The sequence below is a fragment of the Ursus americanus genome, chromosome 33 (assembly GCF_024610735.1).
Source record: "Ursus americanus isolate L20-20 chromosome 33, mUrsAme1.1.p, whole genome shotgun sequence".
Classification (NCBI taxonomy): Eukaryota; Metazoa; Chordata; class Mammalia; order Carnivora; family Ursidae; genus Ursus; species Ursus americanus.
Genome location: NC_142159.1, coordinates 32,177,469 through 32,301,740, shown reverse-complemented (window position 1 = coordinate 32,301,740; position 124,272 = coordinate 32,177,469). Strand labels below are relative to the sequence as shown.

General features: G+C 44.6%; 2 long non-coding RNA genes and 1 pseudogene across 3 annotated transcripts; all 3 read right to left on the bottom strand.

Annotated features, from left to right (window-relative positions):
* Positions 1-12,435: 12,435 nt before the first annotated feature.
* On the bottom strand, positions 12,436-69,864 carry LOC123780120 (uncharacterized). 2 transcript variants are annotated; one of them, XR_015722715.1, is made up of 8 exons: positions 69,713-69,864; positions 67,309-67,778; positions 50,674-50,759; positions 31,438-31,484; positions 30,474-30,628; positions 23,500-23,732; positions 13,551-13,603; positions 12,436-13,143 (listed from the first exon to the last, which is right to left on the bottom strand). It is a non-coding gene; the product is annotated as an uncharacterized LOC123780120 (long non-coding RNA). The 2 variants fall into 2 exon arrangements; XR_015722714.1 differs by lacking the exon at positions 50,674-50,759.
* A 9,663-nt stretch (positions 69,865-79,527) lies between these two features.
* LOC123780126 (uncharacterized) lies at positions 79,528-91,762 on the bottom strand. The gene is made up of 3 exons (XR_015722721.1): positions 91,572-91,762; positions 87,936-88,108; positions 79,528-80,290 (listed from the first exon to the last, which is right to left on the bottom strand). It is a non-coding gene; the product is annotated as an uncharacterized LOC123780126 (long non-coding RNA).
* Positions 91,763-97,423: 5,661 nt separating this feature from the next.
* Positions 97,424-102,265, bottom strand: LOC123780124 (rho guanine nucleotide exchange factor 11 pseudogene; annotated as a pseudogene).
* Between the last annotated feature and the right edge of the window lie 22,007 nt (positions 102,266-124,272).

The following is a 124,272-nucleotide window of genomic DNA, read 5'->3' as shown; positions in this document are numbered from 1 at the left end:
TCCTGTCCACCACACCCCCACAACCCAATCAGGGCGGCTCGCCAGACTGAGGATGGCAAGGATGCCCCACCTGCATTAACATCTAGTGTTGTGTCTCAGGAAGAGGCTGATTCCAGAATACGTACCGCATTCACCAGATGCTCCTGTCCCCTGCAGGTACAGAAAAGAGGACACCGTGAGGCTCAGGTCATGCTACACACTGTCTGTCTGCATGAGCTTTATTTCCCTCAATGACTTTAGGAACCCAGATGGAACACAGTGGTTGAGTCCAACGACCCCAAAGAAGTGAACTGGATGCCTTAGGAAGTTGTTTTTCCTGGGGGACATGTCTGTCCAGTCCATTCAGGACGGTGACTACAAAATGCTTCATCCAAGCAGGAGAAAGTGTTGCTGAGGGACAGGATCCTACCACAGCGTTTAGAACCACGTTTGGTGTCGCCAATGGTAAATGTCCTCTCGAATCAGCTAACGGTTGACAGAGACAACCACTCAACGCTCTCCCCACCAGGGAAGTTCCATATGTAGAATCTCAAAAGTATATATAGCTTTTTACATAAAATCTGTATATGAAAATAATTTCATTTCCATATACAAGCAGTTGACATTAGGAAAATGATTTTCGTTTTAGTATTATGTTCAATTCGCCAACACAGTGTATACTGTCTGAATTTCCTCTGAATTTGATTGGAAAGAAACCCAGAAAGCAACATTTGTTCCTCGGGGATAGACAGGTGAGCTCACCTTGTCAGGAGGCAGGCCCTCCTCCTCTGGGATCCTTTGATACAGCCAGGACCAGACAGCGCCATCATCAGTCACATCTAGAAGGACACAGAGTAACTGTCAGCATATTGGTGGTGCTGCTCAAGAATGATGCGGGGAGGGGAGCCTGGGTGGCTCAGTCGGTGAACCATCTGCCTTCAGCTCAAGTCAGGAACGCAGGGTCCTGGGATCGAGTCCCGGATGGGGCTTCTGCTCAGCAAGGGTCTGCTTTTCTCTCTCCCTCTGCCCCTCTCACCTGTTTGTGCTCTCACTCACTCTCTCTCAAATAAATAAAATCTTAAAAAAAAAAAAAAAGAATGCCTCGAAGAGTATTGCTCACTATGAATGGGGTTAGAGCATATGGAGGCATTTGGCTCCCAGGCATGGGCTGAACGCCACCACTGGGCCTCCTGCGCTAATAGGGATAAAATATGTGCCGTGTGATGAGATTTTTTTTTTTTTAAGATTTTATTTATTTATGTGACAGAGAGACAGCAAGCGAGAGAGGGAACACAGCAGGGAGAGTGGGAGAGCTAGAAGCAGGCTCATAGCAGAGGAGCCCGATGTGGGACTCGATCCCGGTACGCCGGGATCACGCCCTGAGCCGAAGGCAGACGCTTTAACGACTGCGCTACCCAGGCGCCCCTGTGATGAGATTTCTTTATCTCATCTTGTCTTTTATTCTCTTTTCTTTTCTTTTCTTTCTTTCTTTCTTTCTTTCTTTCTTTCTTTCTTTCTTTCTTTCTTTCTTTTTCTTTTCTTTTTTTTTTGAGAATGTGGACAATGGGAATTGTGCAGTGGCAGTGGGATACACCCCCTGGAGACATATGCAATCTCTCTCTCACTCTTTCCATCTCTCCCTCTCCCTCTCTGCATCTCTCTGTCTGTGTCTGTCTCTCCCTGTCTCCCACACAAAATCACACACTCACAATCACACCACATAGAGCCACAAAAGAAACCCCAACCCCAAGCCTCATGAACATACACCCACACCACACACAGGGAATACAATGGCTTCCTAGGACTGTAGACACATGGACACATTTTTTCACCTGGGAAATCTCTGGTGCCCCACACCCCCACAACCCAATCAGGGCGGCTCGCCAGACTGAGGATTGCAAAGATGCCCCACCTGCATTAACATCTACAGTTTTATCTCAAGAAGAGTCTGATTCCAGAATACGTACCGCTCTCGCTGGTGATGGTTGAAGGTGTCACCTGCAGGTACAGAAAAGAGGACACCGTGAGGCTCAGGTCATGCTACACACTGTCTGTCTGCATGAGCTTTATTTCCCTCAATGACTTTAGGAACCCAGATGGAACACAGTGGTTGAGTCCAACGACCCCAAAGTAAGTGAACTGGATGCCTTAGGAAGTTGTTTTTCCTGGGGGACATGTCTGTCCAGTCCATTCAGGACGGTGACTACAAAATGCTTCATCCAAGCAGGAGAAAGTGTTACTGAGGGACAGGTTCCTACCACAGCGTTTAGAACCACGTTTGGTGTCGCCAATGCTAAATGTTCTCGCGAATTAGCTAACGGTTGGCAGAGACAACCACTCAACGCTCTCCCCACCAGGGAAGTTCCATATGTAGAATCTCAAAAGTACATATAGCTTTTTACATAAAATCTGTATATAAAAATAATTTCATTTCCATATACAAGCAGTTGACATTAGGAAAATGATTTTTGTTTTAGTATTATGTTCAATTCGCCAACACAGAATATACTGTCTGAATTTCATCTGAATTTGATTGGAAAGAAACCAAGAAAGCAACATCTGTTCCTCGGACAAAGAACTTCTAGCTTACCAAGGCGAGAGGTGTGCCTCCAGCGCTGTCTCCTTTGATGGGATCCAGGGCTTCCTCCAAGGCATCTAGGACACAGAGTACCCGTCAGCACATTCCTCTTGTTGCCCAAGAATATTCATGGAATGTTGCTTGATATGGACACGAGGCTGGGATGTATGGAGCCAGCTGGTTTCCAAGCATGGACTGAAGTGCCCCTGCTGGGCCACCCACTGCAGTAAGGCTCTAAAGTGCGCAGTGTGATGACATGGCTTTGGAGAAGGGTGACATCATGCAGTATCTGTCTGACATATCTCCTGGAGAAACACCATTCTCTCTCTTTCTCCCCGTCTCTGTCTCTCTTTCTCGGTCATCTCTCTCTTTGTCTTTGTCCCTCTGTCTATGTTTCTCTGTCTTTTTGTCTTTGTTCCTCTCTCTCTCTCTCTCACACACACACACACTCACAATCACACCACATAGAGCCACAAAAGACACCCCAAGCCCAAGCCTCACGCACACACACCCACACCACACACAGGGAATACAATGCCTTCCTAGGACTGTAGACATATGGACACACTTTTTCACCTGGGAAATCTCTGTCCAGCACACCCCCACAACCCAATCAGGGCGGCTCGCCAGACTGAGGATTGCAAGGATGCCCCACCTGCATTAACATCTAGTGTTTTGTCTCAGGAAGAGGCTGATTCCAGAATACGTACCGCATTCACCAGATGCTCCTGTCCCCTGCAGGTACAGAAAAGAGGACACCGTGAGGCTCAGGTCATGCTACACACTGTCTGTCTGCATGAGCTTTATTTCCCTCAACGATTTTAGGAACCCAGATAGAACACAATGGTTGAGTCCAACGACTCCAAAGAAGTGAACTGCGGATGCCTTAGGAAGTTGTTTTTCCTGGGAGACATGTCTGTCCAGTCCATTCAGGACGGTGACTACAAAATGCTTCATCCAAGCAGGAGAAAGTGTTACTGAGGGACAGGATCCTACCACAGCGTTTAGAACCACGTTTGGTGTCGCCAATGCTAAATGTCCTCTCGAATCAGCTAACGGTTGGCAGAGACAACCACTCAACGCTCTCCCCACCAGGGAAGTTCCATATGTAGAATCTCAAAAGTATATATAGCTTTTTACATAAAATCTGTATATAAAAATAATTTCATTTCCATATACAAGCAGTTGACATTAGGAAAATGATTTTTGTTTTAGTATTATGTTCAATTCGCCAACACAGAATATACTGTCTGAATTTCATCTGAATTTGATTGGAAAGAAACCAAGAAAGCAACATCTGTTCCTCGGACAAAGAACTTCTAGCTCACCAAGGCGAGAGGTGTGCCTCCGGCGCTGTCTCCTTTGATGGGATCCAGGGCTTCCTCCAAGGCATCTAGGACACAGAGTACCCGTCAGCACATTCCTCTTGTTGCCCAAGAATATTCATGGAATGTTGCTTGATATGGACACAAGGCTGGGGTGTATGGAGCCAGCTGGTTTCCAAGCATGGACTGAAGTGCCCCTGCTGGGCCACCCACTGCAGTAAGGCTCTAAAGTGCGCAGTGTGATGACATGGCTTTGGAGAAGGGTGACATCATGCAGTATCTGTCTGACATATCTCCTGGAGAAACACCTTTCTCTCTCTTTCTCCCCCTCTCTGTCTCTCTTTCTCGGTCATCTCTCTCTTTGTCTTTGTCTCTCTGTCTATGTCTCTCTGTCTTTCTATCTTTGTCCCTCTCTCTCTCTCTCACACACACTCACACACTCACAATCACACCACATAGAGCCACAAAAGACACCCCAACACCATGCCTCACACACACACACCCACATCACACACAGGGAATACAATGCCTTCCTAGGACTGTAGACACATGGACACACTTTTTCACCTGGGAAATCTCCTGTCCACCACACCCCCACAACCCAATCAGGGCGGCTCGCCAGACTGAGGATTGCAAGGATGCCCCACTTGCATTAACATCTAGTGTTTTGTCTCAGGAAGAGGCTGATTCCAGAATACGTACCGCATTCACCAGATGCTCCTGTCCCCTGCAGGTACAGAAAAGAGGACACCGTGAGGCTCAGGTCATGCTACACACTGTCTGTCTGCATGAGCTTTATTTCCCTCAATGACTTTAGGAACCCAGATAGAACACAATGGTTGAGTCCAACGACCCCAAAGAAGTGAACTGGGGATGCCTTAGGAAGTTGTTTTTCCTGGGGGACATGTCTGTCCAGTCCATTCAGGACGGTGACTACAAAATGCTTCATCCAAGCAGGAGAAAGTGTTACTGAGGGACAGGATCCTACCACAGCGTTTAGAACCACGTTTGGTGTCGCCAATGCTAAATGTCCTCTCGAATCAGCTAACGGTTGGCAGAGACAACCACTCAACGCTCTCCCCACCAGGGAAGTTCCATATGTAGAATCTCAAAAGTACATATAGGTTTTTACATAAAATCTGTATATAAAAATAATTTCATTTCCATATACAAGCAGTTGACATTAGGAAAATGATTTTTGTTTTAGTATTATGTTCAATTCGCCAACACAGAATATACTGTCTGAATTTCATCTGAATTTGATTAGAAAGAAAACAAGAAAGCAACATCTGTTCCTCGGACAAAGAACTTCTAGCTCACCAAGGCGAGAGGTGTGCCTCCGGCGCTGTCTCCTTTGATGGGATCCAGGGCTTCCTCCAAGGCATCTAGGACACAGAGTACCCGTCAGCACATTCCTCTTGTTGCCCAAGAATATTCATGGAATGTTGCTTGATATGGACACGAGGCTGGGGTGTATGGAGCCAGCTGGTTTCCAAGCATGGACTGAAGTGCCCCTGCTGGGCCACCCACTGCAGTAAGGCTCTAAAGTGCGCAGTGTGATGACATGGCTTTGGAGAAGGGTGACATCATGCAGTATCTCTCTGACATATCTCCTGGAGAAACACCTTTCTCTCTCTTTCTCCCCCTCTCTGTCTCTCTTTCTCGGTCATCGCTCTCTTTGTCTTTGTCTGTCTGTCTATGTCTCTCTGTCTTTCTGTCTTTGTTCCTCTCTCTCTCTCACACACACACACACACTCACAATCACACCACATAGAGCCACAAAAGACACCCCAAGCCCAAGCCTCACGCACACACACCCACACCACACACAGGGAATACAATGCCTTCCTAGGACTGTAGACACATGGACACACTTTCTCACCTGGGAAATCTCCTGTCCACCACACCCCCACAACCCAATCAGGGCGGCTCGCCAGACTGAGGATGGCAAGGATGCCCCACCTGCATTAACATCTAGTGTTGTGTCTCAGGAAGAGGCTGATTCCAGAATACGTACCGCATTCACCAGATGCTCCTGTCCCCTGCAGGTACAGAAAAGAGGACACCGTGAGGCTCAGGTCATGCTACACACTGTCTGTCTGCATGAGCTTTATTTCCCTCAATGACTTTAGGAACCCAGATGGAACACAGTGGTTGAGTCCAACGACCCCAAAGTAAGTGAACTGGATGGCTTAGGAAGTTGTTTTTCCTGGGGGACATGTCTGTCCAGTCCATTCAGGACGGTGACTACAAAATGCTTCATCCAAGCAGGAGAAAGTGTTGCTGAGGGACAGGATCCTACCACAGCGTTTAGAACCACGTTTGGTGTCGCCAATGGTAAATGTCCTCTCGAATCAGCTAACGGTTGGCAGAGACAACCACTCAACGCTCTCCCCACCAGGGAAGTTCCATATGTAGAATCTCAAAAGTATATATAGCTTTTTACATAAAATCTGTATATGAAAATAATTTCATTTCCATATACAAGCAGTTGACATTAGGAAAATGATTTTCGTTTTAGTATTATGTTCAATTCGCAAACACAGTGTATACTGTCTGAATTTCCTCTGAATTTGATTGGAAAGAAACCCAGAAAGCAACATTTGTTCCTTGGGGATAGACAGGCGAGCTCACCTTGTCAGGAGGCAGGCCCTCCTCCTCTGGGATCCTCTGATACAGCCAGGACCAGACAGCGCCATCATCAGTCACATCTAGAAGGACACAGAGTAACTGTCAGCATATTGGTGGTGCTGCTCAAGAATGATGCGGGGAGGGGAGCCTGGGTGGCTCAGTCGGTGAACCATCTGCCTTCAGCTCAAGTCAGGAACGCAGGGTCCTGGGATCGAGTCCCGGATGGGGCTTCTGCTCAGCAAGGGTCTGCTTTTCTCTCTCCCTCTGCCCCTCTCACCTGTTTGTGCTCTCACTCACTCTCTCTCAAATAAATAAAATCTTAAAAAAAAAAAAAAGAATGCCTCGAAGAGTATTGCTCACTATGAATGGGGTTAGAGCATATGGAGGCATTTGGTTCCCAGGCATGGGCTGAACGCCACCACTGGGCCTCCTGCGCTAATAGGGATAAAATATGTGCCGTGTGATGAGATTTTTTTTTTTTAAAGATTTTATTTATTTATGTGACAGAGAGACAGCAAGCGAGAGAGGGAACACAGCAGGGGGAGTGGGAGAGCTAGAAGCAGGCTCATAGCAGAGGAGCCCGATGTGGGACTCGATCCCGGTACGCCGGGATCACGCCCTGAGCCGAAGGCAGACGCTTTAACGACTGCGCTACCCAGGCGCCCCTGTGATGAGATTTCTTTATCTCATCTTGTCTTTTATTCTCTTTTCTTTTCTTTCTTTCTTTCTTTCTTTCTTTCTTTCTTTCTTTCTTTCTTTCTTTCTTTCTTTCTTTTCTTTTCTTTTCTTTTCTTTTTTTTTTGAGAATGTGGACAATGGGAATTGTGCAGTGGCAGTGGGATACACCCCCTGGAGACATATGCAATCTCTCTCTCACTCTTTCCATCTCTCCCTCTCCCTCTCTGCATCTCTCTGTCTGTGTCTGTCTCTCCCTGTCTCCCACACAAAATCACACACTCACAATCACACCACATAGAGCCACAAAAGAAACCCCAACCCCAAGCCTCATGAACATACACCCACACCACACACAGGGAATACAATGGCTTCCTAGGACTGTAGACACATGGACACATTTTTTCACCTGGGAAATCTCTGGTGCCCCACACCCCCACAACCCAATCAGGGCGGCTCGCCAGACTGAGGATTGCAAAGATGCCCCACCTGCATTAACATGTACAGTTTTATCTCAAGAAGAGTCTGATTCCAGAATACGTACCGCTCTCGCTGGTGATGGTTGAAGGTGTCACCTGCAGGTACAGAAAAGAGGACACCGTGAGGCTCAGGTCATGCTACACACTGTCTGTCTGCATGAGCTTTATTTCCCTCAATGACTTTAGGAACCCAGATGGAACACAGTGGTTGAGTCCAACGACCCCAAAGTAAGTGAACTGGATGCCTTAGGAAGTTGTTTTTCCTGGGGGACATGTCTGTCCAGTCCATTCAGGACGGTGACTACAAAATGCTTCATCCAAGCAGGAGAAAGTGTTACTGAGGGACAGGTTCCTACCACAGCGTTTAGAACCACGTTTGGTGTCGCCAATGCTAAATGTTCTCGCGAATTAGCTAACGGTTGGCAGAGACAACCACTCAACGCTCTCCCCACCAGGGAAGTTCCATATGTAGAATCTCAAAAGTACATATAGCTTTTTACATAAAATCTGTATATAAAAATAATTTCATTTCCATATACAAGCAGTTGACATTAGGAAAATGATTTTTGTTTTAGTATTATGTTCAATTCGCCAACACAGAATATACTGTCTGAATTTCATCTGAATTTGATTGGAAAGAAACCAAGAAAGCAACATCTGTTCCTCGGACAAAGAACTTCTAGCTTACCAAGGCGAGAGGTGTGCCTCCAGCGCTGTCTCCTTTGATGGGATCCAGGGCTTCCTCCAAGGCATCTAGGACACAGAGTACCCGTCAGCACATTCCTCTTGTTGCCCAAGAATATTCATGGAATGTTGCTTGATATGGACACGAGGCTGGGATGTATGGAGCCAGCTGGTTTCCAAGCATGGACTGAAGTGCCCCTGCTGGGCCACCCACTGCAGTAAGGCTCTAAAGTGCGCAGTGTGATGACATGGCTTTGGAGAAGGGTGACATCATGCAGTATCTGTCTGACATATCTCCTGGAGAAACACCATTCTCTCTCTTTCTCCCCGTCTCTGTCTCTCTTTCTCGGTCATCTCTCTCTTTGTCTTTGTCCCTCTGTCTATGTTTCTCTGTCTTTTTGTCTTTGTTCCTCTCTCTCTCTCTCACACACACACACACTCACAATCACACCACATAGAGCCACAAAAGACACCCCAAGCCCAAGCCTCACGCACACACACCCACACCACGCACAGGGAATACAATGCCTTCCTAGGACTGTAGACATATGGACACACTTTTTCACCTGGGAAATCTCTGTCCAGCACACCCCCACAACCCAATCAGGGCGGCTCGCCAGACTGAGGATGGCAAGGATGCCCCACCTGCATTAACATCTAGTGTTGTGTCTCAGGAAGAGGCTGATTCCAGAATACGTACCGCATTCACCAGATGCTCCTGTCCCCTGCAGGTACAGAAAAGAGGACACCGTGAGGCTCAGGTCATGCTACACACTGTCTGTCTGCATGAGCTTTATTTCCCTCAACGATTTTAGGAACCCAGATAGAACACAATGGTTGAGTCCAACGACTCCAAAGAAGTGAACTGCGGATGCCTTAGGAAGTTGTTTTTCCTGGGGGACATGTCTGTCCAGTCCATTCAGGACGGTGACTACAAAATGCTTCACCCAAGCAGGAGAAAGTGTTACTGAGGGACAGGATCCTACCACAGCGTTTAGAACCACGTTTGGTGTCGCCAATGCTAAATGTCCTCTCGAATCAGCTAACGGTTGGCAGAGACAACCACTCAACGCTCTCCCCACCAGGGAAGTTCCATATGTAGAATCTCAAAAGTATATATAGCTTTTTACATAAAATCTGTATATGAAAATAATTTCATTTCCATATACAAGCAGTTGACATTAGGAAAATGATTTTTGTTTTAGTATTATGTTCAATTCGCCAACACAGAATATACTGTCTGAATTTCATCTGAATTTGATTGGAAAGAAACCAAGAAAGCAACATCTGTTCCTCGGACAAAGAACTTCTAGCTCACCAAGGCGAGAGGTGTGCCTCCGGCGCTGTCTCCTTTGATGGGATCCAGGGCTTCCTCCAAGGCATCTAGGACACAGAGTACCCGTCAGCACATTCCTCTTGTTGCCCAAGAATATTCATGGAATGTTGCTTGATATGGACACAAGGCTGGGGTGTATGGAGCCAGCTGGTTTCCAAGCATGGACTGAAGTGCCCCTGCTGGGCCACCCACTGCAGTAAGGCTCTAAAGTGCGCAGTGTGATGACATGGCTTTGGAGAAGGGTGACATCATGCAGTATCTGTCTGACATATCTCCTGGAGAAACACCTTTCTCTCTCTTTCTCCCCCTCTCTGTCACTCTTTCTCGGTCATCTCTCTCTTTGTCTTTGTCTCTCTGTCTATGTCTCTCTGTCTTTCTATCTTTGTCCCTCTCTCTCTCTCTCACACACACTCACACACTCACAATCACACCACATAGAGCCACAAAAGACACCCCAACACCATGCCTCACGCACACACACCCACACCACACGCAGGGAATACAATGCCTTCCTAGGACTGTAGACACATGGACACACTTTTTCACCTGGGAAATCTCCTGTCCACCACACCCCCACAACCCAATCAGGGCGGCTCGCCAGACTGAGGATTGCAAGGATGCCCCACCTGCATTAACATCTAGAGTTTTGTTTCAGGAAGAGGCTGATTCCAAAATACGTACCGCATTCACCAGATGCTCCTGTCCCCTGCAGGTACAGAAAAGAGGACATTGTGAGGCTCAGGTCATGCTACACACTGTCTGTGTGAGCTTTATTTCCCTCAATGACTTTAGGAACCCAGATGGAACACAGTGGTTGAGTCCAACGACCCCAAAGAAGTGAACTGCGGATGCCTTAGGAAGTTGTTTTTCCTGGGGGACATGTCTGTCCAGTCCATTCAGGACGGTGACTACAAAATGCTTCATCCAAGCAGGAGAAAGTGTTACTGAGGGACAGGATCCTACCACAGCGTTTAGAACCACGTTTGGTGTCGCCAATGCTAAATGTCCTCGCGAATCAGCTAACGGTTGGCAGAGACAACCACTCAATGCTCTCCCAACCAGGGAAATTCCATATGTAGAATCTCAAAAGTATATATAGCTTTTTACATAAAATATGTATATAAAAATAATTTCATTTCCATATACAAGCAGTTGACATTAGGAAAATGATTTTTGTTTTAGTATTATGTTCAATTCGCAAACACTGTGTATACTGTCTGAATTTCCTCTGAATTTGATTGGAAAGAAACCCAGAAAGCAACATTTGTTCCTCGGGGATAGACAGGCGAGCTCACCTTGTCAGGAGGCAGGCCCTCCTCCTCTGGGATCCTCTGATACAGCCAGGAACAGACAGCGCCATCATCAGTCACATCTAGAAGGACACAGAATACCTGTCAGCGTATTGGTGGTGCTGCTCAAGAATGATGCGGGGAGGGGAGCCTGGGTGGCTCAGTCGGTGAACCATCTGCCTTCAGCTCAAGTCAGGACCGCAGGGTCCTGGGATCGAGTCCCGGATGGGGCTTCTGCTCAGCAAGGGTCTGCTTTTCTCTCTCCCTCTGCCCCTCTCACCTGTTTGTGCTCTCACTCACTCACTCTCTCTCAAATAAATAAAATCTTAAAAAAAAAAAAAAAAAGAATGCCTCAAAGAGTATTGCTCACTATGAATGGGGTTAGAGCATATGGAGGCATTTGGTTCCCAGGCATGGGCTGAATGCCACCACTGGGCCTCCTGCGCTAATAGGGATAAAATATGTGCCCTGTGATGAGATTTCTTTATCTCATCTTGTCTTTTATTCTCTTTTCTTTTCTTTCTTTCTTTTCTTTTCTTTTTTTTTTTTTTGAGAATGTGGACAATGGGAATTGTGCAGTGGCAGTGGGATACACCTCCTGGAGACATATGCAATCTCTCTCTCACTCTTTCCATCTCTCCCTCTCCCTCTCTGCATCTCTCTGTCTGTGTCTGTCTCTCCCTGTCTCCCACACAAAATCACACACTCACAATCACACCACATAGAGCCACAAAAGAAACCCCAACCCCAAGCCTCATGAACACACACCCACACCACACACAGGGAATACAATGGCTTCCTAGGACTGTAGACACATGGACACATTTTTTCACCTGGGAAATCTCTGGTGCCCCACAACCCCACAACCCAATCAGGGCGGCTCGCCAGACTGAGGATTGCAAAGATGCCCCACCTGCATTAACATCTACAGTTTTATCTCAGGAAGAGGCTGATTCCAGAATACGTACCGCTCTCGCTGGTGATGGTTGAAGGTGTCACCTGCAGGTACAGAAAAGAGGACACCGTGAGGCTCAGGTCATGCTACACACTGTCTGTCTGCATGAGCTTTATTTCCCTCAATGACTTTAGGAACCCAGATGGAACACAGTGGTTGAGTCCAACGACCCCAAAGTAAGTGAACTGGATGCCTTAGGAAGTTGTTTTTCCTGGGGGACATGTCTGTCCAGTCCATTCAGGACGGTGACTACAAAATGCTTCATCCAAGCAGGAGAAAGTGTTACTGAGGGACAGGATCCTACCACAGTGTTTAGAACCATGTTTGGTGTCGCCAATGGTAAATGTCCTCTCAAATCAGCTAACGGTTGGCAGAGACAACCACTCAATGCTCTCCCAAAAAGGAAAATTGTATGAGATCTATATGTATAATCTCAAATATACATTGTCTGAATTTCATCTGAATTTGATTGGAAAGAAACCAAGAAAGCAACATCTGTTCCTCGGACAAAGAACTTCTAGCTCACCAAGGCGAGAGGTGTGCCTCCGGCGCTGTCTCCTTTGATGGGATCCAGGGCTTCCTCCAAGGCATCTAGGACACAGAGTACCCGTCAGCACATTCCTCTTGTTGCCCAAGAATATTCATGGAATGTTGCTTGATATGGACACAAGGCTGGGGTGTATGGAGCCAGCTGGTTTCCAAGCATGGACTGAAGTGCCCCTGCTGGGCCACCCACTGCAGTAAGGCTCTAAAGTGCGCAGTGTGATGACATGGCTTTGGAGAAGGGTGACATCATGCAGTATCTGTCTGACATATCTCCTGGAGAAATACCTTTCTCTCTCTCTCTCTGTTTCTGTCTTCTCTCTCTCTGTCTCTGTCTTTGTCTCTCTTTCTCTTGCTCTCTCACACACACACACTCACAATCACACTACACAAGACCTAACCTCCAAGCCTCATGCACACACACCCACACCACCCAGGGAGAATGCCTTGGTTTCCTAGGACTGGAGACACATGCACATAGTTTCTCACCTGGAGTCTGCTTTTCCCCACACTCCCAAGCCTCAGTCCTACCAGGAACCTGGAATCAGACGGCTCTCCAGACTGAGGACAGTGAGGACATCCCCCCAACCTGCCTTACCATCTAGAGTTTTTCCTCAGCAAGGGACTGATTCCAGAATACGTACCACCTCCACATGGTTCTGGGGCCACCTGAATTTACAGAAAAGAACACACCCTGAGAGTCAGGTCATATGCAAACTGTGTCATCAACGGTTCTCTTGGTGACTATTGAAAACCAAATGAGAAACAGCATAAAGACAAAGGCCCGGAAAGGAAGCACAGTGTGCACCCGTGGAAAAGGCATGAGCTTTTCCTGGGGGATGGATCTTTCAAATTCCCTGAAGCACAATTACAAAACTCTTAATTCAGGGAGGAAAAACCGTTTCTGAGTAAAAGGTCCCCTACCACAGTTTACAACCTCCCCTCCCAACACCCCAAGAAAATGGTACCTCACGTCTAAAAACTACACTGTCATGTTGTCATAGCTGAACTCACTTCAAAAAGACGAAACTCAAGTAAGAAACATTTCTTTCTCAGGCAAAGACAGCCAAGCTTACCCTCGATGTGTTGGGCCATGGTGGTTTCTTGCCAAGGTCCTCCTTGGTTGACTCTGAAAGGACACAGAGTAAGTGTCAGTCCATTGTTGGTCCTACTCGGGAATTACTCTATGATCACTGTTGATATGGACACGGGACAAGACTCTATGGGAGTGACTGGCTAAGAAGCATGGGCTGAGCTGCTGCTGGGCCATTCTCCTTGGTGGGTGAGGAAAAGCAAACAAGAGGATGAGAAAACGAAGGAGAAACAGACCTTTGACTTTCTAGCTTAAGGCAACCTGGTCGATGTGAGTCAGTCTACAAAGAGGTCACCTGGTTGCACACTGTGGTGTCGTGAGGGAGCCCCACCCCTCCCTCTGCCCGTAGCAAAGTCTCTCTAATTGTTCTGCCAGGACGAAGCTCCTCCAACTGGCCATCTGAACAGGAGACAGACTACAGGACACAGAGTACCTTCCCGCCACGGTGCTCTATCTCATGAATGACTCAGAGAGCTCTGCTTGACTTGAACGACAGAACAGTGGAGATGGATGTGGTTGGTTAAACAGCATGCAGTTGCCAATGGCAAGATTTGATTCCTTCTGGTGGTTGAGTAATTTACAGTGTATCTATATTACAAACTGAGGGCTGCTGAAGGGGGGGTTGGTGAGGGATGTGGTTGGTTTAACAGCATGCACTTGCCAATGACAAGATTTGAGTCCTTCAACAGTTGAGTAATATTCCCATATATCTAGAGAACACACTGAGGCTGCTGAAGTGGGGGGATGGGGTAATTGGGTGATGGGCCTTAAGGAGGGCACTTGATGGAATGACAACTGGCTGTTACTGCAACAGATGAACCACTAAGTTCTACCCCTGAAACTACTAATACAGTATATGTTACCTAATTTGAATTTACATTAAAAAAGAAAAGCCTGCAGTTGGCTATTGGTGAGCCCCCTTCTTCATGGAAGGAGATGCAGAGAAGAGAAGCAGCAAAGAAGGGAGAAACAGAGTCCTGGCTTTGCCATTGAAGGCAAAGGTACTCCTGAAACGAACGGAATATGGTGTGTCAGCTCAACTACTTCCATTAAAAAATAATAATGATGAAAAATAAAGACACCCTAAAGACAGAAGATAGTCCAAAAATTTAAAAATATGAAATAAATAAAAATAACATCATTAATCTTATGGTATTTCCCCATCCAGTGTGTGTCTCATGTATGTGTTCACTGAGTCGGGTGGCTCTCCGTGCTAGCAGTAGTCATCCACTAATGGGATGGTCCTTTACAGTGGGAGGCCTGGGTTCCTCCCGACGTCCTCTACCTCAGCTCTGTAAGAGAGGTGCAGGAAAAAGAGCGGACCCTGGGTTAGTAACCATATGTTACTTGGAGTTCTTATTTGTCCTTGTTGCTTGGGTGTGTCATTGCCAGCACTGGAGGCTTTCTGGGGCTCAGGGGGATCATGCAATCAAAGAGCACTAAACTATCTCTTGATTCCCGTTTGGGGCCAGCCGCTGAGAAGTGACCCAACACTGAGAGAGATTTACCACGTTTTTCAATGTTGTGCCTCCCAGTCTCAAAATCTGTGAGCTGGACAGACAGTTTGGACCTTCTGTGTGCTTTTCACACTAAGGGCTATGCCCAGGTCTGCCCTCCATGTGACCACTGAGGCCACCTCATAATGGTAGACAGTACTTGGGATCTCTGTAGACTCATGCAGCTCAATTATATACACAGGCCTTGGAAAGATCCTGCGTGGTTTCTGTTGAACCCATGGCTCAGAGCTATGCTTGTCAGTGTGGGAAGTGCAGTTCAGTATCTCAGAGTAGCAGCATGGGCCCAGCCATCTGGGTGCACATTTTGGCATTTCCACTTAAGAGCTTGTGTGCTTGGGCGCATTCAGCTCTGTGCCTCAGTTTCTCCATCTGAAGACTGCCCTTAGCAAGCAAAGTACTGCATTGGTGGTGAGGGTTGAATGGTTAGTGTAAGTAAAGCATGCCATGGAAATGCTCAGGAAGGTTCCTTGGAGGTGAAATGTCTCATCTGAGATGCCATAACTCCACAGAACTCAGAGCTGCAGTCAAACTCTGCTGTCCAAGCTCCCAGGCCAGTGCTTTCCCCATGATGCACACCTGCTTTGTCTAAAAAGGACTCCTTTATGTTAAGCCAGACCCGGTGTTTAAGGAGTCACATAAAGGTCTCGGAAATGCTTTTTCTGACTGCCTGAGGACACACTAAGTGGCCATTTCCCAAAATAATGTGCATGATGCTTCCAGAATGAATTAGTTGCCTGACCTGACAGCTATCTGGTCCAACACGACGAACACCAGTTGACTGGTGGGAGAGAGCTTATGTACCTAACATACTCGTGTTCTACAACGTGTGAAACTCTATCATCTTGTGAGATTTCCTCCTCCTACATGTGAGCACCTCAAGCTAAGACCTGTTGCCCAGCCATGCGAGAGACCAGAGCTTCGCCTTTGCACAGCACGCTGGATGCAGACTCAGGGGACCTGACCTGTGCATTACCTCACAACCACATGAATAGAGGCTCGTGCTTTTCTAAAGCTGGAGCTCTATGTGCACAAGGATGCAATTGTCTACGTACAGAAATTCATATGTCTCTTCATCTCAAAACGTTACCTTTTCTTTTTTCTATGTTACTAACTCCCTATGTACATGCGTATCTATCCATCTCTGTCAATGGGTTTCTTGGTCTGTCATTGTGTGTGAAAGGCTGGATACTCAATGGATATATGTAAAAACACATATATTCTCTATTTTCACTAGTCCATACCTCTGGGAGGGTAACACGTTGAGTGAAAGCATATGGCTGATATTTCTGTAAACCTCTAACTTAGGATAACAGCCAATGTAAAAGGTGGAACGTCAAAGAAAACGTGTGTTTTGCTACGTAAGCTGACATCTAGACACAGGCTTCTCGGCTGTTTTTGGAGACCTGGTTATATGAATGGAAGCAGCGTGTGCCCAAATATCTTGAAGTCAAGACACACTTCAGGAGAAGGGAGTTGAAGGCACATGAAGACAAAAGTAGAGGGCTCCACATGCAAGGATCATGGCAATCACTGTCCACCCTACGAACAAGAAAAAGCCTGAAGACACTGAAAAATCAACCACTCTCGGATCCATGGAGAGGGAAGGACACAGGACAAACCATGGCCCTGAGGAGACAGGAAAGGGAACACAGGGAATCCAGGTTTCCTGGAGCACAGACTCTCTAGCAGAATATACTGTTTCTCCAGCTCACCTGGAACATTCAGCAAGAGACCACATGCTGGGCCATAAAACACACCCCAACACATCTCAAAGAGTAGAAGCAATACAACAGCTGCTCTCAGACCTCTATGAAATTAAACTAGAGCTCAACCACAGCAAGAAATCTTGGGAAATCCCCAAATAGCTGGAAATTTTTAAAAAATGGTCAAAGAGGAAGTTTCACGAGAAGCTTGAAAAGATTTTGAACTAAACGAAATGAAAATATACGTTGACAAAAATGTATGCAAAGGCAGTGCTTGGGAGAATTTATACTACTGAATGTCATCGTGTTGGAAAGTAAGAAAGATTCAAAGTGAATAGGCTTCCTCCTTAGAAAACAAGGCAAAAAAGAGTCATGTCATATAAAGCAAGTAAGAGAAAAAAAATCCTATAATTGCAGATACCAATGAAATGGAACACAAAAAACTCTCAGACAAAATCAACCAAACCAAGACAAAAGCTGGTTCTTTGTAAATATCAGTAAAATGGATAAAGCTCTAGCCTGACTAACCATGAAGAAAGAGGGAAGACACACATTAACAACAGATGAAAGAGGAGACGTCACGTTGAAAGGATTCTAAAGGAATACATGGAAAAATTCTAGGATTCCTGAAAGGAAAGAGGCCAATTCCTTCAAAGTCACAAAACTACCAAAACCCACTGAAAGGAAATAGATGATCTGAACAGGCAGGTATCAAAAACATTTAACCGATAGTTAATACATTTCCCAGAAAGGAAGAGCCGGCCCCAGATGGTTTGACTGGTGAATCCTATCAAATCTTACAAAGCAAAACACAGTCTTGCTGTGTCATCTAGCCATCTCACTCCTAGGTATTTACCCGGTTGAGTTGAAAAATGTGTCCGCATGAAAACCGGCCCAGGAGTGCTTCTATCGGCTTGATTTATGAACACCAAATCTAGAGGCGACTAAGCTGTCCTACACTAGGTGAACGGAGAAACAACCAGCAATACACCCTTACGATGCAATACGATTTGGTAATAAACAGAGCTGAGCTACTGGAGCACATAGCTGGCTCACTCAGTTAAGCATCCAACTCTTGATTTGGGCTCAGGTCATGATCTCAGGGACATGATATCCAGCCCCACGTCAGACGGGTTCCCTGCTGAGCATGGAGGCTGCTGAAGATTCTCTCTCCCTCTTCCTCCGCCCCTCCCCACACACTTTCACTCTCTCTCTCAAACAATAATAAAAAGAAGATTAAAAAAATAATTGAGCAATCAAGTCACAAAAAGACATCGACGAATGTGAACTGTATAGATAAAAGTGAAAGAAGTCAGTCTGGAAAAGCAACATGCTTTACGGTTCCAACTAGATGACATTCTGGAGAAAAGAAAGCTATAGAGATGACAAAAGGTCAACGGTTGTTAAGATTTCTAGAGAAAGGGCAAAGGCATGAATAGGTTAAACACAGGATTTTCAAGGCAGTGAAGTTACTCTGTACATGGTGAATACACGACTTTACACATTTGTCAAAACCCATACTCCTGCACAACACAGAGCAGACCTTCCTAGCGATGCTGGCCTTCAATGAGTATTAATATCGCTACGCTGGTTTGTGATTTGTGACATGTGTTCCACACTGATGAAGCTTTTAAGGATTGTGGAAATTGTGCGCCAAGGGATAAGGATGATAGGGAAACTTTTTATATTATCTGCTCAATTATTATCTTAATCTAAACCTATTTGAAGTAATAACGTCTATTCATTAAAAATAATAAAAGATCTATTTTTCCTAATATTTAATAACAGACTAATGTCCATTCCTTAGCTTCACTATACCTACCATGAAATGTGAACAGACTTGAGTTGCAAATGCCATTTGACTACTGTGGTTATAAACCGATGAGTGACCAGCTAAATTAAAATTGTCACACGTGAAACAAAGATAATATGGCTTGGCATTTTTGTCTTAAGTATGGGACACTGAAAACTAGTGTAATGATTCTTCTTCTTCTTTTTTCTTTTAGAGACAAAGAGAGAGTGTGAGCAGAGGAGGGGCATGGGGAAAGGGAGAGAGAATCTGAAGCAGGCTCCATACCCAGCATGGAGCCCAACACGGGGCTCAATCTCATGACCCTGACATCATGACCTGGGCCAAAATCAAGAGTTGGACACCACCCAGGTGCCCCTAGAATAATTATTCTTGAATCAACTTAATGAATGAATTTCCACGGTACCTTCGACAGAGTCAGAAGTGGGGTGAACCTTCGGCTTTATTCTCCTGGCCAGCTTCTGGAGACCTAGAGAAAATATGGATGTTTTCTTCACTTTTGTTTTTTGTTTTCTCAGAGACCATGGGAAATGCATGACAACAGAAAGAGCTGTTGACATCTTGCTATCAGAAGACCATAGGAAAAGGAGTGATAAGTTCATCAGAGTACAAACTTTTGATCCCATGGTTCATCATTTGCCTAGCAAAGCCACCTGAGTCAGAGAGGGCTTTAGGAAGGTCTTAGGGTTCATATAGCCTTCAAATACCCCACAGAGAATGTAAACTGATGCAGTCACTATGAAAACACAATATGGGACTTCATCAAAAAAATTCACAAAAGAACTACCATTACACCCAGCAATCCCACTCTTGGATAAGAAATCCATTTGAATTCAAGTCTAGATTTCAGAGAAATATCTGCCCATGTTCGGCAGCACTATTTACCAAAGCCAAGCTATAGAGACAACTTAATGTTGAGTGGGGGAGCCGGGACAGGAATGGAGTTGGTTCCTTGGGGAGAGAGGTCCCAGAACACCTGACACCTGCCCAGACACCAGAGATCAAGCCCTGCAGCCCTGAACCAGGGCTCCCTCATCTCTTTCTCATATCCTCCAGCCCCGAGTTGTCTGTGGGAGACAGTGGATGCCCTGGGGGAGGTGCCTGAGCCAACAGCAAAGTCCAAATCCTAGCTCACCTTCACACATCTAGGTTTCAACCCCTGACCCAGAACACAGTGCAGATGCCCCTTGACAAGCCCCTCTGAAGGGCCAGGGGAAGCCCAACTGTGGCCATCCTCCCACAGCATTCACCCTACTAGCTGTCTGACGTGGAGCCTTCCCCGGGACCAGTTGAGCACCCTCAGGGACCAGTGGGCTGCGGGGCTCCCAAGCTGATTCAGAACCCAGGACTTTCCAAACTAATTGTCACATGACAGCTCTACCAAGAATTAGCTTCCCTTCAACTGACCAACCCTGGCTGAGCAGTTCCTGTGAATTAACTGGAAAAATGGCCATCTGGGCTAGTGCTTTGCCGGTTTAATAAATTAAGCCTATGACCTCTAGTATCTCACTGGTATTGATCTAAGTAAGTCTCCAAACTGCCTGGGCTAAGGCCTGGCTAAGAGTGAACCGGGACTGCACTGGCTCTGAATGGGCACCTTCCCTGTTCCTTCCTTCCTCCCCCAGATCCAGTCTTTATAGACTCCTCATCCTTCTCTAAACCCTGCAGTGGCAGGGGACCAAGCCCCACCTCCTTTGAGAGGGACCCCTCAGGGACGCCTGTGTGGCTCAGTGGGTCACGCGTCTGACCTGGCTCAGGTCATGATCTCAGGGTCCTGGGATCGAGCCGGGCCTCTGTTTCTGCACTCAGCTTGGTGCCTGCTTGTCCCTCTTCTCCTCCCCCACCCCACATCCCCCTTACTCACCGCTTCTGCTCTCTCATTCTCTCTCAAATAAAATCTTTTTTAAAAAATCAGGGAATATGCAAAGGACACATAGAGAGGGACCCTTCCATACCCACACCCTGGAGAAGGTCCCCCATCACGACTCTCCATAAGGATCACCCAGACCTGCTTTTGCATTTGAATCTATCATCTGCTGTATACTATTTTGCACGTGATAATAAGCAACCTTTTATTGAGAGACTTAGATTCAGATCTAAGCACGACTTTCTGTTGCATTTCATCTCACATCCTTTGTGAGGAAGCTCATCAATTGTTGACGATTTGTCAATAATGAAGTTCTATCATTGAAAACCAAGCACCATTATTCATTTGATGCTGTTTGACTTCTAGTCTTGCTTTGCAAGGCTATGTGTATATAGTCATGAAGCATGGCCTCTCTCCATGCTTGCACTTACTAGCCAACAATGGGAGAGCTCCGGAAGGAGCAAAGGCCCCCACTGGAGCATGGACACTCCCTGGCCTAGCTGGACAAGCGCGTCCAAACAAGGATGATGGACAGCAGGCTGTTACGAGTGTTTGAGTTCTTGTTGGTCACTGTCCCTAAAGTGTGTAGTTCATGGCATTCAAGCATTTTTTTAGGGCTATGGGGAGAATGTTATCAAATCTACAACACTATGTCCCTGATTCCTTTCTCTCTGTTTTTAAAATAGGCTCCATGCCCAACATGGGGACTGAACTCACGACCCTGAGATCAAGAGTCAAATGCTCCACTGGCGGAGCCAGCCAGGCACCGCTCAGCATGCTCCCTATTCTTATTCTATTTGTGCCATGCCCTGAAGAGTGACCATGCCATGACACTGATTGGCCAGGCACTGACCAGCTCTGGACAGAAGGTTAATCATGAACTGGTTCTTTGAGTCTTATTTTTCCTTGTCCCAGCAGTGTCCCTAAGGTCACAGGATGTCGGCATGACTAGGGCTTACTCATACTGACAATGCCATCAAACACCATGAAAGGGTCTCCTCCATTCTGACCAGATTGAGGTCAGGTGCTGAGGAGTAGCCCAGTGTTCAAACAGAGTTTGACTGGCTTGTCCTAAATGGTGCCTCCAAACCCTCAGAATCTTTGAACTGAACACAATCATGGCTTCAAACGGACCAGGCTTTCTACGTCCTTTTCAGATGAATGACTATGGCAAGATCTGGACATCTATGGCTCAAGAGCTTCCCTGGGCTATGTGACCACCGAGGTGACCTCATAATGACAAACAGTGTTTGGGATTCCCCTTGGCTCAGGGAATTCCTGACATCCATGCAGATGCTAAAGCTTCTTTGCACAGTAACTACTGATCCCATGACTGAGTCATAAGTGCAGTTCGGTTCAGTAGTTAGAGCATGAGCACTGGACTGCAGGCCTGGGTTCACCTCCTGGCTCCTTTACTTAGAGGAGTTCACGAACCTGGTCACATTCATCTCTGTGCCTCCGTTCCTCCACCTGAGGAACAGGGAGAGGAAACAAATCATCGCATAAGTGTGTGATGAGCATTGAATGAATGAACACCTGTCACGTGGTCAGAAAGGTGAATTAGAGGGTCTAGATCTTGTCTGAGATCTCACAATTTCACAAGTTCCAGAGCTGGATTCAAATCTGGGAGTCTGAGTTCCCAGACCATTGCTCTGTGACACACAGCTGCTTTGCCTAAATACAAGCATTTTACCCCAACATGATTTCCTCTGGACAGAATCAGAGGCAAACAACAACAACAACAAAAAGCAAACGAGCAAATCTATTGCTGTCTCCCTGAATCCACTCTCTGGGGCCCTTGTCCACAAATATCCATGACTGTTCTCTAGAATGTTCCAGTAGCCTGTCTTAAGGTCAGCAGATCAAATGAGATGAATCCCAGTGTAAAGAAAGGGAGGGTCACTGTTACAAAGTCTTGTGTTTTCAAACATGTGAAACAATGTCATCTTGCATTATTTATTCCTCACACAAATACAAGTGCCTCCAAACAAACTAGGAGTTCCCGAGACCCTTGTCAACTCATAGAAGAAAAAAAAAAACATAGCTTAGCTTTTGGGAAGAGATCTGGATGAAAGTTCAGGAGAACTAAGAAACACATTACATCAAAACCACTTTAATGTAGACACGTTCTGTTTTCAAGCTACAATCCTATGTGCAAACGTATGCAATCATCTATATATACATATATACTTATATATATAATGCGTGTGTCTCTGCTCTTGTGTCTACATCACCTATTTTTCTTTGTGCATCACTAATAATCTGTGTACTTGCTTATCGATCACTCATTAACTCGATCCATTAACCAGTTACCCATCTTTCACCATACATTAAAGGCCGGCTGTTCATTGCAGCACCGAGGAAAAAAGGTCATGCTATTGTCACCATACTTACGTCTGGGGCGCTGAATGGGACGGGTGGTAGCATACCATTGAAATCTCTAGAAAATGTCATTTTTGATAACACCCAAAGTTCTTAGAAATGGAAAGGTGTGTTTGGGGGTCATAAATTGAAACATAGACTCTCATATTCTGAGGATCTCTTTGGGGCAACTATTGATAGGAACGAACCCACATGTCCCCAAAATCCTGAAATCCATATCCCTTTGGGGATGAACGGTACAGAACAGACATTGTAAGACACTGATAAAACAATGATAAATGTCCTCCATATCAACCTTTCTGGGTTCACTCTAAATTTCAGAAATGCATAATGTGAATATAGAATTTAGGATGCTTAAAAAAACTTAAACGAACATAGACACTGCCGTATTTCCCCCCCTTGAGAACCTAGGGGTGACAAGTGAGGGGTGCAGGATATCATGGAAGTAGTCCATTGTTCTCCATGGAGGACAAAAACCAAGGCTGCTAGCTCAGTAGAACCACCAACAGTAGAAATCAAGGGATAAAACAAAACTATAAAACATGTGTAGATGAAATTGGGAGAGAGGAAATTTTCAACGATGAGAAAAATAGTTTGAGAAAGAGTGAACTGAGTCCTAGCAAACAGCATTCAGAAGATCATTAGGAACATACCATCACAGCAGGAACCACAGCAGAAACCACAGCAGGAACCACAGCAATTTCCCATTCTGAGTTGGAGCAGCAGAGCAAACACCAATCCCTAGGAATGGGTCAGCTCAAAGAGTCCCAGCTGGAAAGGACAGCAGAGGTGTGGCTCAAGTCACCATGGCGACAGTGTCATCATAGACCTTTCAGAGTCAATGCAGCTGCACAGCGGCCAACTTCTGGTGTCAACAGGGGCCTGCCTTCACAGACAAGGGGGGCATGGGAGAGTAAACGCTTTGTTTCAAAAGTTGAACCCCAGTCTCACACTTTCTCACTCTTTTTTTTTTTTTGAAAATAAAAGACATGAGGGGGGATGACCTGCCACCCCCCCAAAAGAGTCACTAGCCAAACTTCAGGGTGAAGAGGTTAAAGAAAAACAGATTGAGAATAAATAGAGGTCCCACTCTTGATTTAAAACACCATCCCCACCCATTCTATCCTCCAGTCACCAGACATGTCTAGAATATAGTTTAAAATGGGTCCCAGGTGAAATGAAGAGCAGTGTTCACAGAAATTCCATTCTTCAAATCATATTTCTCTAAGCATATACTAATGAAATTATGTCATTCTCTCACCGTCTATGCATACTACCTGATTTTTCTCTGTGTATAGCTGAGAGGACGTACTTAGTTACCTATCAACCTTTGTGAATTTCTTGGTCAGTATGTGTATGTAAAGCAGACTCTTTCCTGAATAATGAGGGGGGAAATATCACTGTATTTTCACCACTGCATTTCTGTAATAGTGAACGGGTTGAGGGCAATACATACAACTAGTACTTTTCTAAATGAAGTACTTTAAATACTCCCCAAAATGCAGGGTTCAGTGTGTGTTCTGGCTCATGGATGGGCACTCAACAGACACAGGATTTTGATCTGTTCATGAAAAGTAGCAATGGAAACGGAAGGAACCAGTTCTAAATATACATAAAGAAGGAAACCTTTTAGAACAAAGCCAAGTGCCATGGACTTAACCAAGGAACTACAATACATGCTAAACAAACAAACAAACAAACAACAAAAAAAACTGTATGTAGTCGGGGAACCTGGTGAATCCTTGGACTCTGAATTTTGGCTCGGGTCATGATCTCAGATTCGTGAGATCAAGCCCCAGAAAATAATGGCATAAAACAACCCCTTTACTTTGGTAAAGTACTATTTTGGTAAACCTGGTCACAAGGTTAGGAATTCATCCAGGACACAATGCTGACATTAGAAAATGAAAGGTTTCACATATCCACACCCAGGATGATCCCCACTAGGTAGAACTTGGGGTCCATGAAAAGAGCAGCCCTAGGCCCAGTGCCAATAAATAAACGAGGGCTTTCTATTTCTCAAATCCACAATCCAGAATCCAAGTTTTGCAGGCAGTTGGAACTTCCTGAGTTAGTGAACAGATTCTTTGCAAACGCCCACATCTATTCTTTGCATGTTCCCCAGATCTACTTCCCAGTAGGGTGGCCAGAGGGCAACCAAGGGGAGTCCATGATGCCAGTTGTGTAGCTGAACCTCTCAGCACCTCTTTCAGATTCTATCTGAACCGAATACCCACTTTGGACACTCCTCAGGATAGCAGAAATCATGAGGTTGTCATTGGGTGTATCTACATCTGAGGTCATACCCATTGGAGAGAAAAAACAAATTCAGCCACTGGTCAGAATGCAGAGCCTGGACATAGAAGAGGCCCACATATTCCTTTTGCATTTCAGTGGCTTCTCTCTGCTCTTTCCACAGTCAATAAACCTTCCCACAGAAATCTGTCCTGAACATCGAACTCAGGACTCAATTAATGATGCCTATAAGAGAGACCTTGTCTCACAATCATTAAGCAGTGAATCAGTAAAAATGTTGTAAGGAGGGAAATAAGCAAGACCAGACATAGGGGGCAGTATGATTTTTGAAGCCTTTGCTTTTTTTTTTGGACTCTGGGGTAGCCACATCCTTTTCCATATCAAAAGGTTAAGACACACATTAGTAGTATCATTTTTCCCCCACAAAGCCAGGAAAAAGGACGAGACTGTGCTACATGTCTTGTGAGGGAAATCAAGAGTCGAGGCAGGTGCTTTCCATAGGAAATAGATTCCACCTGAGGTCTGGCATGGCAGGGAGACCTTCCACAAGGGCACCAGTCAAGAGCCCAAAGGAGGTGGGGAAGCAACGGGAAAGGAAGAGTGTATGAGGCGATCGCTCCTCCAAAGAATAGATGTCTCACAAGAAACCGAGCTGTCCTGATAATGGACTCTGTCGGGTGGCTCACTTGTGTCCAAAGCAGGACTCAACCGTCAGTCTTTATCAGAGACCTACCAGGTCACTCTACTCTGCACTTGGGACTGAGGGGCACAGGCCCATAAAATGCCCAAAGTCAGATAATTCCCACCTTTCGTGGGGAACCAACTGTGATATCACAATCTCTGAGTCGTTAGTGAGGAAGGGGGCAGTGGGGTCATTTCGGCATCCACGGCTTCACCTAGGGAATAGCTCTCAGCTAGGCTCCACATCTTTGATCTTGGAAACCAACTTCCCCTACTGCCAGTCGAACCTGACTCCATTCTTCCAAGAGACCACAGAGCACAGAGGACCCCCATGGGGGGGCTTTATGCAGTCAATTGGTGCAGTGGAGGGAGGAGATGTGTTCACGTTTCAAGTACACCCGTGTGCTCTATTTCCTGACACCAACCACAACCAACTCGCCACGTTCTCCAACAATTCAATTCATACTCCACAGATTTCAGGGCTCAGTCCCACAAGTCTGTCCCCACTGCACAGGCCAGTCACAAATGGGGTGTTCAAGCTACCCACACTTCTGCCCAACCACAAGGTCAGGTACTCCCTCAGACCCCCTCCTTAGGGTTGATAATTTCACTAGAATGACTTACATCCATCCACAAGTGGATGGATAAAGAAGATGGGCTCCATGTATAAAAAGGAATATGACTCAGCCATTCGAAAGGATGAATTCTTACCACTTACATCGACCTGGACAGAACTGGAGTGTATTATACTGAGTGAAACACAACAGTCAGAGAAAGACAAGTATATGGTTTCACTCATAGGTAGACTCTAAGAAACAGTGCAGAGGATCATAGGGGAATGGAGGGAAAACTGAACTGGAGGTCATCGGAGAGGGAGAAAAACCATGAGAGACATTTAAGTATATGAAACAAACTGAGGGTTGCTGGAGGTGAGGTGGGGGGGGATGGTATTGGGTGATGGGCATTAAGGGGGGCGCGTGATGCGATGAGCACTGGGGGTATACGCAAATGATATATTATTGAACACTAGATCTGAAACTAACAATGTACTATATGCTGTCTAATTGAATTTAAATTTTAAAAAAGGAAAAAACAATTATAAATACAGTGTAATAAAAGTTATATGAATGAAGGGGAAAAAAAGATCGACTCAGAAGTCAGGAAAGCACTTTACTTACATCGACCAGTTTATTATAAAGAATACAACTCAGGAAATGCCCAATGGAAGAGATGCGTGGAGCAAGGAAGGCCTAAAGGGGGTGGGGAGTGGCGGAGAGCTTCCACGCCTTCTCTGGGGGAAAGTCACTTTTCCAGAATATTAATGTGTTCACCAACGTCTTGTTCAAGACTTTTTATAACCCAATCTTCAGCCCCCTCCCCTCACAGATGGCCAGTGGCTGGGGCTGAAATTTCCAATCCTTGACTCCCAGTTTGGTCCTTCTGGTGACCAGCCCCACCGTGATGCCATTTCTGGGCCCCACCCTATGTCAGCTATTTAGCCTAAACTCTGGAGAGGTCTGTTGGAGATTTTATGACTAACAAAAGTCTCTCCTATCCCTCAGGAAACTGCAAGGATTTTAGGAGTCCTGTGCCAGGAACCAGAAATTAATTAATTAATTAATTAATTAATTAATTTATAAATTTTCCACAAAGCACTTCTCCAGAAAGGCTAGGCAGACAGGACATTGGCTTGCCTCTTCAAACTACTTCATGGTGGCTTCCCAGAGGGAGATCACCTGGACAGTTGAATGGCAGGATCATCTGTGATTTAAATGCTATTGTTTCCTGAAATCCTTTCATCCTTAAAGTGGAAATACCTAATGGGTCCTAAGTAAATGTCCTTTCTAGTGCTAACGAATGAACACACAAAATCAAGGGCACATGGTCCAAACCAAGAGAGATCTGAAATGCCGATTGGAAACCAAGTCTAGAATCCTCACTGGGCTTTGAGCTGAGATGGGAGAAGGATCTGAACTTAGGCGGATCCCCAGCTCTGCCTGCAGGTCCTGCCTGGCCCAGACACTAACCCAGAGCAGGGTTGAGTTCAAGGTGTCCTGACAGGGCAGAATTCTCCACCTTCTAGATCAGGGCTCTCTGATAAAAACCTAATGCAAGACACAGACATGGTTTCATGTTTTCTAATAAGCACACTGGAAACAAGAGAAATGAAAATGGTGAAGTAAATGTAAATGATGTTTTGGGTTTGGTTTTGTTTTTTAAGGAGGCTCCTGCCCAGTGTGGAGCCCAAGGCAGAGATTGAACACACAACCATCAAGACCTGAGCTGAGATCAAGAGATGGCATTTTAACCAACTGAGCCACCCAGGCACACTAAACAATGTATTTTTAATTCACTATCCCCCAAATGTTCACATTTCCACATGTGACACAAGAAAGGTGGCCACATTTCAAGGGCTCAAGAGCCACTCCGAGCTGGTGCTACCATATTGGACAGGGCAGACAGAGATCGTTTACATCATGGAATCCTATCGGCCAGTGCTGTTCAGGCTCCCTCAGGCTATACTGCACTTTGATTTATGAACATCCTGAAATAATCCACTTCTTCAGACTGAGTACTGAGACTCACATCTGTGCCAGGGATTCTCAAACCCAGAGTCAATGTGGGACAAAATTACCTACATGTTGCCAGGCATGGGTGGTAGTGGCTCAGTAACGATTTAATCAACCTCGTCTAAACTCTCCATCTTGCTCTCTCCTCAGCCACCCTCTGGAGAATGTGAGAAACTCATGAATGGAATGAATGATTATCAATAATTTTAATGAATGAAAATAAATTAATGTAGGGCTCCTCTCTACTCGCCTTGACTCCTGTTCTCCAGGCATTTACACGGTGATGAGGCTTCCATTGGCGTTCTCGCTCTCCCTGTATTCACATTCCGTCAATGTCTCTTCGGTCTGAGATTATTTTTACTCCATTAAGGGGTACATAATAGAATATTATACCCAGAGGGTGTATCTTCCCAGTTCTCTGGACACATTCTATTGGCTTCCAGTGGTCCCCAAGCAGGGAGTGCTTTGGCCCCCAGGGAACACTCGGCAATGTCTGGGTACACTGAAGTTTCCCAACTGTGGGGCGGGTGCTACTGGCATTTGGTGGGTAGAGGCCAGGGATGCTGCTCCACACGCTACCAGGCTCCCTGCAGCTCCCACAAGAGTTCCCTTGCCCCAAATGTCAACAGAGCCAAGGTTGAGAAGCCCTGTCTTAAGCCATGTCTGCTAACCCTCTTTAAGAAAAATGGGGGTTCCTAAGGGAGCCCCGCATTGGGCTCTGCATTCAACATGGAATCTGCTTGAGATTCTCCCTCTCCCTCTGCTCCTCCAACTCACGCTGTCTCTCTCTCTCTAAAATATACAAATAAATCATTTTTAAAAAAATAATGAAAAATGGGGATTCCTCCTGATCTCTTTTAACCCAATATTAAATGGTCTATATCTATCTCTATGGAATTAGTCACAGACCCCACTGAGGTAAAAAGGAATACACCTATTCTTATATTTCAATTTTTTCAAAGTAGCAAAAGTGTTTTGGGAAGTGTTCTCTCAAAGCTCACTCTCTGGACCCAGTCATTTCTCCCCAAATGTTTTTCTCCATGATTGCAAATATGTATTTTCAAACATTGTTAGACAAACTGGAACGGGCCCCAGACCACCTGAAATTGGACAACAGCCTTTCCTTTTTGAAAATTTTGCAAGAGAGCATAATAGAAACGAGACATCTAAAGTTGCAGTAAATCATATCGTGTCTTTTATCCAAACTAAAATTCATATTCACAGAACAATTATTACTGATCAGCCATTTCACACCATTTTTCACCCCTTGTTAATGCTAATAAAGTGTATGACTTTTGAATCTGTGGTGGCTGACCAAAGTGTGACCCCACAGCATGTATAGCCTGTTAGAAGGCTGTGTGCCTCACAGTCAAATCCAACCACCATTTCTAAATATTGCAACTCATAAGTTTCATATTTGCTTTCTTTTGTTCACCACAAATTTGGATACATTTGAAAATGTCCAAGAATAATGAGAATTGTAGACTTTACTTCTGAGATGGGAAATTACAAATAATTTTCATAACATCTTCATATTTCCCTTTTTTTAAAAGATTTTATTTATTTATTTGACAGAGATAAAGACAGCCAGGGAGAGAGGGAACACAAGCAGGGGGAGTGGGAGAGGAGAAAGCACGCTCATAGCGCAGGAGCCTGATGTGGGGCTCGATCCCAAAACACCCTGAGCCGAAGGCAGACGCTTAACCGCTGTGTCACCCAGGGACCCCCATATTTCCCTTCTTGACATCGTACCACAACTTAGGTAAATGGCCTTTGGTTTATTCTTTGCATAATGTCCAATTAAGTTTTCTCCCTTCAATTATGTTATATTGTTTTACAGTACTCCTAGATAAGCAGGAAAGTGTAGGGAGCATGAAAATCAAGAGATAATATAAGGGAAATCAGATTGATTTCAAGTTATAAAATTAAATTCTACATCAATCCAGTAATAACTATTTGTTGTCTACTTTTTGCTGGATATTCCTTGTAGTTGATATCCAAAATCAAGACCACAGACCCAGCTATTAAATTTGTCTCATTCAAAAAGAATTAAGACCACACCCATCCAAAAAGAAAAGAATAGTAACCAATTCTATTAGAAATGTTTATAAGTTGGGTACCTGGGTGCTTCAGTCAGATGGGCATTGGATTCTTGGTTTCAGCTCAGGTCATGATCTCAGGGTCCTGGATTCCAGCCCTGTGTCAGTTCCACACTCAGGAAGGAGTATGTTCCTCTCTCTCTCTGCTCCTCTCCCTGTTTGTGAGTGCTCTCACTCTAAAATAAATAAATAAAATCTTTTTAAAAAGAGAGAAGGGAGAAAGAAGCAGCAGCAGCATTTATAAGTTGTTCTGGGAGACCAACATAAAGAAATGACTTGTCTTGGGACAAAAGGAAAGGTTCCTACAGGTAGAAATAATTGAGGGGAGACTGGATTTAGCCGAGTTTTGCCATGTCATTAAGGTTTAATGCGGTGCCTGGATAGCTTAGTCACTTCAATGTCTGACTCTCGATTTTGACTCAGGTCATGATCTCAGGGTGGTGCAGTCATTAAGTGTCTGCCTTCGGCTCAGGGTGTGATCCCAGAGGTCTGGGATCGAGCCCCCTATCAGGATCCTCCCCTGGGAGCCTGCTTCTTCCTCTCCCACTCCCCCTGCTTGTGTTCCCTCTCTCTCTGGCTGTCTCTTTCTCTGTCAAATAAATAAATAAAATCTTTAAAATAAAACAAAATAAAAAAAGATTCTCTCTCTCCCTCTTCCTCTGCCGCTCTCCTCCCTATAAAAAGGATAATGGTTTCCAGAAAGAAGGCAGGCTGAACATTTACCTATGAGTTTAAACTGCTCTAATTTTTAGTAGTCTTGTGAGAAGCAGGTGGTGAAGATACCCCTCATTATCAAGAGACAGAAATGTTTACTAAACTGAGCAGTTGTGGAATCAGATGGGTCCTTGCCCTCTGCTGGGCATTTCAGATAGTAGAATGGAGGAGGGGGTAAGCCTGGGTGGGGACAGGGAAGAGGGAAGAGCTGGCATAGTTTCAGACGCAGCACCACCTAGCGGCTAGCTGTGTTTGTGACCACTGGACTCACCAAAATTTCAGGTGTCACTCAAGCCCGAAAATCCACCAGGGCTTTCTCTATTTGAAGAGAAAAACACAAAATAAGTGAGGCACAACAACAAAAACCCCTCAAATTTCTCTGAGGGTTCGCCAAAAAGGATATTTAAAATATGTATAATTTATGAAATGTTGTTATGACCTTCCCATATTATGAATCTCACATAGATTTGGCTTCATGGTTTTGATACACCTGTATTTTTATATTTCACTGTGCAATAAAACATGGTAGCAATAAGAGATTTCTTTTTTTAGTCACTGTGTGGCAATAAAATCAACGTGAAGAATCCATCTCAGAGGATGGGAATGAAGCAGAGCCAAATGCCATCCCCCTTGCTTGGTTCTCCATGATTCCTTAGCAAATAGGTTGTGTATCCATCAGTCTGGACCTGCATGTTCTAAATAGCTGAGCTAAAGTGAAAGAGAATTTGTACCGATATTAGTGACGGGTGACTATTAATTAGTAAAGCTGAAGGCTTTAATCTTAAGAAAATATGAGTCGAGTTGAAATTGGAATTTTACCTTCCATGGTGTGGATTAATGATGAAGCATGAATTTTTACAAGTATATATATGGAGTAATATATATGGAGTAATGTTGATGAAGTTAAATACATGACTGATTTTGTCCCGAAGACAAGAAAAAAATTATACTTATTGGCCACAGGCAATTCTTGAGATTTGTAAATACTCAAATTCAAATTTTCTGAACGTGTAGCTCCCTTTGAAATTTTGGTCAATGCTGAATAAAATCATTTGTGGCACAAGCTTTCTGTCATCAGCAAATCGTTTTTCTCCTAGAATTAAATTAAAATGAATCAGATTCAAGAGGTGAATGCTGGTATGGTAGGTGGGAAGAGAACACTTTCACAGAAAGTGCCCCTTGTGGATCATTCTTGTTCCAGAACCAAGTCACCTTTTGAGGGAGTGGGAAACCCGAGAAGAATCTCACAGAGGACACACCCAATCTTGTGCAATTTTGTTTCTAACTTCTCAGGGTTCCACAAAAGGCAAATATGAGAGAGCAAAGTCTGGGGAATGAAGTATTTTACTAATACAGCAAGTGTTTCTGAGCCCAACTCAATCCCAACACAGCATGTGCACCTAGAGACACTGGGGGCACTTGGGCTCTCTGCTCCCGGAGCTGTGGGCAGGACTAGATTTTCAATACCCACGCTGGAGAGATGACCAAGTCTTCCTTTTCCTTAACCAGATCATAGCTTGGACTGTCCCACAAGATGCTGAACTGAGCTCCCCATTGACTGTTTCCACCCCTCAGCTGCTGCTCCGGGTCTGAGTGGCAGCCAGGTGGGACCAGCTCCCCGAGCTGGAGGCTCTCTCAGCCGAGCCTGGCAGCGTCTGGCAGACGTCTAATGTGACCCACCTGCATCAATCATAACTTTTCTAGTAGCCACATTACACACAGTAAAAGGAGAAAAGTCAAAAGAATTGTAATTGGAAAAATGGTATCACACCAACATGCATTTACGTCAATGAGACAGTGTTTAAAAATCTCAATAAAATAATTTAAGTTCTCTTTCTTATTCTGGTTTTGGCATCCAGTGTGCATTTTACACTCAGAGCACATCTCAATTCAGGTGAGCTGAATTCCAGGTGCTTGAAGGCCACGGGTAGTTGGTGGCTACGATATCGGACACCCCAGATCTGGTTCATTTCACCAGCTCAGGTCAAAGCTGAATGACCAATTGCACCATTTACCCTAAATAGCATCTCAGATATCAGAAGTTCCGGGCCAAGAGTCATTTATTTATATTTATATTCATATTCATATTTGTATTATGCTATAGGCCATATTCTTGTAGAGGGATGAGAAATACTAGGTACATGACAGGTTTATGCAAGCAAAGAGGATAAAACCTCAAGCCCTCATGGTCATTTGGGTCATTAAGAAACTCCAGTATACTTATTATTCCCGAGAGTGGGTCTGGCCAAACATTTTAAAGAATGAAGCAAATGTCTCATCTGCCTAGGTTATCCAGAAAAAGCTATGTACCTAAACTGTGCTTATATCCGCGGTCGCTAGTGCATCAATTCATGGCCGAAGGAGCACCATGGGAAAGGTTTGTCATGTCCCTTCTGCTCTGTGGTCACTCAGAAGAATGAGATCAAGACACAGGGTCAGTTGGGGGAGCTGGTGTCCAAGATCAGGGATCTGGAGTCCTGGGTTCTGGGACGCACATCCAGGGACAAGAAGAAGGAATTGGGCCCTGCTAAGTGAGCTGCTGAAACACAGAGTCCAACCCAACTTTCCAGTCCAGAAACTATCCTGTGGGCAAGGAAGCTTCACCACGGTCCCAGGGGAAGGCAGGGAAGCTCCTCTCTATACAAAGCTCCCACTGGGGAAGTTAACGTACTTAACTCCAGGTGAGAAAGGCCAAGTCCCGCCCTCTGGGTCTGTGAGGAGAGGGAGTCTGATGACAGAGGCTGAGAGTGGGGACCCTGCCCCCACCCCACCTGCAGTACGACCCATCCTGACACCGGCACCTGCACAATGGACAGAGACCTGAAACTGCCCTCTTTTCCTTGCTCACATTCCTTCTTCTTCCTCACTCATCATCAAACCCTGCCTGTGACTTTCAGGTAAAAGCCAATCAGTACACCTCATGTTAGCATCATTACTCTTATGCCTTTATATATTCCCGCAAGAAGAGGGGACAGAAGACACTGCTTTTTCAACTATAATACAAGTTGTATTTGTTTTATTTTTTACAAAAGTGGAAAGTGAAATGTATGCAATTTTAATCCTAACTGCTTAACATATTCTGAATTCGCACTGCATGGAATTTCCTTCCCATCTGAGTGCTTCGTTTGGTTCTCATGTACACGAGTCATCTCCAGAGCCTGAGAAACGCTGCCGCGAGGTGACCCAGGCCCTCCACACATCTCCACAGAGGCAAGAAAGGAAACTAACTTGTTCAAATTCCTCTCCTCTGTCAGGGGAGTGACAGGGGCTCTACAGCAGGTGCGGCCCCACCAACACTCGTGCCTGCCAGCGTTTGCCCCCAGAGCCAAGCCCTGGAAGGACTGGGGAGGCCCCGTGCAGGCCTGAGGGGAGGACCCAGGTTGGGCCATGACCACAAGGTGGGAAGCAGGCCCATCGCTGTGTAGCTGGAGCAGCAGGTTTGACAGGAGCAGGGACTCTGGCTCTGGTGCTCAGAGCCTCTGTCCTGGGCCTGGCCAGTCCCAGGAGCTCAGTGGGACCGTGAGAGCCATTGTGTGCAGCCTACCCAGCAGCCTTCACACAGACCTCTAGAATTCCTGCCAGCCAGGGAGGGTCTCCGGGCCACTGCATCCGGGCCTCTCTCCCATGGAGCCAAGTGCAGGTTTTATTCTAATCCCAGGACCGGGGATGTGGGTGAGGAGAGGAGGAGAGAGATGTGCTCCAGGGCTTGCCACCCACCTCACTTCTGCAGCAGGACCTGGGAGCAGTGTGGGAGCTCCACAGGGAACATTCTCTGTGCCGCCCTCCCTGGCAGCACCCTTTCCCCCAGGGCAGACCTGAGGGTGGCCCCTGCAGGGGCTGGTCCGAGACCGAAAGGTGCAGAGGGAGATGGTCCCCGGGGCCTCCCGCACCTGGCTCACAGGGAAGCACTCTGTCTCCAGCTCAAGTGTGCAGGACAGACTGTATCCCACCAGACCGCCTCTGGCAGGGGTCATACCACACCCAACCCGGTAACTCCCCTGCTCAGTTCCCAACACACGAGATTCAAACATGAACCAGGTTTGCTGCTTGGCAGACTCAGAGCAGGAAAGAGCAGGTCTCAGGGAAAGATCATCTTAAATAGCAGAGCACACCTGAAACCCATCCACATAATATCTCCTACTCTTTTGTCATCGATATATGAAGAAAACAAGACAAACATCACACATATTTACTTCTCTCTGATTTCACAACCCTAGTCTCCCACCTCAGTCTGCAAAGTAGCCGGTAAGCCAGACTGCTCCTGGAAACCTCCTCCCTAGATTCCTACCTGAATGTAGCTCCCTTCGGGAGGAGGGGGCAGCAAGCAGAGAGAAGAGTTGAAATGGGAGAGCACGGCAGGGGAGAGGGAGGGAAGAAGGAGAGATGAAGGGAAGGAAGGTCAACCACCAGTTTTGATTTTGTGGTTCCTAGTGTGGATGACACAGAGGCGGTCTGTCAGGCCTTCTCACTTTCCAGAAAGTGAATGGAGACTGGATTGTTTGCCAGAGCTCGCTGACATTATGGTGACCACATTAACTCCAGGTAGGTGTAATCTGAGCGCTGAGCACGGGCCAGGCTCTTTTCACAAATAAGCTCCTTAACCCCCCACAGGCCCTGTGATCTAAGCTCCCATCCTACCCACAAGGAAACTGGGTCTCAGAGAGATGAAGTGACCTGCCCAGAGCTGCATAGCACATAACTGGACAGGCTGTAATTCAAACCCAAGTTCCCAGATTCCAAATGCCAGAGACTTGACTGCCACACTGTCCCACTCTCCAAGGAAATTGCTATTTATTGAGCTCCTACTATATGCTGGGCACTGTGTGAGGCATGAGGGATACAGGGATGAATAAAACAGAGCCATTCTATGGGCAGCTTGTCATGTGTCGTATGCACTGGGAACCTCGAGGATACAGCCAACTTGTTCCCAGCATCTAATATGGAGCGTGGCCCACAGCGGGGTCTCAGTTGATCTTGGCTGAAGAAATGCACCCACATGTGCCCTTGGTTGCTTTCACTGATGGAGTCGCATGACTGCTGCCCATTTTAAAGCCAGCAAAATGGCACGACCAGACTAAAAACCAGAGCTCTGGTGCGCTCACTGGAACCAGACTGAGACCGGGAGCTCCGGAAGAGCGCAGGGGCGGCTGGCGATGTTAGAAACACAAAGGACAGGGACGTGCAGGCCCTGGAAGTGAGGGCTGGGACACCGGGTGTGGGGTACACATCCCAGGACGCTGCAGGGTTGAGCAGCACCAACAAAATCAGAGTTAAAGTGGCCAGAACATCAGTGGAGAACGGCCCGTGATCCCCTCTGTTCTGAGACAGAGGCTGAGACTCAGCCACTGCTGCTCTGACTCTCAGAAAATACACAGCAAACCGTCAGAGAAAGCCGCCAGAGAACAAAAGCCTGGAAATACCGGCTCACAGTGTGCCCATCCCCCTCCCCCCTCGCAGGCGACAGGGAGATGCTACCCAAACAGGGTTGTCTGAGTATCGGTGTGGCAGGCCCCTCCCCCAGAAGGCAGGCTGAAAAATCAAGAAGTCCACATCCCTAAGATCCCTATAAAACAAGGACGCACGGCCTGGGTCCCGGTCAATAATTTGGGCTCTGGACAACCCCGCAACCTCTCCTTATAAGAATGACAAGAAAGAGAAATCCCCCCCAGCAAAAAAAGGACAATGAGTCTGTGGCCTCTGCCGCAGAACTAATGGATATGGATATAACCAAATTATCAGAAATGGAGTTCAGAGTAACAGTGGTCAAGGTGATGTGTAGACTTGAAAAAAGTATTAACGAAAATGTTAATGAGAATATAGAATCTCTAAGGGCGGAAATGAGAGCGAATCTGGCAGAAATTAAAAATTCTATGAGTCAAATGCAGTCAAAACTAGAGGCTCTGAAAGCCAGAGTGAATGAGGCAGAAGAATGTATCAGCGAATTGGAGGATGGGTTAGTAGAAGAGAAAGCTAGAATAGAATCTGGACTCAAAATGTCCACGCTCAGGGAATGTAGGTTACGGGAGATTACTGACTCAATGAAATGTTCCAATGTCAGAATCATTGGCATGCCCAAAGGGGTGGAGAAAAACAGAGGTTTAGAAGAGATATTTGAACAAATTGTAGCTGAAAACTTCCCTAATATAGCAAGGGAAACAAACATTCATTTCCAAGAGGCAGAGAGGACCCCTCCCAAGCTCAACCATGAAAAATCTACACCACGTCACATCATAGTGCATTTCGCAAATCTTAGATCCAAGGATATAGTATTGAAAGTGGCCAGGGCAAAGAAATTTCTCACGTACCAAGGCAAAGGTATCAGAATTATGTCAGACCTGTCTACACAGACCTGGAATGAGAGAAAGGGTTGCGGGGGGGGGGCATTTTTAAAGCTCTTTCAGAGAAAAACATGCATCGAAGGATCCTTTATCCAGCAAGGCTGTCATTCAGAATTGATGGAGAGATAAAGACCTTCCAGAATTGCCAGTCATTGACTAATTTCATAACCACGAAACCAGCCCTACAGGAGATATTAAGGGGGATTCTATAAAAGTAAAAAGGCCCCAAGAGTGATACAGAACAGAAAGTCACAATCTATAGAAACAAAGACTTTACTGGCAACATGGCATCATTAAAATCATATCTCTCAATAATCAGTCTCAATGTAAATGGCCTAAATGCTCCCATAAAACACCACAGGGTTGCAGATTGGATAAAAAGACATGAACCATCCATTTGCTGTCTACAAGAGGCTCATTTTGAACCTAAAGAAAAATTCAGACTGAAAGTAAAGGGATGGAATACCATCTTTCACACCAATGGACCTCAAAAGAAAGCTGGGGTAGCAATTCTCATATCAGACAGAATGGATTTTAAACTAAAGACTATAGTTAGAGACACAGAAGGGCACTATATTATTCTTAAAGAATGTATCCAACAAGTGGATATGACAATTATAAATATATATGCCCCCAATAGGGGGGCAGCAAGATACACAAGCCAACTCTTAACCACAATAAAGAGGCATAGAGATAAAAATATGCTAATAGTAGGGGACTCAACACTCCATTATCAGCAATAGATAGATCACCTAAGCAAGAAATCAGCAAAGAAACAAGAGTTTTGAATGCCATACCCGATGAGTTGGACCTCATAGATATATATAGAACACTACACCCCAGAACCAAAGAATACTCATTCTATTCTAATGCCCATGGAACATTCTCAAGAATAGACCATGTTCTTGGTCACAAAACAGGTCTCAACTGATACCAAAAGACTGAAATTATTCCCTGCATATTCTCAGACCACAACGCTCTGAAATTGGAACTCAACCACAAGGAAAAATTTGGAAGAAACTCAAACACTTGGAGACTAAGAACCATCCTGCTCAGGAATGATTCGATAAACCAGGAAATCAAAAATCAATTTAAACAATTTATGAAGACCAATGAGAATGAAAACACAATGGTCCAAAACCTATGGGATACTGCAAAGGCAGTCCTAAGGGGGAAATACATAGCCATCCAAGCCTCACTCAAAAGAATAGAAAAATCGAAAATGCAGTTTTTATATTCTCACCTCAAGAAGCTGGAAGAGCAACAGAGGGACAGGCTTAATCCATGCCTGAGGAAGCAGTTGACCAAGATTAGAGCAGAAATCAATGAATTAGAAACCAGGAGTACAGTAGAGCAGATCAACAGAACTAGAAGCTGGTTCTTTGAGAGAATTAATAAAATTGACATACCACTGGTAAGACTTATCCAAATGAATAAAGGACCCAAATTCATAAAATTATGAATGAAAAAGGAGAGGTCACAACCAACACCAATGAAATTGAAGGATTATTAGAAACTTTTATCAACAGCTTTATGCCAATAAATTAAGCAATCTGGATGAGATGGAGGCCTTCCTGGAAACCTATAAACTACCAAGACTGAAACAGGAAGAAATTGATTTTTTAAACAGGCCAATTAATTATGAAGAGATTGAGTCAGTGATAAACAACCTTCCAAAAAACAAAACTCCAGGCCCAGATAGTTTTCCTGGGGAATTCTACCAAACATTCAAAGAAGAAATAATACCTATTCTCCTAAAGCTATTTCAAAAAATAGAAACAGAAGGAAAGCTACCAAACTCATTTTATGAGGCCAATATTACCTTGATCCCCAAACCAGGCAAAAACCCCATCAAAAAGGAGAATTACAGACCGATTTCCCTAATGAATATGGACGCCAAAATCCTCAACAAGATCCTGGCTAATAGAATCCAACAGTACATTAAAAGGATTATCCATCATGACCAAGTGGGATTCATCCCTAGGATGAAAGGGTGGTCCAACATTCACAAATCAATCAGTGTCATAGATTTTATCCAGAAGGAAAAATTCAAAAATCATATGATTCTCTCAATAGATGCAGAAAAAGCATTTGACAAAACACAGCATCCTTTCCTGATTAAAACCCTTCAGAGTGCAGGGAAAGAGGGTACATTCCTCAATCTCATAAAAACCATCTATGAAAAGCCTACAGCAAATATCATTCTCAATGGGGAAGAGCTGGAAGCCTTTCCCTTAAGATCAGGAACACGACAAGGATGCCCACTCTCGCCACTATTATTCAACATAGTACTAGAAGTCCTTGCAACAGCAATCAGACCACAAAAAGGGATCAAAGGTATTCAAATCGGCAAAGAAGAAGTCAAAATGTCTCTCTTCGCAGATGACATGATACTCTATATGGAAAACCCAAAAGAATCCACTCCCAAACTATTAGAAGTTATAGAGCAATTCAGTAATGTGGCGGGATACAAAATCAATGCTCAGAAATCAGTTTCATTTCTATACACAAATAATGAGACCGGAGAAAGAGAAATTAGGGAATCCATCCCATTTACAATAGCACCAAAAACCATACGTTAACTTGGAATTTACTTAACCAGAGACGTAAAGGATCTATATTCTAGAATCTATAAATCACTCTTGAAAGACATTGAAGAAGACACAAAAAGATGGAAAAGTATTCCATGCTCATGGATCGGAAGAATTAGCATAGTTAAAATGTCCATGCTACCCAGAGCAATCTACAATTTCAATGTTATCCCGATCAAAATACCAATGACATTTTTTGAAGAACTGGAACAAATAGTCCTTAAATTTGTATGGAAGCAGAAAAGGCCCCGAATCGCCAAGGAACTGTTGAAAAGGAAAAACAAAGCTGGGGGCATCACAATGCCAGATTTCGAGCTCTACTACAAAGTTGTGATCACAAAGACAGCATGATACTGGCACAAAATCAGACACATAGACCAATGGAATAGAAGAGAGAACCCAGAAATGGACCCTCAGCTCTTTGGGCAACTAATCTTTGATAAAGCAGGAAAAAAACATCCGGTGGAGAAAAAACAGTCTCTTCAATAAATGGTGCTGGGAAAATTGGACAGCTACATGCAAAAGAATGAAACGTGACCACTCTCTCACACCATGCACAAAGATAAACTCCAAATAGATGAAAGACCTCGATGTGAGACAGGAATCCATCAAAATCCTAGAGGAGAACATAGGCAGAAACCTCTACGACATAGGCCAAAGCAACATTTTTCATGACACATCTCCAAAGGCAAGAGAAACAAAAGATAAAATGAACTTGTGGGACTTCATCAAGAGCAAAACCTTCTGCACAGCCAAGGAAACAGTTAGAAAAACTAAGAGGCAGCCCACGGAATGGGAGAATATATTTGCAAATGATGCTACAGATAAAACACTGGTATCCAAGATCTACAAAGAACTTCTCAAACTCAATACGTGAGAAACAAATAAACAAATCATAAAATGGGCAGAAGATATGAACAGACACTTTTCCAATGATGACATACAAATGGCTAACAGACACATGAAAAAATGTTCAAAATCATTAGCCTTCAGGGAAATTCAAATCAAAACCACACTAAGATACCACCTTATGCCAGTTAGAATGGCAAAAATGGACAAGGCAAGAAATAACAGTTGCTGGAGAGGACGTGGAGAAAGGGGATCTCTCCTACATTGTTGGTGGGAATGCTAGTTGGTACAGCCACTCTGGAAAGCAGTGTGGAGGTCCCTTAAAAAGTTAAAAATGGAGCTACCCTATGACCCAGCCATTGCACTACTGGGTATTTACCCAATGATACAGACATAGCGAAGAGAAGGGCCATATGCACCCCAATGTTCATAGCAGCATTGTCCACAATACCTAAATCATGGAAGGAACTGAGATGCCCTTCAACAGATGACTGGATTAAGAAGTTGTGGTCCATATATACAATGGAATATTACTCAGCTATCAGAAAGAACGAGTTCTCAACATTTGCTGCAACATGGACGGCACTGGAGGAGATAATGCTAAGTGAAAAAAGTCAAGCAGAGAAAGACAATTATCATATGATTTCTCTCATCTATGGAAGATAAGAACTAGGAAGATTGGTAGGGGAAGAAAGGGATAAAGAAACGGGAGGTAATCAGAAGGGGGAATGAAGCATGAGAGACTATGGACTCTGGGAAACAAACTGAGGGCTTCAGAGGGGAGGGGTTGGGGGAATGCGATAGAATGGTCATGGGTAGTAACGAGGACATGTATTGCATGGTGCACTGGGTGTTATATGCAAGTAATGAATCATTTAACTTTACATCAGAAATCAGGGATGTACTGTATGGTGACTAATATAATAAAAAACATTAAAATAAAAAAATGACAAAGAAAACAAAAGTCACAGGGGGCTCAGAGGGCCATGCTAGTTCTCCCGCCCTCAATGCTCAGCGGTGCCCCGAGGGGCACGGGTGGCTGCGTGGCAGTAGACTGAGTCCGGCGCTGGGGCTCGGGTGTCCCCAATTCCCAGCACTATGGTGCCAGGCCCCTGGGGAGGGACCCCTTGGCAGCTGACGTAGAGTTAGCGTTGGCCCCAGGAGCCTGGCGGGCCCTGTCCTTCGACTGTGCGGCCAGCAGAGCGGCGGGCCGAGGTGAGCCCGTGGGGGAGGGCGAGCGGGGGACCAAGCGTAGTGGCACGGGGGGCCATCAAAGGTCGCCAGGGGCTTGGGGGGACCTGCCGGTTCTCCCATCCTGAATGCTCGTGGGCGCCCCGACGGGCCCTGGTGGCTGCGTGGCGGCAGGCTGAGTCCAGCGCTGGGGCTTGGGGGCCCCAATCCCCTGCACTGGGAGGCCAGGCCCCAGAAGAGGAGCCCCTTGGCCCCCGACCTAGGGTTAGGGTAAAGCTATAGGAGCCCGGCAGGCCCAATCCGCTGGCTGTGCAGGGAGCAGAGCCGTGGGGCGAGGTGAGGAAGCAGGGGAGGGGGAGCATGGGCCAAATGGTTGAGGCGGGGGGGCCGTCAAAGGTTGCCGGGGGCTCTGGGGCCCTGCCTGTTCTCCTGCCCTGAATGCTCGGCGGCGCCCCCAGGGACCCGGGTGGGTGTGTGGCATCAGGCTGAGTCCTGCGCTGGTGCTCACGTGTCCCCAAATCGTGGTGCTGAGTTGCCAGGTGCCTAGGAAGGGGCCCCTCAGTGGCCAACCTAGGGTTAGGGATAGGCCCCAGCAGCCCGGCATGCAGGATCCGCCCACTGTGCGGAGAGCAGAGAGGCAGGATGAGGTGAGGGTGCGGGGGAGGGGGAGCATGGGCCCAATGGTCAATGACGTGGGGTGCCATCGAAAGTCGCTGGGGGCTCGTGGGCCCTGCCCATTCTCACACCCTGAATGCTCAGCAGCACCCCGATGGGCCAGTGTGGATGCGTGGCTGTAGGCTGAGACTGGCGCTGGGCTCGGGGGACCCCAATCCCTGGTGCTGCGGCGCCGGACCCCTGGGGAGTAGCCCCTCCGCAGGGGAACTAGGTTTTCTTCGGGTTAGGCCACAGTAACCTGGCAGGCACAATCGTTGGGCTCTGCAGTGGGGCACGTGAGTGAGCTTTGGCTAATGCAGAGGGCCCTTCCTTCTTCGAAAGGACAGCGAGGAGACTGTGATCTGGGGGCTGCTGGACCCTCATCCCACACATCTGCCATTCCTGTGAGAGGGCCCAGGTCTGAGGCCTTCTTCTGCAGAAGAGGAAAGGGGTCCTGGAGAGCCCTGGATGGGGTATGGGCACTGTGGGAGAGCAGAGCGGGCTGGAGGGCAGCCTCAGCCCCTAACAGAGTCATTCCCCATCCCTGCCGCCTCCCAGCCCTGTCTCTACCCCAATCCTGGGACCCAGAACAAAGGGCATGGCTTCCACACATCTGGTGGAACGTCGACACTGGGTGCTCAGCAGGTACTCAGGAGACCCAGGGAGGGCTCGGGGACTGGACGTCCCCCACCCAGTGGGAGATTAGTGTCCACAGAAGGACACCCTCTCCTGGCACCTACTGAACGAGGCAGCACGTAGGCACGGGAGGGGAAGTGGGCGGTATCGGGAGGGTCCTCGGAAGGCCAGGGATGGGACAGAGTCCCTTTGTTCCCTCCTTGGTTGGATAGTCACAGAGCACTAGTGTGCACTGAGGGCAATGACCACGCCAGACACGCCACCCCTCACTGCCCACATGCAGTGGAAGTCACGAAGCAAGTGGGCAGGGAGACTGAGCAGGGCGTCCAGCTTCCACTTGGAGGACAGAAATGGTCACACCAGGGGTCAAGGACTCCCACTCACAGAGGCTTTGGGCCAGCCCAAAGGTGGACATGGAGTAGGAATGGGCTCTGACAGCCAGGAGCCGGGGACCCAGGGGCCCAGGTTCCCACAGGGGTTCCCTGGGGCATCCGTGTGGGAGGTGCCCTGTCCTCTGACTCCTCTGCCCACCTGTCTGTCCCCAGGGCCATCTCCTCCATCCTGGGCACCTGGCTGGGCCACTACCCTGAAGATTTCTTCCAGGCCCCAGAATTTCCCTGCCTAAAGACACTACTGACATACGCAGGGCTCCATGTGCCAGGCTCAGACCTGGAGAACGTGCCTGGCTCCTCCTCTCTCGGCTGCGACACCTCGAGCCCGCTGAGCCGGAGGCTGGGGATGAGGAGGACTGGGGGTGACTGATGGAGGACTGTGGAGGGGAGAGAGTGGGCCACACAGACCAAGCCTCCACAGACTACAGTTTGGCTGGGAGCAAGGAGTGGTCTCACATCACTGTCCCCATGGGCTACAGTTGGGGAGACCACCCAGGGACGGGTTCTTAGTCTCAGATAATATTGACTGGTGGGCAAACTTGTCTTCATTTGGAAGGGACATGGAAAGACAATCATGATGACCATACTTTCTCTTCTTGGAACAACAGCAGCATGCCCCAGGACGAGATCTGAAAGCGCCCCGAAAGCTAGTCCCAGCTCCCACTGTGGTGCCTGATGCAGCTTCAGAGCCTGAGCTGGAAATACCCATCACTGGTGCTGGAGCTCAACAACTCAAAAGTCAGGGACATCACCAGCCGTATCGGGCCCAACACAGCTGGTGGTCAGAGCTCTGATCCACCGTGAGGACGTGCAAGAGTCACCTGTGCCCTTGGAAAGCCAGGAGCCTCAGCAGGCCCCAGCACCAGCCACGGAGGTCCCTGAAGAGCCCGAGATGACACCTCCCACGTCAGAGCCACGGCAGGATATACTCCCAGCTCTGACTCTCTGTCGGGAGCTAGAAGAGTCACCTGCACCTTTGGAAAGCCCGGAGCCCGAGCAGGCTCCAGCACTAGCTATGGAAGTCCCTGAAGGGCCCCTGATGCCACCTGCTCTGTCGGAGCCGGCGCAGGACGTACTCACTGCTCTGACTCCCTGTCAGGAGCTCCAAGAGCCACCTCCGCCCTTGGCAGCGCCGGAGCCCGAGCAGCCTGCAGCACCAGCTACGGAGGTCCCTGAAGAGCCCCTTAGGCCGCGTCCCATGTCACAGCCAACAGAGGATATACTCACAGCTCTGACTCCATGTCAGAAGCTCCAAGAGCCTTTTTCGCCTTTGGCAACCCCAGAGCCTGAGCAGGCTCCAGTCCTATCTACAGAAGTCCATGAAGAGCCCCTTAGGCCACGTGACATGTCAGAGCAACCGGGGTATACACTCACAGCTCTGACTCTCTGTAAGGTGTTAGAAAGGTCACCTGCACCTTTGACAGCGTGGGAGCCTAAACAGGCTCCGGCACCAGCCATGGAGGTCCCTGAAGAGCCCGTGATGACAACTTCCATTTCAGAGCCACAGTGGGATATACTCACAGCTCTGAGTCTCTGTCAGGAGCTTGAAGACCCACCTGCACATTTCGCAGCTGCAGCACCCGCGCACGTTGCAGCACTAGCTCTGGAGGTCCCTGAAGGGCCCCTGATGCCACTTGCCATGTCAGAGGAAGCGGAGGATACACTCACAGCTCTGACGAACGGTCATGAGCTGCAAGAGCCACCGGCGTCTATGGCAGCCCAAGAGCCCAAGCAGGCTCCAGCTCCAGCAATGGAGATCCCTGAAGGGCCCCTGATGCCACCTGCCCTGTCGGAGCCGGCGCAGGACATACTCACAGCTCTGACTCCCTGTCAGAAGCTCCAAGAGCCACCTGCGCCCTTGGCAGCCCTGGAGCCCGAGCAGGCTGCAGTCCTAGCTATGGAGGTCCCTCAAGAGCCCCTTAGGCCACGTGACATGTCAGAGCCAGCGGAGGCTATACTCACAACTCGGACTCTGTCGGGAGCTAGAAGAGTCACCTGCACCTTTTGCAGCCCCGGCGCCCGCGCACGCTGCAGCACTAGCTCTGGAGGTCCCTGAAGGGCCCCTGATGCCACCTGCCCTGTCGGAGCCGGCGCAGGACATACTCACAGCTCTGACTCCCTGTCAGGAGCTCCAAGAGCCACCTCCGCCCTTGGCAGCACCGGAACCCGAGCAGCCAGCAGCACCAGCTACAGAGGTCCCTGAGGAGCCCCTTAGGCCACGTCCCATATCAGAGCCAACAGAGGATATACTCAGGGCGCTGACCCTCTCTCAGGTGCAAGAAGAGTCACCTGCACCTTTGACAGCGCGGGAGCCTGAGCAGGCTCCGGCACCAGCCATGGAGGTCCCTGAAGAGCCCGTGATGACACCTCCCATTTCAGAGCCACGGCAGGATATACTCAGTGCTCTGACTCTCTGTCAGGAGCTTGAAGACCCACCTGCACCTTTGGCAGCCCCGGCGCCCGCGCACGCTGCGGCACTAACTATGGAGGTCCCTGAAGGGCCCCTGATGTCACTTGCCTTGTCAGAGCCAGCGGAGGATATACACAGAGCTCTGACTCCCTGTCAGCAGCTCCAAGAGCCACCTGCACCTTTGGCAGCCCCGGAGTCCAAGCAGGCTACAGCACCAGTTATCGGGCTTGCCGAAGGGCGCCGCCTACCAACTCTCTCAGTGGAGCATACGGCCTCGGCCCCGGCCCCGGAGCAGCAGTTCCTGCTCGCTGAATCCCCAAAGGACGGCTTCCCCTCCCCTGTCATTCCAGTGTTTCTAATTTTTGCGTTGTTCATGCACCTATTTCATAGCTTAATACATTCTGGTCTATAAATAAAGGATAAATTGAGTTTTCATGGAATTTTACTCTGATCCTTTTAAATTGTACCTCCAGGTGTCATTAGGTACACAGTGTTTCACAACCTGTCCTTCTACAATATTTCCCTCCCAGACACTCCCGTGCCACTCGTCAGATACTGCTCATTCCCTCAGCCCAGTCCCTGTAGCCACGGCTCCCCTCTCATCTCCGCCTCTGTGAGTTACTTCTTCTGGGTTTTCATGTGTGTGGGATCAGGCAGTGTGGCCTTTTTGTATCTAGCTACGTAACCTATGAGTGATTCATTTTTTTTTTCAGCTTTTTTTCTCTTAAAAAACAAACAAACACAGAAAAACAAAAACAGAAACAAAAAAAAAAAACCCTTTTCACTACAAAGGAATATTGCTGATACAATACTGCGCATGTGAAGCCCCAAAATGAAATGTTTTCATGATCTGGGATAGGCTTCCCTTTTGTAAGTGTGACCCAGGAGCCAGAAATCTCTGGGTCCAGGAGACACCTTCAAAATCTTTCATTTTCCTGGATAGGCCAGGTTTCAATGATTCTAATGTGCATGTTATAAAAATATTAAGACTGCATATTAAATCTTCCTCTTTATTACAAACATATCAGGTAATTTAAAAGTTCTCTAAGGTTTCAGCCAGATTACGTTTTGGTAGCAAAAGAGTGATGTAAATATGAAGAAAGGAAGACACATTCCTTCTACCTTCTACCATGATAGCCCATAACACATGGCGTCCCTCTTCCAGTCCTTTCCCTCGGAGTGTATGGGTGAGTGAGAGCGGGGGAGGGGGTTTGCCTGTGTGGGGGACAGGGTGGGGCAGGGAGGGTTCCACAGCTGGGCTCTTGTTCGGCCTGAGGTCCCCACAGTGGACAGGCACTGCTACTCCTCTCCTGTCCCCTTCTGCATTTTCAGGGGCTACACATCATTTACTCAGCAGCACCACCTGCCCAACAACTGAGACCTCTCCAATTCTTTGAGTCTCCTCCTTAAAGTGAAGAGTACAATGTGCCGTAAATCTCTTCTGCTTTAGGGCTGTTTCCTAAAAGCACAATTTCTGGAACACACGCTAGTCCCATTGTTGGGAGTATTGGCTGCAGGGTCCTCTAGCTATACTCTCTTTCTTTCCGTGGAGCCTTGCTCGGGAAAGGAGGGTCCCCGGAGACTAGAGATGAACCCTGAAATCACGAGGAAGACAAGCCAGCACTGAGGCCACCAGGCTACCTGGGCGGGACCCGTGGAGCACGGAAGAGCCTGTCCATACCGCCCTCATGGATCCTCCCTCCACAAGCAGCCCTGCCCCCCCACCCCACCCCCACCCCCCGTCCTGGAACACCCCTCATCCAGACCCCGTCCCGGGACACACCCCAGCCACTCCAGCCCCTCTTGCTCTAGAACTCAGCTTCTAAGTAGAGCAACCGGGTCCTGCTTCCAGGCCAGCAGAGGGGCGTCGGCCGGGCCACACTTGTCTGCTTGCTCCGGGTCCATCCTTTTTGGGCCCTCTCCTCGCAGGACGGAACCAACCTCTCAGGGCCGCTCAGCTCAGGGAGTCACAGACATGACCTGAATGTGTTCATCCATATGTCCACTAGGTGGCAACAGCGAGAACTGCTTGAACCTCTGTGAACAGGAGGGACCTTTACTGAGGAGGCAAGAGAAGGCTAGCTGAGGAGGACAAAGCCGGAACTGACACCCCACACGCACACCCCGCACCATGGGGTGGACGTGACATTCCTCAGGCACTCCCGGCTGCCCTAAAGGGCAAAGAAATAGTTCACCTATAGACACCACAATCCTGCAAGACTTAAGTCTCCCTCAGTCTCCCAATGTCTTAGCACTTTCCAAGAACCAAGCCTTTCTATCAATTACTTAGCTTCCTGAAGGGAAAGTAGATACAATGAAATGTCCTTCTAATCTGCAGCCTCCAGGAAGTTCCCAACCGTCTTAATGTTCATGCCTTGCTAGAGGGCAAAACCACCTTCCCTAGACAATGGCAAGGCCTCTGTACCTTGGGAGTCTTCTTTAACCTATGCAAGTATTATCTCAACCTCCCTTTTCCCTTCCCTTCCCCCAACCCCATAGTCTTATCATCAGCCACCCCTCACAAGCCGGGGCAGCAGCTCTATCTGCCACGGGTCCTGTCATAAACCACCAGTTTTGCACCAAAGACGTCTCAAGAATTCTCTCCTGGTCGTCGGCTCCGGGTTCCACCCCACTGAACCTCACCTATATTCCACGACCTCCTCATTTCCAAAGCACACTGGGTGCTCATGGAAGCTGCAGGATGGACAGAGCCTCAACCGGCGGCTTTGGCATTGGGCATAGCCCCTCCACACCCCTCAGGCTCCTCCAGCAGTGACCCCCTGCCCCTGCCAGCCCCAATTCCCGATAACCCTCCGGTTCAGTTGTTGTGAGAGCAGTGCCTACGCTTCCTGCTCGAGACCCAAGTGAGGAGAAGGGAGAGATCCCTCTCCTCGCACGAAGTCACTTGACAGGGAGTCCACTTGATCAGAAGCTCTCCGTCTGGGAGCCCTGCAAAGGACAGGAATGCTGTGACCCTCCGCCTTCCCCCAGGAGCTTTGGTGTGGGGAGCACCGCAGACGTCTACACAACTTGGCGCACAACAGCATCACACCTCCGCGCCTACAGATGCGGGCGGCCGTTTTTATTCTCACCCTCTCAAGAGGCGGGGAAAGCCCTCTGGGAACGCAAGGCACACAGAGCAACCCGCTGACCCTGAGCCCCACCGGGCCCCCTGGCAAGGGGCAGTGCATCCCCGTCCAGGCAAAAACACCTGCGAAACAGGGCACTAGGCCCCTGCCCCCCGAAAACGAGGTGAAACAACAAGTGAACAGCAAGTTTACAGACCAAAGAGGACGGCCAAACTCCAGCGCTAGGGGAAAATAGCACCTAGAGCTCGAGGCTTTTTCTCATCATTCATTTCTCTCTCCATTCAACATTTTCCATTTCGTTTTTTTTTTTTGTCTTTTTTTCCCTTTCCAACGACTTTTTCTTTTTCTTTTAGCAACTCTTCATTTTTCAATCTTTTCTTAACTTTCATTTTTTACATTGACATTTGATACACATATTCTTCATTCTTGGATTCCTGTCGCTATATTCAATTTGATTTCTGTGTATATATGAGTTTGGCTTTCTTTACCATTTTGGGATTTAGTGACTTCCAACACACAGACCAACAGACACTCGGGACCAAGTGGATCACCCTGTTTTGTCCACCCTGTGAGATCCTAATCTCTCTCTCCCCCATCCATTCTTCTCTGGGAAAAGTGACTAGAGGGAGGGATTCACGGCAAAAGAAAGAGCCAGAGGTAACCCTCTCGGCCACTGATCTAATGCATACGGTTTTAAGTAAGATGTCAGAGCTGGAACTCAGGATGACAATTACAGAGTTGCTAGCTGGGCTTGAAAAAAGTCTAAATGACACGAGAGACTCTCAGAGTGCAGAAATGAAATCGAATCAGGCCCAAATTCCAAAGGCTCTAACTGAGATGCAGTCTACATTGCATGTGGACACTCTAACGGCCAGGGTCAATGAGGCAGAAGACAGAGTCAGTGACACCAAAGACAAGCTGACGGAAAGGAAGGAAGCCGAGGAAAAGAGAGAAAGCCAACGAATGGACCATGGGTGGGGGAATCGAAAAATCAGTGATGCCACAAAAGGAAACAATATTGGAATTACTTCTGGCCCCGAGGGAGAAGACACAGAGGGACAGAAGATCTGTCTGTGTAGATCGTAGCTGAGAACTTCCCCAATCTGGGAGGGAAATGGGCATTCAAGTCCAAGAGGTAGAGAGGACTCTTCCCCAAATCCACAGGAATAGAGGAACACCCTAACATATACAGTGACGTTTGCAATTTCAGACACAAAGAGAAAATCCTGAAAGCAGCTTGAGACAAGAGGGTCTTCTAGCCACATACCTATCCACAGAGACCTGGCACACCAGAAAGGGCTGGCGTGATCGAGTCAGGGTACTAAATGAGAAAAACATGCAGCCAAGAATACTTTACCCAGCAAGGAGGCATTCCGAATAGGAGCAGAGATAAAGAGCTTCCAGGACAGAAAGGAACTCAAAGGATTTGGCCGCGAAACCACCCTGCAAGAAATAGGAAGGGGGATCCTGTAAGTGAAGAGACACTCCAAGAGTACCACAGACCAGAAAGAAACAGAGACCATCTACAGAATTAGGGACGTGACAGGTAATGCAATGGACTCATCTCCATCTGCTTTTTAGATTTTTTCTTTATCATTGGTCTGAAGCAATTTTATTGGGATGTAGGTTGATAAGGAGGGTTTTTTTCATGATCTTTATGTTTGGGGGTTTTGTTGGCTGGATTCCTGAATTCTTGAATCTCTGGGTGGAGAGGGTTCATACAATTCAGATAATAATCAGACATTACTTCTTCAAACAGTTTTTTTCTGTACCTCAGCCAATTTCTTATCTACCAGGCCACGTGAAATTGCTACAAAGCTCACACATACTCTAGTGTTTGTGTGCAGGGCGTGGTTTGCACCCTTCCTTTTCTCTGCTTTATTCTGGACAACTGCAATGATCATATATTCATGTTCTCTCTCTCTCTCTCTCTCTCTCTCTCTGCTATTTAGTGTCTAACGTGAAAGAAAGGCCATCTACTACATTTTTCATCTTAGACGTGCTACCGTTCAGCTCCAGAAGTTGGGTTTTCCTTGTTTTCATATTTTCTATATCTCTGTTTCACTTCATCCTTTGTGTACATTCTTACGTATATAAAACCTCTTTCTAACAGTGGTTGGAATGTCCATGGGCAATACTTCCATCGTCTTTTTCATTTCTGGGTAGGTTTCTATTGTTTAATCTTTCTCCTCAGTACGAGGTGAACTTTTCTCCCTCTTTGCATCCTGGTAATCCTTTGTTGGAAGGCAGGTATCGTGAATTTTAATTGTTAGATATTAACTATGGCTTATATTTCTACACATACTCTTGAGGATTGTTCTGATGGGGAGGTTCCTGGAAAACTATCCTTCCAGACTAGCTTTCCAAAGGTTTGTTAGGTGGTATCACAGTGGTCTTCAATGTATTTTGCTACTGTTCTGTTGGTATTCTGAGCTCTCTTTGCAATGTCCCACGAATTACGAGGTTTTCCACTCTGCCTGCTGCCGGTAGCACAGACTTTTCCTGATTGTGTGTGAAAGCTACTGACATTTTCCTCTCTGCTTCCCCTGGGCTATTATTTTCCCCACACCACCTACGTTCCTCACACATGTGCCCTACTGTGGAATTCTATGACAACTCAAAAGTGGTCCTAGATGGCTTTCTGAGGTCCTCTTTCTCTGTGCAGCTCTCCTCAGTATTCTGTACTGTAAACCACAGCCACATTGACTTCTCCAAACTTCCACCTTGCTCTCTCCAACTCATGGAAATGGCTGAGCTTCGCCTGTGTTCTACATTCCTGACCCGTAGACTAGAAATGAAATCTCTTTAGGCAGTAAGTTAGGGAAATGCAGAGTCCCTCATGTTTGTCTTCCCCCTTGCACTAGTCACTTCCCTGCATTGCCTGGAAATATATCGAAAGTGTTCTTTTGCCAGGGCGCCTGGGTGGCTCAGTTGCTTACGCCTCCGACTCGTGATCTGGACTCAGGTCACGAACTCAGGGTCTTGGGATCAAGACCAGCATTGCGCATCACACTCAGCACAGAGTCGGCTTGAGATTCTGTCTCCCCTCTCCCTCTATCCTCCCCACCCCCCCCACTCTGTCTCTCAAACCAACACAGAAAATCTTTCAAATAAAAGAAAATCAGTTACGTAAGAGACAGCCTCTGCAACAAGGGGAAGACCCCAGCAGGGTCCGTGCCTTGCCCAGAATCACAGACTGGTAAGAAGGCAGAACCAGGCCTGAACCCAGCTCTCCGAGTGTCCTCAACGGTGGGGCCGTGGCTGAACCTAGCTACTCACTGGGAGCTCGGGAAGAGGCTGTGTTTTGGAACTGGCTGTAGACCTGGAGATGGTATGGGGGTGAGAAGAAGCATCGACATCCCAGGTAGGAGGCATCCCAGCACGTACCCGTCTGAGGAGGAGCCCAGGCCAGGGCAACCCACTGACGGCACCCCTGCCCGCATGACACCCAGAGGAAAGGAGGGATGGCTCGTGACACACGACTGGCAGCGTCTAGGGGCAAGGGTGGGCTCAGCCCCTCTAAGCCAAGGCTCCAATGCCTTCTGCAGGGTTTGCCTTGGAAATTAGAAAGCCTAAGACCTGGGAAAGCTATTTCCCATCCACCCCTAGGTGGGACTCTCATCTTCTCGGCCTGCACAATAGGAGTATTGGGGTCCACACATGTGCACAGATACACACACAACACAATAGGGACTGTGGGTGGCATCGGAGGAGCTACAGACTCAGAGAAGGTGAGAAAGGAAGAAAATGTGGTGGCAGGTATTCCCTACGTGGGACACCACTCCCCCAATTTCTTAGATGGTATCCCACCTATGCCTGTGGACTTCCGCAAGAAGTCCGCTGGAAAAATCCCTATCGCACAGGCAAGACACAGACCATCCCTGACGGGCACAACGGCTTCTCCGGGGTCCCAAACAGGGAAGATGGAGACTTGCATCAGAGCCCGGGGTGTTTCTAAGCTGGGGCCCTGGCTGCACCCAGACCTTCCCTAGGGCCTGTGGAGAGGGTTGTGTTGGTGTCACCGGGTACGCATGTGGCATGGCACGCAGAAAGGGGATGAGCAGTCGGCAGCCCAGAGCACTGTTTGTGTAGGTGCTAGTCCAGGTGTGGACTCGGGGAGGGGATCCCAGGAAGTGAAGTCACTTCCCTGATAACCGACCCCCACAGAACTTGGAACCCCGGTCACCAGGCACCCACATTCTAGTGCGGTCCCGTATCAGGCTCACTTGGCCGGAGACATTTGATAGCGAAAGATGTTCTCTTGCTGCGTGCCCATTTTCCGGGGCTCTGGTTTCCAGAAACCCCGGGCTGAGGGACTTTTCACCTGCTGCAGACACTGGCTCAACCCGCGCCCCCGACGCTGCAGGGCCTTTGCCAGGAGGTGCCGGAAGGTAATACTGAGCGGCCTAGGCCAGGCCAGGCCAGGCCACCTCTCCGAGCCATCCCTGGGCAGCCCCATCCCCCCAGTTTCAGGGAAAGAGGGGTATGTGGGGGAGGTCCCGCCCTGGGCTGGAGGAGGTTGCAGGGCAGTGGATACCCTGGGGATGCCTTCATGGTCACACCGATGCCACGGTGGGCAGGGTGGAAAGAGGATTCCTGAGGTGCCTCTCACCAGGGCCAGAGTGAATCCAAGGCCCTCGAGCTGTGTCACTTTTCTCTCCATGGTGGAGCTGCGTGCATCCTGGGGTGTGGTGGGTCTGCAAGGGAGTCCCCTGGGTCTGAGGACCAGCAAAGGCAGCCAGACAGACCTCCGAGGCCTCCCGCCTGGCTGCCGGGCACTGTCTTTACAGAGCTCCACACAGGAGACAGGGCAGGAGCTGAACGATGGGATCCCCTGCCCCACCTCCTTGAAGGACAGGAAGGAGTCCCCTACTGCCAACAAAGTCCAGCGCTGGCTCAGGGTGAGTGGAGGTGCCGGAGGGACCCAGCACCCAGGGCACCGATGCGGCACAAAGGGACCCAGATCCCAGAAACCAGCCTCTGGGCTCCTCGGGGCTCCCTCCTGGACTCCTGCTTCCATGTGAACCTGGATCCCCATCTCCTCCCCAAACCTGCCCTCAGGGCCCTGCCAACGGCCTTGACCCCATGCACAGTCCCTATCCACATATCTGTACGAATATCAGAAAAGCCACCTTAAACCACCTCTCATCCCTTGCTCGAGATCCTGCTGAGCTGGGAGACTTTTCCCCAAAGGGGCCTGGGGCTCATGGTACTATGCCTATTGCTCTGCCCTTTGGTTGTGAAGGAACCCATCCCTGGGGCCCCTCCAGGGTCCGGAGCAGGCGCCTCCTTGTGCTGCACAACATTCCAGAAGGCCCATCAGTTACCGCAGCCACTGAGCCCTTCACAGAGGCAGGACATTCATGTGATTCCCTTCTGTTGCCAACTCACAGCGCTTCACGGAACATCCTACGTGCCCTAAAATCCCGAGCACCCCCACCCATGAAACAGTCTCTGTGTTCTCAAGCCTGACATACATCGTCAGAAATCACAGGGATGATGCCGTTAGTGCAGGGAGCGGCTGTCAATACTCCGCTAACGATCTGACCTGAGATACCGACGTCCATTCACACACCCCCCACCTCACATCCCCGTATTGTTGCCATTCTCCTTTTTCCCTAAAGAGATTGCACGAGTTATTTTTTTGAGAGACAGACAGAGATAGAGACAGAGACAGAGACGGGGGTTGGAGACACAGAGGGAGAGACAGGATCCTCAAGCAGACCCTGCCCTAAGTGCGAAGCCTGACGACGGACTCGATCTCAGGACGCACGCATCAGGAGCTCAGCCGAAAGCAAGAGGCGGACCCTGAACCCACGGAACCAGCCAGGCACCTTGCTCCTTTTGTCTACTGTGGGCCCTCCTGTCCCACCTCTTTGCCTACGTCACCGAGAGCCTGGGGGTTTGCTCTGGGCTCCAACCCCCAACCCTCCTGGTGACCGCAGTGAAGACCGCATGTCTCCCCTGTCCCACCTCAGGCTAGAAAGGCCTCAACCGTGAAGAGCAATGGGACCTGCGTGGTGCGGTCCCAACGGGCAGAGCTGCTGAAGAAGCGAGTAGAACACCTGCTGCCCGCCTTCCTAGACGGAGACCTCAGCTACGTCTTCATGTTCCTGGCCACATACAGAGCTTATGCTACCACCCAGGAGGTGCTGGACCAGCTGGTGACAAGGTGAGCACCCTGCCCCTCCACAGCCCAGTGGGATTTGCCCACCTCCTGCCTGGGAGTCTGGGGAATGCCACCCAACTTCGCGGAGCCTCAGTGGGCTCCTCGGACTGGGACAGAGTTATTACAGGGATATTTATTTCCAAATAAATCTTGCACAGACATCATTTACATAGCATGTATGTCACTGGATAAATTCCTAGAATGGGAATTATTAAGCAAAATGAATTATACATTTCAATTTTGAGAAATATTGCCAAACTGCCTGTTGTATTGTATTGTGTATATTTCCACCAGCAACACATGAGAATGCATTCTTTCCTGACACCCCATTGACACATTGTGTCAGTAATTTTTTTTTTTTAACTATAGGAATAGGATAGGTATGTTACATAGCTGAGTTTCAATTTGTATAAGTGAGGATGAGATTTTTCCCCACATGCATGTCATCTTCCCAATCCTTCATTGGACATTGGTCTTTTCCCAACTGATTCACATGGATCCTGGACATGTTAAGAATATGAATTCCTTAACTGTTAAAGGATTTATAATTTTTTCCAGTTTTATCTTTTGTTTGTAGAATTTTATATGCAGTTTTACTTTAATGTAATTAAACACAGCTATTTATATATTTTTGAGCTTTTTGTCATTTTAAAAAAGCTTTCTCCAATCCAACACCATAGCATTTGAGTTGAGCTTTGCCTTGATAAGTTAACTAGTGGTATGTTTTATATAAAATGTATCATGCAGATGAATGAATTATCCTATTGGAAAAAAATATCTCCTATTTAAATTTTGGAGTTTGAGATAGTCAACATTTTGCTTTTTGCATGGTTAATATTCAAATGCACAGGCATTGGAAAACAGGCCTAATTGCTTCTAAAGCTATTTCTGGTTCTAAATGATAAACCACATCTTTGACACAAACAAGGATACTTTGTTCTCATTTTCAGTAGAAACTGACGGCCTCCAAGTCATCTAGTAGTTACCCTAAAGGATCCAACTGTAATTAAGATCTAGGAGATGTAGTTTACATCCCTTTGACCAGAATTAGAATTGTATTTGTCAAAATATTTTTCCTATGTTTATTCTAGCTGAAACTAGAAGCTACTTCTCATGAAGTAGATGGCGTAAAAGCATTTGTGGTTTTGTATCTTTACTGAGATTTTACAGTTTTCTGGTGATAATACTATCTGTGGACTCAGGGCCTCGTAATTAATCATGTATGTTGAAAACACCTTACGTATGTTCTTCATGACATGAAACTATTTTTTTGAGTGACTTAAATGGGGAGTATCTACACTAAACCTATATGCTCTTTTTATATTGATATATACATTTAGTCCAAAAAGTATACAAGAAATATCCAACAGTAATATTTTGAAGGGATATTCTATAGATTCATGGCTTTGCTGTTTTGTGAGAAAAGATTTTCCCTTTTTTAAAAAGAAAACTATACTCACATTTCTTGGTAAGGCAACTCTGTGTAGTTAAATCAGAGAAATAACATTTTGTCAGGTTTAGAGAACTCTTTCAGGAGAGACTACAACGTAGTCTTGCAGTTAGTATACATGAGTTAGTGTAAGTGAAGTAATTATTTCAAGTCCAAGGACTTCATGTGAATCTCCAGAGCAAGTCAAAGCATACCAAAAATTCTCAACATAAAAGAGAGGAGTTGGGTTTATACACGAACAAGATAATCAGATTTTAAAATTCCCATATAATTATCTAAACAGTCCGCCCGTACCAATTGTAAATTGTATTTACTTACTTAAAATGTGTAATTCTACCCAAAAGTTCATTTGTCCCTATAATTTACTTAAATGATGTACTTTTAACCAAGATTTCAATTTCATTGATGTCCCTATAATAATGTGGAAAGTAAAATGGAAAATTCGAACATTTATCCCACATGGAGCAATATGGAAGACCCTAAATAAGAGACTTCAAATAAATACCTTTTTATACAATGAATTGCTTTGAATGAAACAAATTTCCAGTGTTAGTGACATATAAATGGAGATGCAGGAAAATCTTGTCTTTTACTTCTATTTTTATTATTACATACAGAGATAAGATTTTATTTTATTTTTTTTTTTTTTAAAGATTTTATTTATTTATTCGACAGAGATAGAGACAGCCAGCGAGAGAGGGAACACAAGCAGGGGGAGTGGGAGAGGAAGAAGCAGGCTCATAGTGGAAGAGCCTGATGTGGGGCTCGATCCCAGATCACCGGGATCACGCCCTGAGCCGAAGGCAGCCGCTTAACCGCTGTGCCACCCAGGCGCCCCTGAGAGATAAGATTTTAAACAACAGAAAGAATAAAATCAAAAATTTCAGAAAAATAGGAAGTTTTGAGGACTAATTGTATATGGCATTGTTTATCCATGAGTATGATCTGGTAGGTCTTTCAACCCAGGTGGGAAAAGCAGGAGAGCAGCCCTGTGGGTGGGAGTGTGGGGTAGACTGGGTGGGTGATTGGCACCTACCACTCCCAGACATATCCTGTGCAGGATTTAATACTGTAAGTGTGATGGAACTTCACTTTAACATTCCATAGCAGAGTGTAGCTTTGACATAAAGGGACTCTACTTTCGATCCACAGCAAGATGGTTAATTGCAAGTACAGAAGAACCCTATTAGGCAGTACTTCCTTAGACGATGACTACGGAGTAGTTTACCTGCCTCTTGGCCACAACTTTTGTAAGCGAAAGGCCACCTAACTCCCTAAAGTTGGCTAGTATCCACTGCTTGCTTCTAAGCCAGTGCATTTCTTCTGCTCAATTTCCCAATTAAATCTGATCTTTCTTTGGGATCAAGTAAGTGAGCTGTAAGTAGTAAATAAAAATACTAGCTAGAAAACAGGTGGATAGGTAGTGAAGGTAAGAGTTTGCCTAGAAGGAATAGAAAGAAAATACAAACATATTAAGAGTCTCTAAAAAGTTAATACACATTGAATGTGAATGTAACTACTCATTTTTTTTTAAACTGTGACTCTGTCTAAAATAAAAGAGATGCTTTTCTGTGTAACTTTGGGATAATTATCTTTTATTAAAAAAAATCAAAATCTGTCCATGCATTCCCAAGAACATGTACTTTGGCAATTAAATGCAGCAGTAGGGCTATCAGAATGGGAAGTATTTTAGCAATTATTAGTTCATAAAATAACCTTGATTTCTTTTTGAGTCAAGTTCATATGTTTTCTTTAAGTGGGATATCCATGGAGCACTTTACTGTGGTTTACAAAAAAACTATTTCATATGGGAATCTGATCGCCATCAAAGCATTAAATCCTAGTCAATCACTAAAACCACTAGATCTCAATCACAACATCACCTTTTAGGTTTACAGTTCTTCCTCCTATGTTGGAGGTTCTCAGAATAACAAAGGTTTTCAACTAGATCCAGGAGAACTATGGAGGTCCTCATGTCAGACAGGTAGGTAGCAGAATTTCAAAAATCACATTTGGACAGTCAGGTGCTTTTCTCAGTTTGCTACATAAATTTGCCACAGCCTAACAAGTCTACCATTTTATGTTGCAACCATGTAAGTTATATACTATTTTCCAAACTGAACTTTTAAGAGTAAAAGGGACACTGATAATAAGGATACCGGGAAAACAAACATAATCTGGGCCTATTTCAGGCTAACTGGAACTTAATGGCCACCTTACCAGGGAAGTGTTAGGGTCCTTTGTCTGCTTCTATTTCAAGAATGCAAATATTGACTTTGGTATTTATATTGATTAAAGCAGGAAAAACATTACATCTCAATTTCTTTTGATGAAATGTGGATACACCATTTAGAATGATGGCTCACCCTTTCACATCCTATGATCTACCAATCTTGTTACCACTTTTTAAAGCTGGTTCGTACAGAGAAAACCCAAAACACCGCTTGTTTTAATATTGTAAATAAAAGACCTGAAACAGGGTAACAGGATCTCTGAAAAGCCAGGCCTTAAAAGGCATAAAATTGCAAGTCATTGTAATGTTGATCTTTATCCCCAAGATGATTTTGATGATGATAAGGTTTGTTATCATTCCTTGGATGGGTGCTGTATGCCAGGTGTTTTGCTAGGTGCTTTTCATATATTAACTTTCCTCGCCTATCCAACATCACTCTCAATCTGTCCAGATTTGCTTTATTCTAAGAACAAGAAAAATCAGTCATAGATAAGTTTGACTGATTTGTTTAAAGAAGCCCAGCTAGTCACCCAATGGAAGCTTCTGTGTTCAAACTGGAATACAATTCCAATCCCCACGCTCTTCTTGAATAAGCTACAATACCTTTATGTCTTCTTTCTTAGGAATTTTAGGATTCCTCCTGACATAGTAGTGTGGTCAGCCTTGTTCCCACTGCTGACTTTTACATTAAGGAATTAGTGGAGACATTTGAGGCCATCAGGAAACAGAACATGATGTACATTTGCCAATGTGTAAAGAAGGAAAATGTCCACATTACTAGCAAAATAATAAAAGCCACGTGTACCTAATCCACAGCAAATAATTTTGACCGGAGACTATAAACTGTGGGAACTGACGTGGGATTGGAAGATAAGAAATTCTTAGTAACTGCTTTGTCAACGCCAAATTCCCCACGAACTCCTCTTTGCAGCCCAGTCATAAGGGGCTCCTCTACCCTGCCACCTACCAGGCAGTCACATGAGGAGAGATGGGAGGTCTACCCAGTACACGTTCCACAGCAAGCACCAGAACACCTACGTGCTGGTAAATATTTGTTAATTGCAAGAAGGACCTAAATTAACTAAATCAGGGCATCAGTCAAATGGATAGGAGTATTTCCCCTCTGCAAAGCCTCTTTTTCCATTAAGTTAGTATTAATATATGACTATTATCATTTCCATCTCTCAAATCAGAAAACCAGGCACAGCAACGTTACTAATTAGATCACACCCTTTCTAAGTGATATTATCAATTAAAAGATCCGGGTATTTTAATTTGAATAAGACTGTAGGCTTAAGTACTATGCCCCACTCTGCTTTTACTAAATTCTACAAATAAAAATTTAATTTGCAATACTGAAGAAAAATCATTAAAGTACAGATATGTTCGATTTTTAAAATGAAGTGCTTCTATTATTTCAATCCACATTATTATAAAGCTATATTTTAAAAAAATTATCTTCAAAATGTTAACAAGGTTGCCCAAGGTCTACTCCTTAAATGATCTGAGCTAATCATCCTGCTTGGCCACTCCCTGACATCTCATTTCAAGAAATAAAAGTTCTAGATGAAAACACATATTGAAAACATGCGCTGAAGTGGTGATTTGAAATCAGGCATATTTCACTTCATCAGCTACACGAAGTATCAGGGATTATGTGATGTTTCTACATACACCTTGTACTGATAGTAATAAAGTTGTATTTTTACCTATATTGTGATTTTACGAAAGGATCACTATTTGTCTTCCTCTCTACTCTCAGCTTCATTCTAGCAACTAATACTAATTACAGGAAGGTTGAATCGCCATCACGTGTGATTAACTTCAATGGCGTCCCTTTCTCCTCCACTTCAGACATCCTCTCCTTTCATGGAGTTCTTCTCAAGGCCACTTAGGCCATCGGTGACACCTACAGAGAATACTAAAACCCAACTCATTATGAAAAGTAGTAGGGAGAGCCACTGTAGACAGGAGGCGGCATCTGGGGAAACCCAACAATAACAACAAAGGTAGAGCTGGAGCAAGTGAAGATTGCAGCTGTGTCCCTACATCCCTTAGCGCTATGGGAAAGATGAAGTAGGAAATGCTTTAAAAAAAAATTATACCGAATTTTAAAAAATTGTTTAACACTGTTTAATCCTGTTTAAAGCATACAAGAGAGTATCATTAAAAACTTCTCCAGAAACAGCTGTGTTTTGATGCTTTGCTACTTAGAAACGTAACAATGGAAGATGTAGGGTTCGAAGGGTTTAGATTTCATGTGAGCATTCAGGGTAAAGAGAGCGGAGCACTGGGATAAGGCACAAAGAGAAGCTGGAGAGAGAGACAAGAAGAAGATGGCGGACTTGGTATGCCATGCCAACCTTAGTGGGCTCAGCTACCACCCTGAAGGGCAGCTTTTGAGTCAGACGACAGGAGAAGAATGAGACACAGCTCAGTCCCTACAGATTCAGTGAGGACTTGGTCTCAGTTCTGAGATTCAGAGGTAAAACCAGTACTGCTGTGCTCTCCGTGGGTGGGTTCTGGCACTTGGCTAACAGCAGAAGAACTACTGCATAGGGGAGAGAGACAAGACTTGCCCCGGGGCTGTATATAGCCAAGGTGTACTTGAAAGTAAATCTGTCTTCATAAACCAGTAAGAAAAAACAAACTTCACTCATAGTGGGCAAGTTAAAACTAGACTTATATCTTTTTATTTTCAAATCTTGCTTTCTTTTATTTTTTAAAAGACTATTTGAGACAGAGAGCGAGCGAGCAGGAGGGGCAATGGGAGAGGGGGAGAAGCAGACTCCCCACCGAGCATGCAGCCTGATGTGGGGGCTCGATCCCAGGACTCAGAGAATGTGCCCGGAGCCAGATGCTTAACCAACTGCGGGGTGAGGCGCCCCTCACATCTTGCTTTAACGTCATTTTGTCTTGTAATGGAAATGTATATATGTTTTATCCATATCTGCCTTTATATTTAATAAACAGCTATTTTTATATAGGTAAAACACTTTGAATTTTAGTAAACTATGACCATATAAAGGACGCTTTCTCAGAGCACTGCTTTTGTCCGTCAAGCAGCTACGTCATTTAGTGGAAACTAAGCCAAACTGTAGCCATAAGCACAAGCATGGTCCTCCAATATATATGCTCTTTGAATGCATATTAATCACATATTACACTCTTAAATGGCTACTTGGACCAAGCAAGTAATACATGAATGAAATGAGCCAAGATAAGAAAAATCATGATTGTTGAAATCTATGGTAAACTGATGTGTACTTGCCAAGGCTAAAAGGACTCGACTCCAGAAGATTTCTTCCCTGTAGAAAGTGAACTCCATGTTGGCAAATCCCACAATTTTCAAAAGCCAGGTTACATGAAATTTCCCGATTTTTAAAAGTTATCCAATTAAAAAATACTACAGAGGTAAAAACAAAACAATATAACTCACAACAGTCATTGCAATAGAAACACATCTACTGAATGAATTTGGCTTACAGGCTGCCAGGTTATGACTTCTGATCAAATTTTTGAAATTATCTTTGGGAGGCTGGGGAGGGGAAGACTCAATTTGAAAGGAGCCACATGTAGTTTTGCAAGAGAATTTGTTGACGTCAAAGTATGCACTCAGAACATTGCCCAAGGGAAAACGAAAACTAAAATAAGACACATTAAGGTTAATACTCAAAGGAAGGAAAAGTCACTCCTTTGCTATCATGCAGACGTACACTCACACATGATTGCTGGCTGTAAGACCAAATCAGTCTGTGAGACTAAACCAGAAAAAGTAAAAAGAATATAAACAAGCAAAAATAAAAGAAATATAAAAATCTGTCAATTTCTTATAGACAAGGACTAGAAATCCAATGTCAATCAAAACAAACAACCCCACCAAACAACTTCCCTAGGTATCACCTGGCAAACATGGGCATTAATCACAGCTTCACACTAAACTGCAGATTTTATAGCAGTATTTGCTGCAATAAAATTTGCTTAGTCTTAGCGCTAGTTGTAATTTATATTTTGTTTAGATGAATTCATGAGTTCTCTGTACCTAAATTTAATTAATGAATGAAAATAAATAGTTTAACTTATGTGCTTGCTTTGAAAAATAGATATAAATAAAAGGTAATAGTACATGGGTGATGGACACTGGGGAGGGTATGTGTTGTAATGAGCACTGGGTATTATGTAAGACTGATGAATCACAGACTGTATCCCTGAAACAAATAATACATTACATGTTAATTAATTGAATTTAAATTAAAAATGTTTTAATAAAAAAATAAAATGTAATAGTACATTTAAAACCACATTATGCATGGTAAGTGTGTCCTATCTACTGGTGAGTTGATTACTGGAGAACATAGCAGGTGCCAATGGGGAATGTAAATATAGTTATTGACCTACTGTGTCAGTGACAAGAGATTAGTCTTTTTTTCCAGGAGGTTGTAATTAGCCTTGCAGAAAATATTCATTCCATACCAAATTAGACTACACATTGTATTTCTGTCACTGAATGTTTTCCTTGATGGTTGTCTGAGTAGAACAAATTGGATGTAGGTTGAAGGTATATCATTCAGGCACCTTCTTTCAAAAGTAATTAGGGTCTTACTCACTTGAAACCAGATAATTACATTTAATGTAATCTTAAAAGGGCCCCCAAGGATTGTTTTCCATTGGTAAATGAATGAGAAGTGGAACAAATTGACTTTCATGATCACTAAAGTTTAGAAGAACTAGGAAAAGAAAATAATGCTGAATCTAAAATTTAGTCTCATAAAACTAATAAAGGTAAAATACTTTATTCTCATGTAACCCCCAGGGGATTTTTGTCCAGTGAAAGTGGCACATGGAAGGATGTTCCACAAAGACTCATTCAGTGATCAGCTCAGCATGGTTCCACACTAGACCTCCAACCAAATGAGAGCTAGACACTCATCCCTTTGGCTTCAATTCATTTAGGAAAAAAAGCATATCTTTGGATAGCTCACTGGACTCCATGCTAGCACACCAGGATGATAAGACTTCATTCCTGACTCAACATACAGGTGGAGACCCATCACTGTCTGACCTAAACCAGGCCACCTGTAATTAGAAAATAAATTCACTACCAGCCCAAGAACTAGGTTAGTAGATACACAAAGATTTTAGGAGTAACATCATAAAATTAGAACAGAGGAGGTCTTGAAGGGAGAAAAAAGGGTTTGGTAATTATTAATGGGCAGAAATGCTAATAATGATTTAAAAAATTCAGCAATTTTCAGAAGAAATCTTTCCCCTATTTCAAGTATTTCTAGAAAATGAATCTAGATGCAGTTTTGAATAGGTTTGTATACCAGAAAAGTTATATTTGATTTCTCTTATTTTTCTATGTCCAGTATAAGAAAAAAATTGTACTAAATCACTGCAGGTACTGTCTAATTAAGTCATATTCAATAATATATTTTAGTCTTCGAATGTACCCTACTAAAAGTTAAAATACAATTTTTGAATCAAATAAAAGCTATTTTAAATTTCAGTCTGCCAATTTCTAAAATGTATTCAGAAATTTATATGAAAATTATTTCAATGGCCACCGTGCTTAAATCTCTTTTATTTTAAAATATACATTTTCTATGGGATAGGTCGGTGATGGGTAGTAAGGAGGGCACATATTGCATGGTGCACTGGGTGTTATACACAACTAATGAATCATCGAGCCTTGCATCGAAAACCGGGGATGTACTGTATGGTGACTAACATAATATAATAAAAAATCATTAAAAAAAAAAAGAATACAGAGACAAAAAAAATTAAAAAATTAAAAAAAATAAAATATACATTTTCTTATTAAATCTATTTATTTGAATTTTAATTAACATTCAAATATGTTAATTTGTAAAGATACTTAAATATGCCAATGGTCCTATTTCCTTCCTGTGGGTGGGTATTTGAAACACATTTCTGTAAATTTAAAGGACCCTTTAAACTTTGAAAACATAGCTATTATTTTGTACTTTCAAAACTTGGTGTTGCCTATGACCCTTTTCAACTGAATGTCTTCTAAGCAGTAAGCCTGCCACACTTCACCCATGTAATGGACACCCTGTGGATAAAATCATGATGCTTCATCTTTCTGACTGCATTCTCTTCTCTCCTGAGGGAACTTCTAATGGGATGACTCTGGTGTCTTGAATGTTTTTTTCAATTTCCTTCATATGATACACAGCCTATTCTTATTATGCTGTTTTTTTTTCTTTTGTAAAAATTCAGATCTAGAATTTGGCCTACTGTAGTGTATTGCTTATAGGACTCTCTTTTCAGCAACTCTGAACAGATTATTGAGGTTTAATTGACATACAATTAACCACACATGTTGAAGAATACAATTTGATAAGTTCTGAGTATGTAAATAAACATATATTGGTCAAATTCTAAAAAGATACGTTGAAATATTTGTTTCTTCAGGATGTGACCTTATTTGGAAATAGGGTAACTGCAGATGTAATTAGTTAATATGAGGTCGTATTGGAATTCCAATATGACTAGTGTTTTTTGGTTTTCTTTTTATGTTAGTCACCATACAGTACACCATTAGTTTTTGATGTACTGTTCCATGATTCATTGTGTATCACGCCCGGTGCTCCATGCAATACCTGCCCTCCTTAATACCCATCACCAGGCTAACCTATCCCCCCACCCCCCTCCCCTCTGAAAACCTCAGATTGTTTCCCGGAATTCATAGTCTCTCATGGCTCGTCTCCCCTCTGATGTCCCCCCCCCTTCATTTTTCCCTTCCTTTAAGAGTGGGAACTTCGGAAAAAGACACAGATGCAGGGAAGATGGCCATATGAAGATGGAGGCAGAGACTGCAGGGATGTTGCCCCAAAGCCAGAAACACCCAGGACTATTACAGACTGGAAGAAGCAAGGAAGGATCCTCCCGTAGACACCTCAGAGGAAGCATGACCCTGGAACACATTGAGTTTGGACTCCTAGTCTCCAGAACTGACGTCATAAAATTCTGTTACTTTAAGCCAACCAGCTTGTGGTAATTTATTATAGTAACCCTAGGAAACTAATAAAATTTGCAGTCAGGAAACTGACACCAAAAATAGCAAACAAATGCATCACCTCAAACAGTTACATGATCCCCTTGCCATTGACATCTCCCTAACACTCACCCCATCCCCGTGAAATCACTGAACATTTTTCTGTCATCCTAGATTGCATTTTCTACAATTTTACATATATTTTACATAAATTTATAAGAATTCTAGAATGATATGAAATATATTATAGACATTTGGCATGCACTGGATTCTTTCAGTGTAATTATTCTGAGACTCATTCATGGTGTTGTTCATTCACGTGCACATTCACTTGTTGCTCCTTTGTGTTAAACAGTATTCCATTACATGACTTTACCACCATCAGTTCATTCACTCACCTGCTGACATACATTTAGATGGTTTACAAAATCCTGGCTATCCGAAATACACCAGCTATATACCTCATACGAGTGTACAAATATCTGTATGGAGTTACACTTTCACTTCCCTTGGGCAGAGAGACCCCTAACTGTGGAATCACTGGGTCACAAAGCAGGTAAATGTTTACACTGTAAAGGAACTACCAAACTGTCTTCCCAAGTGTATGAGAATTCCAGTTCCTCCACACCCTTGTCAACAGTCGGTATGTGTATTAATTGTGCTTGGTTATTTTCTGTATATTATGACGTTCTGACCTCTCTTGGGAGCCTTCAGACCCGGGAAGAGACTGCCCTTCCCGGAGCTAGAGGATTCCTGAAGATAACGACAACCTTCCCACAAGCACGTTTTCACGTACACACCAAGCAGCGCACTGTCCGTGCCCCAACTACATCTTACCCAGCTCTCCCTCCCACGTCCGTAGGGTCGTGTGCCCTTGCTGGGGAGCACACGTGCCAGGACCGCAGCGGTGCCGGAAACCGTGGAGAGTACCGAACCCCGCGGACACGACGCCCTTTCCTATACCTAAGCCCCTCTGACAAAGCTTAATGCCTACAGGAGGCACCGGTAGAGACACAGCAGTACCCAGTAATAAAATAGCGTCATTATAGCAACATACGTTCACAAAAGCACACGAACGTGGTCCCCCTCTCCCCAAATCCCTTATTACACTGCACTCACCCTTGTCTCTGTGACGTGCTACGAAACATCCACAGCAGGACAGGAAGTGGGACGAACGAGGCGGGCGCGCCATGTGACGCAGCGTGGGCAACCGACTATTCACGCTCCGACCGGAAGGAGGCGGAGCCACAGCTGCTCCCTGATGCAGGTGCGAGTGCGGAGCTGAAGATGCGGAGCCCAGTGCTTTCTCTGCCCTGAATGGGTTTCAGGCAACTAGAGACCACCTCTGTGGCCCCAGACGCACCAGAGTAATTCGAACCCGCTGAGCCTAAAGTGTTGACTCCTTCTTGCCTTGTCTTTCCCGGGGGAATTCCAAGGCGGCTCTGGCACAACTGCCTTCCTGGTTGGATTTACACTCTATTATTAAAGAAAGTCTTTCGTATTGATTTGTTTTTTCAAAAGACTTCCCTACTTCATTCATCTGTTCTGCCTCATCATTCCTTTTTGATAGGCATTGAGCATTCTCGCATCTGCAAGGATGAAAATACGGTAGCTATTTATGAGACCGCCATGAAACTGGAAAGGTTGAAAATCAGTTTTTGATACAGATTTCCATAAATAGTTTTATTATTATATTCCTAATCTCTAACTGCTGAATCCTAGATGAATCTCTTACTTTGTTTTCTTGAAACAGAACATAATTTAAACTATTTTCGGTTTTTTTGGTTTTTGGGTTTTTTTTGTTTTGTTTTTTGTTTTTTTCTGTAGCTGGTCTGTGATGTCTTTTAGCTTGAACGAAGTTTTGTTTAGAGAAAACATTTCTTCCTTTATCTATATAGTCACACAGATTATAGCTGTAAGGGTGGGGGAGGGGCATAGGAAGAGGGAGACAGAGAATCTCAAGCAGACTCCACGCTGAGCACAGACCTGTCACGGAGCTTGATCTCACAAGCTTCAAGTCATGACCTGAGCCCAGATTAAGAGTAGGACGCTTAACTGACCGAGCCATACAGATGCCCCTCTTAGTAGATCTTATTAGGAGTGTATCAAATCTATTAGTCTATAATTTATAGAGAAATCAACTTTTGGCTGTTTAATACTTTTATTGACTATTTAGTGTTCCATAGATTTTTAAATTTTTATTTCTGCTCTTTATGTTTTTCTTCCATTTTCTTAGAATTAATTTGATATTATTTAACTCCTTTAGAATAATCATTTTTAGCCTTTCGTTTTTTGTATATATACATTTAATGTAATACCTTCTGTCTAAACAATTTTGCCTGCCTCTGCAGGCAATACTAGATTTTTAAAAAATTGTAATTCAGTTCAAAATATTGTCTGTGGATTATTTAGTAATATATAGCTTTACTGTATAACGCTTGATCTGTGGATTATTTAGTAATATATAGCTTTATTTTCAAATATAAGGACATATTCTAGTCATCTTTTATGACTGAATTCCAGTTTCACTACATTGGGGTCAAAGGACTTTCTGAATTATCTAGTACTTTAACATTTGTTGAGATTTTCTTTTTACTCTAGCCTATATAAAATTTTTTACAATACACTTTGATAAATGTTCATGTGAATGTCAAGAGAATCTGTGCATTCATCTATTTTGTTCTGCAGCACTTCATATATATCAATTAGGTAAATATCTTAATAACTTCTACAGATCTTCTATGTGCTTATTGAATTTTTTTCCTGCTTGGACTTAGTTATGAGAAATGTGTGTTAAAATCTTCTTCATTGTGGATTTTTGCACTCCACCTTTTACTTTTGCCACTTTGTTCTGTATATATTTGGAACTTATATTGTTGGATGCACACAATTTTAGAATTATTAAATCTTCTTGGTAGATTGACCTTTTTCATTATGAAATGTTTTTCTTCTATTTATTTATTTTTTTGCTCTCTCTTTATTTCTAGTGATACTTCTTGCCTTAAAATATTCCCTATTTGACATTGGCATAACTACATAAGACTTCTTTTGGATACTGCTGAAATAACATGTTTTTCCATTCTTTAGTTTTTTTAGCACTTTTACTCTTTTCTGTATTTATTTCTATGAGTATTTTCCTTCTTCTTGAAGACTTCCTTTTAGTATCTATCTACTACTAGTGAATTCTCTTCACTATAATTTTGTGGACATGTCTTTATTTCACCTTTACTTTGAAGGATATTTTCAGTGGGCATAGAATTATATATTTTAAATTATTTTGTTTAAAATGATAATTGCCATTTTTTAAAAAAAATTTCTATTAAGAATTCCACTGTCAGTCTTATTTTTAGTCTTTTGGGTTGCAGTTAAGAAATACACCCTTCCTATAACACTAACTTGACTACTAAGATAAGGAAAAACTGAAAAGCTGGAAAAGTTCATAGTGGGGAAAAAAAAAAAAAACAACTATGAGGGGAAGAAACACCACAGAAAATAATTTATTAGACAATTAAGTGACACTTACTTTTGACCAAAGTTTGCAGACTGGCTGGAATTTGATTATTAGCGGTCAGATGAAAACAAGTAATGCTCCACTCCTTGTCAGAATACCTTCCAGAATGTCCTTTAGTAGAAACTGGATGTTACATGAAACTAATTGCCACAAATGAGGTTATAGTTTTATAAAATCCAGCATGGATGTAAATTTTGACTCGTACTCCAAACCTAAAATGAAAGCAGAACTATGTTAGTAACAGTCATATTTGATGAAAATAATTAATTCACTTATTCATTGATCAATACCATATACCAATGAGGTGACAAAAGTTAATTTTCTTTCATTATAATTCACTTGATATATTTTGTTAAAGATATTTATAATATCAGTCAATAAAAATAAATACCAACTTTCAGGGAAGACGCGATGCAGACGTGGGTATTACATGAGAACATAAACCCTATGAGAGTGTGAACTTTGTGTATCTTGTTCTCTGTGGTATCTCTTGCACTGAGATTAAGGTTTATTTCATAGTGCTCAAAAATATGTGTTGAGGGTGCAGGAATGGGTTACCCAGGTGATGGGGATTAAGACATGCACTGGGGATAAGCACCAGGTGTTGTATGTAAGTGTTGGCTCACTAAATTGTACACCTGAAACTAATATTACACCGTATGTTAACTGGAATTTCAATAAAAATTTAAAAAATATATATGTGTTGAACAAATGGATCAGTTTTTCTCTAAAAGTTGACTTAAAAACATCTTAAGGGTGATGATAAGCAGTATAATCTAGTTGGAGAGGCATCTAACAGAAGTCTGTAAACATCAATCTCTTATTCACTCTAAACACATAGTCCAGATAGTATTTACAAATGAGGCAAATCTTGAATGTCCACTGAGATTGGCTCTGTCACTATTTTTAGGGGATACTGAAGTTACCACGTAGTGTGATCTGAGATGTCTTCAGGCCTAGTTTGCTCTAAAAATTATTAACACCTTTCAATGGTATAAACCACCTCTTGAAACTTTGAACTCTTCATCGTTTGCAGCACTTCTGGCGAGGCTACCAAGCTCTGTATATATTCAGTATATTTTGATGGTAACAACAGTTTGAAAAGAAAAATATGGAAAATAACTACATATATTTGGGTGAGAAAGATAACTCCAAGTTTAGACATATGAGACAGGCCTACGTTTCTCACCAATAGCATTTCATGATTGTCTACAGTTCCTGCCTGGCTTGAAGTTCCTTAATGTAAAATACTTATTTGGTTAGACAGTAGTGAGGCTCTTGCCTCCAGACTTATTTAGCAACTACCATAACTTTTACTCTCTTAGCATCATATTAGATTCTATGAGTGGTATAAAAAGTGCATAATGCAGTCTGTTTTTATGACGATCACAATTTTGTTTTCTGCAAGGAAAAAATAGAGATATCTGCATTTGCTTGAACATGTATTAGAAATTCTGAAACCTCATATTAGAAGTCTGAAACTTCATAGTGGGATTATATATTTGAGATCTAAATCTTGACTTAACTTTCCTAAAGATATCCATGGTTGGCAAAGCTGGGAAGTTGTGTTATGTAAAACCTTCCTGGTCTACTACTTTTGGGTTAAATTGAGAGTGTTATCACCCATCCTTGGAAAGAGAAAAGTTTCCCCCCCCCCCCAGAAAAACTGGATTACTTTAACCTTTACAAATGTAAAATAATGCCACCTAAAGGAGCTTCACTGATACAAAACAGAGTTTAGCATGCAGAATCTACTTTCATGTGAAAAACAGAGCAAAGAAACTATAGTCTGAGTCCTTCACCACTACTTCCGTGGAATAATGGAAAGATCACAGGATTTTGAATGAGATAAATCTGCATTTGAGTCATGTTTGTGAATTAGCACAGGTTTCTTAGTTTCTCACCTACAAAATGGCCTTAATAATGTCGCCACAGAGCATTCTTGTGAAGATTAAATAAGAGGATGCATGTGAAAGCTCTCAGCAATTAGATTTTCAGTAAAAATGAAGTCTAGTCTTCTGTTGTTCTTATAGTTGTTTCCACAGAGTTTAACAGAAATTGTCTTTCATTTCATACATTAGCTTTGTCTTTCTATTGGGTTAACATATAATTGAGGAAATGGCCAAGAGTTACGTGGAAAAAAATCACTAACCATCAGGGAAATGCAAATCAAAACCACAATGAGATATTACTTCACATCTGTTAGAATGGCTGTCATCAAAAAGAAAAGAGGTAACAAGTGTTGGTGAGGATGTGGAGGAAAGGGAAGCCCCCCATACACTGTTGGCAGGAATGTAAATCGGTTCAAACACTATGGGAAACAGTTCAGAGTTTCCTCAAAAAACTAGAAATAGAACTACCATATGATCCAGCAATTCCACTTCTGGCATGCAGCCAAAGGAAATGAAATCTCTATCTTAAAGAGATATTTGCACCCTGTGTTCATAGCATCCTTATTTACAATAACCAAGATATAGAAACAGCCTAAGCAATGAGAGATGAATGGATAGAAAAATAGCAAATATACATATATATATTTATAGATTCCATATATATATTCCATATAAATAGATGAATGGATAGAAAAATAGCAAATATTCCATATATATGGAATATATATATACATATATATGAAATATATATATATTCCATATAAATTGACCAATGTGGAATATTATGCAAACATAAAAAGGAAAGAAATCTTGCCATGTATGACAACCTATATGGACTTTGAGGACATTATGCTAAGTAAAATAAATCAGACAGGGAAAAACAAATACTCACATGTGTAATCTGAAAAAGCCAAATTCAGAATCAGAGAATAGAATGGTGGTTGCCACAGGATGGGAAATGGGAAGAGTTGGTCAAGGAGTACAGACTTCTAGTTATAAGATTAATAAATTCTGGGCATCTAATGATGATTACAGTTAGCAACACTGTGTTATACACTTCAAAGTTGCTAAGAGAGTAGATCTTAAGTGTTCTCACCAAAAAAACAAAATGGTAATTATGTGAGATAATGGAGGTGTTAACTAACTTTAGTATAGTAGTCATTTCACAAAATATGTGTTCAAACAATCACCTTGTACATCTTAACCTTATACAATGTTATATGTCAATTATATCTCAATACAGTTGGAAAAAATATCCTTGAGGACAATAATAAGGTCTTAGTCTTCTCCTTAGTACCAGTTTTCAGTCAGTTATAACACTGTGGTCTGGAAATACTACTTACCAGTTTGAGAAATAGACTGGTTCTCTCATTGTTTCATTTATGCCTATCTGCCTATCTATCATCTATCTATCCATCCATCCATCCCAGATCTTCTATACCTGATATGGATACAAGTGACTTCAATATTTCTGTATTTATTGTTAAATTTGGTACTTTATTCCTTACATACTTGAACAAAATTATAGTAAGTGCTATATAAATAGTAGATGCCATTATTATAGCTCACTCAGTAAATACTTCATTTTACAATAATTCATTCAAAAAATTATAGGAGAAAAGATATAAATTTCTTCTGAAAACATGGTTAAAATCAAAACTCAAGTTCTAAGCTGATAAAATTCTTAGTAGTAACAATAAAGCTGACAATACTTACTCAACCAGAAAAGTAGTTGACTTATCCCAATCTTACTCAAAGATTTCTGTTAGGTGACTTTAAATATCTCTTCTCATATACAAAAATGTGTACCTCATTTAACTGAGATAAAGATGCTTTCAATTTCCGTTTATAAAATAATGGCCCTAAAGACTTTAAAACAAATAGTTAACACCAGTATGATTTATGGTGGGGATTTCAACAAAACTCCATCACAGATAAAGGTCAAAGTGATAAACTTATGTTCCTAATGACAGAGAGTTCCAGAAACAGAGGTAAATCCAAGGTCTGTATACATAATCATGGAATGATAATGTGCTAGAGAACACCTGCATTATAACTCTGGCAGAATCCCTGCATCCCAAATGGCTAAGCAGGGAGCAGAGAATGAAAAGATGTTGATCACAACATAGTTACCAACACTCCCTTCACTGCCCCCCCCCCAACAAAAAAAAGGAGTAATCCAGATTTATCAGGCAGTCATGGACATTTTTTTTAAAGGAAGTTTTTTGTTTTTTGTTTTTAATTTATTTATATTGCATTTTCTTTTAATTTCTGGAAGGATGAATGCACTTACAATAAGTTTTAGCAAACGTATATGATATTTGTAATGAAATGGAAATAAGTAATCTTGACAGAATTGAGAAGTTAAGATTTTTAATCAAAACTTCTAAGTTAGAAATAATACGTCTTGTTTCTGTGATAACATAACCTCTACTTATTCTCATTTTCTTTTCTGTCTTCTTTGTGTAGACCACTCATTATACACATTGGCATTAGCCAGGTGTGTCTTCTTCCCTTGACTACTTGTTTTTCCCATTCTGTGGATTTAACACTTTAGCCATATGTGTGTGTGTGTGTGTGTGTGTGTATGTCTATACATACAGATATAGAATATATCAGAATCCAGTGTCTCTGTAAGGTATCATTCACAATGTTGGATATAATCCCATATTATTAGCTATACAAAGAAACCTTAAAATGTAACTAATACTCAGAATAAAAGGCAATCAATGAACAACTCTATAAATATACTAAAAACCACTAAATTATAGACTTTAAATGATAAATTCTATCATATGAGTAATTTCTCAAACTATTTCAGCAATAACAAGCAATCACTGGGGTTTCTGAGATGATGCATATGTAATTAGCAGACAAGATTTTAAAAGCATTTATAATAACTAGGCTCAGTATGTAAATTAAAATACACACATAATGATTAAACACATAAATCTTAGCAGATAAACTGAAATGTTCATTGAAGAACCAAATGGAAATTCTAGAAAAAAGTATAGATACATAGATCTTATGTATATGTATACTCCATGTACTTATATCTACATTTATAACTATCTCTAGTAAAGTTTTCAACCATAATCATTCTCTACTTGAGACTTCCGTAATAGACACAAGGGTCCAATGGCCATCTTCACTTTGTCTCATATGCACCTTGAAGTCAACACATTTAAAACTGAGCTTAACATCTTGTCTAAAACTCCACCTTCTGTATACGTCCACAGAAACAGCAGATTCCACCCATCCCATCCAATATGGAAACTGAGATTTACCTTTGATCTCACATTTTTCTTCTCCACTCACATCTAAACAATCACCCAGTGCACACAGATTTTACTTTCTTAGTTTCCCTTTTCTTTCTTCTGCATCACTACTAGATCTATCATGGGTAATTGGGGGGAAATCTCCTTTGTTCTCTTCTGCCTCTGGTCTTATTCTTTAAATCCATTCTCTAAACAAAGCATAGTTACAAACTGAAATATAACTATACTACGGTTATGATCAGGTATTTTCAATGACTCTACATATCCTTTGAATTAACTCCAATCTTCCTATATTATGTGCAAAAGAGAAGATACTTCCACATCCCCTTCTTCAACTGGAAGAAAAAGATGGGAAAGGGAAATTTTAACTTTAAATCAACTAGGAATCTTGACTATTTTATGGGACTGGGCATTTTAATAATGGACTGAAGGAACTGACTAGAAAAATCATGAGGGAAACTCCATCTGAGTTTCAGCTGGAGAAAAGAGAAATGATTAGCCTCATCAAATGAATATAAAGAATAATAAGAGGAGGATCAGGGTCATGTATACTTTCATTCCAAGGAGGATGGATTTGATACACTAGTTATATGTGCAATTTTTTATACTCGATACAAGCTCTGTACTTCATGTTCATTAAAAAAAAGAGAAAGAAAAGCTTTATCCTCAGTTTAGAATGCCCTATCTCCTCCTTCTGCCTTACTTGAATAATTACTCTTCATTCTTTAAAACACAAGTGGTGATTTTACTTAGCAATTCCTGATTATTCAAATCTTAGTTTGTATTCTACATCCTTGTTCCCGTCATACCCCTTGATCTACACATGCCATCATCCTTACAGTATTGGATTTTGACCATGTGTTTTGGTTCTGACTATTCCATGAATTCTTTAAAGTCAGAGAATATGGCCCATTCATCTTTGTGTTTTCAAAACTGCAAACTGGACCTGAAATATTAGGTTATCGATAAATAAACGAAACGATGTTGTAGAGAAGGAGAGACAAACGGAACTATCAACAACAATAGAGAAGTAGGTATGATTATTTTTGAGAGGGGATGAAGAACTCCATCTGGGGAAGTTCATACTGGAATGGCAAAAGATCGTTTTTAAAAATAGAGCTTCCTACAGACCTAATAAGCACTAGTTGAAGTTAAAACAGCACAAAAAGCTAGTTAGCACAATATCATTGGGATGCTTTGAAATTGCACTCTCTTTAGATACAGGAATCTGAACTGGAAAGTCTGGGAGTTACAAAAAATAGAAGGTATGGTCCCTTCACTCCTTAACATCTCTGTAACCATGCACCACCTTTGGGGAATAATCCTCTTCTGAGAAGATCCATCTGATGACTGAGATACAGAGAATACAAGTGATTCTCTCAATTGCTTAATAATGAAACTAAGACAAAACAAAAAACCTATCTTCTCTAAGGAAAATAACCCAATGCTTTGTGTGAGAGAATATAGAACTAAGGAATGATTTAGCTATAGAAAATGCAAGTATGATGATTAATTCAGTTCCTCTCAGAAGAAAGGAATGTCTTATGATACCACATACAGAAAACCCAAAAGACTACCAAAAATCTATTGGACTAATAAAGGAATTCAGTAAGATCACAGGATATAAAAATCAATATACAAAAATCCATTACATTTCTATACACAATAAAGCAGCAGAAAGAGAGATTGAGAAAATAATCCCATTTACAATTGCACCAAAAATAATAAAATATCTAGGACTAGGGACCCCTGGGTGACTCAGTCAGTTAAGCGTCTGTCTTTGGCTCAGGTCATGATCCCAGGGTCCTGAGATGGAGGCCCATATTGGGCTTCTTGCTCAGTGAGGAGCCTGCTTCTCCCTCTACCTCTGCTCCTCCCCCTTGTTTGTGCACTCTCTCTGGCAAATAAATAAGTAAATCTTTAAAAAATATATCTAGGAATAAACTTAACCAAAGTGATGAAAGTCTATACTCTGAAAACTAGAAAACATTGATAAAAGATATCAAAGACAACACAAATGGAAAGATATTCCATGCTCATGAATTGGAAGGACAAATATTGTTTAAATGTCCATACTACCCAAAGAAATCTACACATTAAGTGCAAACCCTATCAAAATACCAACAGCATTTTTTACAGAAGTAGAACAAACCAACCTAAAATTTGTATGGAACCACAAAAGACCCTGAATAGCCAAAGCAATCATGAAAAAGAAAAACAAAGAGGAAGTATCACAATCCCAGATTTCAAGTTATACTACAAAATTGTAGTAGTCAAAACAGTATGGTATCAGCATAAAAATAAACACATAGATCAATGGAACAGAATAGAGAGCCCAGAAATAAACCTGTAATTATATGGTCAATTAATCTTTGACAAAGGAGGCAAGAATATGCAAAGGGTAAAAGAGAGTCTCTTCAACAAATGATGTTGGGAAATCTCTATGCAAAAGAATGAAACTGGACCACTTTTTTACTTGGTACACAAAAATAAACTCAAAATGGGTTAAAGACCTAAATGTGAAACCTGAAACATAAAAATTCTAGAAGAAAGCACAAGCAGTGATTTCTCTAACACTGGCCATACAAACATTTTCTAGATATTTCTCCTAAGGCAAGGGAAATAAAAGCAAAAATAAACTATTGGAACTACATCAAAATGAAAAGCAAAGGAAATGACCAACAAAACTAAAAGACAACCTAATGACTGGGAGAAGATATTTACAAATGACATAACCAACAAAGGGCTAGTATCCAAGATATATAAAGAACTGATACAACTCAACACCAAAAAAACAAATAATCCAATTAAAAATGGGCAGAAGACATGGGAGGTTACTCAAAAAATTAAAAATAGAACTACCATATGATGTAGTAATACAAAAACACCAATTCGGCTAGATATATGTACCCCTATGTTTATTGCAGCATTATTTACAATAGCCAAATATCGTCAAGTGTCCAACACTAGATGAACAGATAAAGAAGTGGGATATATATATACAATGGAATATTACTCAGCCATAGAAAAGAATGAAATCTTGCCATTTGCAACATGAATGGATCTAGAGAGTATAATGCTCAGTGCAATAAGTCAGAGAAAGACAAATACCATATGATTTCACTCATATGTGGAATTTAAGAAACAAAACAAAGGAAAAAAGTAACTAACCAAAAACAGACTCTTAACTACAGGGAACAAACTGATGGTTATCAGAAGGGAGTTGGGTGGGGGGATGGGTGAAATAGGTGACAAGGATTAAGAGTACATTTATGACAATGAGCACTATGTATGGAATTGCTGAATCACTATATTGTACACCTGAAACTAATATAACACTGTATGTTAACTATATTGAATTAAAATAGAATAAAATAAAAAGTCACTTTCATAGTAAAAGGGGATTTCTTAACATGGGTTTTAACTTTTTTTTTACTTTATTTTTATTTTTTTCAAAGATTTTATTTATTTGAGAGAGAGTGAGAGAGAGAGAAAGAGAGAATATGAGCAGCGGGAGTGGGAGAGGGTGAAGCAGACTCCCTGATGAGCAGAGAGACTGATGCAGGGCTCAATCCTGGGACTCCAGGATCATGACCTGAGCTTAAAGCAGATGCTTAACCAACTGAGCCACCCAGGTGCCCCTTAACTATTTCTTTTGAAAAAACTCTACAAAAAAACTTATTACCTTTTCGCCTAATATAAAAAAGTGAAAAATTACCATGTAAATAAAATTAGGTGCGTATGCTTCTATTTTCTTTTGAAAATATATCCCAGGCTAGAAAATGTTGCTTTAATAATGTTATGACTATCTATCATCTATCTATCTATCATTTTTGTGTATATATGCACACACATTATATATCAAGGATTATCCCTTTTTTAAAAATTTTCTTATGCTACCCTTTAGTTACTTATTTTGAACATTAAGATACTAAATTTTGAAGAACTTCTTTTAATGAAAGGTTTCAAGTTTATTAATTTAGTTTTTCTAATAAAAATGAAGAAAACAAGGCATTTTACAGAACTATAATCACTGTTATATAGCCAATGGAAGGGAAAGGGGATAAAAAAAATATGGACTTAACAATGGTTAATTAGTATTTCATGTTAAAGTAAAGGCATTGTTTAAAATAATATTAAATGGCTCAAGCAGCATAAAAATGCTACCAAGTTTGAGTAACAAAATCTAACAGATTGATTAGAGTTGGTTTGGGTCTTCAGAGTTCAACTCTAGAGGCCTTGTCTCTGCCACCTTACTTTTACAATGACATTTTCAGTGCACAGTGATTACTCATTGGGTTTTCCTTTCCCTCTGAATGGTTTATGGCAACAGGAGTCATCGGCCATGAAATTGCAGGAGATCTCCGAATAAATACTATCATTGACTGAAGGGAAACAGCTGCACACATTTGTACAGATTTCTATAACACCTAATGTAAAACAAGGCATCACACTGGACCTGGCGAGGTGGTTCTCCTCCCCCTCTTCCTCCTCCTTCTTCTTCCCCTCCTCCTCCTTCTTCTAATGGAAATATCCTGATTTAGGTGGGCAAAGGCTGGATATGTTTTCTTAAGTGAAAAGCAATGGAGACATCGTGGAACTGCTGCAAAGATTGAAACCCATTCATATACACACCCATTTCCTATTCATTAAAGCAAAAAAAAAAAAAAGCTATAAATTAACTTACTGAAGAAAACCACAGGCAAGTATATGTATATGCAGATACATATATGCACATATATCTGCATATTTAATTTACCTATTTGAAATCTTTTCCCCCATTTAAATTCAAACAAGTCCCTTAATGAGTCTTCATCTGTCCCTTCATTTGTTCATTTGTCATGAGTCCCCAGAAATGAAAGACTCCATTTTATGAATGAAGATAAAATGTTCCCTGAATAGTGAATCTTTCTTAATAAAAGGAGAATTCAGGTTAAAGAAAGGGGGATAATCAGTTCTTGAGGGCCTTGGGTTATTTTTTCTAAAGTTTTAATTCATTTATATCTTCACTAAAAAGAAAAATGTAAATTATTCTCTGGGTTTCCATTTAGCACACAAGTGAGTTCTAAGATATTATTTGAGGGAATTAACAGCCGAAATTACCCTAAGAGAAAATCAATAGTATTCAGTAATGTGTAATTGCATTTTATTTTAGTGAATGTTAGAATAACGACATATACGTGTTAAACCACAAGCATCTTACGGGCTTTAAAATATGTGGTTAGGGGATTTTCCAGCTGCCACATATCCTGCCAGATGCTTCGGGTTTTTGGTCTATTCCACAGATTCGGAATGAAGAAACTTGCTCTGCAGAAGTGCCAGGGCCTGCATTCAGATGCTTTCCTTGAAGATTCCTTGAATCTAGTTTCATGGTGTGATGAATAAAGCAGCACTGTCAATGAGATTAAGTCAAGCTGCCCCTAAAAATAACACAGATTGAGCAGTTATTTCATGATTCATCCTTTAGTTTTGTCTTCTTAAAAAATTTGTTATTAACAAGCTAAGTGCTCGTTAATAATAAATAAATGAATAATAATGAATGAATAAATGAAGGAATGTATAGCTCAAATATAATCTTCTCTAAAAAAACTCGGTGACTCTTTCCTAAGAGATTTCCAGAATCATGCACTTCTTGATTTATTCACACTTTCAGTATGGCTTTTCTAACTTTGCTTTAGTATTATGATCATGTGTTTTATTTCTCTGTGACTTTCTGGTGTGCAAAGAGCACATTTTCTGTTTGCCTTTTCATTCTCAACACAAAGTGTGGCATTTTGCATATTAAAGATGATTAGGGAATGTTTGACAAAAGAATTAAGGAATGAAGCAATAGGCTTCCTAAGCTTAGTCTCACTCCGTTGACAGTATCAATTAGATCATTACAAACTCAAGCCTTTTATTTCATCCCTTCACGAATGTTGGTAGAGTGCTTAATATAAAGTAAATGCATCCATAGCTACCGATCAGCTTTCCATTGAAGATAACATCCGTGAACGTAAATAAGGGAGAGGAGGGGAGAAATCCCCAATGGCACACAAAGCCCGAGGCTAAAGCTCTGGGGGCAGGAGATACGAAGTTACTATGGGCTCCAGAAAAAACTAGTTAGGGTGCTGTTGGCTGCTTAACCTTTCTGGTTATTGGTTCCTTCATTTGTATGATGAAGGGATCACCTTAATGATAAAAATTCCCCATAGGTCTAACGTTTTATTTTTGTGATCGATAGCTGTACTGTTCAGGGACAAGCTCTGTAGGCTCCTCATCACATTGCTTGAAGTACAGGCATCAAATCATTCTAATGGGTATCAACAGGGGGAAACCAGACTTCTAAAATGATTCTATGTGCAAAAAGCTGCACAAACAGAGGCAATGAGAGGTCAAGTCCTGGTGGTGGTGTGTGGTGGGGAGAGAAAGCTTCAAGAGAAGTGTTACCAAAAAATATGGACACTAAACCTAGGCTTTTCAGGGTGAATTTTGCAGGGACACAGCAGGGGACGTAATGGGAATAGTCGTTCCAAATGTCAAAAACAACATGTGCAAAGAATAAAGGTTTGAAGCGGTGGGAACATAAAGGAAATTGAAAGTAGTTTGGTTTTGTTGGAGAATTAATCTGTGTGATGGAGACTGGAGTCATAGGCAATAGTCAGACCTAAAGGATCTTGGATTCCATGTCTAATGGTGTAGACATTCTTATTTGTGCGGTGATGGACCATTTGGAGGTGTTTTAACAACAGAGCGACATGACCGATCATTGTTTGCAAAGCTCATGACGGCTGCTGTGTAAAGACTAACTCAAGGAAATAAAAGGAAAAGCAGTGGGTCTCTAAGAGGGAAGTGAGGTGAAACTGCAGGGGAGATGGTGAAGGGGTAAACTGGAACAGGAGCAGTGACCTGGAAAGGGGCGCAGGACAAGAGAGATTTGTGAGGGAGAATCAGCAAATAAGATTTGTTAATAAACTAGATTTGGAATCAGGGAAGAATTACAGGGCAGAGTAGGAGATTCTTTTAGGTCGGGCAACTGAGGGGAGATGATGTCATTAAATGAGATGGGCAACGTAGAAGCAGGAACATGCTGGTGGAAGAAAGATGGCGAATTTGGTTTTAAATATGTTAAATCTGAAGTGCCTTTGGAACATTCAGGAAGGAATAGCCTTTTGCAATTAGTCCAACAGTCCTGCCTTGAAAGTCTAACATCATGCTCTCACCCCTTCCTCATTTCCTACCTTTCTCTGCTTTCCTGCTCTAGCCAACACTACCATCTTTAGATTCCTTGAACATGCAACAGTTTTCTGCCCAGAGCTTTTGCATTTATTATTTACTCTACTTAAAATAATTTCTGAGGGGCACCTGGGTGGCTCAGTCGGTTAAGTATCTGCCTTCAGCTCAGGTCATGAATTTGAGGTCCTGGGATCAAGCCCCACGTCAGGCTTCCTGCTCAGCGGGGAGCATGCTTCTTCTTTTCCCTCTGTTTCTCCACCCTGCTGCTCGTGCTTGCTCTCTCTCTCTCAAATAAATAACAAATTATTAAAAAAATAATAATTTCTAAGGTGCCTGGGTGGCTCAGTCTGTTGAGTGTCTGACTCTAGATTTCAGCTCCGGTCATGATCTCAGGATCCTGGGATCCAGTCCCACATAGGGCTCCCAGCTGAGCAGAGAGTCAGCATGAGATTCTTTCTTGCCCTCTGCCTCGGCCCCTCCTCCCCACTCACATGTGTGCTCACCCTCTCTCTCTAAAATTATTTCTCCTAAAATATTTATAGAAATGGTTTATGTTTATTATTATGTCTCAGAATATTTTCTTCTTAGAATCACCTTCTAGTTCTATCTCAGGTTGCTCATTACCCCAGTCATCTTTATCAATTCCTATTTTATTTCCTGCATTGCTTATATGACTATCTAAAATAGTCTTGGTTATTTATGTATTTACTTGCTAATTGGTTGTTCCCCTCTCCCCACCTGACAAAAAAGCTCTGTGGGAACATGGATTGTTATTCGCTGTTTCTACACCCACATCTAGAACAGAGCCTCATATGTACTAAATGCCCTGCCGAAATTTATTCAATGAATGACTGAACCTATGGCCGTGGAATTATGGAGAAAGGATGGGCTGATACTCAGTGGGGGGCACAAGAAGATTTACTGGGGAGTTTCAATTGTCCAAGCCCCTTCTACAGCTCTGGGAGAGCTGCTAGCAATGGGTTCACACAATCAGATTTTGTGTGTGTGTGAAATTCACAAAATAAGATATTTTAACCATGGTAAAAGTACTATCTTTTTTTAACTCTGACCTTTTCTACTCTACCCTCCTCATGTCAGGTGATGTTGAAAAAGGCATATTTGAAATCTGGCTTGAAAAGTTAAGTTGGGATACATTTAGTTTGGTTTTTAAAGGATGATATTATATAGTTCACAAAATAAAAAAACAAATGCAGAATTACATACAGACAGGGATATTTACTTAGAATGAGAAAAGAAATAATAAATTACAAATTTTAAAAAACTAATACCTTAAACATCACAAAGTCCAGAGAAATAACGTATTTTTATGCTATTTATTTCTGACGTACTTCTGTAACACTTCTTTTCTGATATTTTTGGCTGGGTACTCTTTGACCTCCTCTTCAAATTCCAGTGCTTTGGTGATATAATTTTCTTTCTTTCTTTCTTTCTTTCTTTCTTTCTTTCTTTCTTTCTTTCTTTCTTTCTTTCTTTTTCTTCCTTCCTTCCATCCTTCCTTCCTTCCCTCCTCCCTCCCTCCTTCCCTTCCCTTTTTCCTTCCTTTCCCTTTCCCCTTCCCCTTCCCTTTCCTTCCTTCTTTCCTTCCTCCTTCCCTCCCTCCCTTCCTTCTAGACTCCAGCCCAGCTAGAGCACAACACGAGCCTTGAACTCATGACCCTGAGATCAAGATCTGAGCTGAGATCAAAAATCAGACACTTAACCAACTAAGCCACCTTGATGCCTCAGTATAATTTTCTATACAAATAATAAAAAGAAAATTCTACTTTTCCACTAGCATGGTTGATTTTTTTTAAACATTGGTTGTTTGAAAAAATATTTTTAGCATTATAACTTGTTAATGCAATATCATATAACTTTAAGGATTGTTTTCAAATTTGGGAAAAATCTCAAGTTTCCTTCACACAAGTTGTTACTTTCATACTCACTGACTTCACAGGTTTGTACCCTACAAACACAGGAATTCTGATAAATTCTATTTTGTGTAATTGCCACTAAAAAATAGTGTGCTTATCTGTGCATATACCCAAAAAGAAAGAACTTCTATTACTTGAGAACCAAACTCTCTAATTGCATGTTATTCATTGAACATTAGAAGAATTTTCAGTTATGTACATTTCAAAATTTATTTCTCCTCCATTCTTCATATGCTTCTGGTACTGAGTCACTCGGGGTACATTCACATTTTGATGAAATCTTTGGCCCTGCTGCTCTGTCACGCCATTAGATGAGTCAGTATTTGGGGTTGCCTAGGTGACCTACTAATAACTTAACTATATACCTACACAGCTATACGGACGTAGTTGATATATATACAAGATGGCCTAAGGGAAAGAGGAGATGGACAAGACAGGAATTCTCACATGAATTGTTTAGTAAAGAAGTCAGTAAAAGATTTAGGAAATAAATGGGCAGAGAGGAAGAATTATAACAGGTAAAGGCAAATATCATGGAAGAAAGGCAAGGAAAAATTTCATGTCTATAAATATGTTTAAACAATGTTTATACAGTACTAAACCACTAATCATTATGAACTGATTTTAAAGAATTAAAAATTAAGATAATATAAAATACTGGATTTTAGAATGGAAAGTTTTCATATAAAATTGGAACGAATATACTTGTATTACTTTCCTAAGGCTGTTGTAACAGATTACTGCAAACTGAGTGGGTTAGCCAACAGAAATTGTCTCATATTTCTGGAGGCTAGAAGTCAAGATAAAGATGTTGGCAAGTTTGGTTCCTTCTGAATGTCATGAGGGAAAGAATTGATCCAGGCCTTTCTTTTTGGCTTATAGACAGTTGTTTTCTCCCTAGGTCTTAATTTTTTCTTTTTCCTACACATGTTTGTCTCTAGGTCTGAATTTTCCCTTTTTAAAAGGACATCATCGTACTGGATTAGGGACAGCCCTAACGATCTCATTTTAACTTGATTGCCTCTGTAAAGACCCCATCTCCAAATAAGGCTATATTCTGAGACATCAGGGGTTAGGACGAGAACATATCTTTTGGAGAGGACACAATTCAACCTGTAACACATTAAATTTAAAATTATATTTAGTGTTACTAAGTAATGAGTGAAACAATAGGATGGTAAGCAAATGTCATGATTAAAAAATTGAGCTACCCTATGACCCAGCCATTGCACTACTGGGTATTTACCCCAAAGATACAGACATAGTGAAGAGAAGGGCCATATGCACCCTAATGTTCATAGCAGCATTGTCCACAATAGCTAAATCGTGGAAGGAGCCGAGATGCCCTTCAACAGATGACTGGATTAAGAAGTTGTGGTCCATATATACAATAGAATATTACTCAGCTATCAGAAAGAACGAGTTCTCAACATTTGCTGCAACATGGACGGCACTGGAGGAGATAATGCTAAATGAAATAAGTCAAGCAGAGAAAGACAACTATCATATGATTTCTCTCATCTATGGAACATAAGAAATAGGATGATCGGTAAAGGAAGAAAGGGATAAAGAAAGGGGGTGTAAGCAGAAGGGGGAATGAAGCATGAGAGACTATGGACTATAAAAACAAACTTGAGGGCCTCAGAGGGGAGGGGGGTGGGGGAATGGGATAGACCGGTGATGGGTAGTAAGGAGGGCACGTATTGCATGGTGCAGTGGGTGTTATACGCAACTAATGAATCATCGAACTTTATATTGGAAACCGGGGATGTACTGTATGGTGACTAACATAATATAATAAAAAATCATTAAAAAAAAAAAAGACTGGTATGCAAGATCTACAAAGAACTTCTCAAACTCAATACAAGAGAAACAAATAAACAAATCATAAAATGGGCAGAAGATATGAACAGACACTTTTCTAATGAGGACATACAAATGGCTAACAGACACATGAAAAAATGTTCAAAATCCTTAGCCATCAGGGAAATTCAAATAGAAACCACACTAAGATACCACCTTACACCAGTTAGAATGGCAAAAATCAACAAGGCAGGAAACAGCAATTGCTGGAGAGGATGTGGAGAAAGGGGATCCCTCCTACATTGTTGGTGGGAATGCAAGTTGGTACAGCCACTCTGGAAAACAGTGTGGGGTCCCTTAAAAAGTTAAAAATGGAGCTACCCTATGACCCAGCCATTGCACTACTGGGTCTTTACCCCAAAGATACAGACGTAGTGAAGAGAAGGGCCATATGCACCCCAATGTTCATAGCAGCATTATCCACAATAGCTAAATCGCCGAAGGAACAAAGATGCCCTTCAACAGATGACTTGATTAAGAAGCTGTGGTCCATATATACAATGGAATATTACTCAGCTATCAGAAAGAACGAGTTCTCAACATTTGCTACAACATGGACGGCACTGGAGGAGATAATGCTAAGTGAAATAAGTCAAGCAGAGAAAGACAATTATCATATGATTTCTTTTATCTATGGAACATTAAGAACTAGGAAGATGGGTAGGGGAAGAAAGGGATAAAGAAAGGGGGGTAATCAGAAGGGGGAGTGAAGCATGGGAGACTATGGACTCAGAGAAACAAACTTGAGGGCCTCAGAGGGGAGGGGGGTGGGGGAATGGGATAGACTGGTGATGGGTAGTAAGGAGGGCACATATTGCATGGTGTACTGGGTGTTATACTCAACTAATGAATCATCGAACCTCGCATCAGAAACCAGGGATGTACTGTATGGTGACTAACATAATGTCATAAAAAACATTAAAAAAAATAAAAATAAAAAAATAAAGTCCTGTAGAAGGAAGCACTCTGTCAAAACAATCAGCCTTTGAAAATTATAGGAACATTATAGCTAGAAAACTGACAGCTATGAAGTTTCTAAGTGAACTTCTAAACTCTAAACCACTTTCCCTTGGTTCCGTGAAAGAAAACATTTTATTTCAAAAATTTACTTGACGCTTATTCTGTTGTTGTTGTTGCTGTTGATGACCGCTCTTCAGTTCCACCTGAAAAAGTATATTTCTCATTTTGATAAACCTAGCACATTAGGCATCGGCACCCACTGCCACCACTGCCTTCAAAGCTTCCACTTCAAGCTGCAGTCTCCTTACCAGCCTGCAAGTCTCTATTTCTTCATTCAGCCTAAACTAATTGTGCCCACAACTCTGTCTCTCATTTTCTGCTTCCCTCCTGGAATTCAGCTACCTCATCCTCAGCTTCCTGGAAGCTAATCAGAAATAAAGTGGGAAAGAGAACTATAGTAAAAACAAGGGTCCTCTTGGAGATGATCACAGAGCAACTCAGGAATCGTTGCCTGGGTTCTCTTGCTACTACTGTAAAATCTACTTCACAAACAACAACAAAACCAAATGTGCACGCACACAAAAGAAGGGAAGTCACGGGATCCAGAGAGCCCAGGATCTAAGACCAGGAACGGCTATAGTAACCCACAGGACTGTGGGCCTGAAAGCAGCTAACCCAGACTGGAGCAGTCAAGACTGAAGGAGCAGTACTCTCAAGATGAAATGATAAAGTTCCTGCTGTGCGTGAAGGTCCAGAGAAGAAATTTACACAGCTGGGGAGTATGGAGATAAAGGAGGAGGTAGAAAAATAAGCATTTTAAAAGAAAAAGAAGCATTTGAGCAAAAGAGCAATTAAGGACATCAAGAAAAACAAAACTTTATGCAAGAAATTATAGCAAACTCTGCAGCTACAGATACTTTTTACAAGGTCATAATAATATAAATGTGAACACGGATCTAACAAAATCATATTACTAAACTGGGAGGCTCCCAGGTCCTATATATATAGGCTTTCCATGAAAGAGTCATTCCAACCCCTCAGGAACACTGGTCCCATTAAAACCACGGGAAAGCACGTGTGTCTCCGCACATACCAGTTTGCTTCTCTTAAAGGCGGTTTCTGATGCTCGTGCAGGGGGAGCAGCGAGAAGGGACGCTATTCACGTGCTCCGTAACCTCAGCAAGCGGCCCTACTGGTTCCACTCGGAGTATCTGAAGAGTCCGAAGGCAGTTCACCTCGAGGCTGGCTGGTGGAAGCGATCTTATGCTGGAAGAGAGCACATCCGGCATGTGGAGTGTGTATCACAGACCCTACTTCATGTTAACCAGTGGGACCCTGAGGGCGAAGCTGATATCTTGAATTTGGTCGGCCTTATTACCAGAAAGATGTAGCCAAGACGATCATGAATTTAGCCGACTATCACCACCAACTCCGGGCACAAAGCTCAGAGGAGGTCCCTGCCCAGGACGCATCCACCCAGTGGTCCCCTGAGGCTGCCCGCGAGGCTGCGACCCCGCGGTCCCCTGAAGGCTGCCTGTGAGGCAGCCACCTGTAAGCCCCCCCCCTCACTGCCAGCAAGGCGGCCACTGGGAGCTACCCCCCACCCCCTGCCTGCCAGGAAGCTACCGGGAGCTACACCCTCCCACCCTGCACTGCCCGCCAGGAGGCTACCTGGAGCTCCCCCGCCCCGGCGCTGCCCCGGAGCCTGCGACCCAGAGCTCCCCCGGCGCTGCCCTCGAGGCTCCCCAACCCCACCCCCCACCCCCCCCACCCCCCCCCCCCGCCAGCGAGGCTGCGACCCAGAGCTCGCCCCCGGCGCTTCCCCCAAGGCGGCCACCCGGAGCTCCCCCCAGCGAAGCCAAGACCCTGAGGCGGCGACCCAGAGTTCCCCCCCGGTGCTGCCTACGAGGCTCCCCTCAGCGCTGCCCCTGAGGCGGCCACCCGGAGCTCCCCCGACGCTGCCCGAGAGGCGGCCATCCAGGGCTACCCCCCCCACCCGCGCTGCCCGCGAGGCGGCCACCCAGAGCTACCCCCTCCCACCCCGCGCTGCCCGCCAGGAGGCTACCGGGAGCTACGCCCTCCCACCCCGTGCTGCCCGCCAGGAGGCTACCCGAAGCTTACCGCCGGCGCAGCCCACGAGGCGGCCACCCGGAGCTCTCCACCCTCCCCCCGCGCAGCTTTCCAGGAGGCTACCCGGAGCTCCCCCAGCCCCGATACTGCCAACGAGGCGGCCACCCGGAGCTCTCCCCCCACCCCCCCCCCAGCGCAGCCTGCCAGGAGGCTACCCGGAGCTCCCCCCCGCCCCGGCACTGCCCGCGAGGCGGCGACCCGAAAATCCCCCCAGTGAAGCCCGCGAGGCGGCAACCCGAAGCTCCCCCCAGCGAAGCCCGCGAGGCGGCGACCGGAAGCTCCCCCCAGCGAAGCCCGCAAAGAGGCGACCCGGAGTTCCCCCCGGTGCTGCCTGCGAGGCTCCCCTCAGTGCTGCCCGCGAGGCGGCCACCCGGAGCTCCCCCCTCCCACCCCGCGCTGCCCGCCAGGAGGCTACCCGGAGCTACCCCCCTCCCACCCCGTGCTGCCCGCCAGGAGGCTACTGGAAGCTTACCGCCGGCGCAGCCCACGAGGCGGCCACCCGGAGCTCTCCCCCCTCCCCCCGCGCAGCCTTCCAGGAGGCTACCCGGAGCTCCCCCCGCCCCAGCGCTGCCCGCGAGGCGGCGACCCGAAGCTCCCCCCAGCGAAGCCCGCGAAGAGGCAACCCGGAGTTCCGCCCGGTGCTGCCTGCGAGGCTCCCCTCAGCGCTGCCCGGGAGGCGGCCACCCGGGGCTACCCCCCCCCACCCGCGCTGCCCGCGAGGCAGCCACCCGGAGCTACCCCCTCTCACCCCACGCTGCCCGCCAGGAGGCTACCCGGAGCTTACCGCTGGCGCAGCCCATGAGGCAGCCACCCGGAGCTCTACCCCCTCCCCTCCCCCCCCCCAGAGCGCGCAGCCTGCCAGGAGGCTACCCGGAGCTCCCCCCGCCCCGGCGCTGCCTGCGAGGCTGCGACCCGAAGCTCCCCCCAGCGAAGCCCGCGAAGAGGCGACCCGGAGTTCCCCCCGGTGCTGCCTAGAGGCTCCCCTCAGCGCTGTCGGGGAGGCGGCGACCCAGAGCTCCCCCCTGGCGCTGCCCAAGAGGCGGCCACCCGAGGCTACCCCCCCCACCTGCGCTGCCCACCAGGAGGCTACCCGGAGCTACCCCCTCCCACCCCGTGCTGCCCGCCAGGAGGCTACCCGAAGCTTACCGCTGGCGCAGCCCACGAGGCGGCCACCCGGAGCTCTCCCCCCTCCCCCCCTCCCCCCCCTCACAGCCTGCCAGGAGGCTACCCGGAGCTACCCCCAGCGCAGCCCAAGAGGCGGCCACCCGGAGCTCCCTCCCCCCCCCCCCCCCCCCCCCCCGCAGCCTGCCAGGAGGCTAACGGGAGCTCCCCCAGGCGCAACCCGCCAGGAGGCTACCCGGAGCTCCCCCTGCCCCGGCGCTGCCCGCAAGTCGGCGACCCTAAGCTCCCCCCAGCGAAGCCCGCAAGGCGGCCACCAGGAGTTCCCCCCCCCTGCGAGGCTCCCTTCAGCGCTGCCCCGGAGGCGGCAACCCGGAGCTACCCCCCCCCACCCGTGCTGCCCGCGAGGCGGCCTCCCGGAGCTACCCCCTCCCACCCCGTGATGCAGGCTACCCGGAGCTTACCGCTGGCGAAGCCCACAAGGCGGCAACCCGGAGCTCCTCCCTGGGCAGCCCACGAGGCGGCCACCCGGAGCTCTCCTCCCTCCCCCCTCCCCCCCTCGCCCCCCCCCCCCCCCCGTGCAGCCCGCCAGGAGGCTACCCCGAGCTCCCCCCTGCACAGCCCGGGAGGCGGCTACCCGGAACTCCCCCCTGTGCAGCCCGCCAGGAGGCTACCCGGAGCTCCCCTGCGGCACAGCCGGCGAGGCGGCCACCTGGAGCTACCCTGCAGCAGCCCTGGAGGCAGCGACCCAGAGGTCCACCAACGCTACCCAGGACCCGGTTACCAGGTCATAAAAGCACTTCAGGCCCGGGAGCAGGAGCTAGGCAATGATAAAGTGGAAGACCTTGCTGCTACTCTATTCATCTAAGTCCCGCTTCTTCAGGCAGAAGCTGGGGAAAGAATGGTGTGGGTAGTTCTCAGTCCCTGTCCCCAGGTAAATGTTTGCAAACACTGATCTAAAGAGTTCTAACAAAGAATTGAATTTCCCTTAAAAATAAAATAGGTGATGGGGATTAAGGAGGACATGTGATGAGCACCAGGTGTTGAATAAGTGTTGAATCACTAAATTCTACACCTGAAACTAATATTACACTATACGTTAACTGAAATTTAAATAAAAACTTTAAAAAAGAGAAAGAAATGAGCTATCAAACAATGAAAAAACATGGAGGAACCTTAAATGCTATTACTAAGTGGAATAAACCAGTCTGGAAAGGCTACAAACCGTATGATTCCAACTATGACATTCTGGAAAGAGCAGAACTATGGAGACAATAAAAAGATTGATACAGGGTAAGAGGTAAAAAACGACCCACATAGAAGCATTTCCACCATGTTTCCCAAGATTCAAACTTTACCGCTTAGGTTTGATACATTCGGCAGGAGAATATCAGGGACAAGAAGGAAACCTTAAAAGTGTTCAAACAGCAAGATTAAAAATTCAAACAGTGAGTTGATGTGGCTGGCCATGCCTCCCTACCTTGGGCTGACCGAGTCTCTCCCTGGAGATTTACTTGGGGCTCAGGAGCCCGGCTCGGCGCTGCAGGACCGGAGGCCATTCCCCACGCCAAAGTGGACTCCAGAGCCAGGCGCCAGGCGGGGGGCGGGGAAGTCTGTGCCTGAGCATGCGCCTTATTGGCTCCTGCCCGGAAGCCGTTGGGGAGAGTGCACCTGCAGCCAGTTAGCTTGCAACCGTTGTGCATGTGCTCTTGGTGCTAGGGAGGCCTGCAGGCGCTGTGCTGCTTCCTTGTTTGTTACTAAGGCACTGTGATTGGCAGCCCTGGAGAGTCTACTTTTTCCAACTGTATTAAGGAGACCCAGGGGAAAAAAAATAACGCTTGCCAGGGGTGGAGGTGGAGGAAAGATTAACAGAGGACACAGGATTTTTAGGGCAGTGAGAATACCCTGTATGCTATTATAAGGATGGCTGGATCATTACATATTTGTCCAAAACCATGGAATGTACTCCAAGAGTGAACTTTAAGGTAAACTGTGGACTTTGGGTGCTTATGATGATGTCAATGTCCACTCATCCTTGGTAACAATGTACCATTCTGGTGAGTGGTCAGTAATGGGGGAGGCAATGGAGGAGTGTGTGTGTGTGTGTGTGTGTGTGTGTGTGTGTGTGTGTGTGCACTCACACAGGGGATATATGGGAAAATCTCTGTGCCTTCCTCTCAATTTTGTTGTAAACCTGAAACTGCTTTAAAAAAACGGATGTCTTAAAAAAAGAATGCTGTCAGATGTCTGTCAGAAGATATAGTAGGTATAAATACACACCCAAATAAAGTACAAAAAAGCTTAATAAAATATATGACACACCAGCACACTCATCATACATAAGAAACATAATATTGTGAGAAACAACAGATCAGTAAATAAAACTTCAATTTCAGAATAAACATCTTTGAGCATCCCAGAATCGAAAGCAAGAAAGGAAGCTAAATAAATTATAGTGTTCTAATTGTATAATGAGACAATATAAATCAGAGAAGCAAAATTTTACATAGCATGATACTTGGAAAAGAATTGATTCAATTGGGTTCCCCATGGTTTTATTTTAAAAATTATTTTACAACTTTCCTATAAAATACAATATGCAGCATAAAATGCACAAAACATATATGTAAAGTATAATAAATATACAGCAAACATCCAATAGCCACTACCAAAGACAAGTAGGGCATCGCAAGAACTCTGGAAGTCCCTTTGTTTTTATCACCCCTAATTCTCCCCCTAACTTCTCGTGTAAACTTCTTTGCTTTATACTTTTTATTCATCCACTAAAAAATAGATTTACCTGTTTTAAAACTTATGTAAGTGGAATCATCTTTAATATATTCTATTTTAAATGTATTTCTTTTTACTTTATATACAGTAAAATTCACTCTTTGAATTAATTTCACCTTGATCAGATTTTGCTTATCTATTTTGAAGCTCTGTTGTTGGGTACCTCCCACCTTTGGAACTGTTATATCTTCCGCAAGAAATGACCCCTTTTGGAAAAAAAAAAGAAAGAAAGAAAGAAAGAAAAGAAACGACCCCTTTTGAATCATGAGATGTCCTTCTCTCTGGTAATGTTCCTCATTCTGAAGTCTATTTTGTCTAATATAATGTAGCTACTCCAACTTTCTTTTGTTTAATGTTTGAATAGTATGTATTTTACTTTTTTAATTATTTTTTAGATTTTATTTTACTTATAGTCTTTTTTTTTTTTTTTAAGTAGACAGCATATTGTTGGGTCTTCCTTTTAGTTCTAATTTATAATCCCAGTCTCTTGGTTTCTTTAGATCATTTATATTGAATCCAATTTCTGATATGGTTAGATTAAAATTACCATTTTGCTAATTGCATTCTATTTATTCTATCTAATCAGTTCTTTTTCTGCCCCCTTTTGTGTTAGTTTTTATGAATCCATTTTAACTTCATCATTTCCCTATTATTTATATCTTTTTAAAATATTTTAAATTGTTGTTCTAGGATTAAAAACATTTAATCGAAGTCTAACTTCAAATAATTCCACTACCTGATGTGTCGTAAAAGAGATTTACACCAGTATATCCCCAATTCCTCACTCTCATCCTTTGGGTGATTTTTTTTTTGTCATAAATTCTACTTTTACTTATGCCATCAACAAAACATATTGCTACCATGCATATTTCTTTTATTCCATTCCCACTGCTTTTCATTTCTTTGGTGGATCCATGTGTCGGTCTGGTATCACACTACTTCTGCCTGAAAACATTAAACATTATTCATAGTGCAAGTCTACTTGGCAGTGAATTCCCTCGGTTTTGTTTTTATGAGAAAGTATATATTTCTCCTTCATTCTTCTTCCTGCTTTATTGAGGTATGATCGACAATAATTATATGTATTTAAGTTGTACAGTGAGTTTTTTGAAGTTATACAAGTTAATGATGCCTTAATATATGTATACATTGTGAGGAAATGAGTACCACCTCAAGTTGATTAACACATTTATCACCTTTCACAATTACACTTTTTGTGTGGTGAGAACACTTAGGATCTATTCTCTTGGCATATTTTAAGTATGCAATACAATACTATTAATTATAGTCACCATGCTACATATTAAAGCCCCAGAACTTATCATCTTACCAACATCTCCCCATTCAACCACCACCCGCATCCTTGGCCACCAGCCCCTGGCAGTCACCATGTTACTGTCTGGTTTGATGAATTCAACTTTTTTAGATTCCACATGTAAGTGAAATCACACAATATTTCTCTTTCTGTGTTTGGCTTATTTCACTTAGCATAATGTCCTCCAGTTTCATTCATGTTGTCACAAATAGAATTTCCTTCTTTCTTATGGCTGAACGGTATTCCATAGTTTTGGCTATTTGGGTCTTTTGTGGTTTCATACAAAATTCAAGGTTGTTTTATCTACTTCTGTGAAAAATGCCATTGGAATTTTGACAGGGATTGCATTAGATCTATAGATGACTTTTGGTAGTATGGACATTGTAATAATATTAATTCTCCTAATCCAGGAACAAGGTATCTTTCCATTTATTTGTGTCTTCAAGTTCTTTCATCAATGTCCTACAGTTTTCAGTGTACACATCTTTCACCTCCTTGATTCAATTTATTCCTAAGTACTTTTACTTTTTGATGCTTGGCAGCAGGAGTGTTCCCAGCCTGGGACTGAATTAAAGGGCCATATCAGGATCTACAGTTGGACCAAGCTCAGAGGGCCTGCCTCAGGGACATGGACAGATGTGTCTACCACCCGGTCCCTTGGCATACACAACTAGTGGCTAAAAGGGACCAGAATTGAGTCACAGGCCACTTCAAGGTCTGAGGTTCTCAGGACTGCTACCTGTGGCACAGTCGAGTGTGACTCTTAGTGGTCCTGGTGGATAGACGGTGTTGGTGGGGAGACCAAGACCAAATATGGTTTAGCCAAGTCCACAGGGAGACTACAGCCATTTCTGAATCTGTACCCAGACACTAGATCAGTGAGGTCTGCCACCTGGGCATGGGTCTGCCTACTCAAAATGGCCCTCATTGATCATGGGTTACACTGGGATTTTCACAATCTCTTAACTAGATCCCAAATCTCCCACAAAGGCACTATTGTCCATGGTTGGCTGCCAAATTATTGTTACTGAGGGGGGATATGAGGCCAGCATTACCAAAGCCAAAAAACACACCACAAGAAGCACCTGGGTGGCTCAGTCTGATGAGTGTCCAACTCTTGGTTTTGGCTCAAGCATGATCTCAGGGTCTTGGGATAGAGCTATGTGTTGAGCTCTGCGTTCAGTGTGGAGTCTGTTTGTCCTTCTCCTTTCCCCTGTGTCCCTCCCTCTCCTCTCTTCCTCACCCTCTAAAATAAGTAAAATCTTAAAAAAAAAAGACACTACATGAAAAGAAAACTACTGCCAATATCCCTGATGAATATACATGCAAACATTTTCAACAAAATATTAGGAACCAAATTCAACAGGAAATTACAAGGATCATATGTCATGATCAAGTGGGAATCACCCCTAGAATACAAGAAAAGTTCAACATATGTAAATCAATATATGTGAGACACTATATTTAAAAAATGAGGGATAAAAACCATATGATAATCTCAATAGATGTAGAAAAAGCATTTGCAAAATACAACACCCTTTCATGATTAAAAAAAAAAAACTCATAAAATGTGAGTGGAGAAGAAACATACTTCAACATAATAAAAGCCATATATGACAAGCCCACAGCAAACATCATACTCAATGGTAAAAGGTCAAAAGCTTTTCTGCTAAAGTCAGAAGCAAGGTCAGGGTGTCCATGCTTACCATTTCTATCAACATAGTACTGGAAGTCCTAGCCAGAGCAATCAGTCAAGAAAATAAATAAAAGGGATCAAATCAGAAAAAAAAAAAAGATAAATTGCTTTTGCAGATGACATATTCAATAAATGTCAATAAATGGTGCTGGGAAAATTGGACAGCTACATGCAAAAGAATGAAACTTGACCACTCTCTCACACCATACACAAAGATAAACTCCAAATGGATGAAAGACCTCAATGTGAGACAGGAATCCATCAAAATCCTGGAGGAAAACATAGGCAGCAACCTCTACGACATCGGCCAAAGCAACCTTTTTCATGACACATCTCCAAAGGCAAGAGAAACAAAAGATAAAATGAACTTGTGGGACTTCATCAAGATTAAAAGCTTCTGCACAGTCAAGGAAACAGTCAAAAGAACTAAGAGGCAGCCCACGGAATGGGAGAATATATTTGCAAATGATACTACAGATAAAAGACTGGTATCCAAGATCTACAAAGAACTTTTTTTTTTTTGGAAGAATATTTAACTTTTCTTTAAAAAAAAAATCTTAACCATGAGAGAAAGAAAATAAGAGTATACATTATTTTAACAGGAAAACAGTCATTTCCATCTCTATATTTTATATATATATTTATATTTATATATATATATGTATATATACACCTAGCACAGTGTGTCTATTCTGTCGGTCCGCAGGGAGGGGCCTGGCATGGGGTGAGCAACCGATGCTGCCGTGGCCCCTGGCGATGGTCCTGGGTTAATGCGGGGACTCCAGCATTCACACCCCCTGCCCCACCTCCTGGGCCTGGTTTTTAGGGCCGTACTGGATACACTGGTTTTTCTCTAGGGAGAGGGTGGGGAAGGGTGGACAGAGGTGGGGTCAGGAACTCCCGGAAGAGGACAAGTCCTAGGAGCAGGGAGAAGCTCTCTGCTCGGGCCACAGAGACTGGGCTCTCAAGCCACATGGGCTGGGACACCCTCCCACTCACGGGGACCCGGGTGCTCAGGTCTGGCTCCCCCCTCGGCCCTGACCCCGGAGCTGGCCTGTTAACTAGGAGATGCAAGCTGTCCCTCTGGGCCTGCCTCCGCCCCCGAGGAACAGAAACAAAACAGGTCAAAGTTATTTACAAAGCAAGACGCACATACAGCACGTATGTATTTATAGGAAACCGAAGTGACTATGAGGGGAGAAGCAGGGTGCCCACCTCAGCCCCGGGGTCCTGCGAAGAGGGGAGGGAGGAAGAAAGTGCATTTACACAGAGACTCCTCCTTTCACCTGCATGTCTGGGGGGGCCTTTCAGATGCAGTCAGCATGCTCAGGAGAGGCCTTGGGGGGCGGCTGGAGGAAAGGGGAGACTACTGACACTTGACCGGGACCTGAGCAGACCAAGCGACATGCGGGGCGCCCCCGGGGGTCTCAGCTAGACCCGTTCTCCATGGCCTCCACCGCGGGAAGGAGGTCTGGGCTCCCACTGCCCTGTGCCCCTGCCTCGGGCCGGTCCCCAGAGCACGAGTGGGCAGTTACAGTCCTGGGGAAGAGGCCGCAGGCGCCACGCTGTCTTCCGGGGGAGCATTGGAGCCGTCCTCCGAGCACGGCCATGGCTGGTGGCCGTCCCTGGAGTCGCAGGCCAGGGCTTCCCTGGCCGGAGGTGACAGGGAGCCGTCTGTCCATCTAGCCACCTCCGTGTGGAAACTGCCCACGGGTGTGGTGCCGCCCGACACCTCTCCCGCAAGGGACCTGAGCAGCTCTCTGTGGGCCAGCTCCATGTCCCTGAGCCTGTTGAGCTTGACCGTGAGCTGCTCGATGGTGCGGAAGATGCTGCCCACGTCCCTGAGGGCCAGGCTGGGCGGGGAGTGGCGAGGGCGCCTGTGACCTCCACTGGGTCCCCGAAGCCGCCAGGCAGGGATGCTCTCGGGCTGGGAGGGCTCGGTGCTGGAGTCCGGGGTCCGGCCGGCATGCTGACATAGAAGCAGTTCCCTTTTCTCACGACTTTGTAACTTCCTGCCGCCTCGTGCTTAAAGCCTCTTCTTCTGGGTTCCTGTCCAGCTCGGGAGACTCCCAGATCCCGGAATTCCTGGCCTGTGGGGGCAGCTGTTCCAGAGAACAGAGAGCCATGTCCTCCTGCTCTGGCCCTTCACCCCCGGGGGGCCGTGCCCTGGGGCACCAGCTGCTGCTCCTGAGAGAAGGCGCAGGCGTCAGGCCGTCGTCGGGCTCCCTGGCGGGCTGCGCTTCGGGGTGGCGACCGGGCAGCAGGCCACACAGAATCAGGTGCCGCAGGCTCTCCACGTCTTCCTGGGCTGAGTCGGCGAGCCCTTCCATGAACAGAGGACGGGAGATGGGCAGGAGGATAGGGTCTCTCATCCGGCCTCCCCTGTTCTCTCCATCCAGGGATGTGGAGGGGTGAGGCAGGGCACCCAGCTCCCCTTCGATGCTGTCTTCCTGCTCGGGATCGTCTAGGAGGCCCGCGTGCTTCCCCTCAACCCTCTGCTGGGGCCCAGTGCCTGCTCCGGGCAGCTCCCCGGGCTCTGGTTCACTGTGGAACACTTCTGAGCCATCCAGCCGGACCCTGCTGGGGGTGGGGCTCTGCTGCGCTGGCTCCCGGGCGCCCAGGGGTGGGGGATGGGCGAGCACTGGGGCAGCTCCGGGGCGCCGGGTGGCGTTCCAAATGGCCTCGTCCAAGAGCTCCATCCACGTGTTCTTGTCTAACGACGTCAGTGTCACCAGCTCGTAGATCTGGGGGGGGCCCAGCTCCGAGGTGCAGATGATGAAGAAGGCTCGTTTGTCTGTGGCCACGGAGCAGATGAGCACGGCATTGAGCTTGAGGACAGGGCTGAAGGTCTGCTTGCTGTCCGCGGAGCCTGCGGCGGTCTTGCTGTGACACTTGAGCAGCAGCTTCTTGTCCTGCTTCTGCAACAGCACCAGGAGATCCTCCAGCAGCAGCATGCGCTGGTCCAAGCTCTTATCCTTGCTGATCCTCCAGGTCAGGGGCCCCTCGTGGACCATCCTTCTGGCTGTGAGATCTAGGCTCTTGAACTCTGCTGCCAGGGGGTTGCTGGCCCTCTCCAGGGACGTGGTGTCCAGGTGTTTCTGGCAGCCCTCCAGCTGGTGCCGGTTCTCCGTCTGCTTCACCGCCTTGTTCACATACTTAAGGATTTCCCAGCACTGGTCCCATGCCCGGCAGAGCTTCTAGTGCTTGGCGGTGCCACCCTCCGTGTGCTTGAGGACGCTCTCCAGCAGCAGCGGGTACTTGGTGAGCCGTTGCATCTGACACGATGAGATCCCTGAACTGCAGCCGCCGGCACCGGGGGTGACTCTCAGCCTCCTGCATGAAGAGCTGGAAGCAGCTTTCCTTGCACTGCTTGGTCTTGATGAGCCCCAGGGCGATGGACTGATAGGAGCAGAACTGGGCAGCCACCTGCTGGAGCTCCTCCCGGCCAGGGCCGTCAAACCGAGCCAGCATGAGGTCACCGATGCCTCTGATAATGGGGCCCTCCTCTCGGAGCTTCCTCATGGCCTTGCACCAGGAATTACGGATCTCGATGAGCTCAGGCAGGTTGGGGAAGAGCCGGGCCAGCTCCTCCCGGGGCATCAGGTTCTCCTTCTTCATCCGCCGGTAGAAGATCAGGTCCAGGACCCGGAGCGTGCGCAGATGGGAGGCTTCCATCACAAACAGCTCATTGATGACCTCCTGCCGGTCAATCTCCCTCTGGCTTAGACCGGCCACCACATCCTTGCCCACTGTGTGCTGCCAGTTCTGGGCGTCCGGCTCTGGCTCCAAGTCCAAGAGCTGGCCCAAATCGTCCTCTAGGAGGTGGGGGAGGAAGACATCTGTGCAGAACCCCAGGCTGGGGGACTCGATGCTCCTGCAGCCCATTTTGGGGGTAAAGGGAGGGGTTGGGTTCTCCAGAGACCTTGTGGAGAGGCTGGAGGCAGAGGACAAGGCTGACTGGTGGAGGCGGGCAGCCTCTACGGCCGCGTCCATGTCCACATCACTGCGAGAGCGGGGCACGTTCTCCACCTTCCGGGACCACTTCAGCTCCTCCCAGCCCTTCAGGCTCTCAGAGCGGCCCAGGCGGATCTCTGAGTGTGAGCTGTCGCTCTCCAGCAGGTCCTTGGGGAAGCTTCCTGTGGAGAGCCGCTGCGTCCCAGGCTCCGGGGCGTCATACGGCTGGTTGTTCTCAAAGTGCTGAATGATGTCCCTCACATTGCCTGGTTTGACTTCCACAGGGAACAAGGGAATATGAAATGTGCTCTGCGAAGAGCTTTTGGGCTTCCCGATGTACTTGAGGATAGGGTTTCGCCTCTCGTCCTCCAAGGCATCCTTGTCTTTTTTGGAATTGCTGCTCTTCTTGGTCTTTGGGAAGAAGGGCAGCCACTTGTCCTTGTCAGGAGCTGCCTGGGCCTTTTCAGCTGTGCCAGAAGGCCATGCCTCTCGGAGACGGAGCCCAGCGTAGCCCGTATAGGTATTGAGAGCGAAATCCATGGGGGCACTCCTGTCCTCCTCGTACTTGGACAGAATGCCTGCCAGGGCGGCTAGCTGCTTCTCGGCCACTTGGCGTTCTCGGACAGGGTCCCCATCCAGGTCCAGCAGGTCATTCTCACCGTACAGACTACCCAGCCCCAGGGTGTGCTTTGTTCTGTAGTCCTGGACCTGCCCCTGGATCTCGGGCATGGCTGCCTCCTGCACTTCCCAGAGCGTGGTGCGGATGTCCTCACTGCCGCGCAGACGCAAGTCAATTTCAGCCTGTAACACCTCCGGGACTTTCACTCTCAGCGGCGCTTTTTTCTCTAAGAAAATATTCCGGATGTCTTTTCCTAAGCTTCAGGAGTCCTTGGGGTTTGTCTGCTGGTAAACTTCTGCACACAGGTAAAAAAGCAGCGGACTGGGGTCAGCCTGAGAGAAGATGTACCGTAGGAAAATGCCCAGGTGAGCGGGCCGTGCCTTCAGCTTCTCAAGGTCCTGGAAGATAATGTCGCTCTCATTGTTGAAATAACCTGGGTCATAATCTTTCTCTGGGCCAATAATTAAAGGCTTCGGGCTCTGGTCTGCGCCCTGCTTACTGGTGCCGGGCCCTGGTGCGTCCGAGCCCTGCCGCCGGTGGTGCTGGGCCAGCCTGGCCATGATCACAGGTGAGGATCGGGGACTGTCCAGCCCAGGGTCTGACAGTGCCAAGTTCCAATTCATCAGCGCCTCACTGAGGGAGGGGAAGTGCTCCATTCCAGCATCCAAGCCGCTGCCCCCCTCCTGGCAGTCCAGAGAGCTGGCCTTCTGATGCTCTCTGGCTGGTGTCACCATATAGGGGGGGGTATGTCCACGAAGCCACCCATTTCCTGCTGGATCTTCAGCTGGAGCTGAGTGACACGCCTCCGGGCACCTTCGATCTGCTCCTCCAGCAGGCTGGCAGGATTCCGGCTGTATACCTCACAAATACACTGTAACTCCTTTTCCTCCTGCCTCAGCATATTGCAAAGGATCTGGGTGGCATGTTTTTGGAATTCGGGATCCTGCAGTGGTTTGCCCCCCCCATGCGCTGCGGGGAGGGGCAGGGGGGGGCGGAGGCAGCGGTGGGACCACAGGGGCGACTGGGGGGGGCTCCGGCGGGGGCAGGGTCCTGCTGCAGCCCAGAGACACCGACGGACGAGGGGGAAGAGCCCAGGAGGGTCAGTGCGACATAGGCGCCAGATTTGATAAGCTTTACCACCTCCAGCTGTTGGTCACCATGGTGCCGTTGACTTTGATGATCCGGTCGCCCTCTTTGGCACCAGCTCTCATGGCTGCTCCTCCGGGCCGCACAGACTGCACCAGAACAATACGGTCCCCGCTGACCGTGAAGCCGAAGCCATGCTGGTCCTTCTGGATGATGACACAGCGCTGAACAAGAACCTGCTGTCTCGGAGGTGTCGGAGGGCTGGCGGAGGTGGGAAGGGGACCTGTGTTCAGGCGCCGGAACTCCCAAAGACAGGCCACTTAACCTGTCTATGCTCTGGGGTAACCTCACAGTCATGGTTTCTCAGTGTTTCCGCAGAACAAGGATCCTGCAGTTTTGATGTCTTGATCAGGGCTGAGTCAGCTGCAATTTTTAAGAAAGGTGGGAGGAGGGGCTCCCAACCTCAAGGTCGGATGCTCGGATGCTCAAATGCTCTCTGCTGGCTCTCAGGACCCTGGGAACTGAGGCTCCGCTCTACTTGTACCAGCGAGCATGGTGTCCATTCTCAGCCCCTGGCCCCTCCCCCGTCGGAGAAAAAAACCAAAAGAAAAAGAGGAAAAACTATGACCTTCTTAGAAACCAAAAACCCAACCACAAATCTCTTCAAGGTTAGCGCTATGGGCTAAGACATGAATCACAGAAAGAATGTGCCTTCAAAATATCAGTCTTCACTGCAAGATACAGATGAAGCCCATGCTCGAGACACCGTTCCCGCAGCTGTCCTCCCGCAGGTGGGCGCCCGGTGGCCGGCAGGGCCGTGCCCGGTCCCCCGCACTCAGCACTACGGCGACGCCAACGCCAGGGCAGGGGCGGCGAAGGGCCGTTCCGAACGGGCACCGGGGGAGGCCCCGGCCTGCGCGCTAGGCCGGGAAATAAATGAAAGCATACAACAGGACGTGCACCGCGGCAGCCCTTCAAGTCGGGGCGGCCCTGCGACCACGGTTATGGAGCTCCTTAAAACACAGCAACAAAAACGCTTTTATGTGAAAGGTCTGGAAACCCTTCAAGGAGCCGAAGGCACCGAGCAGAAGCGCGGCGCCCCCGCCTCACGCCCGCCAGGCCCTGGCCTCCCCGGGCCCCGCGCTCACCGCCCCGGCCGCCGTCAACCGCGGACGCCGCTCGCCTCCCCGTGCTGCCCGACCCGCAGCCTCCTCCGCGCCGGCCTGCGGGGGCCCTGCCGCGGCTACCCTCCACCCCGCCCGGCCCGCTCGCCCGCCGCCGCCTCTGCTCTGGCCCAGCGCGCAGAAGGCGGCTCCGCTGCTCCTTCCAGGCCCTTCCCCTTGGCGCGGGGCTCCTCGGGGTGCAGGCCTGGCCGGCTGCCCGTGCCCGCGCTGCCCCCTCCAGCCCCGCTCCAGCAGCGCACTACAAAGAACTTCTCAAACTCAATACAAGAGAAACAAATCATAAAATGGGCAGAAGATATGAACAGTTTTCCAAAGATGACAAACAAATGGCTAACAGACACATGAAAAAATGTTCAAAATCATTAGCCATCAGGGAAATTCAAATAGAAACCACACTAAGATACCACCTTATGCCAGTTAGAATGGCAAAAATTAACAAGGCAGGAAACAGCAATTGCTGGAGAAGATGTGGAGAAAGGGGGGGCGCCTGGGTAGCGCAGTCGTTAAAGCGTCTGCCTTCGGCTCAGGGCGTGATCCCGGCGTTCCGGGATCGAGTCCCACATCGGGCTCCTCTGCTGGGAGCCTGCTTCTTCCTCTCTCACTCGCCTGCTGTGTTCCCTCTCTCGCTGGCTGTCTCTCTGTCACATAAATAAATAAAATCTTAAAAAAAAAAAAAGATGTGGAGAAAGGGGATCCCTCCTACATTGTTGGTGGGAATGCAGGTTGGTGCAGCCACTCTGGAAAACAGTGTGGAGGTCCCTTAAAAAGTTAAAAATGGAGCTACCCTATGACCCAGCCATTGCACTACTGGATATTTACCCCAAAGATACAGACGCAGTGAAGAGAAGGGCCATATGCACCCCAATGTTCATAGCAGCATTGTCCACAATAGCTAAATCGTGGAAGGAACTGAGATGCCCTTCAACAGATGACTGGATTAAGAAGCTGTGGTCCATATATACAACGGAATATTACTCAGCAATCAGAAAGAACGAGTTCTCTACATTTGCTGCAACATGGACGGCACTGGAGGAGAGAATGCTAAGTGAAATAAGTCAAGCAGAGAAAGACAATTATCATGATTTCTCTCATCTATGGAACATAAGAACTAGGAAGATCGGTAGGGGAAGAAAGGGATAAAGAAAGGGGGGATAATCAGAAGGGGGAATGAAGCATGAGAGACTGTGGACTCTGAGAAACAAACTGAGGGCTTCAGAGGGGAGGGGTGTGGGGGAATGGGATAGACAGGTGATGGGTAGTAAGGAGGGCACGTATTGCATGGTGCACTGGGTGTTATATGCAACTAATGAATCATCGAACTTTACATCAGAAACCAGGGATGTACTGTATGGTGACTAACATAATATAATAAAAAATCATTAAAAAAATAAAAATAAAAAAAATAAAATGGATTGAAAGAAGGATAAATAGGGGTGGATTGATAGGTATGTGGTAAGCAAATCTAGCAAATGCTAATGGTAGAATCTAGGCGGCAGTATATGGGTATTCACTTTAAAGTATTTCTACTTTATTGTATGTGTGAAAATATTTGTAATAAAATTTGGAACAAAAATAAAAAAAAAGGAGGGCACGTATCGCATGGTGCACTGGGTATTATACGCAACTAATGAATCATCGAACTTTACATCAAAAAAATAAATAAAAATTAAAAAAAAGAAAAAAGAAAAATAGGTCAAAATAACTATTTTTAGACATTATACTACAGGCAGTGCAAGACTGTGATCACTGGGAGAAGCTAAATTCAGCCAGTAGCACCTTCCAGACCATGGAGCATGAAAAGGAGCCTCCGACAGCACTTGCGAGTCTCAGTGAACACAGCAGATAAAGAATGGAGTTTGGAGCTACCACACTGAATCCAATCTGTAAGGCAGCGTTCCAGAGGGAACTGTGGCAGAGAAGGAGCTATAAAAATCTGCAGAGATGAGCCTGGGGTCTTCAGTACCCCCCACATGCACGCACGCACGCACGTGTGCAGGTATTCTGCAGGGCCGAGAACAGGAAGACTATTGGGGAAAACAATGCCTGAGCTTGGAGAGGGTTTGGAATATTAGAATTCTACCCCATCGGAGTGGAGAGATGTCAATGAGCACTCGGAGCTCTCCTATGAGATCCCAGAAAGACCCTATCTTAAAGTAGGACTAATCTAACCCCAAAGTAAAAGCTATTCTAAACCATATCGTCTAAGAGTTAAAAAGAAGCCTTAAAAGATTAAGCTGATCCACAAAAAAGATAAACCATATCCCAGAACAAAACTCAATACCCTATTAGGGGAAGATAACAAAACTTCCTAACTCAACTCCATAATGTTGAACATATAATCTAAAGTGTTAGAAAAAAAAATAGTAAAAAAATTTTTAAAAAGGAATGTGTATGTTTCTTACTCTCAAAAACTATTTAGAGGGTTATCAGTTAGATGAATTAGAGTGAATCCAATTTATGTAACTGCCTAACAACAACTAATGGGATATATCAGTTTGCTTCATCACATTATCATACCACTACCATATAGTAGGGCAATTCAGAGAGCAATTACCTAATAATGTGGGTTCAACTAACTTTTTTTGAATTACAAATCAAGCAAATCTTCTACAAGTCATTTAAATTATTGCAGCCCTAGTTTCCTTAGCTGTAGTATGCATAGAATGATGCCTACCTCTCAGTGCCCTGGTGATGGCTAAAAATGGCAAGAGATGGGAATATGTTTAGTTTGGTACTTGACTAATAACAGGACTTCACTATTATTTATTCATTAGATTTTTTAATGACAGAAAGATACATATTGTGAAAATTTAAGCTCGCTGATTTCCCTTACTGACAACAGTATGATCTACCATAAAAAGTTTAGGGAAGATGCTAGAAAGTGTAAAGAAATGAGCCATATTTTCATCTTTATCCATCTGGGGCACACTTTATACTACTATCACCATTATCATAAAAAAAAAACCCTCTTTGGCATTTGTTATCCTCAGAATTATATTAAGACTAATTCATAGGCTTATGTCCTCCTTATTAAAATTTTATAATCAAAGATAGGAAAATTGAATTGACATTTAAGTTAAGAACTAACTAGACACAAAATATGAACGGGAAAAAAAGCATTTTTATTTTTACAGCCTTTAATTTTTAATTTTTTAAAACATTTATTTATTTTGAGAGAGAGAGAGTACAGGAGTGAGCACAAGTGGGGGGGCAGAGGGAGTAGGATAGATAATCTCAAGAGGACTCCACACTTGGCACGGAACCCACCGCGGGGCTCCATCTCAGGACCCTGAGATCATCGTCTGAGCAGAAACCAACAGCCAGAGGTTTAACCGACGGCACCACCCAGGTTCCCCTATTTTTACTGATTTTTCAAGTAAGTGAATTACAGAAGCAATTTCAGCAACTAATTGTGTGACAGACACAAAAGCCAAAAATGTTAGGTAAATTCATTGAACCCTGAAGTTTTGTCTTTATTATTCTTACATTCCCAAAGCTTTTTCAAATGCCTAAAATAAAACAGAGACTCAGTAGAAACATGTTTGATAAATGAAGGAGGTTTTTATATGTTCTTTCATCAATGTGGTAAGAATTAAGGAAGCGATATTTCAGAGCTGTTTTCTTTTCCCTTACTTGGAAAGATAACTTGTAAATTTTTCATTGAGAACTAGGAAATACTTTGAGACGTGTCACAAAGGCAATGTTTAACAAAAAGAAAAAAAATAGACACATCACAACACCTATGCCTATACCACTGTTATTGTCAGAGAAGTCAGAAATGTCAAAATTAAGCAGTTAATTGAGTAATCAAATTCACAACACAAACAACTATAAAGCACGTGATTTCTTCTATTGATACTATAGAATCAGAAAAGTCTATATTTGAATTCTTCGTACTTTAATAACAGCATTACGAAGAGAGGAGGTATTTGAGGGTCAAAATTCAGCAAAAATTAAGGCAGTATTAATGACATGACCCAGTTTAGTTTCCACTAGAGATTAATATAGAGAGGCTGTCAGGTGCTGCTAGAAATTTCCTACAAATCAATGATGCATGGAAAAAGTGATGCTTGGAAATTTAAACTATTCAATATTTTGTAGTAGAGGGAGAAGATAAAAATTAAGATAAAATCAGTGTTCTGAGAAAATATAAAGAAACAGACAAACTAAATTCTATAGGATAAATGAAAATATGCATCTAAGTATAAATATAAAACTTTCTAGAAATTCAAGAAAACAGGCATATTAAACAAAAAAAGGATTGCTTCTGTGTATTTATTTTTTTTGCTTTTTTTTTGCTTCTGTGCATTTAAACAAATACTGAAATTGTTCACAATACTAGCAATTTTAAATTGCTTCTTTTCTTATCCTTTTCAAAGGCTGCTTTCATTTCAACATAACATTAAATTCTATGAGAAACCTACCAATGACTGATAATTTGAATCTAAAATCTGGTATCTAACGCTCTTATTCAAGTAAAATATGACAGCTCAGATTTGAAACAAAAATTCTTACCCAGTAGTGGATAACGTGGTAATTCTATTTTCAATTTTTTGAGGAACCTCCACACTGTTCTCTCCAGTCACTGCACAATCTGCATTCCCACCAACAGTGCCTGAGGGTTCCTTTTTGTCCACACCTTCATCAACACCTGATATTTCTTGTCTTTTGATTTTAACCATTCTGAAGGTATGAGGTGGTATCTCATCCTGGTTTTGACCTGCATTTCCCCAAAAATGGTCCTCTCCCCATTTTTAATGGGAGAATTTGTTTGTTTGTTTTCTGGTGTTGAATTGTGTAAGTTCTTTACATATTTTGGATATTAACTCCTTATCAGATACATCATTCAGAAATGTTTTCTCCCACTGAATAGCTGGCCTTTTGTTTTGTTCGTGGTTTCCTTCACTGTACAAAAAACTTTTTGTTCTGATGTAGTCCTAATAGTTTAATTTTGCTTTTGTTTCCCTTGCCTTTGGAGACATATCTAGAAAAATGTTGCTATAGCCAGTGTCAAAGAAATTACTGCCTATGTTCTCTTCTGGGATTTTTATGGTTTCAGGTCTCACATTTAGGACTTTAATCCACTCCGAGTTTATTTTTGTGTATGGTGTGAGAAAGCAGTCCAATTTCATGTTTTTGCATGGAGCTATTATGGAGCTGTTTAGTTTTCCCAGTACCATTTGTTGAAAAGATGGTCTTTTCCCCATTGTATAGTCTTACCCTTTTCCTAGATTAATTGACCATAAATGTGTGGGTTTATTTCTGGATTCTTTGTCCTATTCCATTGATTTATATATCTCTTTTTGTGCAAGGCCTACTGTTTTGATTACTACACCTTTGTGGTATATCCTGAAATCTGGGATTGTGATATGTCCAGCTTCACTCTTCTCTCTCAAAATTGCTTTGGTGATTGAGGGCCTTTTCAGGTTATGCAAAGAAAACAAAAACACAAATTTGAAAATATATATGCACCCATATACCTACTGTAGCATTATTTACAATAGCCAAGATACAGAAGCAACCTAAGCATGTCCATCCATAGATGAATGGATAATGAAGATGTGTTTGTGTGTGTGTCTGCATGTACATATTACTCAACCATAAAAGAGAATGAGATTTTGTCATTTGCAACAACATGAATGGATCTAGAGGGTATAATGCTATGTGAAGTGAGTCAGACAAAGACCAATACCACATTTCACTCATATGTGGAATTTAAAAAACAAAACCAAGAAAATAAACACAGACAAAAAACCAGGCTCTTAAATACAGAAAATAGGTGGTTACCGGAGGGAAGGTGGGTGGGGAATGGTGAAATAGATAAAGGGGATTAAGAGTACATTTATCCTGATGAGCACTGAGTAATGCATACAATTATAGAATTATTCTATTGTAAACCTAAAACCAACACAACACTGTATGTTAAGTATACTTCCATCATAAAAATAATTCTAACCCATGTTGACAGTATTCTTCAGTTCATAATGAAATCACAAATGATCCCTAAAATTTCATTCTCTTAACCCAACAAGTATTTATTCTTCATTCACACCAAACTACAGATATGGGTGCAGATCAGCAGTCGGTCTCTGCCCCACCTCTACTCGGGATTCTATTATCTCTAGGGTAGGGAAAAGACAGGTGCTGAATCTCACACTACCTCTTGAATCTCCACTTACTGCATTGGCCAATTCAATTATACCAATAAGTACAATTATTTGAATAAAATTTCCTGAACACCACAACTATTCAAGGTGGTAAGGTGAGATCTATTAAAACTGTTGAATCTATTCTTAAAATCATTCCTGCAAAAAAATTCACATAGTGAATTCTGCAAATGCATAAGGAGGAAACTCTGTGAAAAATGGAAAACAAATGTTGTCTTTTTATGCCACCAGCTTATCTTTAATTCCAAAACATGACAATGAGATTATAATAAAATTAATTTCACCTATGAACATGAAAGTAATAATCCTTAGTAAAATGTTAGCAGAATGAATCTAACTTGTATTATTCCAGGTATGAAAGGCTGGTTTGATACTCAAAAATTAATTTATATAATTAACCATGTTTATATACTGATAGATGTAGGAAAACATCTGACAGAATTCAACACCAATTCATTAAAAAACTTGTAAACTACCAACAACATAGAATCTTGTACTAGGAAATGATCTGATAAAGAGTATTTACACAAATACTTAAAATATATAAAATAAATAATAAATATTATAGTCACCTTGACAAAGGGAAATGCAGAAGAATGCCGGGTATTACCACTTTAATGCAACACTGTTTTCGAGGATCAGATGGTGTAATGAGGCAAGAAAAATTAATAAAATGGAGTAAGAATTGGAAGGGGGGAAAAAACCTAAATACTATCCAGCACCAACTGCTGTCACTGGCATATTCTACTAAACACTGAAAGATAAGTGATACCAATTCTTCTTAACATGTTCCAAAGGGGGGAAAAATCAACAGGAGGGAACACTTCTACCTTATTTTACCAGGCCAGAATTATTTTGGTACCACAGCTAAATAAGTACACTGTAAGAAAAATAGAGTACAGGCCAACGTCCCTAGGATATGTAAAAATTATGAACAAAGTATAAGCAAACCCAACTCAACTCCACATTAAAAGGATCATATACCGTGAGCAAACAGGAATTTTCCCTGGGATGGAATGTTTCAAAATATGCAAATCAACAAATATGATACACCTTCTATACAAAATGATAGATAAAAATCATATAACATCTCCATAGATGCAGAAAAGCATTTGAAAAAATAAAATACCTTTTCATGACTAAAACAACAAAAACAACAAATTAGTATAGAAGAAACCAATCTCAACATAATTAAGACTACCTAGGACAGTCCCACTGTTAACATCACAATCAAAGTAAAAGGTTGAAAGCTTACCATCTCAGATAAGGAACAACATCAACATATGTTCTATGTTCTATATTCAACATAGAACTGGAACACCAAGCCGGAGCAATCAGGCAAGAAAAAGAAAACAAAGGCATCCAAAACAGAAAAGAGAAGGTAAAACTGTCTTTGTTTGCAAATGGTATCATCTTATACAAAGAAAATCCAAAAGACTCAACCAAAAAAGTGCTAGGAAAAAAATCAACAAATTCAGAAATATTACAGGATACAAAATCAACACACCTAAATCAGTGGCATTTCTATACACTACAGCCAAACATCTAAAAAAGAAATAAAGGAAACAACCCCATTCACAATAGCGTAAAAACCAACAGATCACTTAAGAATAAATTTGATCAAAGGAGGTAAAAGACCTGTTCACTGAAAGCCACGAGACTCTGATGACGGAAACTGAAAAAGACACAAATGGGATGACATCTTGTGTTCACAGAATGGAAGAATTAATATTATTAAAATGCCCATACTATCCACAGACTTCTACATACTTGATGTAATTCCTATCAATATCACAAGAGTAATTTTTCAAGGAATTGAAAAAACAATCACAAAATTTGTATGAAACCACAGAAAACTGAATACCCGAAGAAATTCTGAAAAAGAAAAACAACACTGGAGGAATTGTACTTTCTGACTCAAAGCTATAGTAATCAAAATGGGATGGTTATTGTCATAAAAACAGATATATAGACCAATGGGATAGAACTGAAAGCTAAGAAATAGTCTCTCATGGTTCTGGGAAACAAACTGAGGGCTTTAGAGGGGAGGGGGTGAGGGATCGGGATAGGCTGGTGATAGGTATTAAGGAGGGCACGTATTGCATGATGCACTGGGTGTTATATGCAAGTAATGAATCATGGAACTTTACATCAAAAACTAGGGATGTACTGTATGGTGACTAACACAACCTAATAAAAATTTTTTATTAAAAAAAAAGAAAGCTAAGAAATAAACCCTCACATATACAGGTAACTAGTATTTGACAAGAGAGTGAACACAATACTCAATGGGGAGAGAACAGTCCCTTCAATAAATGGTGGTGGAAAACTGGATAACCACACACAGAAGAATGAAATTAGACGCCTGTTTTATAACACTCACAAAAAATTAACTTGAAATGGGCTAAAGACTCAAACGTAATACCTGAATTCATAAAATTCCTAGAAGAAAGCACAGGGAAAAATCCCTTGACAGTGATCTTAGCAACAAGTTTTGGATATGATACCGAAAGCATAAGCTACAACAGTAAAAATCAAAATGTGGGACATCGTCAAACAGCTTCTACACAACAAAAGAAACAACAAAATGAAAAGGCAACCTATAGGATAGGACAAAATATGTGCAAATCATATATCTGTTAAGAAGTTAATATCCAAGGGGCACCTGGGTGGCTCGGTTGGTTAAGCATCTGCCATGTGCTCAGGTCATGATCTCTGGGTCCTGGGTTGGAGCCCTACATCGGGCTCCCTGCGCAGTGGGGAGTTTGCTTCTCCCTCTCCCTCTGCCCTTCCCCCTGCTCATGTGCAAGCTCACTCACTCTCTCTCTCTGCCTCTCAAATAAAGTCTTTAAAAAAAAGTTAATATCCAAACCATATACGGAACTCATACAACTCAGTAGCAATCAATCAATTAATCAATAAACAATCTAACTTAGAAATAGGCAGAGAAACTGAATAGAATTTTTCCAGAGACGACATTCAACTGGCCAGCAGGTACATGAAACGGTACCTCACATCACTAATCATCAGGGAAGTGTAAATTAAAATCACAATGAGCTATCGCCTCACACAGGTTAGAATGATGAAGGTCATCAAAGAGACAAGAGGTAAGTATTGATGAGGATGTGGAGAAAAGGGAATCCTTGAGTCCTTGCGCGCAGTTGATGGGAATACGAACTGGTGCAGCCACTAAGGAAAAGACTACAAAAAAAAATTAAAAATGGAACTACCATAGGATCAAGCAATCCCACTTCTTCGTATATATAAAAAGAAGAAAGAAAGAAAGAAAGAAAGAAAGAAAGAAAGAAAGAAAGAAAGAAAGAAAGAAAGAAAGAAAGAAAAGAAAAGAAAGATGTCAGAGATACCTGCACTCCCAATGGGTTCAATGCAGCATTGTTCACAATCACCAAGATACGGAAACAGCCTAAATATCTGTCAACAGGTAACTCAATAATCCATCCTAATGGAAGATGCAGTCTTCCGTGTTTCTTGACCAAAAAACAAAAAGAAAAAGAAAGAAAAAAATCCAAGTCACCAACAGTTTCTCTTCTGTCCTCCCCCATTTTTTTCTTTTCTTTTTTCTTTTTCTAAATAAGAGCTTGCTGTTTCCATGCTTGAAAGACAGTTTTCTCCCTGAACGACAGTTCTTAGAGAATTCTAGTGGCCACAGGGGTGGTTTCTTCCTGAGTAAAATATTAGGAAAATCACTTTTAGTTTTTGTGAACCTCTCACATTGAAAGTTTTTATTTCTTCAAGGTCAGCCAGACTTCTATTCTGTCAGTCTTAGCCTAGAATTTCCAGACCCAGCTCACCTCCAGTCTTGCCCCCCTTTCTGCCTCTAGCTGAAACCGAATGGGTTAGGGAAGACCCTATTGGCCAGGTTTTACACACATCCTACTAAGTAGTACAAAGGGAAAATAGAACCAAACAGTTAAAGCCCTCGGTTAGAAGCTGAGAAGGCGGAGAAGATTTGCCAAAACATGAATGCAGTGGCCAACTTTCAAAGGATGTGATTTTTCCCTCTTACTTCTCCCCAGCAACCTGATCTAGTAATGATAACTGATGTTTGTTGAAGATTTACGCTGTGCCAGCCACTAGGCAAAGCCCTTTATAAGTGTTAACTCTTTTAATCTCATAACAATTCAGAGTTAAGTAGTATCATTATCCCCATTTTACAGATGAGAAAAACAAGGCATAAAGAGATTAGGTAACCTGCCCCAGGTCACACATCCAGTAAACGGCAGAGTTCAGTTTGCCCGGGCAGTTCGATTCTAAAATTCATGTTCTTTTTTTTTTTTTTTAAGAATTTATTTATTCGACAGAGATAGAGACAGCCAGCTAGAGAGGGAACACAAGCAGGGGGAGTGGGAGAGGAAGAAGCAGGCTCATAGTGGAGGAGCCCGATATGGGGCTCGATCCCATAACGCTGGGATCATGCCCTGAGCCGAAGGCAGACGCTTAACCGCTGTGCCACCCAGGCGCCCCTAAAATTCATGTTCTTAAGCTCTATGCTGTTAGCCATTTTTTCTATTTGGGGTTCTCCTTTGAAGCGTGTATGCCAGTAACATTGACGAAACAGTTGGCTCACTGACCCTAATAGATGTACCCCCAGCCGGTCCCCCTGAAAGGCTTACATTTCATAAACTGAACATTAAAACTGACTCAGTATTTACACCCGGTCTCTTCATTTTGGCACCGCAATTGACATTTCCCATTTTTTTTCTTGCAACGCAGGTCTTACATTTAGAGCTGCAAAGGTAAGGTGACCTTCTCCCTGGAGAGTCTTATCAGGTTAACACACAGAAGCTCATTTAGAAGTTCATTAACACCTATATCCAAGATGCCTTTCCCCGAAGGCTCCACTGTGAACTCCTCTTCTTCTGCCTGAGTTTGCCAAGCCTAGAACCGCCCTGGGAGCTGGCCCCAGCCAAAGCCACAGCAAACACTGCTGGGAACATAGCCTAGTGGCGTGAAGCACAATTCCAACCAGGTTAGGTGGTCTTTAAGATCCTCCTGAAGATTCTCGGAGAGAAGAACTTCTCGGGGGAGGCCAGAATGAGGACGAAACCAACTCTTCTCCTGTTACTTCGAGCAAATCCACAATAAGCCTATAAGCCAAAGAGGACTGAGAGATGCAGTAATTCTATGGCAAGTCTGAGTCATTCTGGATTGCCCATGGTGGGGAAGCACTTTCCAGGGTGGCCACAAGGATGGCCCTGAGTCCTGGGAGTTCCCAGCAGTGCTTGACTTATTCTTTGGCTGGGGAGAAACAGTATTTACAATGGCGCATGTGAGGTTGGCACCGTGTGGACAGAGGAGGCTGGAACATACAATGCGTAGTCCCATCTTCTTCAACTTCCAATGCTCCCTAATGGCCTTTTTTTGGAATGGGCCCTCCTGTTCGCTCTATAAGAAAACAATCAAATACTCCAACTGCCTTCCTACCATGCATTTCTGGATCCCTCTATCTAGTTATTTTGATTGAAGGGTAAGCAAGGGCTCGGCTTGGGTGGACAGGAGAAAAACACTACCCACGAGTGCACATTTTAAACATTAGGGCTAAACAGGGAGACGGTGTCTGAGATATTTCAAACTGCATAGACAGGTTTGAGAGAGTTAATTTGAAGACTCACTTGGATTTACTGCCAGACTTGTTCCCAATCCCAAATCAGTTTATGGTTGTTGCCAATATTACACAGTCGGCTTTACAGAAACCGACCAGGCCAATGCGTATCAGGAAATCCCTTTCAATCCCCAAATCCAGCCAGCGTGCTCCTCCAGCTGGGACCCTGGCCAAAGAGGCGGCCGTGGAGACTGTTTATTATTGTGGTCAATTCACAGCATGGTCGGCATGGAAAGGCTCTTCTCAGATTAAATAGTTCATCCCTCCACCTTCAGACCGAGCTGCCCCCTGACCAGCAAGGACTGGTGCAATCCTGGCAAGGCCGCTGGAGAAGGATTCTCCCACTCCCCATCCTGCTCACCCTGCATTCAACACAGTCAGAACTTTCTGACCCAACGCTTAAGACAGAAAGGCAAGGAATCTGCTCTTCTCCAGCCTATTTGTCCCTCTGCCAGGCGACCACACACGTGGCCGCGTTCACACGTGCATACAGCGTGTGTACACACTGGATCATCAGCAGGATTCGTACTTGGAATTAACCTAAAAAATAAAATTGGGTGGAGAGAACAGCCCCCCACATGAAGCTCAGTGCCACAGCTTCCTTTAGAAATTAGAGCGTTCATTATGGATTCAGCAGAGATACTCACGGGGGTTGACCATTAACCTTGTTCCCCCTCCAAATGTGAGCTTGTTGCCTGCATTATTTTTCACACAATGATCTTCAGCTCATCACAAACCTCCTAGAAACTGTACTAAGTTTTCCCTAAAGATCTTCTGGAAGGAACGATACTGTGAGCACTGAGAATATTAAGTAATTGTCACAGTAATAACCTGGCACAGAATCCTAGCACCAGCTTGGATTTCAGGACTGTTTCCACATTGGATAAATGAAGGATATTCTTTCTAAATAGTCTGAAGAGGGAGTTTTCCTGCCCAAGCCCAGAATGCTGACTGCCAGAAACCTAGCCGATCCTCTGGTGTTTTAGATAATAATTCTCCAGGGGTTCTGAAGATCATATTCCTTATTTGGACAAAGTAGGAACGGTTCATGCCTGTGTCTCCAAGCCCAAGCAGTCAGAGATATTGTCATCACTGGGGGAGAGACTGAGGGCAGCTGCCAGAGCCCACCTGGCACGAGGGGTCAGCATATTGGTCCACCCCTCAGGGTGTTGGAGCCTGACACCTCTGACCGAGGTCCAGCTTGTGGAACATCAAAGGAGATCCCCACCTCTTCTCGTTCCAAAGAACCAGAGACATTCGCAGGCACTGGCCAGCCCTGAATTCACTGACTCCAACTCCAGACCTTTTCACTCCCTGCTTAGATGGTCATGAGGAAAAGGACATTTTCCCTCTTTGTCTTGGGGTAGATTTTTCTATTCTTTCTGTCCCTTTCCCCAGGTAACACATCTCAAGGGTTAACAGGAAATCTTTCTCTTACAGGCAGCTTCTCCTAATCTGTCTAGATGATCCTTTGGTATCTCTCTTAATTTTGAGGGTAACTTGAAGGAAAATCTGAGAAGGAAGCTTCATGCGCACCACAGCTGAGGGTATAGCACGGTGTCCTTCCCTTTGCTGCCCTCGGGCTGCTGGGAGGACCAGGGGCTTAACAAGCAATGATCAGGAATGGGCCATTCCAAAGGGAAAGCAAGAAACACGCAGGTCATATGGCAGTCCATAAATTTCCTACTTGGATTTAGTCAGTCTTGTTCCTCCTCCAGAGAGTATCTTCCCGTGGACCGATCCGCCCTCCCACGTCCATTACAAAAGGATCTCTTTTCCTCCTACTTTGCTATTTGCCTGCTGGATCACTTTCCCAAGCCTCTTTCATTTTTAAAAAGGGATATAATTTCTCAAACTCTCCCTATGAAATTAAGTGTGGTGTCACCTATGTGGTGTCCCGGCTAAGACATTGTGAAACTCAATTTGTTTCATGTGTGCAAGTCTGTTTATAGTGGTGGGTCCATGATGACTGATTTGTGGACACGAAGTATAGGTGTGGGCTTCTGTAAACATTCAGAGGAAGTAGGTGTCCCATTTACCTAGAGCACGGCATTTGTGGAAGGGAAAGGCTGGGAATAAATTTAGAGAATGGAAATGGCCCAGGTTTTAGAGTCTTAAGTGACAGGCTAAGAAGTGGATATAATGGTTTCTCAAAATATGAATGCTTACAAGGGGAAAGGCCAAAAGAAGGGTAGGAAAAGTAAGTTGAAAGGGGGGAATGAGAATATAGTTTTAAAAGAAGAGAATAAAGGAACAAAGAAGTCCTACTATGTTTAGAGGAGTCTCTCAGGCTCTTTAGTTAATAAATATTTTTCTAATGATTAATACAATTCTAATGAAAATGGTGGTAAGTCCATCATGGCGAGTCTCAGAACTCTCCTTTACCTCTCCTGTCCGGGGTAGAGAGACCCAGAATTTCCACTTCGGGTCGCAGTAATGCTTGCTTCTATAGTTTATAATGACTATTTCCCTTATTTTACCTTTTCTGGACCCTTTAACACAAACACCTTTAAAAATAAAGTCTTGTCTGTAATACTCACTTGGTAAAACCTTCACCTCGTGCCTTCTCCAAAGATGTATTGGTAGCCTCCTAAGGTAGTCACAGTGTTATGTGGCTCTACGCAAACCAACAGAAGGTTACCATTTCTTGGACCAGCTTTGCTGTCAATTAGTAGGACATCGTATGCACTTCTCCGTTGGAAGGTACTGTTCTCATGTTTGTCTAAAAGGATTTACGTGGGGCAATATCTCCGTTTATACAGAAAATCTTCACTGCTTTGATGAGGTCTGAGTTGGTGAAACGTCTTCAATTTCACGTTATGTTTATCTTAAGTGTATTTATTAAGAGGCTGTTTAAACATCTACATGATTGTTGACCCTTTTGAAGTACTCCCTTTAGGCCTCTCAATAAGAATCATGATGGACCAGTGATGGGTAGGAAGGAGGGCACGTATTGCATGGCGCACTGGGTGTTGTACGCAACTAATGAGTCATCGAACTTTACATCGGAAACCAGGGATGCACTATATGGTGATTAACATAATATAATAAAAAATGATTAAAAAAAAAGAATCAGGGGCGCCTGGGTGGCACAGCGGTTAAGCGTCTGCCTTCGGCTCAGGGCGTGATCCCGGCGTTATGGGATCGAGCCCCACATCAGGCTCTTCCACTATGAGCCTGCTTCTTCCTCTCCCACTCCCCCTGCTTGTGTTCCCTCTCTCGCTGGCTGTCTCTATCTCTGTCGAATAAATAAATAAAATCTTTAAAAAAAAAAAAAAGAATCAGTTTAAGAGCCACAAATAGCCAGCAATGGCATGATTTTATATTCTTACCTCATTTTCGAACCAAAATAGTACCAGTAATGAGTTTGAGTCCCTCCTTTCTGTATAAATCATAGCTCTGAGAGGCTTTTGATTATTCACAGAAATGAAACCCACCTTCAAAAGATAAAGCCATCATGGATGCTACAAAAAGAATGTGCCTCAAAAAAAAAAGGAAAAAGGATGTGCCTTGACCTTTAAGGGCAGATTCAAACAACGGAAGGGAGCCTCCTTCAGCTGAGGGCCTTGCCTGGGCCACTCTTTTAATTGTATCCCCTGCCTTTGTCAACGAGTCAGCCCCCTCGCCTCAGTGTCACCCCTGGTTCAGGCACAGAGGGCTGTTGACGAGAAATACTATGAAATGTAAAGTGGCAGGCGCTGCTGCAAATAATTCTCACAGGAAAGAGAAAAATAACAACAAAAACCACGCAACCCTGAGCTCAGCCCGTGTGGGGACAGCCCGTACCTCTTCGATACTGCTTTCTGGAATCCATCTTTATTATGCCCTCCCTGACAGCTTCACGACTTGCTTTATCACAGAGAACCCCTTGGAGGTGGGGAGCTCTCTAAGGTCCCCAGATTCTCTGCTCCTCCTACGCGGTCAACTCAGCCAGCCTTGGTAAAGGGTGAGGTTTGTCCTCGGGGCAAACAGGGGCCGTCCTGTCTCCAGAGAAGGTTTTCTTCTGCTATTCTCCCAGAAGAGGAAAGCCACGAGAAGCTTGTAATCCTGCTGCCCAGCCCTCACCCGAGTCCTCAGTCCACTTGCCGGATTTTTCAGTTCTACCGGGGGACACGGGCTTCAGCTCAACTGGGTCCCCAGCACTTATCTGTTAAGGACACGCTTCCTTGGCTCCACACTCCCGCTTGGGTCGCCTCCCTTTCCATTGGTTTGTTTCTGCCTCTATCGCAAAGCTTTTCTTCCTCTTATCTCTGCCTCTTTCCCAAAGCCTCAACGTGCTATGTGGACCTTCGAGAAACACCGCCTGCGGTATTAATACAATTTATCAAACTGCCCATAGACCTGATAACCAAATCCAGCCTCTGGGGAAACGTGTCTTCATATCTGGCTCACACATCCGACATAGTTAACAACTGCACGCTAAACAAAGCAATTAAATTCAGCTGTGTTTCAACAGGTCCCACTGGATTTCTTTCCAGAAAGGATAATTAGTTAACCACAAGAACTCACCGGGTGTGACCAGCAGTGAGGTGCCTTTGCCAAAGTAGAGGTTATACCCACTGCCGAGATCCACAGTGCGTTTTCCCTAAACAAAAAGACCCTTGTAGTAACCACTCTGATGTCCCCCTCACGTGGCTCTCCATTGACTCTAACATCTGAAAACCAACACACAGCAGTCACACAGACCGTGGCTCGTCCATGAGAAGGTCACCCACTGAACACAGTGAGGAGGGCAATCACTCCTGAGAACTGCCTTCCTGGGGCCAACAACCTTGTTTCATATCACGAAGCCCAGAGTTTTCCAGCAGAGGGAAGTGCCCATCTCGACTGAGGAGAGTGGGGGGCATGGACCAGCAGCTGCTCTGAGGGCTCATGGGTGAAGGGTGGAAAGACACCACAGAGAAAGGGGTTGGTGAATTTTGCCTCCTTCACTCTGGGTTGTTCTCGAGTTGCACTCACTGATTTCGTTTCTGAGATCCCCCAACACTTACTTGGTTTAACAGAGAGTTGAGTGCCTTTTCCAAAGATGAGCCTTTCTTGGCTGCCTCCATAATTCACAGTCATACGGGGCCTTACAATAACCAGTGGGAGGGAAGGACTGAGGGGACTCTGGGTAAGGGGGGCCACTTTCCCTCTTGTGGGAGCCTCACCACCCCGCAGCCTCAGCTCCCAGCTCCTTGGCAGGGTTAGGACAGTTCTCTAAAAGTAATAGCTGGCCTGTGCAGAGAGATCTGAGCTGGATCTTAGAACACTGGGTTTTGGTATCCTGCTCATGCATGAGACACATGGGACAATTGCAAGGTCAGGCAGAGACATGCCACCTAGCATAGGTGGCCAACACTGGGGGCAGAGAGTGATTATTTTAGAGACCAGGAGCACCATGCCACTCTCAGAGCCACAGTTCTTATAAAGAATATTAATGAAAACAACAACGAAACCAACAAAACCCAAAAGATACATTAAGAGAGCTGTTTGCACTCCTTTTGGATTGAAGGGGTTCTTAACGAGGAAAACCCGCTGAGTTGTTAGTTCTTTTTCTTTGTCTTATCACAGAATATGGGTGTTGCCTATTATCCTTAGCATTTCTTTATATCCAGAGCCAATGAACAAACCCATGAAAACATCTATTTCTTTATGACCTGTCCTTAGGATTGCCTGAATTCATTAACTGGCAGACTTCCCATCAGCTCAGGCCCAAAGAAACAAGGTGCCTCGATCTGGGGGGTGGGGGGTGGCCGTGTCTTAATCCCACTAAAACTGCACGGAAGAACACCACTCCTCATCCTAGCTTTTGAGATTGACCCGCTCCCCTCACTCACTTGGCTTTACTGTCAGCCTGGTCCCCGCTCCAAAGCGAAGGTCATTGTTATTATTGCCACAGCGATACACCCTTTAACAAAAACCTCCTGGGGCAGCCTTGCAGCCAGGCTCCCAGTGTCAATGGGGAGAGGCACTGACCAACACCATACAACACGACAGTCCCATTTTTCTTTTCCGAGGGGACCCTGGCCACTTCGTCATGCTTCTAGGCTGTAAAAGTGGGCACGTCTCAGCTCACTGAGGACAGCTAATCTCGACCCCAAATTGGCACTCCGAGACATCTAATCAGCTTTCAAACAAGTTCCTGAGCTGTGTATAAACCCATGCCACAAACAAATCATGCCCAAACACCCTGTTTGTCTTCAGGGACCGCTATGTACGAGGCTCTACCTGGTGGCACGCTCCAGAACGTCTATAATTTGCATCTTAATTATGGGTTCAAAATACTCAAACTAGTCATCTATGTAATTTCATGTTAATTATCATGTAGTCATCTCGTAATTGGCAAATAATGAAACATAGCAGAGCTTGGGGGGAGAGGGTTGGCATTTGACTACGTGTTCGGAGGGTCAAGGTTTTTCTTTTACTGCACCGAGGGCCCGCCCAAATGACTCCTCTCAAAAGTGGAGTGTGCAGGACGTTCAGCAAGTTTCCTTCGAGTCTCTCGAAAACAGTCATTAGAAGGTTATCTAACCCACTTCCTCTCATTTACAACATATCACCCCTGAGACATCATCAGAGCAAGCAGGACTCTCTATTCTCCGTGTGACAGCCCTTCTCATTCTGCTGCCTAAAGTCCTGATGATGAATTAATTCCCAAGCCCACTGTTTCAAAGGAAACACACAGAGTGTGAGACTGACGAAGCTTGGAGCAGGGAGAAGTCTGTTTTCACAGGTGCAAGGAAAGATTCAGTAATGGAAATAAAACGAACACACATTCTGGTTGAATACAGGTATCCGCAGGGAGATCAGTTCCACTGGAAGGGAGGAAGGACTACGTCCAGCCAGGACAGCCCCTCTGTAGCCCCCCTTGGTTTAAAGCAACACCCAGTTAGGTTACCTTATGGCTCCCATCACCTACCCAGGGTGACCCAAAGCCGCGTTCCAGTTCCAAAGATGAATTTCCTGGCACTGCCGGTGGTCACACTGCGAGATGCTCTGTAGCAAAGACCTGCCGCTAGAGTTTCCATCTGGTCTCTGCCCTCCACTGGCTTAGAGCGCTCTCCATGACCTCCTCCCAGATGCGAAGCCGGGTGGGCCCTCAGGGACCCGTTCCCATTTTCCAGACACTGCGGTTGTAGCCTCTATGAGGGCCATAGGGCTCTGGTCAGACACCTGCTTGGCTACCCCTATCTGCCTCAACTGATCATGGGGTGCTGGCTGGTTGATGAAGGCCAAAGAGTTGTCAAGTTAAACTCTGCAAACCCTGGGAATTAAACTCTGTCCTTTTCCTCTCTGGGTTTTATGTTAATGGATCCCTCTTGTCAGACTTGAGGAGTGATGGGGCTCAGAAAGATGAATAATGAATCACTGTTCTAATATGAGGTTGCGGAGTCAGGCAGAGAAGAGGGCACCAAGGCAGAAAAAGAGAAACAATCGAACCTCGACATGCACACCGTTTCCACAATTCCTGTGAAGGTCATTCTCATTGCAAAGGTGCCACTAAGAAAGCGGCCCCCAGATGTTCTGCCCCAGTCCTGAGTGCTACCCTCTGTCTGCTGGAGCCCAGAATTTCCAATGGCCTCGTCATCAAATACGGTCACAAAAGCACCCAGGGGTCCTCCAAAGCACAGACTGTATCACCCTCCTCATCTACACGGCTCAACCCCCTCCCCGTGCATGCTGGATGGTGGCCCTGACGGCAGTGATACCAGAGGCTCATCAGCAGGCTTTGGAAATGTCCCCATGGGGACTCTATTTAGATCTCCATGTCCCGGGCAGAGGCACTTACAGGGCTGGAGGATGAGTTGGGTCCCTTTCCCAAAGGTGAGTCTGTTAAGACCTCCTCCTGCGTTAGCACCCTGAGTCAACCCTTTACATAAATCTCTCTGCCGGAGACCATGCCCTGACGCCCTCAGAACCTCCACAGCTGCTCTGAAGCCCACGGACACTGCGGAGAGCTTGGAGGCCCGGCTGGTGCTGTTGGTCATTTCTTCCCCTCCCTCGCTGCTGTCATAGAAGCTCAAAAGACACACGACCAAGGGAAGAGGCCCGGGCAGGAGGACCGGGAGAGCCATCACGCAGCTACCAACCGTATCATGGGAATGGTCATGGCCACAAAACTCTCCCCTGTCACGTAGGAGAGGATGGCCGCAATGGAGAGCCTTCCTCACAGATATTTAAAGGGGCCTGAAAAGACGACATAGTTTGTCTATCTGGAATCAAAAACAGGACAACTCAAAGATCAGGCTAGAACACATAATAGGAAAAGATATAAATACCTCACATCCCCTCAGACTTACTGGGCCTGACTGTTAATTGAGTCCCGGTCCCAAAAGTTAGCTTGTCCCTGCTGCCAGTCTTGTCACTGTTGTCAGCAGCTTTACAGAAACAGGGCAGACACCTGTCAGGAGTGTCGCCTCGCCAGCCCATCTGCCCGGCCTTCCCCCGACATGACCCAGAAATGCCCTCCGAGCTCTCACACCACCCTCAGTCACAGGCTTGGGAGAAGTCACTAAGCTAGAGACTACACACTAAGGTTTCCATTTTGGAGTCTAGACACACAACAGCCGACAGTGTGGTCCATAGAGATGCTGACATTAAAAAAAAAAAAAAAACTTTTTAAAAAGATTCTATTTTAAAGTTGGGGGTCACACCAGCTAACTGGTGTGATTGACTCTGTCAGAGGCAAGGCTCAGCAATTCTTAAACGAATCACACTCGGGAGGTGCTTACAGTGCACCTGAAATCTCACTTTGTCTTTCTTTAAAATTGAATATTTCTAAACCAGAAAGTTGACTCAATGCGGGATGAAACTCGGGTTGGGATTAGGGTGGGCCAGAATGCGTTTTATACTCACAGGGCTGGACTCTCAAAATGGTTCCCGAGCCAAAGATGAGCCTGTTTTCCACAGCCTGAGGCTCCCCTACAAAAACCACGTGGGCGTGGGTGCACGTGGGGTGGGGTGGGGGCCTGGGGCTTGGCCCTGGAAACAGAGGACTGTTCCACTTTGCTTTTAGGAACGGCTGGAATCTGGCCAAGAAGCCAAGGACGTTGGAATAATTGCAGAAACTTTTAAATGTGGAAAGGTCGATTGTGTATGGAATTTGGCTTGTGTTTGCTCTCTGCTTCTTGGCCTAGATAAATGTTGCAACTTTTCGCTTGAAGGAACACTCCAAAGGGTTAGTGTATCTTTTCTTCCAGGGCCTTTCTCGCCCTCTAGCCAGAATTTTCTTTCATCTCATTAATCCTAATCATACTCCCCTGTTACAAATCATTCTACTCTGCTGTGATGTCCTCTAATTTCAAAACCCATAGCAACTACCAACCACTAACAATTTCTGGAAGCACCGCTTGGAAGCAAACTCATTAGAGCTGGCTTCCACACCCAGTTTTCAACTATCTGGGGCTCTGAGTTGGTTTAGAGCCACTCTGACTGTCCCCTGCTGGGTAAAGCATTGTTACACTGTGTTGCTCTCAATGGTGCAGGGGAGGGTAACATTTCCCCCGGTGTGTTATGTTTTGACCCTGGACGATTCCCTGAACGCCTCTGGCTAGTATGGTGTCTGTGGCTGGGCGTTGACTGACCATCACTGGGTCTCCAGATCCCACTGCTCAGGTCTCGCTTTGTAACTCTGGGACACTCTCTGAGCTCCCCGTCCCTGGATACAGAAAAAGGAGAGCACCACTTTCCTATCTTATCTGGACAAGGGAGAAGAAAAACCTTGGATGTCTAAAGGTGGTCTATCTGACCTAGCTGGGGGCGCTT